General features: G+C 40.0%; 21 protein-coding genes and 2 long non-coding RNA genes across 33 annotated transcripts; 11 read left to right on the top strand and 12 right to left on the bottom strand.

Annotated features, from left to right (window-relative positions):
• Window positions 1–7,264: 7,264 nt before the first annotated feature.
• Window positions 7,265–10,620, bottom strand: LOC116801251. 2 transcript variants are annotated; one of them, XR_004361882.1, is made up of 3 exons: window positions 10,469–10,620; window positions 10,263–10,296; window positions 7,265–7,605 (listed from the first exon to the last, which is right to left on the bottom strand). It is a non-coding gene; the product is annotated as an uncharacterized LOC116801251 (long non-coding RNA). The 2 variants fall into 2 exon arrangements; XR_004361883.1 differs by lacking the exons at window positions 10,263–10,296; window positions 10,469–10,620 and adding an exon at window positions 9,936–10,121.
• A 50,235-nt stretch (window positions 10,621–60,855) lies between these two features.
• Window positions 60,856–63,127, top strand: LOC6605179 (ninjurin-2). Of its 2 annotated transcripts, none has more exons than XM_032719139.1 (4): window positions 60,856–61,158; window positions 61,853–61,928; window positions 62,148–62,524; window positions 62,762–63,127. In XM_032719139.1, exons 1-4 carry the CDS (start codon window positions 61,093–61,095, stop codon window positions 62,960–62,962), a joined length of 720 nt encoding a protein of 239 aa, XP_032575030.1. In that variant the 5' UTR covers window positions 60,856–61,092; the 3' UTR covers window positions 62,963–63,127. The 2 variants fall into 2 exon arrangements, with proteins under 2 accessions (XP_032575030.1, XP_032575029.1); XM_032719138.1 differs by having other exon boundaries at window positions 62,136–62,524.
• A 173-nt stretch (window positions 63,128–63,300) lies between these two features.
• LOC6605178 (NADH dehydrogenase [ubiquinone] 1 alpha subcomplex subunit 5) lies at window positions 63,301–64,282 on the top strand. Its single transcript, XM_002029981.2, has 3 exons — window positions 63,301–63,411; window positions 63,541–63,702; window positions 63,995–64,282. Exons 1-3 carry the CDS (start codon window positions 63,391–63,393, stop codon window positions 64,184–64,186), a joined length of 375 nt encoding a protein of 124 aa, XP_002030017.1. The 5' UTR covers window positions 63,301–63,390; the 3' UTR covers window positions 64,187–64,282.
• A 17-nt stretch (window positions 64,283–64,299) lies between these two features.
• On the top strand, window positions 64,300–68,157 carry LOC6605177. Of its 2 annotated transcripts, none has more exons than XM_032720180.1 (2): window positions 64,300–64,631; window positions 67,761–68,157. In XM_032720180.1, exons 1-2 carry the CDS (start codon window positions 64,397–64,399, stop codon window positions 67,808–67,810), a joined length of 285 nt encoding a protein of 94 aa, XP_032576071.1. In that variant the 5' UTR covers window positions 64,300–64,396; the 3' UTR covers window positions 67,811–68,157. The 2 variants fall into 2 exon arrangements, with proteins under 2 accessions (XP_032576071.1, XP_002030016.2); XM_002029980.2 differs by lacking the exon at window positions 67,761–68,157 and adding an exon at window positions 64,712–64,929.
• On the bottom strand, window positions 64,925–66,476 carry LOC6605176 (guanylate kinase). Its single transcript, XM_002029979.2, has one exon. The coding sequence runs from the start codon at window positions 66,355–66,357 to the stop codon at window positions 65,653–65,655; it is 705 nt and encodes a 234-aa protein (XP_002030015.1). The 5' UTR covers window positions 66,358–66,476; the 3' UTR covers window positions 64,925–65,652.
• LOC6605175 (dual specificity protein kinase splA) lies at window positions 66,908–92,886 on the bottom strand. Of its 4 annotated transcripts, XM_032720176.1 has the most exons (9): window positions 92,257–92,886; window positions 71,568–72,443; window positions 71,215–71,506; window positions 70,325–70,435; window positions 70,156–70,257; window positions 69,893–70,091; window positions 68,899–69,831; window positions 68,717–68,818; window positions 68,387–68,571 (listed from the first exon to the last, which is right to left on the bottom strand). In XM_032720176.1, exons 2-9 carry the CDS (start codon window positions 72,401–72,403, stop codon window positions 68,387–68,389), a joined length of 2,760 nt encoding a protein of 919 aa, XP_032576067.1. In that variant the 5' UTR covers window positions 72,404–72,443; window positions 92,257–92,886. The 4 variants fall into 4 exon arrangements, with proteins under 4 accessions (XP_032576070.1, XP_032576068.1, XP_032576067.1 ...); XM_032720179.1 differs by lacking the exon at window positions 70,325–70,435 and having other exon boundaries at window positions 66,908–68,571; XM_032720177.1 differs by lacking the exon at window positions 92,257–92,886 and having other exon boundaries at window positions 66,908–68,571; window positions 71,568–72,403.
• Window positions 92,887–93,185: 299 nt separating this feature from the next.
• Window positions 93,186–94,243, bottom strand: LOC6605174 (1,2-dihydroxy-3-keto-5-methylthiopentene dioxygenase). Its single transcript, XM_032719289.1, has 5 exons — window positions 94,057–94,243; window positions 93,899–93,976; window positions 93,709–93,836; window positions 93,461–93,554; window positions 93,186–93,401 (listed from the first exon to the last, which is right to left on the bottom strand). The coding sequence occupies exons 1-5, from the start codon at window positions 94,177–94,179 to the stop codon at window positions 93,264–93,266; spliced, it is 561 nt and encodes a 186-aa protein (XP_032575180.1). The 5' UTR covers window positions 94,180–94,243; the 3' UTR covers window positions 93,186–93,263.
• Window positions 94,244–94,639: 396 nt separating this feature from the next.
• On the bottom strand, window positions 94,640–96,146 carry LOC6605173 (ankyrin repeat and MYND domain-containing protein 2). Its single transcript, XM_002029976.2, has 3 exons — window positions 95,838–96,146; window positions 94,990–95,763; window positions 94,640–94,929 (listed from the first exon to the last, which is right to left on the bottom strand). Exons 1-3 carry the CDS (start codon window positions 96,042–96,044, stop codon window positions 94,687–94,689), a joined length of 1,224 nt encoding a protein of 407 aa, XP_002030012.1. The 5' UTR covers window positions 96,045–96,146; the 3' UTR covers window positions 94,640–94,686.
• A 523-nt stretch (window positions 96,147–96,669) lies between these two features.
• LOC6605170 (protein FAM49B) lies at window positions 96,670–117,227 on the top strand. Of its 3 annotated transcripts, none has more exons than XM_002029973.2 (5): window positions 96,670–96,885; window positions 97,974–98,275; window positions 110,489–110,752; window positions 115,745–116,007; window positions 116,068–117,227. In XM_002029973.2, the coding sequence occupies exons 2-5, from the start codon at window positions 98,093–98,095 to the stop codon at window positions 116,330–116,332; spliced, it is 975 nt and encodes a 324-aa protein (XP_002030009.1). In that variant the 5' UTR covers window positions 96,670–96,885; window positions 97,974–98,092; the 3' UTR covers window positions 116,333–117,227. The 3 variants fall into 3 exon arrangements, with proteins under 3 accessions (XP_002030009.1, XP_032573800.1, XP_032573799.1); XM_032717909.1 differs by having other exon boundaries at window positions 97,934–98,275; XM_032717908.1 differs by having other exon boundaries at window positions 97,729–98,275.
• Window positions 112,989–114,028, bottom strand: LOC6605172. Its single transcript, XM_002029975.2, has 2 exons — window positions 113,921–114,028; window positions 112,989–113,854 (listed from the first exon to the last, which is right to left on the bottom strand). The coding sequence occupies exons 1-2, from the start codon at window positions 113,966–113,968 to the stop codon at window positions 113,192–113,194; spliced, it is 711 nt and encodes a 236-aa protein (XP_002030011.1). The 5' UTR covers window positions 113,969–114,028; the 3' UTR covers window positions 112,989–113,191.
• Window positions 114,500–115,680, bottom strand: LOC6605171 (putative uncharacterized protein DDB_G0271982). Its single transcript, XM_002029974.2, has 3 exons — window positions 115,576–115,680; window positions 114,947–115,508; window positions 114,500–114,811 (listed from the first exon to the last, which is right to left on the bottom strand). Exons 1-3 carry the CDS (start codon window positions 115,641–115,643, stop codon window positions 114,638–114,640), a joined length of 804 nt encoding a protein of 267 aa, XP_002030010.2. The 5' UTR covers window positions 115,644–115,680; the 3' UTR covers window positions 114,500–114,637.
• A 106-nt stretch (window positions 117,228–117,333) lies between the features above and the next one.
• LOC6605169 lies at window positions 117,334–117,803 on the bottom strand. Its single transcript, XM_032717911.1, has 2 exons — window positions 117,620–117,803; window positions 117,334–117,556 (listed from the first exon to the last, which is right to left on the bottom strand). The coding sequence occupies exons 1-2, from the start codon at window positions 117,675–117,677 to the stop codon at window positions 117,423–117,425; spliced, it is 192 nt and encodes a 63-aa protein (XP_032573802.1). The 5' UTR covers window positions 117,678–117,803; the 3' UTR covers window positions 117,334–117,422.
• A 41-nt stretch (window positions 117,804–117,844) lies between these two features.
• LOC6605168 (nuclear envelope phosphatase-regulatory subunit 1 homolog) lies at window positions 117,845–119,297 on the bottom strand. Of its 2 annotated transcripts, none has more exons than XM_032717910.1 (4): window positions 119,125–119,297; window positions 118,956–119,027; window positions 118,750–118,896; window positions 117,845–118,266 (listed from the first exon to the last, which is right to left on the bottom strand). In XM_032717910.1, the coding sequence occupies exons 1-4, from the start codon at window positions 119,144–119,146 to the stop codon at window positions 118,112–118,114; spliced, it is 396 nt and encodes a 131-aa protein (XP_032573801.1). In that variant the 5' UTR covers window positions 119,147–119,297; the 3' UTR covers window positions 117,845–118,111. The 2 variants fall into 2 exon arrangements, with proteins under 2 accessions (XP_032573801.1, XP_002030007.1); XM_002029971.2 differs by having other exon boundaries at window positions 118,750–118,884; window positions 119,125–119,294.
• Window positions 118,513–119,403, top strand: LOC116800966. The gene is made up of 3 exons (XR_004361699.1): window positions 118,513–118,609; window positions 118,662–119,061; window positions 119,297–119,403. It is a non-coding gene; the product is annotated as an uncharacterized LOC116800966 (long non-coding RNA).
• A 164-nt stretch (window positions 119,404–119,567) lies between these two features.
• On the top strand, window positions 119,568–122,895 carry LOC6605167 (histone-lysine N-methyltransferase E(z)). Of its 2 annotated transcripts, XM_032717928.1 has the most exons (8): window positions 119,568–119,808; window positions 119,882–120,613; window positions 120,675–120,835; window positions 121,025–121,039; window positions 121,370–121,467; window positions 121,526–121,715; window positions 121,778–122,347; window positions 122,421–122,895. In XM_032717928.1, the coding sequence occupies exons 1-8, from the start codon at window positions 119,687–119,689 to the stop codon at window positions 122,828–122,830; spliced, it is 2,298 nt and encodes a 765-aa protein (XP_032573819.1). In that variant the 5' UTR covers window positions 119,568–119,686; the 3' UTR covers window positions 122,831–122,895. The 2 variants fall into 2 exon arrangements, with proteins under 2 accessions (XP_032573819.1, XP_032573820.1); XM_032717929.1 differs by lacking the exon at window positions 121,025–121,039.
• LOC6605166 (chromosome transmission fidelity protein 8 homolog) lies at window positions 122,854–126,391 on the bottom strand. Its single transcript, XM_002029969.2, has 3 exons — window positions 126,271–126,391; window positions 123,266–123,389; window positions 122,854–123,201 (listed from the first exon to the last, which is right to left on the bottom strand). The coding sequence occupies exons 1-3, from the start codon at window positions 126,288–126,290 to the stop codon at window positions 122,896–122,898; spliced, it is 450 nt and encodes a 149-aa protein (XP_002030005.2). The 5' UTR covers window positions 126,291–126,391; the 3' UTR covers window positions 122,854–122,895.
• LOC6605165 (general transcription and DNA repair factor IIH helicase subunit XPB) lies at window positions 123,481–126,127 on the bottom strand. Its single transcript, XM_002029968.2, has 3 exons — window positions 126,007–126,127; window positions 124,136–125,946; window positions 123,481–124,078 (listed from the first exon to the last, which is right to left on the bottom strand). The coding sequence occupies exons 1-3, from the start codon at window positions 126,056–126,058 to the stop codon at window positions 123,533–123,535; spliced, it is 2,409 nt and encodes an 802-aa protein (XP_002030004.1). The 5' UTR covers window positions 126,059–126,127; the 3' UTR covers window positions 123,481–123,532.
• Window positions 126,392–126,566: 175 nt separating the features above from the next.
• On the top strand, window positions 126,567–127,410 carry LOC116800970. The gene is made up of 5 exons (XM_032717930.1): window positions 126,567–126,787; window positions 126,842–126,925; window positions 126,982–127,129; window positions 127,187–127,267; window positions 127,321–127,410. Exons 1-5 carry the CDS (start codon window positions 126,596–126,598, stop codon window positions 127,380–127,382), a joined length of 567 nt encoding a protein of 188 aa, XP_032573821.1. The 5' UTR covers window positions 126,567–126,595; the 3' UTR covers window positions 127,383–127,410.
• Window positions 127,411–127,482: 72 nt separating this feature from the next.
• Window positions 127,483–128,384, top strand: LOC116800971. The gene is made up of 5 exons (XM_032717931.1): window positions 127,483–127,632; window positions 127,691–127,774; window positions 127,832–127,979; window positions 128,033–128,131; window positions 128,182–128,384. Exons 1-5 carry the CDS (start codon window positions 127,501–127,503, stop codon window positions 128,271–128,273), a joined length of 555 nt encoding a protein of 184 aa, XP_032573822.1. The 5' UTR covers window positions 127,483–127,500; the 3' UTR covers window positions 128,274–128,384.
• A 645-nt stretch (window positions 128,385–129,029) lies between these two features.
• On the top strand, window positions 129,030–129,806 carry LOC6605164. The gene is made up of 3 exons (XM_002029967.2): window positions 129,030–129,190; window positions 129,251–129,482; window positions 129,539–129,806. Exons 1-3 carry the CDS (start codon window positions 129,077–129,079, stop codon window positions 129,781–129,783), a joined length of 591 nt encoding a protein of 196 aa, XP_002030003.1. The 5' UTR covers window positions 129,030–129,076; the 3' UTR covers window positions 129,784–129,806.
• An 89-nt stretch (window positions 129,807–129,895) lies between these two features.
• LOC116801206 lies at window positions 129,896–131,138 on the bottom strand. The gene is made up of 4 exons (XM_032719334.1): window positions 130,802–131,138; window positions 130,653–130,736; window positions 130,440–130,587; window positions 129,896–130,384 (listed from the first exon to the last, which is right to left on the bottom strand). Exons 1-4 carry the CDS (start codon window positions 130,928–130,930, stop codon window positions 130,107–130,109), a joined length of 639 nt encoding a protein of 212 aa, XP_032575225.1. The 5' UTR covers window positions 130,931–131,138; the 3' UTR covers window positions 129,896–130,106.
• A 618-nt stretch (window positions 131,139–131,756) lies between these two features.
• On the top strand, window positions 131,757–132,678 carry LOC6605163. Its single transcript, XM_032719335.1, has 4 exons — window positions 131,757–132,074; window positions 132,134–132,252; window positions 132,318–132,468; window positions 132,530–132,678. Exons 1-4 carry the CDS (start codon window positions 131,906–131,908, stop codon window positions 132,661–132,663), a joined length of 573 nt encoding a protein of 190 aa, XP_032575226.1. The 5' UTR covers window positions 131,757–131,905; the 3' UTR covers window positions 132,664–132,678.
• Window positions 132,679–133,864: 1,186 nt separating this feature from the next.
• Window positions 133,865–134,383, top strand: LOC116801207 (translation initiation factor IF-2). The gene is made up of 2 exons (XM_032719336.1): window positions 133,865–133,952; window positions 134,007–134,383. Exons 1-2 carry the CDS (start codon window positions 133,898–133,900, stop codon window positions 134,321–134,323), a joined length of 372 nt encoding a protein of 123 aa, XP_032575227.1. The 5' UTR covers window positions 133,865–133,897; the 3' UTR covers window positions 134,324–134,383.
• The last annotated feature ends 2,388 nt before the right edge of the window (window positions 134,384–136,771 follow it).

Raw genomic sequence — 136,771 nt, 5'->3', positions numbered from 1 at the left:
ACAATCTTATTATTTCTAAACCTGTTGGTTGTATAACTAAACCGCTCAAACACTTGGAATTAACTTGTTCGAGAACAATCTTCGTTCATCCCTCGTCATACTTAAAATGCCATCGCAGTACGATCTTTTTGAACCTTAAGCCGCTCAAGTGGACAGAAAATTCTTGCTAATTCAGTGAAGATTCCCCTCCCCGGGATCCTTTTTCACCTGCCGGAGACGCGAAACAGATATTGACAACACCCTTCGTCAATAAACCATATCACACGATCATCACGACCATCATTATGACCATCCGCTGTTGGTGCTCGCCGATGACATGGATTTGACATTGGAATTCAATACGGGTCGAGGCATAACACCGATCCCCTCTTAAGGCTTCTCTCTGCGAAATGGCAGGATCATCGTGATCAATTTCGAGTCATAAATCGCAACACGAAGGCTTTTGTGTATGCATGGCAATATTTACAAATTATGTGCTGGCGATGGAATGTTCTGCGATAGAAGCGAGCGCCAATGTCAGGGTTATCCCATAGAAAGAGACGGGGCCAGGAAGACAAAGACGGCACGAGAGGTAGAGCCTTGGCAATGACAACGCACCCAACAACCGACAACAAGCGACAACAACGAGCAACAACAACCGGCAACAGACAAAACAACAACAATGACACTGCACTGGTTTACCTTCAGGACGGTCAGCAGTTGCCAAGTTGAAGCCCCAAAGTCCAAAGCCAGTACACCGGGTACACCGATGTCTGGGCACCCGACAACACGTTCCATGCGTCCATCCCACTCCACGCTGCTCAATTCCCGCCCGCTTTCATCCTTCGTTCCGGGGAGTTACAAGAACAGGGACCACACTATGTGGGTACACTCGGCGAAATGATGGTAGCGTATTCCATCATTTTCAATAAATAATAATAATATTAACTTCAATGGAAATTAAACTGGAAAGTCATCTTTAGTAAGAGTTCTCATCATTATATGCATTCCTTACATATATAATAATGATAATGATTTAATTATTTCTCATCGCAAAAAATATTAAGTGTAGCAGATATTATAACTAGACATTAAACATATTTTTCAGTGTATAATGCTGTGGTGCAAAGTCGGCCGATGGCGAGTGCATCGTAGCGCCCGAGTCAAAGCCAAAGCTAAAGCCATCCATCCATCCAGGACAGAGGCGGCCAGATTCAAGTGGAGTTGGCCAAGGGGAGGCAACTGTCTGTAAATTAACGCGGGCGTTAAAATTGCAATTTTTCACTTAATGCACACACTGAGACAACGACAACAAGAACAACCGACTGCAACTGCAACTGCAACTGCAGCTAAATCATGTGAGTGAAGCGACGCTCGAGTAGGATTGAGATCGAGATTGCTATGACATTCATACCTTTAACTCATTTACGCATAGCAAAGTCAATGGCAGCAGCGGCAGAAGCTGAGATATCAGAGGAGCACGTCCATTTAGAGATGGGTAAACCAATCATATAAGAAGGGATTAGGATATGTAAAGTTATAAAATGTTATAATAACAAACAACAATAACAAATTTAACGATAACAAGTTTAATCTAACCTGGAGTTCTTTATTTGGCGGAATGCTTTTTGGTAAGTTTAATTTTTAATTTAATAAATATATATATTTAATATTACCATTGAGTTCATATTTCCCCATTTCAACGGCTGATTTATTGCCCATCTCTAGGTAGAAAATCTGTGCCCGACTGAAACTCGTTCCTTATGTAAAGTGTCCTTGAAATAATTGTAAATTATGTCTGCATTTCTCGTTTTTCCTCTGTGCCAGCGAGATCTGGGATCTGGAATCTTGGCAAGAAGAAGTGGAGGAATCTTCATCCAGTTATCGGTGGACTACCCCGCACCATCCTTAAGAATGTGTGGGTGGTGGTGCTGTGCGCGGCTTCGAGCTATTAATAAATTTCAATAAAGTGCATTGGCGGCTGCCATGTGGCATGTGGCATATTTGTGGGGCATGTGTCACCCCTCCATGTGCATCTCCTCCTGCTCCTCCGCTTTTGAAGATCGCCACATCCCGAGTTGCCCCTGCAGTCGGTTTCTGCTTAATTGAAAATCGCAAAAGCACAAATTATGAGATCCCGTGCCGCTGCCGTCCGTCTGGCTGGCACTTTTCCCGCTATCTCCTGGTGCATCTTCTGCATTTGGCAATCGAACAAATAAACAGAGATATATAGTATGTGCATATGATACACCCCCACCACTGCCCCCGCCATCGGAATAAACCTGCTTACCAACTTGTGTTCAATCGCCGCATTCTATTCCCAACCTGTTCAATTTCATCGCTTTTGCTCATTTCAATAATTTATTTAGCCAACAAGCAGACGACAGCCGAGCAGAGTGAGAGAAATAGAAAATTAGCAAATGAGAGGGAGTGCAGAGAGAAAAATAATTGCTTTAAACATGTTAAATTCTAAGTTCAAAATATGAATTGTAGTAGAAATGCCAAAGTAACTTAGTAAATATTGTATGAAAAGTTTAGATTTTTTTTTAAGTTTTTGGCATCATTATTCTTTCACATAGCACCATATTTTTTCGTGCAGTGTAGGGAAATGCACCCTCTTCTCAGCCGCTGGTGTTGTTGCACTCGGCTAGCCAAATTATTTGGCGAATAATCTGCGGCTGCTTTCGCTCGACGGATTGCAATTAAAAACTTATTTTTAAGAAAAATATACACAACCCAGGGGTTTGGCTGCGGAGGGGGGCGTGTAAAATCAAGGGGCGGATCGGCGAGGGGGTGGCTGTAAATTAAATGCACATAAAACGAAGGCGGCCCACATGCTGATGGTTGGGGCAGACAGCCCAAGCACATGCAACTGTGGCAATAGCACCGCACACAATTGAGTCGCAAATTTATTTGGTCGAGACGCAATGTGATGAAGGGGTTTGCGTGAAGGGGGGAGTGGATCGAAAGGGGCGGGGCAGTGGACGGATCGTCGACGCTTGGAATATTTCAAATTTTTTATTTGTTAAAGGGGCAAGGGAAATAATGAACATTGAACAGGAAACGAAAGTAGAAATTAATTAATGTGGCTATAAATATGGATTTATTGGCAAATGGAGACAAATACAGAAATTTTAGAACAAATATATTAAGATTTTAAATATATATAAATATAAATAAATAAAATAAATTAAATATATATTATAAACATATTTTATTTAAATTTATTCTATGTGATAGCTTTTCAGCTGATCCTTATCCTGATTACCATAATCATCGTGTCAGTGCTGTTTTAGTGAATTCAATAAACAAATAACAATACAACATGACCCAACACACAAAACCTTGATTGACCCGATAATTTGATGTTATCAAACATTCTCCATTTAATTTTCCATAATATAGCTCATACGCCCTGGGTGCCAAATGCATTTCCTGGCCTTTCTCCTTTCCCTTTTTCAATTTGAACCATCGAATGGACTGGCATTTTCCTTCCCAATTTTCAATTGTTTGTTGGCCGTACCTGCTTTCGGTCAATTTTCAATTGCCTTCAATATTTGCCAAAAACAATCATTGGGAAAATCGAAAATATGAATATGAAAATTGTGAATCTATATGCGAACTTATACTATATATATGATCTAAATGTGTGTACAGACAGACTGGGTAATGTTAGCAAAATAGCTGTGCATAAAATTTAATACAAAAAGTGGGATTTTTTTTTTTTTTTGCTCTTTTTGCTGGCTGCTGCTTTTCAATAAAATATCAAAGCACACGGCGCAAAATAGCAACAACGATACACTCGAAATGCAATAATCATATTAAAAGCCACAGAGCCAGTACAGAACAACAACAACAACAGCAACAACCACGGGCAATCTCTAAAGGCAACAAAATAGTTCGTTTTTAAAGTTATTATTAGCCGCAAAATGTGGCCCGATACAAGAGTGCACAGATATGCCAGATATACGAGCATATAGATGTACATTGTACACGCAAAACATATATATATAAATACATATAAAAATAGTGTGACTAGTTTGGGCCATTGTGTGTATATGTGCAATCAATATATTGTACATCGGTTATATCTGTATCTTGCGCCAATTGAACGACCATCTATATGCACAAACCGAATCACACATATATATATATACATATACTCGTATTCCGCTGGTGTTTCGGTTCGGTTTCTGTGTTTGTGTATAAATCATTTAAGCGGCCACCAAATAAAAATCAAGTTGAAAACATTCAATGAACTACTTTTTCCCTCTGCCAGTGCTAAAGTGTTGCATGCAACGCACATATAAATATAAATAGTACATATGCCATATCCACATAAAATTCAATACACATCCAATGTACATATAGAATTCTATACAGTGTATTTTTTTCTGCCGACGATTGAAAAATCAACAAGAACAATGCAAATATGGAAACATAAACTATTTGCCAAATACGAAATGGGTGAGAGCGCTTTTCATTAGATTTTAAATGTTGTTTTTTTTCCCCCTTTTCCACCCCTTTCATAATTTGTTGAGGAAATTATAAATAATTCTAACGCAAAACGCATTTTATACGTGGGTAAACAAATAATGGAATTTCGAGTATAACGAGGGGATGTTGGTGGAACGAATTCTCGGAAGTGTTTAAAGTTGTTTGGACTATTTTAATTGAACATTCCGAAAGTAAATAGAGTGCCCAATGCACATGCCTAAAAGTATTTCAAAATATGTTAATTATTTGCGCTATCTTTTTATATAGAACACAACATTTAGAGCATAAATTAGTTTAAATTAAGAAGTATCATTTGCCATAAATAGTTAGTCATAAAACTATATATAGTTAAATTTATGCCTTAATGATGCAGTCATTATGGGTATCTTTATTTAGCAAACTTAAAGACCAACAAATGGTAAATAAATCAAGTCCTGACTGTCTTAGGGCTCAGCATAATAAATTGAAATTGTCTGGACATAATCGCATTTTTACTGCTTCCTAAGCTGGTCAGTTCAAAAATTTTAAGCAAAGCCCACATTTCATATCGATCAATCCTTCACGGCGATGAAATTTGGGTGTTCCCCACTGAGTCGCGATCTTAAAGACAAAGTATTTTGATGGCTTCTTCTGGTTAAGTGCGGCCAACTTGCCTTGGCTAATTTAAGCCATCAGATGGTGCAAATCGATTTGATGTGGCAGGCAAAAAGACGAAGGAGGACCTGTCAACGACTTGTTGCGATCACTATTTGGTCACGCCCCCTTCTCGGCAATTAAAAGCCACCTAAGCGCCAACACTTTTTATTCACTGTTTAATTAATATGCAGCAGCGGGTAGAAACAAAAAAAGAGGTGGGCAGCTGCTGCTATTCAAGGGGGGCGTGGCCGTGTGGCAAGTGTCGAAAATTTATGCGCCACATTAGTTATAGATCCATAGATACAGATAGTGTATCTCAAAACAACGACAACGCCACGGCAATTTAAATATTCAGAAAGGAGAAAAAAAAATTATTTATTAATTTGTTAATTCGTTGTTTGTCATTTTGCGGCTTAAACGTTTCGTTCTGCTACAGAACACATCAAATTTATGGGACCCCACATTATAGTGGGGGTCTGCGAAAAGAGACGGAGCGAGTCCGCCAGACAGAGAGGGCGATACGATCTTCGGATGACCACGCTTCGGATCAGTTCGGCTCGGTTCCACAGCGGCCTCGGCTCGTCGCTCGCAATTAACACGCCAAATTAGCGACGCAACGCCGATGCCATACACTGAACAAAATAGTGCGGTCTTTCATCGTAAATTATACTGAAAACTGTGCTGGTTTTGCAATACCACCGTTTAATTATACAGAATATTAAGCTTATTTGTAATGACCATCAATAAGATATTTGAATTTGTAATCATTTTGATTAAATTTTAAAATTTTTAACATTTTAAATATTATTTTCTGAAAATTTATTTTTACCATTTGATTACACAAGTTGTCACCATTTTGCCGAGTGTATGCAAATGTAAATTTGAATTTTCATGTAGCGACAGCAACGGCAGCAGCCAAAACTTGTTGAGCATTTTTATTGATACGTTTTGATATTTTCAAGAATTTATTTTATTTATTTACAGATTTATGAGATCGCCTCTCGACCGTCGCCGCCTCAGTCAAATATTTGTAGATTTTATTTATGGCCAAGAGCGGGCCAGCAACAATCAGCAGCATACACACAAAATTTATTAGCCAAGTTGAACGTTTTTCGGTTGAACACAACTCTCAGCGCCTCGTGCTGATCATTCTGGGGGGGGGGGGGGGCGTCGTTTCAGCCTTTTGGCCAAGGTGACTGATCATCTTGGTCTAATGTGTCAAGTGGTTGCCAGAGCTTTGAATAATAAATAATAGTTTATAATGTATCCGCTGCGCGCGATCTTTCTCGGCTCTTTGGGGCAACGGAATAAATTGGGTTAAAATCGAGTGGCGCGGGATGTGGAATGTTTGTTTAGGTATCTCATCAGGTGATCGATTGGAGCTAATGAGAGCTCGACGTGCACACAATATGCAGATTTTCGTTGAGTGATATAAGCCGATGATGTTTGGTTACCAAACAACAGATATTTCTGGCCAGCATTTCGAGTTGGTATAAGGTGATGGAGATTTGCGGATCAAACCTTACAGAGAACTAAAATTAAACTTAAAACTTTTAACTAGGTTTTGGGTACTTGCATCCCTACTCATTCCAATTTCAAGAAGTCTTTCTTGCATGCTCGCAAATGATTATTTCATTGCCGAACTCAAGCTATTAAATTCCGTCTACGGAATTCATTTAGTTTGAAATCCTTTACAAATTATTTTGCCTGCCTCAGGAGCTTTCATTTGGCCATTGGCAACTTTACCCGTCAATTTTGGGGTTGTCTCCGTGTTGAGCTGACATTTTCATTCGTTCGCCGTGCTAACATCCACTAGAACATATGTTCTTGGCTCGTGATGTCTGAGTCTAAGTATCTGTATCTGCGTGTGCAGATGTATCTGTCGCTCTGCGTGCCGCACTGTCTGCTCCCGCGGCGTATACGTAATGTGACAATTGCTCGCTTCGCTTCTGTCACACAACTGCAACTTTGTTTATCTGTCTATCTTCCCCCAACTCGATGCGCCCTTTTCACCGTCCCACTCACTCACTCCTGCCCGCCTCCCATCGGAACATCTTGTACAATTTTATTACGCTTTGCATTGCATTTTGTTGACAGTTTTGTCAACAAGCGTTGAAAATTGGCTAAATATAAATATATGTACCCATCCTCGTTTCGTTTGTCGCACTGTGTGCAGGAATATTTATTACAACGGCAACAACTCGTTCGCATCGCAATTTATTTATAAATGCGAATATAAATAGGTGCAAGATGCACTGATTTCATCTGTGCCCAAATGGCGGGGGGATGGCTATAGGGTAGGGATGGGGATGGGGCATCCTGGTGCACAGTCAAGCGAATTCGCAACAAGCATGACTTGTAAATAGCTGCGAGTTAAGTATCTGGCAAAGTGCAAAGTAGTTGCCAAGGCATCACCACCAGACTGCGCCAGCATCTTCCTCGCCATCATCCGCGTCCTCTGCACTTTTCGCGCTCATCTAAAGCATAAATGCACTGAAACAAATAATGTTTCAGATCGTAAAATAAAATTGTCGTAGTGGAAAGGGAACTTGGGTAAGCTTTTGTGCATATGCTATGCTAATTATATGCTAAATAATCAATGATCTATATAGTTTGTCTGTATAATTGTTCTCAGTGCAGCTGCATCATCATCGTAATGAACTGGGCACGCACTTGTCTCGCTCAGCCGTAGAATGATGAATGTGGCAAGCGGCGGCAGATGGGGCGATGTCTATATGGCTATAACCATAGCCCTACCTAAGTGTATGCCTTTGGCATAGAAAACTCTGAATTCAACCTATGCGAAAGCGAAGAAATGGCAACATTCTGCCGCTTTATCGCTTTTCCAGGAATCGGAAAATGCTTCCGCATCAATTGAAAGCGCAAGTGCGACTATTTTTGTAAAGAGCGTGCAGGTTTCCAGACAGAAAAGTCTGCCATTCTATGCTTGTAAGTTATATAAATCTAAATAAATTTATATTTTATATATGTATTTTTATAAGAGATTACTAACTAAGTGAATCTATTTGATACACACTCAAAGAACTTAATCCGCTTGGCAAATATTTTCCAATTAACATACTTATCTTGGCTTACTGTGACTTTCCACTTTGTGCCCATTCTACAGATACAAACTATGGTTTATCTTTCGCACTTCGCTGGGGCTTTAAACTAGAAGACCGCGACACTTCCTCCCGCCAAAAAAAAATGTGGTGGGAACTACCGCCCTATGGCGCTGTCAAAATCGGTTAAAAACACTGATTCGCTGTCTCATCGACGGATCAACGACCACAGCGACTTGTGTGTGGATTTCCATGTGTGCGGATATCTGTCGCTTTTTTTTTTTGCTGTACTTTCTGTCTTCTATGTGATGAGGTATGAGCGGCAAAAATAAAAAATAAAATGAAAACAGCAACGAGAACCACAACCTCAAAGACAACTTTCAGGTGAAACACAAACAACGTCAAGCCAAAAAAAAAAACGAAATTGTAAAAAATATTTAAATATTTTAAGAGCGATGACCCAGAAGCCGAAGCCCCACCAAAAACAGCAACAACAATCTCAAACACCTTCCAACGGGCAACGGCAGCAACAAAAAAAAACAAAAACGAGCTGGAAAAAAATTAAAATGAAGAATTTTTTTGGTTCAACAAGAAGAGTTTAATTTGTCAGAACAAAAAACTTGATAAAAATCTATACACACGCGAGGGAGAGAGACGAAGCACCAAGTAGGGCTAAAAAAAAAAAACTGAAACGAAGCAAAAAGTTTCCCAAAGGCTTGGACTTTGGGCCAACTTATTTTCTGCTGACATTAACGAAATCATTTTTCGTCACATTGTAGACTCTTGAAAAAAGGCAATCAAATAAAGGAACGCAAACTTCCTTTCAAAAGTAGTATCAAGATAATTTCAAATATAGTGAAAAACTTTAAAAGAATAATTAATAGATTATATAGAATTAATAATTGAATATTTAAAGCAATTTAAAGGCTTCCTAAATATTTTCCAAGCTAAAAGAATCTACAAGATATAAAATAATATTAAAATTCCTACTTATATCGATGACCCATGCTGCCAAAGTGAAGAACTAGTTGGACATATAAAAATATCTCTTTCGAGCTGTCAAACTCCCCCTATTCGTAGTTTCTCCTCCATATGTCTCGGTTTCTATTTTCTCATCCAAACTGTGAGATCATAAATCTTTGTTCGGCTGCCGCTGTTTTTTTTTTCAGCTTGGCTCGTAGCTCGTTGCTAGTTCCTTCTAACGTCAAACACTAATTGGTATTAGCAGTTGCTATCACACGCATCCCCTCGTCGGCCCCTCAATTATGCCTTTTCAAGATTAAAGAATCAACTGGTTCATTGGATCAAGCCAAAGTTGCCTTTGCCTTATACGGCCTCTGACTTTGAATTGTGCCGCTGAATTTTGTTTGCCGCAGCCGCTTTTGAGCAGGTGGGCGTGGTTTTTGGGGAGGTAGAACCTGTTGTTGCGGACTGTTGTTGGCTGGAGAAGTGGGTGGTCACTAAAAAGCTCAAATTAAATTAGTATCGGCTTTAACGGACATCGTAAAAATCTTTAAACGTGAGATTAAACCAATTATCTGCTTTTGTAAGCTGATGCCACGGATTTAAAAATTCAACAGGCCCAATATCTTTAAACAAGGCGTTTTGAATGATTTATACGACAGCAAAGTTAAATTTTAAAATTAATTTTTATATTTAAAGTAACATTGAAGCTGCAAGCGGATTGTAAAAGCATTGCCTTAGGAAATTGATTAAAATTTGCAATTAGATAAGCCAATAAAATTCAAAATTATCTCTTACTTAAATGCTTATACTTCGAAAGTTTTGAATGCTGTTTACTTTAAATGCAATTCACTACATTTCAAGGTTTTATCGCTACACAATTATTTATATTTTGGAGCCAATGTTCAGCCAACGAACCCCAAAAACAAAGCGACAGCGCGACGTGCAAAGTGCGAAAACGAACAACGGAAATATTGTAACTCAAACGGAGGTCGTCGATGGAGCAAAGGGGATGAAGGTGGAGCGGATGGTGTAGCTATGGGGAGGGGGGCTTAAAAGGGGGGTAGACAAATGCAAATACCCAGATACAGATACAAACGAGCACAGATACAATCAAATACATACGTCAATTGCTTCGCTGCTTCGGTCGTCGGTGTGGCTAAAAATGAAAAATTGCTTTTCAAAATTAAATCAACATTTAATTTTCTCGTAATTTGCTGCCAGCCTGCTCAGCCGCAAAAGGAAAAAGGGGGCGGTTGACGTTTGTACGTTTGTTGAAGGGGGGGATTGGCGGTTGGGAAAAGCCGAGTGGCGGCTGAGGAAAAACTCACGCATTTTTCTACAAATTAATTTTAGCACAGAGATTGCCAGATACAGAGAAATGTACCTCAGCTACCAGATACAAGACACCAGGGCACGGCTATAGATATAGATACAGATACGAGATACACAGATACAGATACAGAGACAGCTATAAGGCCTGCCTGTCCGTCTTCCGCAGATACATCGTATTGGTTAGCCATTAAATGACGCCAGCAACAACAAAACTACAAATCGTTTGGCAGCCAAGTGCCAAATAAAAACTTATTACTTATACGCCTCGTATGCCAGGCCAGAGCAAAGCAAAGCAAAAGCGCCCAGCACATGAATCTATTATGAATTAGACTTTGAATGCCAAAGCACACTCACACACATATAAACACAGAGAATGGGCATAAATAAATATTTTGTAGCTCGTTTAAATATTCACCCTGGAGGGCAATTTTTCGTAAAGATTTTTCGGTTCGATTCGAATTGTATTTGCAACAGATTTAGTTGAGTTCTCTCGCCGGGAGAATGAGGGGAAAATGTGTTTGGATGAGAGCAATAATGTGGAACAAGGTCCACAAATAAACAATTGAAGATTATTGAATACCAGTTGCGATTTGAGATGGGGCTTAGCTTATGGAAACTCGTGTAGCAATCAATGAATAAATAATCAAGGGTAGACAAACCGTTGGATTGCGAATTGAAATTAAATGGAGTAAACCTTTAACTCAGTTCGAAATTTAAGTAGATCACTTGTGTGACAAAAAGACAAAAAATATCCTTATTATATATTTTACATTTAATTATGTAAAAATAGAAAAATTAAAAAGAAAAATATACTAGTTAATATTATTCGCTTATTAAATCTTATTAATTATTTGCCATTTTACGATCATTCCTTTAATTTTCAGCTTCAGTAAGTCCATATTTTAGGCCATATTACGTCCATCAATCAGAGCCAAGTGCTGAGCCACCACAAATTCTATTTCTTGACCAAAATTATCCATCACATAAACGACTCTTCATTCATTTTATAAGTCAGCCCCCGCACGTGCATAGCAAATGATCCATGGCATAACTCTAAATAGAACGCATTTGTCACCGAAATCAAACAAAATTTGAAATATTTTTAGACCACTAGGATGGTGTTCCCCCCGCATTCTATCTATATCTCTTTGTCTATATGTTTATATGATTTGTTTAGGAACTGTGAAATTGTTAAACTGCCACTTTATTAATAATGCCTAGCACACACACATATGGGAAAATGGAAAAACCAAAAATCATTTTTAGTTCTTTATTGTCAAACAAACAAACAAACAAACGACAAGAAGTTCTCTTTTTGAATTCAAATATTTTGACGTGTTCCAAATAATTTTCACCGACTTGTTGTTGCCATTTATTATTAACTCGATTCTCTAACGGTGTGTTTGTGTGTGTTGACAAGATTGGAAAAAAATGTGTCAGGCCAACAACAGAAATTGTGTATTCGCCTCGAGGGCAAAGGAAAGTTTCCATCAGATGCAGAATAATCCGAATCCGCAGCTTCTTGTCTTGAATGGATGAGTTCTCGATGCTAATGAGCGCGTATCTGACAGATACAATTTATAAATTTGACAAGTGCAGAGGCACGAAAAAAGAATACCCAGAAAATCAGCGACCAGCCAAGTGGAAAAATAACAATAATGCAATCCAAAGGGAAGAGAACCAGAGGTACGAGCTCCAAACCAGAAAAAAATACATTTGAACAGCCCACAAACAAACAACAATACAAATCTCAAACAAAGCCAAATAATTTTGCATACACGAAATTGTTGACAAATTATGATTTAGTACTGACCGCATTAACATATATCCATGCCCAAATGCCTGGTACAGTATCTGAATATATGTGTATATATATATATTTATCTGGTCAGCCAGCAAGTTTGGAGCGCCGGCCATCTGTTCATAAATTTCACGCTGCTTAATTAAAATTTTGAATATTTTATGCAGTTGGGCATGGCAGTAGCCCAAGTAGCCGAAACTAATGCCCGATAAACTGTCTGACCTTTTGACCACAACTCATTTCCATGGAGTGGCATTTTCGGTTTGAGGGTGATACCTATTAAACAAACGGGGTAGATTGGGCTAGAGTGTTAAAATCAAATTAAATAACTAGAAATTCTTTTCAAGTTATTCGTTTATTTGCTTAACAGATTAATCTCATAAATGATTTTAGTATGAATACTAACTTACTCATTTATTGAGCGATTTAAGAGGTATCTTACAATTCGTTTTCCCAGCTATTTTAGCCACTTATTTCGAGGAAGCATATATTTAAAATGCATTTGGTATAAACAAACACATAAATCCGTATATTAGCCGGTAGATACGAGCAGTTGTATATATTACTCATGTGCATTTAAATGATATTTTGACGAATGTGTACATTTACACTTATGCAAATTCACTGACCGCGAGGTGTTTACATTTCACCAATCGACATCTTGACTCTATATTGTCGCCAGTTTTTCAACCCTTTTTTTCCCCCAAAAAATTTCCACATCCGCTTCTAATTTGCATTTCTTCACAAGCGGCGTTTGCTGATAATCACCAAATTTACGCTTAAGTTTTCATTAATTACTTTGTTGCGGTTTTTTTTTTTCACCTTGCGTGGGTTCTCATTTTGTGATAAATATTTGTTTTGGCTTCGGCCAGACGTGTGTCTTTAGTATACAAACGTTGTTTTTGTTAACATTTTCGTGTAATTGATTATTCTGCCAACTTTTCGCTATTGTTTGCCGCGCACATTTGTCGGAAATTTATTTCCATCGGTCGCTAAGTGAGTTTTTGTGGAGTGAAATATCAAAGGTAGGGGGTAAAGGATCAAGGCCCAAAGGGGAACTTTGAGCTCAATAATTTACTTTTTTTTTAGTTTGTAAAGCATTTGCATTAAGCCTTCAATAATAAATCGCATGAAAAGTAACGAACAGGTTGAAACTGAAATAATTATAAATATGAGTTTAAATACCATTAATGGTTTTAAATAAGGGTGGAAATTATATGTGCTTATCATGCTCATAATGTATTAAAAGTAATATACCTTTTTAAATTGTACTAATTATATAATATAGACATAATTATATAATATAGATAATATAGACAATTTCTAATGAATTATAGAGATTCGATTATAGCCTTATAATAGCAAGAACTGAACAAGGTTATCAGGTGTGTTAACGTTATATAAGTTTGCAATTATTGTTAAACCTGATAATGATGCCATTTTTGAAGACCTATTATTAGGTTAACGATACAATTCATAACAAAGAGCGATCTACAAGCAATCGCAGTTATCGGCCCGCCACTCTGATTGATCGATATGCCGAAGGTCTAGGCCAAAGAGCGCACTCCAGGATGATCAATCTTCAGAGCAGCTTTCATCAATCAGCGATAGCCATTGAAATCTGGATCGGAATCGGAATACAAAATGTCAGCACTCTGTCAACGGCTTGACAGCGGGAAATGAAGAAAGGGGAGGGGAGATATGAAAAAGAACAGACAGTGGGTCTTAATCCGTTTAATTTGCCGATGCAGTTGGCCAGATAAACGGCAGCTAAATGGGCAGAGAAATAATAAAAAATGAGCATAAAAACGCAGAGTGTCCCTGAAGTGAACGCGTCTCTTGTCTCGTTGAATATAATTTATGAGTCAATTTCAGACAATTATTGTTAAATATTATTAAGCATTCGCTGGGCAGTCAAAACACGCGCTGCCATCGTTTCGAATGATTTACAGGGAATTGAAGACAATTGTCACTCAGTCGCGAGTGATGACAAATTTTAAGTGGATAATCTTCCATACTTGTATTGAAACCGAGACTGCTCAGTCTGAGAGTCAAAAATCTGAAAATATATATATAAAAAAAGGGAACGTGCGCATTGCCAGCGCAAATTAATGTCAACACTGATTAAGGCTGGCAACTATGGCCCCTTTGAAAGAAACCTCCTCAGATTTCCCCCATCTTTGCGAAACCCCTCAAAGGCATTCCGCAAATTTACACGGCCAAGCGAAAATGCGAAGACGCGTGGCTGCCAATTATGGCAAGATGAGAGGAAACACAAGGCGGTTGAGGGGGAATCACGGGGGATTCCCGGGGGGAGTCCGAGGGGCAAGACAGCCAAAACCAGACGAAGACAGATCGCCAAGATCAGTGACAATTTGTCCACAAACCAGTCTTTAACGATCCAAGAGAAAGAAATCAAATTTTTACGAGCCAGCGTTTTGATGAGAATAAACTACGAAACGGATATCAAATCATTGAAACCAAAGAACGATACGAATAACAAGATTTATTTATTTAATAATATTTATAAATAAAAAAAGAGGAAATGTGATTGTACAATTAACATTGCCTTTGCATTTGTTATTTTAAGTATAAACATAATAAACAATAAACCAAAAATTGCTTATACCCTTTTGCAAATGTTTGTAACAGACCATTAATTTAAGCTGAGTACCTCTCATAACTGTTTGTTTATCAATATAACTTAAATAAATGGGTAATATTTGCCATATAAGATGGATAACGTGTCATCTGAATTTTATAATACTTAACCAAGCCCTATAAGACCCATAATCGTGGCTTATTCCATTCGGAAGCCAATCATTTAGCTCCAAATTCCCCTTGAGCTCCCGCCAATAAGCGCTGTTAAATAAAACAAACAAATTAAGACAATGCAACGCTCTGCGCTTCGCCAGTGATAAATATCAGAGTAAACACAAAGCCACAAAAAATCTGGCAGCACGGCTCCTCGGTTCGTTTAAAATCAGCTTACCTCGGATCTGCTCAAATGTGTGAACAATATCGGCGTGCGGATCTTGCCCAGCAACCAAAACAGAGAGGGCATTTGGGGGCTCCAGCGGGATGGAGCCAGTACGATGGACCTCAGAGACCTGTTTAAAAACCTGTTAATCAGCCAGAGAGAGCGAGTAAATCGGAGAGAGATATATAACTATATGGCGATGGAGAGCGAAGTGCAGCTGCGATTGCGGCGACTTTGGAGCAACTCAAGAGCTGTACTTTTGCATAGCCGTTCGAGCTATAACACCCCCCAAACCAAATTTGTACCGAATTTGTAACTCCAAAAGTGCTCCCCTTTGCAACCATGTTCGTTTACCTTTCCCCCAGCCTAAACAGACGCGGAAAAAACATTTTCGGGGAATGACAAAACAAAAACAGCAATCGAATTGATTCCATTTCATTCGGTTCGAGGTAAAATTTCAATTCATCCTTGTACAGCAGTCACTCCCCCTTTCCGCCACAAACCACCCAAAGCCACCCGAACCACCCACTCGAGGGGGAATCCAATCAGCCACGCGTTGGTGATAAAATGCGTTAACAATACGTGAAAAGCTCTTTCCTAACCGTATTCCCTTCGCCTTCCGCTTTCCGCTCTTCCACCATTTTCTCTTCCTTTTTTCGGTTGCTTTTGCGGTATCTGACAGATTTTTGTGGGTTAGCCTAATGGGGGAAAATCAGGCAGAAGGTTTTTGCTGCTGTGAAGCAGGCTACTAAAAATCGACAAAAGCCTATTCTAAGGGATTGAAATTTTGGGGTCAGGTTGCTCAAGGGGTTCGAAACGCAATGGAGTATCAGATTTTCGGGGTGTATTACATACCGCACCACACCTGATTTTTGTGGGTAAGAAAATAGCTTTTAGGCTGTTAAAGTGGATGAAGATGTCAGGAATATTTTATTTTCAATATGGAATTAGCATTTTCTGTGGTGTTGGGTTTTGAAAAGGAATTTTTAAGGGAAACCCAATTTATTGTGGCACTCATAATTGCAAACGCTATAGGAATATTAAACATTTTTTATACTCAAAAATATGAGTTTTTTTTTAAATTATGCAAATAAAATAAGCTTAAGCAGTACTTAAGTACTTAAGAACTTAAGCATTTTAATTTTCGATTTAATTTGAAGGATTGAAAAATAACACTTGGAATATTGTAGTATATTTCACATTTTTAATTAAGGTGGTTTTACTTATTTGCTTTGGTTATTGAAATAAATACCTATGCTAGACATAAAACATCTTTGGCTTAATTAAATCATGATTTAATTACGTACTAACTCCTTTAAATACTGAATAATACGTCACAAAGTGACGGCCGAACTCCTTCCACATATCCTGGAATTTTATGAGCCGTATCGGATAATCTTAATTTAAATTGCTTTCCATTTCCAATGCCCCGAACTTTTCGGGCGACCCGCTCTTTTGATTGCCACAGCCACAATTAAGCATTCAAAAAATGGTTGATCATGTTATTTAAGCCAAACACTTGTCACAATAAATCACATTTCAATCCAAATATTTGCGCAATTCCCCCAAGTCAAGGCCCCATTGAAAGTGCCCCCCTTTGCTGAACCCTCGCTGCGCATCGCTCATACGCCCTGTGTACAAAAGCCGAATTGTCCACAGGCCAACCACCGGCTTGCAACAACAATAAATACAATAAATGCGACGCAGAGCGAAGCGTAGCAAAGCAAAACCAAAAGCAAAGTGAAGCAAAGCTCAAAGCAAACAGGCCAAAGCAAAACAAACGCGGCAGCCACTGTCGAGCTGCCATTCGCCCATTTTAAACTCCATCCGAACTGCCCCATCTGGGTATCCATTGCGCCCAGCCCCCATCCATCAAGCAACCTTATCCCCCATATCTATCGTGTCGCCTTCGCCCCCACAACTTTACGGCGGGCAGAAAATAAAAAGGAAAACACTTTTAAGCTAAATCAAATTCACAAGCAGCAGGAAATCTGCAAGGATCAGGCCACCGAAGTTGTAAATACTCTTATAGTACTAAGACTTTCTGAATGAGAAGTGTGTGTTGTAATACTTAAACTATCTTTCAGCTTAATTTTTATTAAGAAAAATATTTATTCCTTTTAAAGATGATTTTTCTCTGATTTATAAAAAATATTATAATACATTTCAAATCTAAGTTATTTAAGCTTAGCTTTGCAGTCACAATATTCTTCCTTAAGTTCGTGATACCCTTCTTTTCGCCATAGGGTATTTGCGGAACGATAAAGCGCACACGCAGCGCAGTCGTCGGCGAGCATGACGAAAGTCCTTTCGCACATTACCACATTATTGTAGCTCTCGTCGTGGTGTTGTTGTTGTTTTTGTTTGTGTTTTTGCTGCCGTTGGGTCGCATATTTTTGTTGTAGCTGCCACCCAGTGAGGCAAGCAACAGCGATAACAACAACAAACACAACGGCAACACGAAAGACAAAAGCTAAAAGCGACAAATGAAATAATAAGAGAGCTTAAATAACTCCACACGAGAGCGTTCATACACACAAACGCACACGCGAAAGGGCGACTCCAACACACACACACACACAGCCATTCACACAAATGTAAAAGTTTGTTGTCGGAAAAAGGGGGGAGGGGTGGCGTGAGAAGAAGGGGCAGGTTGTGTTTGCATGTTTGTTGTTACATTGACTTCCGATGACGGGCTGAAGTCTTCCTCCCCTTCTCCCACACACTGTCCTTCACCAATTCTCCAACCATCTCTCTGTCTCTCCCTTTGCTTACCCCTCTCGCCGTCCACCACCCACTCGGCGGCAGCGCTGCTCGCTCAGAAGCTGCGAACTTGTTTGCTCAATATGTTTCACACACAAGCGCACGCACACTCACGCTCACACTCACTCTCGTGCGCTGACAAAAAGCGGAGACAACGAGCGACGATGGCCACACGAAGCTTTTACATTCCACCCCCTCCCCTTCGCCCTGAAACACATTCGATGCACTGCAATTATAAGTTGTTAAATTCACTTGTCAAATCCAAGTCTTACAATTGAAATCATTTTTACGGCAGTTTAGGCCTTCCATTTAAATGTACCAAATTTAGATCTTAAGAATAAATAAATCTATTAAATATATTCCGAATATTTGCCCATATTTGCTTTTACATATTACTATTGCCTACTTTCTGGCGACTCGCAACGTAATACGTGGCGTATTAGTATTTGGTGTGCAAGTATTTTCAAAAGACTCTACAATAATTGTTTTCAGTGGACTTTCCTGCCACATTGCACGCTAAATAATGACTGACAGTATGTTGGTCCTCTGTCCCGCTTCCCTTCCTCGCACTCTCTGTCTCTCTCTCCCTCTCTTTCTCTGACTCCCTCTCAGACCCCTAACCCCTGCTGACGCCCACCCACCCACAGTGTGACCCCCAATTGCTCTCGCTCCCACTAAACTGACAATCCAACAAACGCAAACAAACCGAAATCGACAAAGGGAAATAGAGAGAGAGCAACGCAAGCGAGAGAAAGAGACGGAGAAACACGAGTTGCCGGAGAGCAGGTTGCATCGAACTTGTTGCGTTGCGCCACCTTGCGCCCGACGCTCTCGTTTTGCTCTTTGTGCTCCCAATTACTTTTTGCATGCTACCTTGTGCCCCCACTTCACCCCACACAACAACAACAACAGCAACAGCAACTCTAGCGACAACAAATAAGTGCTCGCATTGCTTTTCGTTATTGCTTTTATTGTTTTTACTTGGCTTTTGGTCAGCGGCCGACTGCGACGTCGACGCCGGCGGAGGCAGCGCGATGTTGACGTATTTTTTTGCTGCTCTTGCCATTGTTGTTGTTGTTGTTACACATATCCGATGCGATGCTATATGCTATATATGCTTAATCCCTCGAAACTGACGAGCCGCAATCCACAATTCGAAATGTGTGAACCACTGTATGAGCGAGTATGTCGAGTTAGCTGCCAGCGTGCACTGAAAACAATTGGACAGTAATTAGAAGTACAAATTAAAAAATGCATGCGTTAGTCGAAACATTTTGAGAAATCAACTAATATTAGAAATTTATGGTTTTAAAATAACATTTGTCAGTATATTTTCCATTTGGTGGGTGTTTTTATATTTATGTAAATAATATTTTAAAATTATAGGAAAATTAGTCATATCATATATTTTACCAAATTATCAGTTATTTTTTAAACTTAACAATTTTTTATTTATAATTCATATTAAACCACATTTTATTAATTGAGTTATATTGTAGAAGTGAAAGCTACTCCTTTTTTTCTCAGTGTCCCGGTGAGGTTTGTGTTTCAGGCCCGATATGCTGACCCCCCCTCTCGAGAGCCACCCCTCCGCCCCTTCAATCGAGCACCGTTCGACCGCAAAGCGCTGGGGCCATGTTTTCACACAGAGCTTACACAGATAAACTCGAACTAGCGTGAATGGTTGGGGGGTGGGTGGGGGGTTGATGTGAAAGAGAGCTTCACACACATACAATTGCATAGGCATTAACATATCAAATCCAAAGGCGAAACATTCGCGGCGTTCTCATTTCCCAAATTGACTTTAATATTTGTGTTGTGTTTGTTTGCCTTTGCTTTTGTCTGTGCCTTTGTTTATTTCTTGCTTTTCTGCGTTTTAATTTCATACGATAATTGTTTGCCGCCAAAGAGAGTGTGAGCGAGAGGGAGATGGCGAGAGGGGGTGCAAATTAATTGATACGATATTATTATTTATTTAAATGCTAATGGGACATTTTAGTATTTTAACATACAATTCTTGCGCCAAATTGATGGGCCATAAAAGTTATACGTAATTCGATTTTTATGGTTGATTAATTGGCGATCATTTTTCAAGAATCGATATAAAAAGTCATTCACCGATTTGAAGATTATTAATAAACTTAACGGTATTAAAAATTACACTAAATGCTTGTTAATTTATGGGTTTGTTTTTGAGCGATTTTTTAAGTTTTAAGTGCTATTTATCAAAGTGTTTTTTTAGAAATCTAGATAAAAACTGGATTATAAACTGTCTTTTGGAAATAGTTATAATATAGAAAATTCTAATTTATTTCAGTTTTAAAATTATAATTATAGATCCACAAATATAAGATTTTCCCAATTATCCACTCACATATTAGTATAAGTACGTGCAACATTTCTGGCTGCACTGCCACAACAACAATCTGTGGGAGCTGTAAAAACTATTTAATCTAAATAACAAAAAACAGCAGATTGGCCAGCAGCAGCAACAACAACAATGACGACAACATTGCCCCAAAGGGGCCAATACAACAACAACTACACAAGCAACACAAAAGCGCACACCAACGCGCACAAAGCAACAACAACAAGAGCGCGAGCAGAACAAAAAAAAGAGAACAGCAAACAATAACACCAACAACAACAAGAGCGCAAACACCGCAAAATAATAAACCAGCTCGACAAGTCTAAATCACACTCATTAGCAAAAGCCCACCGAAAAAAACAACAACAACTACAGCAACAAGAATATCGCACTGACCCCAACATCACGCTCTCTCGCTCCCACACTCTCCGTCTCGCTCTCTCTTTCAGTTGGCCGCGCTCCCCACACAAATCAAAGTACACACAAACACACACACCAACACGCTGCCACACCATCATATCTCAAATTGTTAAACGATGAGAACGAGATGAGAACCTAATAAGAAACCGAATACAAAAGATAAACACAAGCGTAAACATTTAAGTAACAAAATTGGCTTTTTGTAATGCTGAGCGAGCGAGCGAGAAAGCGCAACTCTCTCTTTCTCTCGTGAGAGAGCGGGAGAGATTGCTGCACGGCAACACCAATACACTTGCGACTGCAGCACGGCCATACTGTTTTTGAGAGAGCTTGAGAGAGCGAAGTAACGGCCCGTTTTATCCAAGTGTTTGTGTGTGTGTGTGTGCGATGTCAGTGCAATTGTTTTTTCAGTGGACAGATTGCCAATTGATTGTTGTTGTTGCTGCTGGCGCTCGCAGTCGCTGCCTCTGCCGGCTTCGTCGCTCTACGCTTTTTGTGCTTTTCGTTTCTTTTTGCCCTCCCCCACCTCATTTTTTGCTTTTGTTGCCGACAGCGCTGCCTTTGGGGGCATAAATGCTCGCTGCCTGCCCCACAAGTGCAAACACACACACAGTCACACACATGCCGGAACACACATCGATTTACAGTGGAACCTTCGTAATATCAATTTTACCAATTTTTATAACACTTTCTTACTGTGTTGCTTTTGAAATATTCATAAGCTTCTGGTATTAACCTGCTTATTATTTAGCAAACTTCGGGAATTTTCATTAGCAAATAAAAATACTTTACTTTATTATTTCTTAATTAATACAGTTTTATTTGCTTTAATTGAAAGCAAAATACTTATAAATCGATTGGATAATTGACGTTATTAAAATTAGACTTTTACAGCCTTTACCGTATACCCTTCATACATGTGCCATGTTTTCCCGCCTCCTGTTGTATTTCCCATTTTCCATTTCCATATGCTGTTGTTGTTATTGTTGCTGTGCTTCCTTGCTTTTTCTTATGCTATTTTTCTTTTTCTGTGTTTTTGTTTCGTTGTTGTGCAAAAGTTGTTAATATATTTGTAAAATGAAATTCATTTCGGAATTGCTGTTTGTTTTTCAGACTCGAGTGGGCTTTTGTGTGTGTGTGTGTGTGTGTGTGGTAGTGGGTGGCACCAGGATATTGGTGACAGGGGGCGTTGGGTGTTAAGCTTGTTCCGCATAAGTGGGCGGAAAAGGGGCTTCAATGGACTTTAGTGGGCAACCAATTTACACCGAATGACAATTTTGATTTATCATTTTTGATAAACATGCCATAAACACAAAGAGGTCAGCAAATGAAGTTTATAGGTTCATAAAGGTTAGAAAAAATATGTTATCTATAAAAACAACAATTCTGCTAATTGAGTTAGGAAGCTGTGCCAATAAAATTTTCAATATTTCCTTTAATTACAAACTGACCAAAGAAACATTTCTTATATTTATTCAAGATTTTATTTAATAATATTTCACAAAACCAAGATTTTCCATTTAAAGGCAAAACTATTATTAGTTATAACGATTTGGTAAGCTATATAGCCTAACTGCTTGCATAATCTGCAATGGATATCATAAGTAACGATAACATTAGCCCAAATAGACCCATTTCCCAGACACAAACTCGTATAAAACAAGCGAGGAAGTAGAAAGAGAGCGAACCACTTGTGTGTGTGTGCTCGACTTTTCAAAGCACAAAACCGCGCCAGGCTCCATTAAACACCCAAAGAGTGGGTGAGAAAATGTGGATGGTGTGGGAAAAGTGTGGAAAATGGGTTATGTGGGTGCGATGGGTTGATGTTGGGCGAGTTTCGGGTCGCTCGCTTGCCAAGAGCCAAGTATAAAAGTGTCAAAACTTTCTGTCGCATTTTTGTTCTTGTTGTATCCTTTTGTTATTTGTACACACACATTTGCATATTCCAAAGTGCACTGAGAAAAAAGTGTATTGATCAAATGAGAGTTCTAAATTAATTGATTTACAAAGTGAACTATTTAACAAGAAGAGTTATCTCAGAATGCCATATTTATTTTATGCTTGCTCTCATTAAAATGCATACATTTTCTTCAGTGCATAGAACAAAAACATAGTTATAAGTAGGAGGTGAAACACCGCCCAAAGGAACAACTAAGGCAAAAAGCAAAGCTTTTTCATTTCTGTTCGAGTTAGAAAAGCTGGATAGAAACAGAACAGGTGTGAAAGAGAGGCCACGCTCTTCGTGCGAAAGAGAACGAGAGTTAGGAATGAAAGAGCGCGCAATAATGGTGGGTGGGGGAAGGGGAAAGTCAAACAAGTGTCGCCCCACTTTCCCATCCCTCATTATATGGCACACATTTTTATTTATAGCGCTGCTTCTTTTTTTCGCCGTATATGTAGGATACACATACATAAAGGATATACACGGGAAATGCCTTAACACAATTACAATAACTTTGACACGAAAAGTGGAACAATAAACCAAACCGAACTCGACTCAACTCGCTGGAATGGAATTGAATTGAATTGAATCGAAAGCGGGAGTTGACACCGCGTGAGGCAATGGCGGTTAGTCCCCTTCCTTTGCTCTTCCTCTTGCCACTTTGCACGCGCTGCTCACTTCCGCTTCCGCTCATGCCCGCTCATGTGTGTGTGTATGGGTGTGTGTTGGTTTGAAATGAAGCGACAGCCGGCGGCAAATGTTTCCATAAACAACAAGAATAAACGCCACAACAACTACAATGAGGGCGCAACATTTATTAAATGGAAAAAGTAAACAGTACACGGATAAGTAGCGAAAACCACGAAGGCTGCCAATGCGCTTCGATTGCCTATATAAAAAGTTAAAACTATGCAAATAATTAACATATAATTTTTGAATACATATAAATATGGGTCATCTAAAAATCTACATTATAATAAACTTAATTAAACGCATAAAACTAAAAAATTACTATATAATTACTATAAAATTATTAAAGGTAAAATAATTGTTTTGAAGGTTTTTGTACTTTTCAGATGATGATTATCTGTGAAATACATTTCTTTTTCTTAAAAATAAGGTGAAATAATCAAATTTTATATTCCTTATTTTAATATATATTTATAATATATTTTTTAGAAATCAAACAACTCTCAGACCAAAAAGTTAGAGCATTAGCAGTTGGAACAACTTATGGTTATGCCTCCAGCTGAGTTCTAAGCACGCAACAGGAGCCGCTCCTCATCGGTTCACCCCTTGCCACCACCCACCACTTTTATTAATTTAGGTTAGTGACTTAAGTTTAGCATTTGCCGCAATTAACTTAATTAGAAATACATTTTGTGGTTGGGCCAAAGGAGCAGCCAAAGACAACGCGTAGATCAATGAGTGTGTGTGCGATTAAGTGTGAATATGACGGTGAGTGAGTGTTTGAGTGTACTATTCGTGGGTGGGAGGATGAAGGGGCTTAGTATGCCCATAAAACATTTTCTGCTGTGTGTGTCATTTGCTCAATTCATTGAGTTACACAAAAAGAAACGAAGACTATTTCAAGAAACCGCTGCAAATATTTGTGAAATTGATGTCAAACAAATTAATGCATTTAAACATCATAACTGGATGGTTTAAATTGCTTGTAAATTAATTTGTAAGCACTTTACCCCCATCAAATTTTATGTTAGTTTTTAAGGTCATAATATTTTGTGCCAAACTAGTAATAATTTTTTCCGTGCAGACAAATAATGAACGAACGAGAGTGAATACAAATGTGACTGCTGCGATGGCCGAATGAGTATGCTTTATTGCCCATTATGGCAATAGCCAATATATATACACACACGTGCTGGTGAAAAGGCCTCGGCTTCGATTCGATTAACTAAATGCGTAATTTTGCTCCATTTTCTGCGGCAACATGGCGTATATGTCATGCTGGAAGGCAAACTTGGGCGGAAGTGAACAAAAAAATTGATGTTGGGGGCTGGGGGCTGGGCGCACTGAGTGACACATGGCCCTGTGGCGGGTGTAAATGCGTTGAGCATCCAAGCGAAAACTAATCCAAATCAAGCGAAACAAAACCCCCAAAAAATAGCAAACAAAAAAAAATTACACAATATAAAGTTTCAATCCGGTTTCCATGGCAAGCTTTTATATTCGCTGGACTTTTTTTTTCGAGCAGAAATAACTGAATTTTTTCGGTGTTATCCCACGCATGCTCCAATCCATCATGGGCAACACGTTTCGCTTCAACTTGTCAAAGACTTTTCGATTTTTTCCTCTATATATGTATATATTTCTAATTTTTTTCAAATTTTTTGCCTGCCTGTCTTTTTTATAATCATTTATTTTTATTTGATTTTATTTCTTCCTCCGCATATTTTTGCGGTCGCTCGCTTTGTGGTATTGCCAAAAACCAAATAAAGCAGCGATAAAAAATTAGCGGTATCTGTATAAATCTTTTTAAACCACATATTGCCGAGAGATTCGAGTGCGAGCAACAATCGTTGTGCAATCGGAATTTTGCCTTTGATCGCAATGTGTCAGAAATGGGCCAAAGATTATGGCAAGAAAAATGACAGAGTTATGGAAGTTTGAAGGATTTGTTTACAATAAAGATTTGGAAATTTGTAAGATTTAAATAAGGTAAAGAAAATGTTGTAAAGTAATATACTTTTAAACGTAATGTAACCACATTGTAAAATTTTTATTAAAATTCAACTTATTCCTTTGTAAACATGAGTTCATCTACATATGTTAAAACATTAATGGTTGTATCACTCAAACAGCCTGATTTGATCCCATTTACAGCTTTCACTTAAGGTATTCATTACCATACCGCGCGCATTACCAAATATCCCATAATTCGGCCACGGATTCCGACACGCCGCCTTCGAGTTTCGAGCATGTCTGATACTCGAGTTTTGGCCCCTCTGGCTTCTTCATCATCCGTTAATTGTATCTATATCTCCGAAAAGTGAAGACTGGGTCACACACACGGCGGCCAACTGAACTGACTTGAATAGAAGTCAAGTGGAGCCGAACAATGGCGAAGATGAAATTGAAGACTCCCCCGCAGAGAAGCAGCCGAAGGTCGTGGAGCAGCGGGGCGAGGGGGTGGTCGTAGGTGGCTCAACAAATTAGCATAACTTGTCATAAGTTGAAAAATCTCATTAGGCAAAAGATTTGCCTATTCTTTTGTTATTGCTTATGCACAGCGAAAGAAATCTTACAAGATTTTTAAATTAAATTAACAATTTACGCTCTATTATTTAATTTAACGATTTGATACACATGTTTTTATATTTAGCTAATAGCACATTTTCTAATATTTACCTAAAATATACGTGCTCAGTAAAATTAAAATCCTGTAAAAAAGCCAATTAAATTCCCATTAGTTAATTGGATTTTAGGGTATATTAGGAATAATTTTCTGTGTAAATACTCTTCAAATTCTATTGTTTTGGCAGCGTTGAAGGCTGATCAGGGCATTCGATCATTAAGAAATAAACATTTAACATTTATGGGGGGTGAGGAATGGCGAAGTTGGGGGTTCCGCTCATTCGATTCCCTTCACTTCTCGAATGCCAATCGAGGCAATTAATTTGCATAACTTAACAATCCGATGATCTATTTCTGTCTCCAACAAATGTAATGTTTCATTTCCATCTCTGCATTTTCTTTGGTTTGAGAAAAGGCGGGGGCGTGGTTTCATAAACCCTAATGATATCGATTAATTTGCATTTCCCTTCGCAGCTTCCGAGGCAGCGTAACTTTTCCGTTGTAATTAAAACGCCAAAAGGTGCCACACCCAAGTTTTTCCCCCCAGTTTCGATATTTTCTATACTTGAGCAGGACTCGGATGTTTTAATGTCTGGAAAAAGTTGGCGCAACAGCAAAAAAAACAAAAACACAAAAAAAAGAGGAGGTGGGAAAATAAAGAGAGCAGAAAAGTAGAAGAAAGGAAAGTCAATGGCTGAAGAGGAGGACAAACTTTTATGGAGCCCAAAAGTAATAGGCAAAGACGTTGGTGGAGTCTGGGTCTTTGGGAGGATGAGAATTTTCCTGTGCCAGTCGTAAGTAGCATTTAACAGCCAACTTATGGCCGAGGAAAAGCGTAAAGAGGCTGAACGCAAGTCAGCCATGAAACCCCATGAAAAGTTATACACGAAAACACTGCCAAACATTTTCATCCCATCGAAACGAGTGGAAAATATCATTTCGGGTAAATCAAAGCCGATTTGCAGTTGATCGGTGAGAGCGGGGCAATTGCATGCCACAAATGAACATGGGCATTATATCTTCAGCAGATCCTTTTTTTCCGGCACTGAAAATTTCATTTAGTTTCTTTTTTTAGTTGGAGAAGGAAGAGAGGTTTTCGAAAACTTTTTTGCAGCCCTTAAATTTGTCTGGCTTTTCTTTCTTCCCCCACCTTTTCCACTTTCCGTATTGCAATCTCGCTTTGGGTGGAAAAACTTTGTCTGCATTTTTGGCTCCTTCTTGCAAAAACGAAAAACTTTTGCCTTTGCTTTTTGTCATATTAACAGCAGAAAATCCTAGGAAGCGGTGGGGGTGGTGGGGCAGAGGGGCTAGAGAGATGGTTATCAGACACAGAATGGCGACTGCTAAAAATAATTTCTTGCTACGAGTTTTCTGAAGTTTTCCACCCAACAGTTTCCCTGACCACTGACCTGACTTCATCATCATCATCGTCGTCATCATTGGCAACGCAATCTTTGGTCACTTTAACTTTCTATAGACATATATAATATGTTAAAATCTGTGTACATATAGCTTTGTATGCAGGGAAGCCACAACCACAGGAATCGGAAAGAAATCGCTCAGCAATCAAAAGGGGATGAAAGAATGAAACATTCCCAGCGATTCAAAATGCCGAGCGGTTGACCTCTGCTCTAAAAGATACACTTTCTCAAATGGCGTGCAATGCAGCCAGCTGGAAAACTTATTTAGCATAAATTAAATCAATTTCTTAATAAAATAATGCTGACGGACCTTATTTTAGCTTTTAAATTCAAAATAATTGAAGTGTTTTGCAGACCACATTGAATAAATATTCCAAATGGAAAGCAACTTTTAGAGAAGAATCACTGTATCACACAGTTAAGGTGAATTTACCATATTTGCAAATCATTTAAGCTAACAAAGTTCAGTAGAAAATACTTTTACCTAAATAATAATTCTAAAAAAAAGAAATTTAAATTTATTTAATAGTCTACATACCAACTTACACTCTTTTTCGCCTTAAAATATTAAACATTTTTCCAATAAGCATTTATTTACACAAGGATATAGATTAAACTTATCATTTCCTTATCATTTTGATTACAAAGAGCATCGATATTGTTTTCTTAAGTTGCTTTCACCCAAATTTAAGAAGAGTATTTCCCAGTCAGTGTCTTAGTTTCCTTGTCACTTCTTCAGTCCGTCTTGCTACATCCTTGCCTGAGTGCATTGGCGTCTGTTGTCCTTGCCAGCGCACACACACTCACACATATACAAACTGACACGCACAGTGAAAGAAGATTTTCGCACACATACGCATATCCAGTTTTTGTAGGGAGTGCATTGGCAGCTTCCTTTTGGCTTCCTTCACCCATTTTCTTGCACCCCGAAGATTTCTCCGCCATATATACGTTTTTTTTCCTCATTTTTTCCTTCTTGTTACCGCTTTCTGGCATGTGAATGTACTTGAAGCATTTCCGGTGCACATTACAGAAAAGAACAGCTCGAACGACGACGACAACATCGCCCATTGTTGGCACATACCACCCACTCCCACCACCCACTCACCGTACCCACTACCCCTCCTGTTCTATTTCTCCATCCTAGAAGAGTCAACTTTTTCTGCGCTTTCCTCGCTTTATTTCATAGTGTACTGAAAGAAATTGTACTATAAATCTAGTAAAGGCAAATGCTAAGCAACAATATCATTATAGTTGTATGTATAATCTGGTATATACATATATTTCACAGATCATGGCTATATATAAACAAGATAATTTACAAAATAAATTTTAATAATCTTCGCACGAGAATAAAAATGTATTTAGATTGTTATATCTAGGCTTAATCATTAGGCTATACCATAAATCTATAACAGTATATTAAAAAAATTGATTTATTAATATATAAATGAAATAATAAAATCAATATTAGTATCTAACAATTATTAATTATTCCTAGGTAACATGCACATTAACTCTGATTTTTATGTTATGTTAACAATATACACTGATTTATGTAAATATAAAATATTTAACGAAAAAAAGGTGAATTGCCAATGGGCAAATAATTTTATTGCTTTTTCCCGCGCTGCAGTAGAAGCAGTTGAGGGAACAAATACGGGAAAAAATTATCAATTTAATTTTGTAACTCAACTTCCTTGCGCTGGCTTGGCTTGATACCCCCACCGCCCCCTGCCACGCACCTGCTCACCCCAATCAGCAAAAAAACCCCACCTCCCCCACTGGTCTGCTCACTTAGTTGAACTGTTTTCCTTTCTTTACTCTCCTCACACACACACACTCATTTTTTATACAACTCGTTTTTTTCTGCTCGCTTTTTCCGCCTTGCACACTGTTGACACTGCCTTAACCCCCGGCCACCCACACGCCCAGCCACGCCACGCCCCCTTTTGCACACTTGTGGGTTACATAAGCCAGGAGTGTTTGCCTGCTGCATTTCTTGCTGCGCTGCCAACTTGCCGGCTAAATAGCGAAATGCAGCGAATACGCAATATGCGCAAATTACGTATACGTCGTGTGGGCAAATATGTGTTTTCTTCCCATCACACACATGCACAAGAGCATATATACTTAGTTATGCTATGGCTATATAATGTACGACTTAAAAATTCATGGAAGCGCAGGGGAATATGGCGAAGTGCATACTATTCTGAAAAACCTGGTGTTAGTTCACTGTCTACATATTTTTCCTAGAATTTGATTGCAAAAATTCTGACTTGTTAAGAATTTTCTGGGAAGCGAGTGAACATTTAATGACTTACTCTAAATATAACTATCTTTGAGTGCTGGGTTTGTTCTAATAATAACTAAGAAGTTAAGTTCGAGAAATTTAGCAATAATTAAAGCACAGTTATGAATTGATTGCTAACATATCATTAAATGTACTAAAAACCAATTTAAATGCTCAAATATTACTATAAAAACTGTATTAAAACCAAAAAGTTTGGTAACGCCGAAATATTAAATTAATGCCAAGATTAGAGTTCATGATTATAACTTTTTATGAGTCTTAACCATCCAAGCTTTCGTGAAGTACTAAATAAAGGTTATAAAAATATTCAACGTTTATCTAGAGCTTTCTTTCGTGTGATAAACTCCACTTTATGCAGCCATCAAGTGAATAGCTCCCTTATTTGAAGTAACTGAATCTATTCACTTGAATTTCACCAGATTTCATGAGCTATTGGGCTGGGTTTTTCCGAGATTTCGTTCACCAGAGACAAATTTCATTTCTCATTTATGGCGTTTCTTTCTTTTTTTTTTTTTTGGGTGAGGTTCTCTGAGGAGGGGGCTGAAAAATTTAACTGCTGGCAATTTTCGAACATTTCGCCATTTTCTAGTTTGCTTTTACCAATTTTCCTTTATTTTGCACGCTGCCGTTGTTGTTTTTGCTGTTGTTCCTGCTGCCTTTTGGCTTGGTTTCATGCGTTTGCCAGGTGAGCAGGGCGGAGAAAAGCGGAGCAAGTGGGTGGGAGTGGGCGGTGAAACCACAATAGCAACAACACGCAACGCAGGATTTTCGAAAACCCACAGCATAAAACATCAGTTACCTCCCCCATCGCCGCACCGCTCCCCTCCTTTCACCCACTCACTTGGGGATTGCCTGAACAAACCCGGGACGGTGCTCCTGTTCCTCCTCCGCCCGCCGCTCCTTCCGCTCCTCGCTCTCTACTTTACGAGCTCTGAATACAAAATGGGTTTTCTGTGGCTCTCCTACATTTCACCGCCCCTCCTCAGTTCCGCTTTTCATCCCGTTTAGAGTGTGGAAGCTTGCCGCGTGAAATTGCCACTTGCTGCACACGCTTCTCGCCTGTTCAACTTGGCCTCCGCCACGGCATCGATGTCGACGATTGCCCGTCCCTACCGTAGGAGCTCTCCAAACAACCCCACGTACTGTCCACTGATCAACAAATTATTTTCTAGCTTAAAATTATATTCTTATAAGGTATAACTTTTACTTAAGTAACAAGACTTTGTATCATAATCATTTCCAATTTTGTTTCATATATCAATAAATAATAAAATGTCATACACAAATATTTTAAATAGCTTAAATTTTTAGTTTACCTACATTTTAAATATTCAGGTTGAAAAACTTGCTTAGAGAGAATATAAAGTTTAAATATAGTTCTTGTTCTTATTAATTTTTTTCGGTGCATTTCGCATCCTCATCTACCCATAAAGTTTATTTCATTTTCGCGCACATTGCGTTCCCGTTGTCACAGCCACTCTCTTCCCCACACCCTCTACACCAACTCTTCTGCCCTGCCTCTTTTCTTCCCCCCCAAATTCCCCAACCTCCCCACCGCCTGTGGAAAACAAAAGTGAGCGAAATGGCAGCGTCATCGTCATCGAAGTAGAAGAGTGGAGAATGCGGTGGGACGGGGGAATAGGGTATAAATGGGGTGGGGGGAAAACAGTAGAATAAAGAGAGAAAACCCGAAAATCATTTTCACCAGCAAAACTGCAGCCCCCTATTGTGTGCAACTGTATGTGTGTGGTTGTGTGTGTGTGCGTGTGCACCAAAACGCCTCCCAAAAGAGGAGAACTCGTTCTTGTAGCATACTTTTATGGGCAAGCAGCAAGAAAAAAAACAAACAAGAGAATTTCACTTTATCTTCGCCAGATCAGGCTGCTTCCCTCCAGCTCTCCGCAATATTTAACCCACACAGAATGAAGCAACAAAATTAAAGCAAAAAAAAAATATTAAATCCAAGTAGAACATACGCAAATAAAAAACAAGGCAAAAAATAAAAGCAGCACACAATCAGCGGGTGTAAGGAACAACGCAAACAAAGAGTGGAAAACCAAAGCAAAAATGCTGTAACAAACACACCCACTCACAAGCAGGCGGACAGAGGCTATAGATAGCAAGAAAAAAGGAGAAAAAGTGGGAAAGGGAGAAGGGGAGAAGGGGAGGAGAGGCAGGCCAAAGACAGCGACAGAAAACGCAATCAACGCAGCTATAAGCAAAAGAAAGCAAGTAAAAAACACAAACAGAGTATGCAAAAGATGTCGAGAAAAGTCATTTAATAAGTTAGCTGAAAGACTCTTTTGATCGGCCATAAGAATGCTCTTTTAGAAAATGTAATTTATAAATTAAATTTTAACTATTTATACATAAGTATTAAGATTATTAAATGAATATAACTATCAACTTTATATACAAAAAATATATATGGATCTTGAGAAGATTACATGTCATTCGAGTGAATAAATAAATATCTGTTTCCATTTCATACTTTCCATCATTTTCTTTTACATCAGCTCCTTTCCAATGCTCTAGTAAAAGTCATTTCTCATTTTGCCTTCTATTTTCAAAAAATAGTTTACATACCTACAATGCCACCTTCAACTATCCCCTCTCCATCCTTTAACCATTGGCAGCCTTTCAAAACGAAAGGCGAAAGAAGCTGAAGGAATAAAGGATCTCGTTTGCTAAAAAGAAAAAAAAGAGAAGCAACAGCAGCAAAAGTTGCAAAAAATAAAAGGAGCAAGGAAAAGCGGAGAAGCCAAAGCCAAGAGCAGAGCGAAGGGGCGATAAAGTGGGTGGGCGAGGAAAACTGGCAAGAAATGTTGATTTTCTTTTTTTGTTGTATTCATTTTTGTATATATTGTGCCACACTGGGGCATTATAACGTTATCCTTCTGGTTATGTTTCCGCTTGCCAGTCAAGCCCAAGCGATGACACGAACCAAGGGAAATGCGGGGGGTGGGAAAATGTGGGTGGCGAAATTGTGGCGCCGAGAGGGCAGTGGGGCTGGCGCTGGCGAAGAAGGCAGCAGCAACAATGGCTGACTGACTGACTGCCAAGAGACACCCACACACACATACATATACAGTTGGAAAACCCAAACGCACACAAGCAAAGCGAGAAAAGTTCTCTTATTTTTATAGCAAAAACGGGCGGTAAAAGTGGGTGGTGGTGAGAATCGTGGCACGAGTGCAACTTATTTTTATGAGCCACACACACATATACACGCACACATACAGTAACACAGACACAGCATCGCTGCCAGTGGCAAGCTCATAAAATTTATAACACAACGTCCTTGCCGCCTCCTGACTCCTTGTGGCTTTAGCTACCACAGCAACAGCACCCAACCACCCACAATCACACCACCTCCCCTCAACCACCCGGCCGCCCACAGAATGTTTGCCTCCTATCTCTTGTTGGCCTGTGAGTGTGTGTGTGTGTGCTTGTGCGACTTATGTTTGAGTTTCACTATGTGTGCGTGCGTTTGTCGGCGGCTTCGTTTGCTTTTTCATAGCATTTTATGCTTTTTGTGTTGTCGGTGGCACTTGTTAAAGAAGATTTGCCCAAAATGTCAGAGGGGGTGGCGCCACGAGATGAGAATGCCCCCCACTTAAACGCTAAGTGGTGCAACTTTTCCACGAGAACGGAAATGGCATTGGGATGAGTTGGGTTTGAGTTTTCAGGTGGTTAGCGCGAGGGGAAAGTGGGAAAATGGCAGGTTCTAAAAGTCCCTGTGGCATCTGTCATGTATGCAAAAGAAAGTGGGTGTGGGTGGGCAATACTTAATAATGCAGATACACACACACATACGCTAAGATATCTATGTATTGCCACGTGGCATAAAGCTAATGTTTCAGAAGTTAAGAGAGTTTGAACATAACTATAGAGCCTCAAGCGAAGGTCTTAGGATTCTTAGAAAATCACTTATTCAATTAAAGTAGCATAGATGGCTATAGATTTCTAATTAAATATGTATATTAAAAAACACTTTTGAGCTATAAAAATACGTATTCTAATCTACATAATAATAATAATAATTCTAAATTAATTTGTTCCTTATACAAAACGGAATTAAGTTGGCTTTTCCAAAATATCTGTAATAAAACACAGCTGAAACTCATTCACCTAATCATTTCATCATGGATATGCCCAAGCAATAGCTTAACACATGAATCCAACCATTTACCAGATCCTTGCCCACATTATACCATTTTATAATCACCAACAAAACGTAAACATCTCATTGCGAGTTGGCCCCAGAGAATGAAATAATATCCTTGTTGGGCCCCCATATTCCCCAGCCATTCGACATGACAACACAAACAAATGTGCCACACACACTAGCAGCCGCACACACACACACACATAGAAGAACAATTTTTTCCGAGAAAAGAAAAAGTTAAAAATTTTTGCTTACAAACTGCCAGGCGAACAGCAAACGAGGCAAGCAAACTCAAAACTGGGGACAAGAGAAGTGAGGACACGTGCAGGACTATGAAACAGGTCAGACTGATGTACATATGTATCATCCACGAGCCAACACTCGATTGCGATGCCCCCCATTTTGCCCACACTCCCCACTTTCATTCACTTTAACCCCAGAGAATTTTGTGTGCTAGCGTTTCATTCGATGAGAAGTGAAAGATGAAAAATACGAAATGGAATTCTCTTGGAGGAACTGGCAAATGAAGTTGTATACGAATCTCTGTCAAAGGTCAACCAGGATTGGATGGGTGAAAATAGTTTACATTTCATAACATACAACAAATAAATAATAAATAAGTTTTCGTTAATTTCTGATTTAAAGAAAGATTATATAAGTTTTTTTCCAATTGAAAATTCGATTGAAATTAATAAAGACAACAGCAATTGGTAACAAGGCAAACATTAAACAGCAAACCTTCTCTCGATTGTCTGCATTTGCATGGCAAATGTTTACAGGGGCTTTCAAGGGGGAAGGGGGACTTTCAGCAAATGCATTGTCAATGTCTGTTTTACATAGTATGTGCATAAAATGGGGGAAAAAAGGGGGGCTTCTGAGATCAACATTTATTTAGACAACACTAGACACTTGCCCGAAAAAGGGAGCAAAGGATATTGCGAAAGCGACTATGCGCACACATGGATACGAGCAAATTGTAACTGTTCTGTCCGTCGCATATGTGTGGGTGTATGTGTGTGTGCGTGTGTGGGTAATACTGTCCCTATCTGCTCTTGGTATCCCTATCTACTCGTCCCCATTCTCTCTTTATTTTCTGGGAAAAGCCATCAACCTGCAAAAAAGTTTTGAGCCAGACCATGTGTGCTGCCTTACGTGCCCATATCTCTCCTAGCTCCCCTCCTTTTCTCTTTCTCCATATTTTCCCCACGTCACTCTTTCTCCATCTCCCTCTCACTCTCTCTCTTCGTATCCCTTGCTCCCCACTTGCAGCTGTATGGGTTTGCATAAATAGACAATGAGCAAACAGCTTGCGCACTGAATGATAACGCTGGAGCAACTGAAACGGAGACCCAGCCACAGTCAAACCAGCAAAAGCCAGCTACAGAGCTCCTTCGGCTTCTGCTTCTTCTTCTCTGCATTGTGCCATGTGGCAGGCAAAATGACAGCAACAACAACAATACAGTCACACTCTCACACACACAAGGATGTCCCCAAAAAGTTGCCCGGCCTCGCAAACACACACACGCACACGCTTGCATAATATTCGCATCCAATTCAGAGTCCTTCTCCTTCAGTCGAGCCACTAAAACTTTTGCAGCCTTCAACGATGACATATAAAACTATCACAAAGAAGATAGGATGTCCTCAATACTAAAGAAATCGAAAGGAATATATATGGAAAAAATCTTTAAACAATTCCCAGCTTTTTTTAATTGCAAAAGTAATCAAGTCCAGCTGAGTTGTCTTAATTTAGTGAAGATATTTTGAATATTATATATAATGTGGTATATCTCTCATTCAAAACCAAAAATATGCTTGAATATATTTTATACTTATATATATATTAATATTAATAAATAAATATAAAATATTCTTGAATATATTTTCTACTTATATATATTAATATTATTATACATTTATCATGGAAATTCTTTGAAGACAGCCCCATTTTTAATACAGAAAAGAGTTATAATAAATATAGACTTAAGAAACTTTATATTCCATTGTTCTACGCCAAATATAACTTTATTTACCATACCCTAACTCAGAGCAACATCTGCATCACAGCCCAAATGCAGTCCAAGACCCCAATTCTCCACCCCCCCAAAAAAAAACGATTTTGCTTTAATTTTCATTTTCATAGATTTTTCTTGTTTTCTTGTTGCTCGTCTTTTTCCCTCTTTGTCTTCGTTTTTGGCTGTGCGAAACTTTTTGCCATTTTTGCCGCTCTGCTTAAACTTTTATGCGCTCCGCTCGTATGTGTGTGTGTGTGCATATGTATATGTTTGCGTGGCTGAGTGAGTGTGTATTTCCGTGCGAAATTTTGTATAAATGTTTTTTGGCAGCCTCTCTAAACGGCAGCGCAGGAAGCATCACCAGCAGCAGCACCACCAACACCATTTACCACCTAAAAAAAAGGGCAACAAAGGAAATAAAAACAAACACAGAAAAAGAGAAGCAAGGGAACTCCAAAAAAGCCTGGCACAATTTGCGCCTTTCCAAGTATGTGTTTGTGTATATGTGTGTGTGTGTGTAGCTGTGGGTAGTGGTGAGGGACGAGGGGTTTGGGAAATGGGGCGTTGAGCTGCCTGTGTGCGCATCGGCCTTCGTACAATGTGGCGTATGCGTAATAATTAATACGCTTGAATTCATTAGTTGAGCAGATTTTGCATGCCACAACAAAAACGATGAGTACATATGTACTTGTATGGGTGAAAGGTGGTTGATGTGCGTGTGTGTGTGTGTTTGACTGAACGGCGGATAAGAATAAATTACTGTGCAATTATTAAAGGGAATTGAAAGTTGTCTGAAATTAAATAAAAATTTATTTATTGGGTTAATATTAAGTTTAATTTAATATGTAATGTGTTTGTTAAAGTTAATTGTTTTTATCGATAATAGTTGCAAGTTTATTTATATTGACTGAACATATATAAACAAGTTATTAATCAAAATTAATTTCTACTAGCATTCTTTTTTAAAACCAAAATACAAATCTTGCATACGAATTAATATTATTACATTTGTATTTTGTGTTTCATATTTAACTAAATGTTAAGTTTTTATGTAAGTAATTCGCAACACCAAAACCTTTCTAATTAATAAATTGATTTGACTTCTGGCACAACTCCTCGCTTCCTAAAATTATTACGTATACGCATATAAAGACAAATTTAAATACATTTTGCCATTGCTCAAAGAGCAAACAACATTTCACTCATTAGCCCTTTTTCTGCTCTTTTGTGTTGCCACACCCAACGCACACCGCCCACCGCCCACCGCCCACCTTCCACTGGCACTACATTAACCCCTTGACGGGCCCCACGGCCATCAGCAAAGGCGTTTTGCAATGAAATTATTATTTAAATGAAAACAGCAATGGAAAAGTGAGGCGTTGGCAAAAGGACGATGACAACAATTGCAATAACAACTAAGTGGAGGGTACGACTGGATTGCCAGAGGTGGGCGGCGGTGGGATGTGGGGGCGTGGCAAGGACGATAATGTCGACGGAGTGACAATGCCAACAGCGAACATAACAGCGAAAATGTTAATAATTACATAAATAACAACAACGGCGGCAGGAGCGAAACAAAGATGGCAAATGGAGAAGGTTTTCAAGGGGTTGGGGTTCATTTCCAGAGAAAATGGGTACTCCCGTTTGAATATATATATATGTGTTGGAATATATTTATTTGTTTGTATGGTATATGCAGAGCTATAAATGAAACCGGGGCAGAAGAGGTGGAGAATTGTGTCCTGGGTTTTTTGTCATTGTTCGAGGCAGCGGGAGCGCCAAAAGTGACAGCGCACAATATGTAATTATGTTCCCGACACAAACGCACACACACACACACAGCCACTCGAGTACATATATACAAACACACTCACACAGAGAAAGTGTGCGGCAGGATGGTGGGGTGCACACAAGAAATATGGAAAAAGGATGCAAAAACGTTGGCAATTTGTGTCGCGCTAAGAAGAAAAAGCAGCAAGTGCGACTGGAGTGGAGGTAGCTGATGCTAATACACTGAAAAAATGGATACTAAGATTTTAATCAAGAAGGTCAAAGCTTGTAAATATTTGCTTGAAGCTTAAATGTCTAAAAAAAAAAAAGAAATTTAAGATTTACACCAAGATGGAGTAATTTTAATACAAGCCAAGGGTGTTTAAACTGTTCAATATTTTTCCCTCGTGTGCGTGAATCAGAACGGGTGTGTAGGGATCCTTTAAAGGGGTGTCCTTGTGCATTGTGAACTGCTGGCATTGGTGGGGCCGTCCTTTAATGTAAAAGGCAATAGAGCCCCGAAGGCTAACAAAGGTGAACTGCGTGCGACTTTTATTGCTCGGCAAAGAAGGGTCCTGAAGGGTTGCAGATTTTCCAGGTGGAGAAAGGGACAGGGTAGGGGAATGGACTGGCATTCGATGGTTTTGGGGTAGCGCAAAATTGGCGACAGGTGCTGCATGTGTTGACATCGCCGGCAGGCGTAAAAATTCCATATATGCGGGGGTTGATCTCCGATACCCCAGAAAGTATGCTATAAAAAGCTAACTTCGTTAAATGGCACCACCCACCCACCAACCCTTGATAAACAATACGGCTCAAGCTCGTCTCGCTTTGCCGGTTTGCTAATTAGCAAACGCAGAACGATAGAAATTTTAATTTAAAAGCCGCCACCTGCTGCCTCTGCCCACGGAAAATGCGAAAATGTGAATTGAGCAATATGGTATTCAACATTCCCAACGGGGTGTGCAACTCACACCCATTTTCGAATGCAAATCTTTTGAACTTTTTAATGGAGCACAGTTTTAGATAATATATTTTGTGCAAAAATAAATCTATAAGAAGATAATTTTCCTAGGAGATACAAATACTTGAAGATACTGTTATACAAAACAGCTAAGCATTAGATTAATAAATAAAACACGTTTTCAAAATAAATAATTAAAATTAATAATTAATTAAAATATCAGGTATTTTCATTAAAATTCTGTTATGTTTCTCCTTACAATAAAAAATTACAGCATGTATTAAAGATGCTTTTCTTTATTTTCTGCGAATTAACTTATACTAAAGTCATCTCCATTCCCTTTTAAACGTTCAAAGACGTGTAAAAATGTTTAAGATTTATAAATATCTTTAAATGCTTTCATTTTCAGGCAACCGTGGTTAAATTCAAAGACAATTTGTGTGGGTGAGTGAGAAATGCCATTGGCAACCAATTTCAGCGTTATGAAAAAGAAGTAGGTAGTCGTTACGTCATTGTACCCAAAACGGTGACGTCATTAGGGATAGCATTTTTTAATATATAAATAGAAGCTTAGATGTACCAAAAGCAAGTGGAAAGAAAATGGAAAACAAATTTTGCCTTTGCTGTGTGTGTTTGTTTTTGTCAGGTATATTTATTAACCTTCAACTGCCGCAAGGATGGCGCGACAGCTTATTGTTAACCTTCGTCAGTTCGCCACCCCCTTTGGAGGCGCCTCACAAGCCCGCGACCTGCGACCTACAATCCAGCGCCCTCCCCCCTTTCACCATCCCTCCCCTTTCCGCGGATCCTTTTCTCTGGCTGTGTTAGAAGCGGTGGATTCATAAGGAAAATATGTGTGTGCGCGGGCTGAAACAGAGGACAGATATACATAGTACACCCAACATGGGGCAATAACAAGCCACCCCAGACGACGAGAACCGTTAAAGTGAAACGACCTCGCCCACCTAGCCGGGCCAACCATTAATCGCCTCCGCCCGCCGGTGGCAACCTTCGCTCTCTTTTAACGGTCTCCGAGTAGCCTCGACCCATAAATACGATAAACTTGCAACCGTCTGTGTGCCTGCCGCCGTGAATGTGTGCGGATTTACTATTCATATACAGAAGTCCATTTGCCAGGGAGCTACGAAATAACATTTTATTGGGCTGTCCATATTAAAGAAGGGGCAGCAAAGTTACCATCCTAATTCTTGGAAAACTTTTCCGACAGCCAAGTTAGGATTGGGTAAAATATATAAAGAATGTCTAGTGATTTTATTGCAACAAACAAATAATTAATTACCCCCTACAAATACGTGTTGAAATGCATAAGTTAGAACTTAGTTTCAGGTTTTAAAGAGCATTAAAAGATCAGTTAATTTAATGATTTACATGGAGTTCACATGGTATATCTACATTAATAGGGTTAAAGTTAAGTATGTTAATTTCCTAGTTCCATTTTGTTTTCCTTTCCCAGCTCACAGTCCCATCATAATTTATAAATCTAGAAAACTAATGAGTACTATAAAAATACCCAACGACAACGGTGCATATCTAAATGTTCATTATTAAAACTCGCGCAGTTCGCTTATCGAATCAGAAGCGCACCAAATCCAATATAGCAGCAAATAGCAGCGATGGATGTATCTCTACACCTGGCCGCTACATATAACAAATGCTAAGCAATATTAAAACCAGTCCGATAACTGTTCATAGCCGATTAACCAAAGCGGCACGCAACACGCCGACCGAACCTGAACGCCATGAGATTTTCTCGTCGAGAACTGTGAGATCTTTGAGAAACGCAGAGAACTGAGAGACAAGTATGGGAATCAAGAATTTGTGCTGACAGGTGATGGGCAGTATCGAGATATGTCGCAGTGTTTACTTTCGATTGGTTAAGTACCATCACATCAGCTTTTACTTGAGATAAGCCAATGTTCAAATAGGATTTTCTAAAAATTATCTCAAAGCCGTATTTTATGACATTATATAGTAAAGGGAACTTAACAAGAATAATAAAAGCGTATTAATTTGATTTATTTTTAAATTTATTTATATATAAAATGGAATGCCAATTAAGGTTTCTTCAAAAAATAACAGTTCTAAATTGAATAAAAGAGTAACTTATAACAAGTCCATAAAACCGGAATATTATTTACATTAACACAAGAATCTAAATAATTATTTGAAAATTAATAATAATAATATACTATTTTTAAACTTATATAAAAAAATTATGGGAATCTCCTAAGGTATTAATTATTTTAAATATTTTATGGCTAGCATTCGTACTTGCCATCTCTAGACAGATTCAACAGTTGTCGCTGCTCAGAATGCCCAATGTTTTTGATGGGCGTGAAACACAACAAAGTCAAGAGCAGCAACAAGTGGTAAAGAGGGCGTGGCACGGGGCGTCAAGGGGCGGAACGGGCGGCGACAGTTGGTCCGAAGGTGACCAAAAGCCACCAAGCCACGAACATCGAACACCGGGACACATGGACACCGGTCAGTGGTCAGTGGTTCGCTCTGCGGTCCGAGCTCTGTGAGTTCTGGCGTCCAGTTCTTGGCCGCTGACAAAACGATCGTAAATAATTTTTATTTCAACTTCAAGATACCAAACTAGTCTGACCGGGCAGCGCTGCCGGCGTCGACAGCGAACAGCAGAAGCCGCTGCAAAAATGAATTTTTTAAGAAAGTTTTGCACAAACAAAAGGCGATGATGCATAAGGAAATAAGCGACTAGAACGATTTTGGGGAAAAGTCAAGTGCCGACTAAGAAATACGCTGTAAATTAATAAATTTTAGAAAATAGTATATATATATTATAAATATATATATATTATTATATATATACTATTTATACAAACTGTTTGTGATTTAACATTAAAAAAAAGCTGCCTTAAATAAAATCGAAGAAGTATCAAGAGGAAATTATTCTAAATATGTTGATAAACAGCAAGTACCTCATACTTTTACTTTTATAAAAGAAATGCGAAATATCATTGAGTATGGCTTCTCATGTTATCCTTTGCAGGGTATTTGGTTTCCTTATGACCAGCAGACGAAATAAAAAGCCGAAACAGTTTTGGCCCGAGGCTTATGGACTAATGATAGCCTTGATGGGGTTTCTCAGGGGTCTCGATCCGCAGATCTTATTTTGAAAGGCCCCGAACCGGAGGACAACCAACCAAAGGGGATCAGAAATGTGTGTGTGTGTGGAGAGAGTACAGGTGACTGTTGGCCGAAAACTCTTTGCATACATAGATCATCCCGCCAAGTGACGTTTTGTGTACCTGCCTGCCTGCATGGGGATCAGATCAGAGATCCGTATACCTTCCAACCCTCCCCCTGCTATTGACGGGTTGGCCTTGCCCGGAACGTGTGACCCGAGAGGAACCCGAGCGCTCAGAGCTGTCTTCTGTGTTCTGGTTCTGGCCCTGTGTCTGGGTCTTCGGGATCCCAGTCTTCTCAGTGTGTGTGTGTGTGTGTGTTTGTTGTGTGTCAATGGCCGCAGAAGACTGGCCATCAGAAATGGACATGGAGCCATGGACGAAAGGGGCATTGGAGTGGAATGGCGAGGAGGCTCAATCCTGGGAGCCGTCGCGCAATTGAAATGAAAATATTCGCAAATTGGCTGCGCCCCCTCCTCTGATGAGGCACACTCCCCCCTCCCCGCAAGCACCAGCCCCCTACAGCCCTTCATTGCCACAAATCCGTTCTCTTCATTCTGCCTTCCTTTGGGATCTCTCTTTTTAGCCTTTCAGTGTGTGTTTGAGCCACGCAAATCGTCAGGCAGCAGGCAAAATTTTCATGGATCGTTGGCTATAACAGAGGGTAGCATAAGGTATATAAGTTGGGTATTCAAGAAGAATAATTCGAATTTAAATAAAAGGCTTAAACAAAACTTAAGCGTAATAAAAGGTGTTTGTTTACATGGACAACATTAAAAAAATATTTATTATTTTATATGGTTTAAACTTTATAAAAATAATAATAAAATAATAATAATAATAATAATAATAATAAAAATGCTTTATAATGCATAGCATGCAATATTAATATTGTTGAAATGTCATATAGAGTATTCTTAGTTTTGGAATGCTTTGATTTTAACAACCGGATAAATTTTAAGCTCACCGTTTTGCCTTTGTCCAGGGTATTCCTCTAGTCGATTCTGTTAAATTCACGTCCCTCTAAACTGATCGTTCCTGCTTATCGTTGTTGTGACTCTGCTATGGCCCCACCTCCTGCTCCCCTATTCGATCCATGCCCCAACCTCTGTAGTTGCTGTTGTTATTGTCTCGTGTGTTCTGTGAATGTTTTCATTTCCAGGCGACCATGTCGATTTATTTGAATTTAATCTCTGCCTTTAACATGTTTCGGGACTCCAACTGGAGCTGAAACTGTGGCTGGACATGGACATGGAGTTGGGAGCCGCAAAACTGGGAGTCTTCATTCGCCGTCTTGGTAGCCGTTTGCATTTGGTTTCGACTCGGCGCTCGTTCTGCTGCCGATCTTCATGCGGCATTCCTCAAGTTTATTATATGGCCTAGGACATCGACATCCACCACATTCACATCCACATCGACCGACACTTGGTGCCATTGGCCAGTAGGTGGGATCTTGGGAGGCGAAACAGGAGGGTCCAAGGAGGTGGTTCTGCTGAGTGGGGTCAAGCTGAAAAGCCAAGGGGCTTTTTTTTAGAGCCATCTAGTCAGGATCCCCGTTTTAAGAGCACTGTGATGAGCCAGTGGGAATTTGGTTTTATTCCTCTCTCTCACATTTATATAGTAGTAAGCCCAAAAATGATGTTTTAATTCACAATGGAGATTGACTTTATAAACTTGAAAATTAATATTTAATATTAATTGAATCTCAAACGCATGCATTACAGAGCATTAGTTAAGAATATTAATATAAATTAATTTAATCTTTATGTATAAATACTAAACAATAATTGCAGTTTAGCTTTGTGGCAGCACTCTATTCATCCTTGGGCGAAAAAAGCTCATACGTCTAGTCGACGACCGCTCAGGAATTTGATCTATTTTATTTGGCGTTAAAACAGCAAAGCTGAACAACAATCATGTTTGGTGATCATCGTCGGGCGATAGAACTGCAACTGGGTAGTATGGGTACTAGTACGGCTATGTTGTATGTATGTATGTATCTGGAGTTGGAGTTGCAGTTTGCAGTTGGCAATTGGACACGGATAGCTCAATAGCCGTTGCTGCAGCCGCAGATTCAGCAGAAGCTCGCCTTGGTCTTTGGAGTTGGCTTATTAGATGAAGGCATATAATAAAAGTGTTGCGGCTGCTGTGTCAGCCTTCGATGGTTGCCTGCTGCGGGGGGAGGTGGGGGGTAGGTGGTGGTGGGTGAGCCTGGCTTAGGAGAGTGGCCTGAAACCAGTTGGTAAAAGTTGAAAAAGCAAAAGAAGCTAGGCAGCAGGAAAAAAAATAATAAAAAAAAAAACAAGGAAAGAAAAGCAAAAAAAAGCGGCTTAGATGCATTTTTACAGTCAACTCTCAGTCGCTGCATCTTACTCCTTCTTCGGCGGGCAGGTTTGACTGCCATCTCTTTCCCGCTTCTGGCCCTTGCTTCCTCGTTCGTTGGCTTTAATTTTTCCATTTGTTTTGGCATTTAAAAATGCGCTTCCTTGTGAGAGGTGCACTAAGAAAAAAAAGGATTTCATTAGTCAAAGTAAAGCCTAAAAAAGCTGTATAAAGAAAGAGGTCGATTAATGATATCAGTAAGCTTTTAAGACAGTCATCTAACCAGTTCGAAAGTATAAAATTATACTAACATTTCCCGATTTTAAAAATTCAAATATTAAAACAAATAAAGTAAATCAACTTAAACATTTATAGCTATAAATGTTTGTAAATGTTAATTTCATTTTACAAAAAATAACTTTTATTTCAAATATGTAACGCACTTATTTTCTTGCGGTGTATCGATGGGAGGCTTTGTAAGAGGGGTGGTACGTTCTTTCAGCTTCTGCTTTGGACCAACTTGCCTTGGCCTTAGCTCTTTTGGGCCTGAGCCACAACAAATGCAAAGAACCCATTGAATTCCTTGGGATACTATTGACCCCAAAGTCGTACGATTTTCTCCTCTCTAATAATGAAGTTGTTTTTGCGCCGCTCTTATCTCGCTGTCTCATTTCGAATTTATTAAATTATATGCAAGTCGAGTTCGAGACAGTGAATGAAAGCTACATGTGCACATGTATTTCATTTTTAAGGCAGCAATGTGATATTTCCAAGAATTTTTTAGCAGCTGCTTCCTGTTGTTTCTTGTCTCCTTTTGTGTTGTTGGCACTTTTTGGCCACTCGACACACGCACATTCCTCTTCCTCATCCTCACTTCCATTTCTGCAGCATGTAAAGCTTGCCACAAAAGATTCAAAAGGCCACTCAAGAGATACAAAACAAAAGCAAAGATATGAAATGCAATGTGTCCCAACAAAAAAAAAAAGCAAAAAAATTAACATGACGCAGCGATAAAGATGATAAAGCCAAAAATTAATAATGAGTTTGTGAATGAAAGGAATTCGTATGATAATTTTTTGACACTGACGATTGTGTATTTAATTGAGTGATGATCTGAATGATTTAATCAAATTCAATTATAATCCATTAAGCAGATATGAATATTATGCAGGGTAATCTAAAGGAAAATATGTATGTGAATGTAACTAGATACAAATTTGTATCAGATAAATAAATAACATTACATTGCAGATAAATGTCGCCTAATGAAGTGAGATAGTTAAATTCAGTTTACATGTTATTAATTGTTTGTAATTTGTAAAAAGTGTATAATTGTATGCTATTTAAATACCTTAATTGCATTTCATGTTTTCTTGAACAATTTTTAGTTAAAAAGCTTCTTTTTTTATAATCCCTTATCTTAAATTCCAAGTCATTCATCTGATTATAACCCCGCGTTGATCAGCTGCCCATTGCACCTGAACAATTTGTTTTGTACATAAACAATATTAAATGAATAAAAATATGCATGAGACCCTGGCATTGTGCCTGTTGTTATACCCTTTTTAACTTGTTGAGCTCTTTTGTTGGATGCATTTTGAGGGCATTTAATGACCGATGCCAGGTGAAATACACCAACAGTTGCCAATTCAAAACCGAAACCGAAACGGAGTCAAAGTCGAAGTTCCAGACGGACGACAACGACGACAGGTCAGTCCAAAAAAAAACAAAAAAAAATTAAAAATAAAAAACAGAACCCAAGGAAAATATTAACCATGTGCAGAGTGTGTTTGGGTCTTGACCACGGCTTCGAGGATGCGGTCAGAAAAAAGGAAAAGATGGAGGAGTCGCAAGTGGAGGTGGGGGCGAGCGATCGGCAGGAATGTTGCAGATGCAGGAGCGCAACGGGTGGATGGAAGGAGACTTTGTTTTAAATATTTAAACTTGCAGCAGGATCTGCTGCTGAAATGGTGGGGAACGGCCAGAGGATATGGTCGCTTCTGGCAGACGGATCTTTGATGTTTTTCTGTGTGCAGCAGCGCAGCCGATTAAAAAAATTTATAATGAGCGACCACGACGACGGCGACGACTGGCAATGGATCGAAGATGAGAAGATCGAGGGACTTATGGGATCTCCAACAAGTGGTAGAGGGAGGACAGACGTTGAAGGCGGCACTCGTATCTTATATATATATATATATGCGTATACATATGCCCTACCTTTTGATATCTCGTTTCGATTTCGCATTTAGTCCCAAAAGTCCCTTTATACTGCACAGCAAAATAAATAATAATTTGCACAGATAACAAAAAATTAAACGTTGAAAAGATAAATACTACATATGTGAGCAAATTAAATTAGATTTTAATGCGATGGCCAAATAAGTTAGTAAGACCATTTAACCAATTGCTGAGTTGCTAGCATCTTCGTATCTTTGCATTTTAGGTGTGCCAAAGATTTTCTTCCAGTGTATTCCTCTTATCCCTCTCTTCACCATTTTGGCACTTAGTCAGTCATTTAGTCATTGGCCCGTCGTCATCATCGTCTCGGTCTCCTTTTGAATTGCGTCTGTTATTAAATTATTTTATGTGCTTTTCCTTTGTCTTCTGCACCAATTTCTGCAAAAATTTACTTACACGCATACGACAGAAGAGAAAAGAGGAGCATCTTGCCAGTTGCATTCCCATACATATATGTATATAAACCTATATATATATGTATTTATATATAAGATATATCCTCCGCTTGTCTGCTCCTCTCATAATCCCCTTTAATTTGTCTTTTTGCTGCCTTTGGCCGCTTTTTCCATTTTTTTTTTGTTGGTTTCTCCTCGGTCGGTCGCTTGGTTTGTTTGTTTGCTGCCAACTTCTGTTGTTGTCGCTTCTTGGCCAAGAATTTTAATTGAAACGAGTTTGAGCAGCGGCTCCGCAGCCACGGCCAAACATCCAACCCAGAGCACTGCAATCCGCTTCACTCCACTCCACTTCACTCCAGTCGCCTCTATTTCAATGCAGTTCGGTTTGTCTAGACCTGGGTCAAGTTTTTTTTGGCCAATAGAAAAGAATCTCCAATAGCCCCGAAATGCAAACATCGCAAAATTGGGAGGAAGTTCCAAAACACCTTTAAAAATTACAGATATTACAACTAATTGATCTCTTTATTTTTTAAGTATCTTAATATCGATAGCTCCTACAATTTTAAAGAGTTAGTCAAATTTTTTTCTTTTTGGCATTAGGAATTTACTTTTTAAGCTAAATATTTTTTAAAAATATTTGGCATAGCTCAATAGAATTTGTTCTACATTATAATATATATCAAAACCTATTTTACATATTTTACCATACATTTATTCACGTGTAAGTTCCTAGCCAACAACCTTAGCTTGCATTATAGATAATGGACCATCTTTGTTCACAGGAAATCAAAGCAAAAACCCCTGATACTGGCCAGATATGGGATCCTCCCCCTAACAGCTCATGGTCGTAGAAACAAATCCCAGCATTCTCTGCCAGCCGATCACGACATGGCCGGTCGAACAACTTCTGTCTGCAGTGAGGCGGAAAAATCGAAACGCAAATATATCTGACAAAATACACGACACCTGATGGCATCCACACACAGGCACACACACACATGCCCAAGTGGTGCACATGTGGAGAGCAAACAGGAACAGGTAAGAGGAGTTGGCCACTGGTAAGCCGCAACCGAATCCGAAGCCTGGTCAATTTGTCTAGAGGGCAGCCCACAGAAAACTGGTCGAGTGCACGTGCTTGGGATCGAACCTGATGTTGGTCTTCGCGTTGGCCCTCAGCTGCAGACACCGAGATTCTCGACAATTGACCTCAAACTGGGTGAGAAGCGGGCTGTTGGTGGTGGACGACATCATCTACCTTCCAGCTTCCTTTCACATACCCACCTTTTTGCTGCTGCATTTTGACTAATTGAATTCCAATGCCAACAATATTTTGGCTTATTATGTTATTACCAGAAAGACTGCCCTTCACTTCGCCTGCCACTGCCACTTAGACACGGAAATTGGGGCGAACTTTCTTTCGGCATCTGTCTGATCCTCTCGCCCAGACCTTTTTTCTCGTATCATTAAATTCACACCCAAGGGAGCCGGAGAGGGTGGGCGGGGCAATTGGAAATTATGTTGTAATGCGTTGTGGTAATTACAATTTGCGGCCAGGTTAATGCGCATGTGCAACAAACACGTCAACAGCGCCGCTCACGCATAACCCGAAACAGGAGCAAGGAAACGATCAAGAAACAGTTGCTAAACGAGAAGCGACGACGAGGGAGCCGTGGTGCCAAACAGGACTGAAATTTGAAACTGGCCAAGCCATGTAAAGCGGCCCAAACATGCGCCACACTGGCCACCAAAAAGCGACAGTCGGTCGAGGCGATCGGGCGACAGTTTTGTAAAGAAATTTTTCGGTTTTGGTAAGCAGGTGCGGAATTGAGGTTCATAATTGGCGCCCAACGTTTTGTTTTTTAATTTTATAAATTTACTAAGGCAGAAGATAATTAAATGGCGCCCAACGTGGGGTCTATTTTACTCTTATCACAATTAACAATTCATGTTAATAATCTTGACCAAAATTATTAACAGAACATATCTAAAACATGGAAAATATGAAAGTTTTAATAAAATAATTAAAATTTTTGGAGCCCTTTCACTCACAGCGCCCAACTCTGGTAAATCTTTGGAGCCGCTCATTGGCATCGGGCTGGTTGTCTGGACAAGCTTAAGAGCTGCAAACGAGCAGCTGCAGCGGTAGAGGCTCCAACTTGGAGTCACGCAGGTGCTGAAAACTTAATTATTGTATAACACACAACGACGCGCCACCGCCGCAGCCATCGAACCAATCCTGGCCCACCTGCTGCAGTGCCAACGGAAGCAAGTTACTCAAAGCGGTTCGAGTTAATTAATATTTCTCGCTGGCTCCAGATACTCGCACAAATGTTTTATTAATTCTGTTAATTAATATTACCAATGAGCTGGGCTTAAATGTCAGCGATAGTTACAACGCTGTCCTGCTCTCTTCGAACATATATTACTATCTCTTTTCTTTTCCTCATTTCTCCGACAAGATAGAAAGAGAGAGAAGGCGATTGGAAAACCAGTTTTTTAGTAGCAGGCGCCAAAGTGCATGTAAAACTAATTGAAGTAACTGGGAGAACAGGTGGAGAAAAAGAGAAGACACTGTGACAATTAGCACGGGCGCCTAATTAACTTCTCTTCACCGCTCAATAGTCTTTTTTTCCTGTAGCTTTCGAATGATATCTCTCTTTTTCGCGATCTATTGAATGGCTATCGATAACTCTCGATCATATTTTCACATAACTGTCGACGACTGTAACTATTTACGACTCTAAATTGTCTCCGCTGGCGTTGAAGAATGCGGTTAAGAAACTTGTTTTTTGTCCGCTGTGCTCACCATTGAATGATTGGTTGCTGGACTGATTGATGATTGAAGGTCGCGGAGTCTCTTAAGTGACTCGCTGACAAGTGCGATGGGAGTTTCCTTTGTGGTGTTAATTACACGTCCACGCCCTCCGCCTCCAGCATTGACATTTATTATGCACAAAACGCAACATCAGAAATTACAAAATACAAATGCAAATCGATGTTTTAGCTCTTTGCCGAAATGCAATTAATTTGTAACGGCAACAATACTGTGTCTCTTTCACATCCATTCCCGCCTGTGTGCGGTTGAACTCCCTCTCTATCTCGTCTACCGCCCACATAAAAACGAAGGCAATAAACTGCAAATTTCATGGCTGTAAAATGCTATCTCAATGTTTGCAGAGGGTGGTCTTCTGGGTATATCAGTGAAGACATTCAATTGAAATCAAAAGTAATGTGATATGTTATACAACTAATGAGTTTAGTGCCGCCCAACGTGGGACTGTGTAACCCCATTTTTGTATTTATTGTATTTTAAGACGTGTATGATTTTAAAAAGCATTATTTTTCTGTGTTATATATTATACTTAATATGATTAAGATGAATTATTTATTTAAATATTAAACAGGATATTGCAAAAGTACTACCAGTGTTAATACTAAAGTATTTCTCACTTGTTTTACGTCTGCCACTGATAAAAGCATTTCCACATATCAGGCCACACACACCACGAGTGATGTACTCTCATTCCACTATAAATATACTCAGGCACACACAAACCGAAAAACACATACATATTTGAGCTCGCATATCCAAACACACCCACACAAGGACACGGACACGTAGTTATCCTGACACCGACACGCAGTCAAATGTAAAATGCAAACAGAAATTTCATGATTCTCCTCAGCTGCTGTTGCAACCTGCCGCCCCCTGCGCCCGCCCCTGTGCCACGCCTCCATTTCCACAACGCCCCCTTATGTGCCAACTCTACTGTTTACTTGCATGCTGTGTATAAATACGAATTTTATGTTATTTACACAAACGTTGCATCCTCACCTGCCGCATATATCTTTCGCATCCACTCTCCGCTCCCCCGCTCCTCATTCCCTCTCGCTCTTAATGCACGAGTGTGTGTGTGCATCCTGCAAACTTTGTCATTTGCATAACCTTTTTTTGGAAACGAGGGTGGAACGGGCGTTAAGCTTTTCTCTTTATTTTAAAGCAATTTAAAATATTTAGTTACAATTACATGTCAACAAATATACTGCACAGAGGCAGCAGGGACGGCAAAGGACACGCACGTACGGACAGGACACACTTATTTGTTTGCTCCGCAAGGTGGTACTGCAAGGATAACTGAAGTTTGGGGCAGCCATTGAAATGGCTCAATTCGAACACTTGCTGCCCTTTGAACATCGTTGCCGAACGAAAGGCACAAAAGTTTTCCCAATTTTTATGCTGCACAACGATGCGTATGATTAATTTAAGTTTACAGCAGACAAATATTAAGTATGCGACATGGAGGGTCTGGCTTAAATTTTCAGTATGGGTGTAGCCAGGCTATCAACCCATAGACAGAAGTCTAGACAATGACAATGGCGGCGAGTAGAAAAGGACCGCTTAAACAAAATTAAAAACAGTGGGCGGGCATACATTTAGATTTGCTTTAGAGATGTGATCGTGAGAATATAGATTGCACTCTGTGGAGAGTACAGAATGTAAATTTGAGGTTTTCAACAGGTTTGAAATTTAATTTCTATTATGAAAGGACCTTCTAATTAACCAGTGAATTATTCAAAGTGGAACAAAAATATATATTTAAATTTTTAATATGAATTTTTATATTTTATACCAAGTAAATTGGTTTTTTATTTAAATTAATACGTTTACAAAGAAAAGCAAATTAAAAGCTAGTGACAAAATGGACACCAATCAGATTTTCTTTCGCGTTATGCTTCTGGATATATGCACTTTAACCGTTTTTACCTGATGATCACGGCTCATCTCTAAGCCGCAAGGAGTGGCAAGGAAGATTTAATGGAAAAGTTGCAGCTCCGGCTGTTGTACTCTGTGGGCCAGAATGCTGGCTGACTGGCGTGGCAAGCAACAAACAACCAAACCGAACCAAAAACCGAAGCACAAAGGGGGGCAACAAATAAACGCCAAGCGAGCATCGTTGAGCACCTTTAGCAGCCATCGCAACAACCTACCAATCCTGCCATCCTTTCACCGGTGTCCTGTCTGTTGTCTGCCACATAGAACAAAAACGCAATAACGAAAGGGACTGTAAGGAAATCGAGGAGGAGTAGCAGAGTAGCACGAGTCCTTCATGTTGCATATGCATGCTGTAGACAACTCCTTTGTATATAGTACCCCCCCTCCCCCCTCTTCCTCACCCCCAACATGCGCAAAAATACCTACATATAGGACCCAGGTCCTAGGCCCCAACATTTACTTAATACTCGACTGGCGGAGACGAGAGGAGTGGAGGCCGATGGTGGTGCAGAATCCCGGGTTAAAAGGGATCCTGGACCCTGCGTGTTTGTGTGCCCTGCCAAATGGCAGGTAACATTCAACGCAATTTCGCTGCCAACACAAGAAGCTGGCTGAAAGAAAGTGGAAAGCGGCAGCAACAGCCGTAGAATGGGATAGATCCGTCTGCAGCAGCAAGTAAAAAGTCCTGCGGAGTTTGTGATGTAGTTTATTGCAGTTTGCTTTCGCTGCTCTTGTAATTGTTATTGCGATACTATTGTCTACAATAAGTTTATATACAAACAGGTGTCTGGAAATTTGGTAAGTTACTGTTTCTACATAAAGAATCATTTTTAAAAGTTTTATGAATAGTACTGCCTTTGTAATTTCAAAAGAAATCAAAAACATTTGTTAAAACACAAATAGGATACACATTATCTTTGGTCATATCGCAACTGTCAGATATTTTGGCTAACCAACTGTGATTACACATCTAAACAGTATGTTATTTTAATTTATAGCCGAGTAATTTACAATAAACCAATAAACAATAAGCAGCAGCGACACAAAAATGGCTAGAAGGATCAACAAAAACAGCCGCCAGATGGCGTACGGCCATAATAATGCATATGATGATAATATGGCAAGCGAAGAGCCAAAATCCAGAAATAATTCACAATTATTTGCCATATTTGAAACCGCAGTCAAAACAGGAGTTGCGGAGCAGAGGAGGAGCAGGGATAATGACCCACCAAATTGTATATCCCTGGATGATATCCCTGTCATACGCTTTTCCTGTTGCCGTTTTTGCTTTTGATTGTTGTTGTTTTTGTCGCGAATCAACGTTAACAACAGCAACCTGAACAGCAACAACAGTAACAACAACAACAACTGTCGAAAGAGCAGCAACAACACAAGCATCCGCAAACCACAGGAAACCCGACACGGGCGCCAGGACAAAATACTTATTATGTGAATTTATATGCCCGAGAAAACCTATATGTAAGCACAGTCGTGCTTAAAATAATATGTGTCGGTAATTAATTATTATACATGATACATTTTAAAAATATACAAAATAATAAATAAGACAGAAACTAATCAGTAGGTAATATTTAATGGTCTTTTAAAATATACATTAAAGAGCCTGAATACAAAAGAACAACAACCTTTTAGGGTTTTCCATAATCAAGCTGCTATTTTTCTGCGCACAATTGTTTGTGTGTGTGAAATGCGGTGGCGTGGTCGTTGCCCCCGCCCTGTGGTCCCTGGCAAAAATGTTATGCAAATTTGCATCATCCGCACACACGTGTGTAAATTGTTGTATGCATTGTTACCTTATAAAAACAGCGTAATTTTTTAAATGGGTTTTATTTACACTCGAACCCACACCAAAAATGTTCGCTGCTTTTATACGAGGCCAGCTCGCTGGCAAAAAGTGATTTTCCATACAAATTAACAAATAAAAGCACACGCAAAAAAGGAGCAAAGAGCACAGAAACATTCGCAGGACACTCCACTTACTTATACAGAGACAAACACATGACACACATGACTGACAAATATATATTCATATACACATACATACATACATATATGTACTTCTTTTGTATATATGGTGTATGGCATTTTATTTATGCGATGCCTGTGCAAAAGATTCAGGAAAAATGTTGAATTTTTAATGCAAATATAAAGCAGAAAATTGTGTTTCTCTTACCCGACGATCTATGCGAGAGATTTATTCGGGTGGAACGCATTTGTATCTTAGATACGTTTGTATCTCGAGATAACAACTTAAAAATTTTTAAAGGATTTTATGCTGAATAATTATTAGATAGAAGGCAGTTTAATGAAATTGTCTTCAATAGATTTCAAGATGTTTAAAGAAGAAATACTATTATAAAAAATTAAATAAGAAAAGCTTTTGTTTTTCTTTCCTAGAAGGACTAGATTTGAAAATGGTTTCTAAATAAGAAAATATAAACAATCGAAGAGTACACATACCCTGTTACATAAAAGGGCATACAATTTATTTAAATTCTGCACTTTTTTTTTGCTTTTTGGCATAAAGTTGTGCAGCAGATTGCCAATTGGCCAGTGACACACTACACACACAATAACACATTGTAAACACAGATACTCACACGCACAGGCATTTACCGGTATCATTTTTATTTGTTGGTCCTTCACGGCGAGTCCATTCCATGGTCGAGAAACGTTTATTTAAACAAGTGAAATGTAATTATTTTGGAATTTATTATTAAATTAATTTTAATTGTAATAATGTGCATGTTAAAATGGCTCCCTGCCACACAGACAAGCGTACATGTGTGTGCTTTTGTGGTTTTTATTGATTTTAATTTATTTATTTAACCATTTTTTTTTTTTGGTGTTTTATTCATTTTGGTTTCAGTCGTTTGGCCCTTTTTTGTGCGGCCACTGTCTGCCGGGTTATTATGAAAATGTACAAGAGTTTTACAGCGTTAATCAATTTCATTTTCACTCTGGCGAGCAGAAAGCGAAGCAAATTAAATGAAATTAAAAATGCATTTTCGTACCTTGCCACACCGCTTACCGTTAGGCCCCGTGTAAGCCAACAAGTAAACAAAAACCCGACCACAATTTACGCCACATCTAATTGGGAAAGGAATGGAATGGCAAGGGGCAATGGCGAGGGGTTGGCATTGCAACAATTTCATTTTATTTGCTTGCATATTTTAATTAACCCAAAAAGCCACACAAAACTCTCAACAATTTTCCGAGCATCGGCAGGGCGAAAGGGACGTGCTAAATCCTTGCTCAATTGTTATTAGGTGTGATTTGTAAACATAATACATACAGCACACAATACAACTTCAATGTGCACGCGTGTGTGTGCGTGTTTGTGTGTGTTTGGGGGCAGTACTTAATGCATATGTCCTTTCAAAGGGTTTCATAAGCCTTTTGAAGTGCTTCATACGCTTTCAGAGCTTATAAAATTTGTTAATGAAAATATATAAGCTTGTTGGCACTTTAATTACCTTGAGTTATGTTAATTGGATGTTTTATTTAAAAGGAAAATAAATTCACTAATACATACATTATTGTTAAAAGCTATTCTTGCTGTGTAAGCTCCTAAAACTAAATTCCACTGTAATGTTAATTGAACTTAATGAAAGTCTGATTGTTAGAGTATTCTGAATCATTGAAGAATCATTACCGATTTGCTTTTGGCCAAGATATTGCACTGTACGCACAAGAAGCTACAATTTGTTGCCTTCTTTCGGGCGCTCCATATCCTTGCAACTTGCTCTCTCACTCACTCTTCGCCTGTCCCACTTGCCATCTCGCTCGGGGCCTGGAAATGGGGCTCGTTAGGCATGAAACGGACGTGCTTAAAATTTCATAGACGCACACACACACGCACACACTGCCACACACGACTGCATATCAAATGAACATGTGTGCGTATCCTTTATGGATTTAATCCGCATGCCTGCGGTCGGCCACAAGATCAACTGTTGGCAGAAGTGTGTCAACAAGATGGCTCGGCCTCCATGTCCGTTTTTGGGGGCGTGGAACTGGGCTTGCAAGTGGGCGTGACAGTGGGCAGGTGGGCATGTGGATGTGGATGTGAATGTGTTGCCTCACAAGTGGGCATAATGGCCCACCCGTCCACCTCTCATTCCACTTGCTCATCCCCTCTGTTGTGCTAATAATGACGCTTTAAGTGCGTGTGTGTGTGAGTGAACTTGTTTTAGGTTGCTTGTGTCTTCACTGCAACAAATTATTACCATTCAATAAATAATAATTATGTATAACTACTATATTTCATATAGTTTACCATATTTTTTTAAATATTTATGAACCTCGAATCACAAGCATTTATTTCCATAAAAATGACAGAAGATTAATCATTTTAAATAAATCACTTTTATAATTGACCATATACTACATTTAAATACATATAAAAAGCAAGTATCCTTTTAAATTAAAATCAAAGCTGTGATAATTAAAATGAAAAAAATGCAGAAGTGTGCATAATCTTTTTTTCTATAGCTTATACAATTTGTTAAAATATTATTCCAAATATAGCATGAGTTTATCTAAAGTTCATTAATTATTTTTTTGAATTTGTACAAAATATTTTCAAGTGTTGTGCTTCAAATGTTTCTACAGCAAGGATGCTAGCCGCAATCGAAGTGTTTCGTTGATGGAGTGAATGATGGAGTTGAGGCCAAGTATCAGTCAGTTGCACTCGTCGATACTTTAAGCCTTGTGAATGTGGAAAAGCAACTCCTTTTGCCCGCCGATTGCAACAAATCGGCGGGAAAAGGGAAAATCGAATAACAAAGGCAAAGGATAAGTTTATAATTCAATTCAGATACTGTTTGAAGGCTTACTCGCAAGCATTATGCAATTGAATTTGTTTTTTATTTATATTTCTTGCAATTCGAGCTTAAATGTTGAGTGCTGACTAAAATTCGATTAATAATCCTTTGCACATTAAGTTCAATTGATAATAGAAATTGTGACAATCCATTTTAAGCAGACAATATCGGCTGACTATTGTAGAAACACAAATTATTTAAAGCTTATAGTGCGGCTAACTAAAATTCGATGAGTAAAGCTGAAGGCAATATCTACATTTAGTTATGCAACAAACGGCATTGAAAATGTATGAATCACTGACATAAAATTTAGTTGGTATCTGCCATCTAATTCAACAATCAACAAAGCAACGGGATACCCACAAATACCAAGTCTTCCGCCCACCCACACACACATGAATAGATAAATTCTGGGATTCCCCCTGCCATCGCAGGCAAATACATTTTGTATACAGAGCCATTGGGGCGTGCTACTGTGTGTGTGCGAGTGTGGCTGAGTGTGTGTAACGGCAATCATTATTGAGGCAATGATGTGCATTTCATGAATTATACACGGCAAGATGATGCGTTGCGATGTCGAACATCTGCGTCTGTGTGTGGGTGTGTGTGTGTGTGCGTTTGTGAGTATGTCCATTCCCTGCTCAAGGACTCGTCCTGTGCTATCCTGAACCACCTACTCCTGTTCCAACAATCCCTATCCGGGCATGGTTGGTTGGGCAATGCGCCGAGGTAAGTAATAAACTTATTGGCTCCATGCCTGTCCATTGATTGTCCGTTTGTAATACACAATATGCGAGGATGAGCCACATGGGGCGGCAAATATCAGGGATGGCCCAGCGTATATGGCTACTCATTTACGGAATAATCTAGTTAAAGTGCTTCCAGTTCGACTTATTGCATTGCATTACATTATTAGGAAATATATTCTAAGCTAGCGAAAATTAGTTGCTAATCTTTTTAATCTGTTTCCTCGGTAAAAATAATTTCTTTGTTGAATTAAACAACTATATTTTTGGCTTAGTTCTAAAACGTTTAAAGAATATTTAAATAGGGAACTTATATTATATTTATATCCTCAAAAATTACAAACACATATATTAAGGTGAACAAATTAATTTAGGGTTTTCAAAGTTTTAGCAGTGTTTTTCAATAGATTGCAAAATAACCAACAGAATTTACGTTTCTATTGATTCAAACATTTAGTTTTATTGTTTTTGTATTCCTTAGATTTCATACAGCGTTCTACTTTTTGCTCAAGCCATCTTGCTTGAAATAAGCCCATTATACCGAAACCTAACTTACCATTTCCATTAAAACTTTGCTGAATTTGGCCATCTCTAGCAGTCGGATTGGCGTAAGGGAATTACGGGAAGTGGGAGGCATACGAGCCATTCTGAGCCGCCCACTCAAATGTGGCCATATCATGACGAGCTGGCAGTGCCAGCGGACGTTTCATCGTTAAATGTGGAACTGTTAAACAGATAATGACCAACCACACCACACCGGTGGACGGCCCACAAAGGCCAGCACCACCCATTCGGAACCCCATCCAACTCAGACCCAATCCCATGCCCAATCCCAACCCAGTGAACTGACCGACCGCAGAACAGCAAGGACTTTCGAGGGGCAGTGCTCAGTGAGTGGCTGTGTGGCATGTGGACGTGAGCTGACCAGGAGGTCTTTGTTATGTTCCCCGGCTTTCATAACTGTATCAATAGCGTTGACGATGACGATGATGCTCCAGCTCCTGCTCCTGCTCCATCTCCAGCTGCTCCAGCTGCTGCTCTTCCTGCCAACGACGATAAACCAATGATGGTGATGATGATGATGATGCTGGTGCTGGTGTTGTTATTATTCACCATTTGTTGTTGTCCTGCGGAAACCAGACAACTGTCGTGCTGAAATTCTGATGCATTGAAATATAATTATTGGGAAATGTGCGATTGTCGTTGGATTTCCGTTTACGTGCTCGCCATTTCGGTTTGGGGCTGTCCGATTATGCATGCATACGGATGCTGGAGTATGGGAACAAGTGTAGGACATGATTGTTTGTCCTTGTAGATACGAGCACAGCAGGGTCCGCAATAATGGGTTGTGGAATATTGGGATTCCGATCAATGCAAGTAAAAGGGTACTAGTAACAATAATTGGGAATTTCTGCTCTCAGCCAAAACTTTATTAAAGAATTATAAACTTCTCTAGCACGACGTTATATAGACTCATTAATATCATAGTGAATACAAGTAAGCCATCTTAATTCCCAAATATACATAGTTTTCTTATACATATGGTACATATTTGATGGCAAAAATGCAGCCTTCGCTGTTTCCCTTACATATTTGTATCGATTTGGGCCAAAGGACTTGATGCACACCCACCTGACATTACGCTTATCACACACACACACACACCCCGCCAACCCACAATCATAATTTATGCAAGCCCAATGACATAACAGTTGCCGGATTATAGCCATGCATTCTGCACTTGTACGCTGATGTATAGTTTCGAATTTCCGTATGCACGTTCAATTACCATATTAACCGAAACGACTAATTAACTAAAGTTGTGTATGACTGGAAAGCCTGAATTGAAGCCTTAAATAAAGACAATGAATGTCTTTGAAAGGAGATTTTAAGACAGAAAATGTTAATTTGTGGTGCGGATTACGTTTTCATTTATAAGCCGCATTTCACTTCACTTTTTACATTGTTTGTTTGAACTTATTGATTTCACCACTTAACTTTCGCGGGAAAATCAATTGGTGTTCAACAATGTATTTGATGGTTTGAGTCTGCGATAAAAGTCACCACCAACTTTGAACTGCGCATAAATCGTTAAAAAATCGTTTAGAACTTTTTTTAATAGAATGGTTTCATTTAACAAATATATATTTGGGAAAAATAAATAAATAACTAATTTGCATGTTGATTAAATATATGTATGTGTTGTATTCAAAAATGTAACTCAACATGCCTGAAAAGGACGCAAATTTGAGAGACAGTGCTGTAGCAGACTTTACAGCACTGTCTCTCAAATCAAATCAACAAGCCCGCCATAATTTAAAATCATTCTACAAAATAAAAGTGAATTTGCTTTTCTATTCACTTCTTTGTTTGATGTTTGATGTTACTATTAATTACTTGGGAAACACATTGTTTATTGCATTCATAACTCAGTTTATTTAGTTTTTAATACATTGATCATTTTAGGTGATTTAAATTGTTTGTACTACAATTTAAGTGAAAAATACAATAATATAATAAATAATCTTTACTTATTATTGACATCAAAATTCTAGCAAGACACCCAAAACGCATGTCCATTTAAACAAAGTCAAAAATCCCATTTGCCAAAAATAAATACAAGAAATATTTAGTGCCATTTGGTGGTGTTGGTCCCAACAGATTCCCATAGGGAATTCCATACAGATGCTCAGAGTAAAAACTCTTGAAATGTATGTAAATAAGTATATGTATATGGTAGCATCTCTCCTCAACCGGTTTTCTTATTCTCAATTTTTTTATGCTCGATAAGACCAAAAGAACTTTATTGCGATTGTTCTTCAGTTGTGAAAGTCCTCATTGAATTGCCTTCTCTCACTTGATGACTAATTTTAATCGAGGGAAACGTAAATATTCCCCGTGACATTTTCCGGCTAGCTCATTTGGGCATTTTCCAAGAAATCGCGTTTTTTCAAAACGGTAGCATAAAAAGAGCAGTCCATCTAGTCTATGTATAAACTATACTATAAACATATATTTGTGCTCTGGGTTATCGCGCTGAGTGCAGTGACGTATAAGCATTAATTGTGAGCCGAACTTAGCGTGCTAGACTGCGGAAATAATTCACTAGCAGAAAGAGAGGGACATATAACATTAGACAGAGAGAAAGCTGAAGGGGAAAAAGAGATGGAGAAGCTTAAGCTTCAAACACCTTGTTCATACAGTTAAAAAAATAAGGAGATTAAGGCAAATATTTCCTTAATTTGTAGTAGTATTTTTATTATTTTTTTATTTATTTATTTATTTTTTTATCCCAATTTATGTTTAATTTTTTTTAATTTTAATATGATTAAAATTTAAATAAATATTAATCAAATATTTATATCAATTGTAGCATATTTGTATACAATATTTTACCTTTTACAAAAATACTAATATATAAACTTTTAAATAATAAAATTTTATTTAATTTAAAGACTCTTTCTGTGTGTATATATATTAAACTCCCATTGTCTTCAGAAAATCCTCATATTACATCAACAAAAAACTTTTTGTAACACTGTAGAATGAGAACGTGAAATCCCCAATGGCTGATTGTTTGGGGAAACAACAAACAAGTGCCAAACAAGTGGAGCCAAGAGAATATTCGTCATATCAATGGTTTCTCTGGTCAGTTGTCCGAGAAATAGCGTGCTGAGCGGTCGCAAATCGCGCACGAGTATTAAACACAAGCCGAAAAAATAATAATAAATAAGCAACAGAGTGATTTGCACGAGAAGATCTAGATAAAGAGATACTACATAAGAACAAACAAAGAAATTCTTAAAGCATCTTGGCATTGAATTCCTCATTTGTAATTGCCCAAAGACATATTAATTGCAATTAATTAATTAATTAAGCGTAAAATGAGTAACTTAGAGCATATTACGCTGGAAATAGATAAAGTGCCACTGGGAGATGATAAAACTTTGGTGAGAAATACAGTGAGCTAAAGCTTCATTATCATTAAAAAACCCGTCACTTAGTTGTAAAAATAAATTCATAGTACTGAATTTTTTAAGGGATACGATTTTAAAATTCATATTAAATTGCTGAACTATGAGTATTTTGACTTGCTTAAAATTACTAAGTTTTTAAACAAACAATCATAGCTGGAGTAGCTTAATGTTTGCTGTCTAATTTTTTAGTTAAAGAAAGGAGAAATCTCACAAATCCCTCGTTTTGCTGCAGGGGAAATCTATTTTTGTGACTCATAGCTACCAGCATACTTAAAAAAATCTTTTTCGATTGCTATATGTTCTTTCAATTAGAGCATGATCATAGAAAGTAGCTCATTTACTTAATATAACTACATTCTTATTGCATAAAATACTATTTTATTTATGAAAAATACATGTTTGTAGCAATTTTCAAAGCATTTCTGTCCCTGAAGCTTATCGTTTTTTGTGTTCAAACTTACTGAACAGTTCTAAAACATATTGCAGCTGCATAATCCTACAGATAAATACTACTTAGCATATAATTGCATTAATCAAAATTTGCAAGTTTATCAACGCTGGCGTACAGAAGCTGTGCTGTTTGGCAAAATAAATTTGCATTTTAAAACAATGGACTTGCAGGCAAAGTTGTTTATATTCCGGAAACGATTTTATTGAAATTTTACAGGAAAATAACAGCAAACACAGCTATGGCGGTGCAATCGACGGACGGACACGTAATGCTCTTCCAGTGCCCAGAGCAGGTTCGTATGCCAACTTACTCGTTTATCTCCGAAAACAAAAAGTTCGATCCTTTTTCTGTGCTTGTCTATATGTTAATTGTGCTTGTGACTAATGCTGCATAAAACCCCGCTCTTTAAACAATTTGCGTAAACCACAATTATGGTGTAAGTAGCTTAAGCAGGTGGTGATCAATTTCAAGTGACTTCAATAATTCGCTTCATTTGTAGTTCCCGAAACAGATGATGATGACAACGACGATCGTCCCTTTGTTAAAGATGGCAGTGACAATCCCGGCGTGGATGACGGTCTTTTTTCAACTGGTGGAGGCCACGGAGGCAACGGTAATGTGAATGTAAACGTTCCCAACGGAGGAAGACGACCCAGTTTCTCCTTTCCGGGATACAATGGACCCGGTTTCGTGACGATCAACGGCGTGGAGACACCCATACCCGATGTGAATGCTTATCAGCACAAGAAGACCCTGGCTCAGGGAATGATGGACCTGGCACTCCTCTCCGCGAATGCAAATCAGTTGCGTTATGTGCTGGAGACGAGCTCCCAACATCCATACTTCTATCCCAGTCTGCTGTTCATCTCACTCAGCATTATATTCCAGGTAAATTCAGATATTTGTATTAATTCTATAATTCTTTGTATTAAAACTATCCGAATTTTACTATAGAATTTTATAAAGATGATATGAATATTCATTAAAAACAAATATATACAAAGGTATCAAAGTTTTAGACCATTTAGTATTAAAACAAAGTAGTTTATTATAGCCAGATTTCACTGTTTTGGTCAATACCCATATTTTTGATGACACACACTCATAATTTCTTTTCCATTTCAGATTGCTGTGGGCGTGGGTCTGATATTGAATGGCAGGTATAATATCAAAAACGGGCACGATATCTGCCGAGCGAACAGGATCAACAATTATACAGTGATCGGCATTTTTATAGTCACGGTGGTGAATGTTCTGATAACCGCCTTTACAGTGGATAGAGACGACATAGCTACTGCGGCCGCTTTACGCGCCAATACCACATAGTTTAACTTCTATTTTAAGTAGACTTTATTATTATGAACACACAGACGCATCTTTAGATAATACTCACATTGTTCAGTCCTTGTTAAAGTTCACTCATTTTTCTAAACCCAACAATGAAATGTAATAAATAAAATCCCACGAGCATTTCTCGCCTTATTGAAATTACTTAAATGCTGTTTTTCTTACTATTGGGTGTTTTAATTAATTCTTATTGGTTATTGTTCGTTATTAATATTAAATCCTTTCAACTCAAATGCAATTTGAATAATTTTTTGCCGCCTAACTATCGTTTAGCTAGAATAGTTTACGATGTAGCATTTGACAACACTGTGTTATAGCTTCGACACTTCACAGCACTAGGCAACAGCTGTTAAAAAATAAAGTCGTGCGGAAAATTAAGCATTTTCGGCTAAAAGTCTATTGCAAACATGGCCAAGATCATTAAGGCAGTAAGTGCGAGGAACTCAAGTGAAGCATTTGTTTGGGAATCTACAAAAGTTAAATGACCGACTAATCCCCGCTTGAGTTTCGCTTCGTTTCTCCAATTGTTATTGTTATGTCATCGCTTCCTTCTGCAGTCCACAGGTTTGACCGGACTCGCCGTGTCCACCAATCCCCACCACACGCTTTGTGCCCTCTATGGCAAGATCCTGCGAGCGGTGTCCAAGATGCCACAGGATGCCAGCTACCGCAAGTACACGGAGCAACTGGTGAAGCAGCGCGCCGATTCCGTGGCCCAAGTAAGATTATTCGGAAACATTGCTAGTTTTGGTTGCCCTAGTGGATGGTACCTTCATTAAACCATATGTACCACCTATATAAACCGTGCAACCAAAATAGAGATCCCTACACTTATTATTTGGTTTAAAGCTTGTTATTTTCTGTTTCATCCTCCCATTTCCTTTTGTATCTTATTATTTTTTACACCAAAAAACAATTGTTAAAATAGTGCAGAAAGAAACCAATTATTATAGAATAGTACATCTTAAAGTATCTAAATCTCAATACAATCTCGACCATTATTACCCGCAGCACAAGGACATCACTGCCCTGGAAAAGGCCGTCGGTTGCGGTCAAGTGGAGGAGCTGATTGTCCAGGCCGAGAACGAGCTGATCCTGGCGCGCAAAATGCTCGGCTGGAAGCCCTGGGAGAAGTTGGTCCAAGCCGCGCCTGCCAAGCAGTGGGACTGGCCACCAGCCCAGATCATGGAGCCCAAGGTTTAGATTCACACTTAGTACTAATTAATCTACAGCAAATCGAAATGAGAAGAGAGCAATAAATCCGTTGATAAACCAGTCGCTTTATCAGCTAAAAAATAATTGAGCTTTAAAAATTTAGCGATTTTAATCGAATGAATAAACCTGGAACAGCACCACACAAGATCAGCCATATTCAAACAATCGATCCCACGACGATCTCAGTTCGTTTTCAACATGCGTGCGCTTCAGTACCTTCTGCTACTGCTCGTCATCTCCGTCGGCTTGGCGGCATCGGTGCCTCGCCAGCGTCGTCAGATCGATCTCACGGTTTCGGCGGAGCACGACGACAACGATGAGGAGACGGAACTGGCTCTGGAGGCCATCGCCGGGCTGTGGAGCAGTGCGGACAGTCGGACGAAGATCGATGGCTCTGCCAGCCTGGTGCATCGCACACATGGAACACAATCGGGTACGGGCAGCACCAGATACCAGGCCAAACTGCATCTGCACCATGACTATAAGACCAATGCGTATCCCTCGTAATCCAAGGTTCGGAGCAGGACTTTCGCGTGGGCTTGCGTATTACATTCGACAAATAGAGCCGGGCATTCATTCCAGACATCAGTAGGAGGGCGGCCGAGGACAAAATCGAGCGATTGCGTGTGGAGACGGTCACTGTATAAACAATCCCACAGACGATAGATAACATTTTGACCTTCTCGGGCTTGGCTTTGTTGGAAATATATAGAAACTTTATGAAAATACAATATACCCGCATACTGCTCGCTTTATTGATTCCATTTTAATCGCCCTCTCCGGTTTTCTCGACCGTGAAGCGGCGCAACAAATTTCAGCTTAAAATTACAACTAGAACAACGAATTTGCACAACATTGATGAGGTGGACAGGAGGAGAGTATAATAAATACAAGCCATTTCTTAAGTATAAATGCCATTAGTCAACGTGGTTTGCAGGGTGGGCGCTCCAGGAATCGGGGTCACGAAAAGTAATCTACGGTCCACTTTCATTGGAAACATTGGGTCAAGTTCGCTGGTTGACGTTTGGCGGTATTTCCAGCAATTGTTTACTAACAATATTCTGCTGCTGACAAAGTATTTTTCACAATACAAGCAAAGTTTGTCCTAGAATTCAAAAATAGTCTGCTTCTATGTAAAACTAAAATTTTGATATTGCTCTTATATATGCGATTATTAAGTGGAGAGTATTATTTCTATTTTATTTAAGAAGACTATTAGTTAAAACGTGAAATTTGGTATTCTGTATCTTCGGAAAGTTTTTAAGTTTCCCTTATATACTAAAATCTTTACAATATATATAAAGAGTACCTGGTTTTCCTATAGTTTCCTGCGGTTTCCAATGATAAGTTTTCTATAATTTACTTTCCCTGTCGCCGATCAGTTCACAAAAAATCCCTACCCCCACCCCATTGAGGTTAATATCATTCCACATTCGCCCGCAAAATGCTTCGCCTTACTTCAAGTTAACTGATACTCCCTGCTTCTGCTGCTCCTCGAGTTCCTGGACGACAAAGTTGCGGAACTCCTCGTAGGCCACATCGATGTCCACGTTGTTGATGATCTTGTGGAAGTTGCCGGGCGTCAAACCATAATCGATCTCCACCTGGGCGGCATTGAGGCGCTTGCTCAGCGACTCCTCCGTTTCGGAGCCACGTTTGCGAAGTCGTCGCTCCAGCTCCTTGATGCTCGGTGGATTGTTGAAGATCAGTATGGGATTGAGATCCGTACGACGGATCTGCTCCACTCCCTTCTGTTCGATGTCCAGTATGCAGACCCGTCCCTGTGCCTGGATCTCCCTAACCGCCGCCTTGCTCGTTCCATACAGATTGCCCGTAAACTCGGCCGTCTCGATGAACTCGTCGCCGGCGATGGCTGCCTCCATTTCCGGGCGTTCCACAAAGTAGTAGTGCACCCCATGATCCTCGCCCTCACGCGGCTTCCGCGTGGTGTGCGATATGCTGAAGCCAAAGGTGCTGGGGAATTCGGCGAACAGCCTCTTGAGCAGCGTACTCTTTCCGGATCCCGAGGGTCCGCACAGGACAAGGGGTCGTGGGCCGGGGGCGGTCATCTTCTTGTTCGTTAAGGATGCCGCTGCACTGCTGATGCTGCTGCTGCTGCTGCTGAGCGCCCGATTTACAATGAACAGAAAGCTTATCATCGCGTGGCCTTTTATTCGCACAGAACAGTACCAACAACACAAATGGGGGCCAAAAAAGCTGGTTTAGTTCTTTTTTCTATTTGGCTTTGGCTAAATTAAGAGAAGTGGGCGTGTGTGTGTGCCCCAGCGGTGGGCGAAAGTCGATACATATCGATAGGCCAAGCAGTGCGATAAGTCTTGTGGTCACCCCTATATTTAAAATTTGTATTGAAATCATGCTTCCTTTAAAATCAATTTAAATATATGATAATAATGAATAAGTAAGTTGAATATCTAATTTAACATTTAAAATTAAGTTACGTTAAAGCTGAATAATCTAAAAAGAATTTTAGAAAAAGCTGGAACAGACTTATTAATTTATTTAAAGCCCAGTTATTAGCGATTCGAGCCTCCCAAATAAACAATCAATTTAAACATCAGTCGATTTTGGTTTAAAAACTGTTATATTCTTATACTGTTTTACATTTAGCATAGAATTTCAAACACACATACACACTGAAACTGATGCCGACTGAATTACAATGCATTTGTAGTTATTTTTTTATTTTTATTTGTATTTAGCTTACAATAATTGTGAATTTCTCATCTGCTTGTTTCCGTTTAATTGTTTTCTCGTTATTCTCGTTTTCTTACGTTTTTGTAATTTCATATTTTTTGATCACATTTTGATTTCGCATGCCCAAAGTGAATTTGGTTTGTGTTCCGAATGATTCGCCTGAATGTAAACCTACTTTACTGCCGTCCGATAAATCGAAAATATATATATATATATATATTATTTTACCTCGTATGTTTAGTGATTTATGCAAGCCTCTGCTTCTGCTAGATTCCTACTAATCTGTGTATATGCTAATATTCAGTCAATATTATATTCATATCTTCAATGGAGGATCGAAAACCTGAAGTTCTGCTCTGCTCTGTTCTGTTCTGTTCTAATGGGAAGAGTATATAGATTTCGGTTTACCGAAGATGAATACCTCATCTGTCAAATATATGTACAAATTATCATACGGTTTTAGCTTTAGTTTTCGATGTTTCTCTGTTACTTTGCATTTGAAGTGGAACAAAATCAAACAGTCCTAGGCGACGATCGTGGTATCATATGGTATAATGATATATGGTATATGGTATAAGGTTGCTGGATTCCTCGCGGTCTCAACTAAATAACAGTACTAACTTCGTATCGGAGCTGTAACATGGATAAGGCATGTGGAGGATTTGATATCGGAAATGAGTGATGAAACGTGAATTGAATTATGTGTTAAGTTTGTGGCTGGCTCTCTGGCAATTCAAGAATTGGTTTAATTGTTTTATGTAATTTATTGTACCCTAAAAATTTGTTTACAACTAATACTATGCATATGCTTAAAATTGATTAAAAAATATAATATTTATATTTATAGATTTATTCACGATGCTAAGAACTAAACGAATTGTACGACAAAATTGTTGAATAAGACCAAAAAAAGGGAGCCATGCAGTTCAGCAATCCCAATCGGGACTCCCAAAAAAGGTTAACAATTAGTTAAAAAAGGTTTTTAGGGCGGGTAGGGGGTGGTGATTGAATGGTTTGTGTGTGTGTGTGTGCCCCTAGAAAAACGGGGCAATCTTCTTACTGGCTAGGATTCAATATTATTCATATTTAATATTCAATTACTAGGAGCTTAAAAGTTTGCATTCATTTATCGGCTGCTATATTCTGGCTGGCAAATTAATTAAAATATGTAATGCAGTGGGTAACAAAAAGGGAAACTACTAACAATTATGTTTAGATCGGCTCTGTTTTGCTTTCATCCGTTTTGTATAATTATGTATAATTATTGTTTACAAGTAGCATAATTAATAGTTACGTGTATATTTGATGTTGGTTTCTTATAAATTGTTTGCTTTTTTTATGTTGCTTCCGTTTTGTTAAAATTATAAAATTACCTAATCAAGAAAACCATCATGATAATAGTTGTTACTGCTGCTGTTCTGTTTGTTTTACGTTTCTGTCTGTCAATTGTTATCTACGTTAGGTGGATGCCTTTTAGGCCTTCCAGTTGTTCTGCCGACTGCCGCTGGCCCCACTTTGCTGCTGGGGCGGTATCATCTCCAGTAGATACTGGCGCTGCAGCTCCGCCGCCCGCTGAACTTCCGCCATGCTGTTCGAGCTGCTCGAATTCTTCGCCGATCCGGAGGATGAGCTGCTCTTCTTGTTGTTATTGTTGAAGGCTAGCGGAAAAAGAATGGAAAGAGCAATACATTAGTATGGAATCCGCTATCATTATTTGAAAATGATTGGAGATCCACCGACTGACTGATCCGCATTCCTGGTAGCCAGTTATGAATTTCCCAGTTAAGGCCATTGACATCTCACCTGCCACTTGTGCCGCCTGCGCCATGGCCATTTGGTAAGAGTACAAAAGCGGTGCGAACTGCATCATATGCTGCGGATTGCCACCAAGTCCTTGTCCCAGAGCTGAAATTAAGTTTATACAGATATGTTGAATGTTGCCCAAAGCTGGTAACTAAAAGAAAAAGTAATGGAACATAACCCACCTCTAAAGAGCTGCTGCTGGAACGCCTGCATGGCTGCCGCCGTGGCAGCTGGCGAGGAACCGCTCAGTCCTGCCGCCGGATTAGCCGAACCCGTCGATGCTCCGCCGAAGTTACCCAATCCTCCCAGCGCAGCCAGATTGCCCAGCTGGCTGAGGTTGCCCAGATTGCCAAGGTTGCCTAGACTGGCCAAGCTATTGATATTCAATCCGCCCATGCCGCCAAGGGCACTTAGATGAGCAGCCGCCGCCAGCGTGGCCGCCGAGTATTTGTCGTAGTTTTGGGCCTGCTGTTGCGACTGCTGATCCCGCTGCTGCTGATCTCTTTCCCGCTGATCGCGCTGCTGTTGCTGCTGCGACTGGTGGTGATGATCGAGTCGATCGTTGCGGGAGGATCTCGAGGATGTAGTCGGCTCATGGTGGTGCGCTGGCGACGGCCCAGGACTAAGGATACCCGCCTGCTGAGCGGCAATAGCTGCTGCAGCGGCGGTGGCTGCCGCTCGCGAGGATCGCGATCCCCCAGATGACGGCGGTGGTGTGGCTTGACTTTGTGGTGGCGGTGGCGTTGGACGCGGTGTCGCTGGTGTCGGCGTCTGGCATTTGGTGGGTATCACCGTCACCGACGGCGGCAGATTGACCAGTGCAGCAGCCGCCGATGCATGCGACGCCTGCAGCTGTTCCCGTTCCCGCTGCATATGCGACGACGAGGAATTGCTAGACACCGCGGAGACGGACAGCGAATTGCCGCCACCACTCGATCCATGGTTGTCCACCGGCGAGGGACTGCTCTGGCTGGCCAAACGCTGTTCGATCTCCTGCTCCTGCTGCAGCGCCTTAACGAAGGCCTGTTTCAGTCGGTTGGTGTGCTCCGCCTTAAGAGCCTTCTTCACATTCGAGGTGACGCACTGCTCGCAAATCACCTTGGGATCTTTGTTGGCTGGAAGTAAATGGGTTCGTTAGATTGTTTATCACAATTATTAAAATATGTGCACACTTACTCTGCTTCTCCCACTTCCACACGGGTGTAAAATCAATCTTGCACTGGGCACAACGGAATGGTGCTGCCACAGCATTGGCCTTCTTGTTGACGGTCAGATAATCCACAACGGTTTCCAAACCAAGAAGATACACAAAGTCCGTGTTGCTGGGATTGGGAATAAAGTGCATCTCTGGCGGTGGTGGCTTTGGCGGCGGAATCTGCAACAGATACTCCAGTATAAAACCAAAACATCTCAATTTTCGTAAGCCCTTTTCCACTCACCTGAAGCAGCGTCTTTTCCAACTGCTTGCGTAGCGCCATTTTAGCCGCCGCCTGTCTTTGAGCTGGTGTCTGGGCATCTTCTCTTGGCGTGGAGCGATCATTCTGCCAAGAAAAAAGTTTATTAATCTTTCCATGAATGCATTTTCTTGTTGTTGTCAGAAGGACTAACCTTCTGATCGTTGTGCTGATTCTGATGCGATTGGGACAGTGGTAGCGCCGGCGTGATGGAAACAGAATTGCTTATGGTCCCAGGTACCTTCGAATTATCCGAAATATTAGGCTGCATGTTTCAACGATTTGGTTGGGTTTGGTTTTTATTTTTTAACAGGATAGCAAATACGAATACAGAGCAAAGTTGAGTTTTTAGTAGTCGGGTGATTAGTTTGACGCGAGAAATGAAAGAATATTTAGTGCCACTTGCACGAAGTCACCTCGGTTTTTGATAAATCCTCATACAGAGGCCGACTTCGGTTTATTTTGACAGCAATGTTGGGTAGCAATGTTTGAAGTGTTGTTAAGTTGTTTGTGCTAGGCAGCTGGTTTTATCGAATACTTTTTCCAATTAGAAGTTAAATTTTGGTATACAAAAAGCTTTTGAGATATTAAAGTAAGTCTTTTAAATGTTTTATCAAATTTCTGACGCTATGAAATGATTAGCTATAATTTTATTGCGTTCTGCAATGTATATTAAATAAATAATAGATTTTTACTTAGTAATTTTTCTGTACGTAATTTGTACGTAATTATACGTAATCGAATGTCACAACAATGCATTAATCGAATATGAATTTGACTTTTTTAATTAAACTATATTTTAAAATACAAACATTTAGTGCTGCTTCAATGTGTTGAGTATTGTTAGTATGTTAGTTTTAAATGTGTATTGTATTGGTAAGCGTGAGTTTTTGTGTTCTTCAAGTGTTTGGAATACATGTTTGGTTGTGTAAAATGTTTGTTTGATTTGGTGGATAGTGAGTTTGCAGTGTCTTTGGTGCTTTTGGGCAAAAGGTGAGAGAAAAACTCGGCGCTTACGGCAACGATTACATTACAATAACTCACATTGCGTGGTTTCAGACTGGAGGGCGGCGCCGATGTGGGCGTGATGGTCACCGATGGCGTGATGGTGAGATTCGGCAGGTTGGTGCGCGGCGGCAAATTGCTCGAGCGGTGCGATGAGGAGGTGGCGGGCGTGATGGTGGTGCCGGCGGCCAAGGTGGCACCAGCGGGCAGCGATGATCGTGGCGGCGGCAGTATGGAGTTGCTGCCGCTGCGATGTTGGCCGCTCAAGGCGGCCGCTGCAATTGCCGAAGCAGCCGCTGAGCTCGAGCTGCCCGTTCGACTGTTGGTGGCGCTGCAGATTGGATATCATGTTATTAGTAAGATGAAGAACTTGCTCCAAAGTATATACGCACCTTATGCTCACTGCCGGTCCGCCGCTACCGCTCAAGCTGCTCCTGCTGCCCTTGCTGTGGGCGGGCAGGGGTACCGCCGACGTGGGCGTCACACTCAGCGATCCCTTCGAGGTGAGGGCGGCGGGTATCGCCGACAGCGGATTGTTGGGCGATACGCTGGTCGGCGTCACCACCAGATTCTCCTTCATCACCTGCTGCGATTGCTTGAGTTTTTTGAGCAGCATCAGTTTGGTCTCCTCATTGCGCAGATCCTGCCGCAGCTTCCTCAGACTCTTCTCGCGCTCCTTGAGCTCCGCATGGCTCAGCTCCTTGATGGGCACATACGGGGGCATCTCCTCGTCATCCGTCTCCGAATCGATGTTCCCGTTCTGCTGACGGCCATTGGTGCGAGCGGGTAGTAACACAATGTCCGGTGCCTCGGCATAGGATTTGGGTTCGGTTCGTGGTCGCAGTACTCTCCGCTGAACCTTGTTCTCATCCTGACCGCCGCCTATGGATCCACCTGTCGCACCTGTGACACCTTCACTGGCGTTAATGCTGTTGTTGTTGTTATTGTTGTTTGTGCTGGAGCTATTGGTGTTACTGCTACTGTTGTTGTTGGTGGTGGTGGTGCTGCTGCTGTTGGAGTTGGTGTTACTGCTATTGGAGGTGGTGCCATTATTGGTCGCCGGCGATGCTGACGGAGTGATGGTCAGACCAGCATTGTTGGCCGTCAGCGCACGCAGATCCCGATTACTGAGCGCCGCCGGAGGCGTAGCCGGCGTTATGGTCAACGCCGGGTCACGACCGGACCCCAAACTCAAGTCGACCACATCGTCGACCTCCATTTTGGCCATTTTCGCTCGTCGCGTCGTCGTGATTCTGTATGTTGATCAACTGCAAGGAGCCAGGAAATAAAAACTTATTAGTTAGGTTCAGATGTGTAAACATTCGTTCTTGAAAAAATTAATTTAGTTTTGTGTGTTCAAAAATAAAAAAAAAAATGCAAAAAAATGTTTTCCCCTTTCTAGTAACAAGCAGAAGAAGGAGCTGTGTTTAAATAGGGGTTAGGGGGGCGTGGCCGGAAAAGGGAATTTTGTGGCCGGCCTTCGTGTCTTGCCAAGGGTTGAATTCGGGTTTCCTTTTCAGTGTTTTTATTCCCGTTTTGTTTTCCTTTCACCATAACGACACTTTGAAAGCGGAAGTACGAATGTCTAACCCCTAAATGTGTATCTGTATCACCTTTTCTCCCTTCATAAGGCCAATCTGGACGTATGGCATTCAACTGTGGGGCACTGCATCGAAAAGTAACATCAACATTATCCAGACATTCGAAAACAAAACGCTCCGCACAGTCACAAACGCTCACCCTTTCCACGATAATGCCACTATACACGAGGTCCTCAGCTTCCCCTGGGTGAAGGATGAGATTAAGAAAAGCAGCAGGCAGTACATGCAGAGGCTTCAAGACCACCCAAACAACCTGGCACAAGACCTGCTGGACACCAGTCAACGCACCAGGAGGCTGCACCGATCACACCCTTTGGACCTCTCTGGGATTAGACACGCAAATTAAATTAAATTATATACATACATTATTATATACATCATACATACAATATCGACAGTTATTGTATAGTTTCGCAACAATTTATGTAATCAATTAATTCTCTACCGTTAAGTTTAGTAATCAAATTTAATGATTGTCCGCGAAGGACAGTTTTAAATTAATATATCCAAAAAAAAAAAAAAAAAAAAAAAAAAAAACCTTTTCTCCCTTTTCCGTGCTGGTAAATAATAAAGATATCCTGATTTCAATTTATTAAGGCGACGACCTTGTTGGGGAAACTGATACAACCATCCATTCTCGAGCCAAAGATAATGATAAATGGAAAGAGGGGAGAAAGCTGCACTAAATCACAAATCAAATCGGATTTGATCGCAGATATCCCAAGTGTAAGTGGATTTGGGGCGCTTGTGTGAGTGTGAGAGCAGTAAAGCGAAAAATTTCTTTCGATTCGGACATTTTATCTTCCACAAACAAGTCACGTTTTCGATTTAACAAATTTTCGCATACAAAGCCGCTGGTTTTGCGGCTACAAGAAAATTTACATGAAAACTGAGCTAGTCGGTCGGTGGGCGGAGAAACGTGTGGCAGTCGCCGATCGCTAAGAGGAACCTGCACTATCGGTAATGCACTACAGCTAACTAGCTTAATTCCAAAGATACTTCAGTTTTCAAAGATATTTTTATTGTTTTTTTTTTTTAATTCGTGAAATCTTTGAATTTCAAAAACGACAAAACCGGGAAATCAATTTTTAACTCCTATACAAGTTCACACACTTGAGTGTTCACTCTTTTAAGTGTTAATGGTGACAAAGTTTGCATAAAAGGCGGTTCGAAAGACAACACACATTCAAGGCCATTCGGTGGTTAACGGGTTTTTGCAACAAATTCGCTTTTCCGAACACGCTACCGTGTTTTAGTGAGGCTCCACTGTATATAGTAGCAGAATAACTAGCTGAGATCCAAACCAGCAAAAACAGGCACACACAATCGCAGCCGAAGCACAACAAAAACAACAACAGCTAACCGACACGTGAGAGCGAGAGGTGAATAAACCTTTCAAGCAACTTGAGCTGCACCAAAGCACAAACAACAAAGCCCAGCAAATACGACAAACATTCACCTGCTGCCGCTGCTGATTTCGTAAAGCGCACACAAACAATATCAAAATGTCAATAAAATCATTTTAACAAGACTCCATCAGCGATAAAGAAGCAATAAGCGTCACAATTAAAATGAAATACGTAGCATCGTAAAATAAATACATAATTCATTCGAGCAGGTGGCAACCCTGGCAAAGCTGAGCTTGAAGATGAGGATCTACACTTTTGCAGATTTCAGCCGAAGAAGAGCGAATCAAATGGCATACATAATTACACCGCGCTGGGGCAAAGAAAAAAGTGAAAAACAAAATATTAAACAACTTGGCATTGTTGTCTCCAATGTGCTATAAATTAACTCGCTTTGAAAGCTAGCACACAAACAAACACGCACGCTTACTCGTTCGTTTTTCATTACTTTTTTCTTCCCTCCGCTCTTTCTCTCGCCCCCTCATCCACAACCCATCAACGTGGAAACGGCGGCTGTCGGCAGAGTCTCGTTACTTTCGACACTTGTGTCGTCATCAGATTGCGCTGCCCGCTATCAGTGCACAGTGGGTCGCATTCGCGGGGTGTACCAGAGATAATAGGTGGCAAAGCGTGCTGTGCGATAGTGGGCGACGATAACGCCGAGCGGAGGGGCTACAGTAGTCAACAGGTACAGCGACCTGAACAGTTTTATTTTTTTATTGGGATTTATCAGATATTCCATTATTAACTGGCAATTTTAAGTGCCTAATTTATGCATATATTTTCTTTGTGCGAATTTGTTATAATCCTAAAAATTATATTTAATAATATATATTTAATAATATCGCTGAAAATCTATATCTAACAACTATTCTTAAAAGCCTTTTAAAATATTCATTCAAAACAAATATATTATTTATTTAACTGCAATTGCTGTTAGCCAAGTTCCACTGTGCCTCGAATTTGTTGGCCTGTGTGTGCGAGTTAATTCCACAGCGCGAGATTGTGTATGTTTGCTTGTCACAATGTGTGAGCTTGTGTGCTTTGATGATTGTCAGCTATTCCTTATTAAATTAATGCAAACATTTTTAAATTTTTATAGATGCTTTTCAATGCTGGCGACCATTATGCGTGATGAGTGCCACTCCACCCCCCTTGGACATTGATATGCGTACCGCACTCCTTACCCTTTAACCCCTGGCCGACTGCTAGGGCGAAAAAAGCGACTTTATCGATTTGTTGCGACGTTTGGCATTTGTGTGACTATTATTGTGCTTAATAGCGCGCTAAATGTGCTTAATTAGCGTTTGTGAGTTGCTCTGTTTGGGTTCACAATGAGTTGTGGGATATGCGAGTATTGGATGATCTTGGGCGGTCTGTTGGGAACAGGTGTACCCAATGCTCAAGTTCAAGTTTAAGTGTCGTTGGCAGCACAGAAGTGGCAATATACCGATTTTCCAATGCAAATTCGATGGGATTTTACGGGGATTACACCCAAGATGTCCATATCAAAGTGGTCAAAAGCGATATTGGGGTTATATCAAAGTGACCAAAAGGAGATAAAAAGCGGATGGGGGAAACGAACTTAGAGGCGAATGACAAGCGACGACGACGCAAACAAGCAAAAGAAATAAGGTTAAATCAAAAGTACAGTTGTGTACATAGCGCGGCCAGCAGCAGCACCAACAAAAGCAACAACAACAACGGCAACAGCAACAGCAACAACAACACAAACAAAAGCGAAGAGCAACAGCAAAGCAAGCGAAATGTGTTTGAGTGTGGCTGCGGTGAGAGCGACAGAGAGAGCGCTAGCGGCGAGAGCGAGAGGAGGAAGCGGGAGAGAGCGAGAGTAAGATGGAAGAAGAGAGCGCACGTCGCACACACGAGAAATGAGAGTAAGAGGAGAGCGGGCGGCGGATTTTGGGGTCTGGCCACCCAAAAGCACCAACACCCCCCCTATCCATACCACCCACAATCACCACGGTTACAGCCACCCAATCTCCAACCCATCGATTTGCATATTAGTTTGTTATCAGCCTTGCAGATAAAGACTTAACTTAAATACTTTCTTTATATTGTAGAATTATGTATGTTCATTACGAACCAGTCATACTTTGATCACATTAAAGAACCATAAATATCTTTAATCTATTACCCTATTAGAATTATAACTTACAAGATTCCTAGCGCACAACGTTTGCCGATTTCATACTTACATACATATGTACATACTTACACATATCTAAACTCATATAAAAAGAAAAGATTTATAAGCACTTTAAAACCTTAATCTACCCACCCATTCTCCTGGCAGCCCACATAGATTTGTATATTTATTTTCATGCACTCATAGAATAGTAAAAAGTTGCTGTTCTGCAATATTATCAATAGAGCCCAAGGTCTTTGTCAATAACTCTTGCACAATCTAAATAAAAGCCCAAGAAAGTCTGCCTGAATGTTTATTAAAAACCGCCTATAGGCTTTAATACACCTAAAAGTCATTTGGTGGGACAGAATAAAAACGTTTTAAATTATCAAAAGGCAAGACGCAGCTTAGTAAACAAACATTTATATCGCCACGTTTCGGTTCGACATTATAAGAAATGCGCATATCTTATATCTTATGCCATTGTACATAGGCAGCGCGTCGGGGGAGGGGAGGTTGCGGGGGGTTGGAGTGCACGGGTGTACGAGGTTTAGTTGAGTGGATCGCCAGGGGTAGGGAGGAGGAGGGGGGTAGGTCTCTGCATGGCTGCTGAGAGAAAAAGCGAGAGAGCAGGCGAAAGAGCACGACTTGTTGTACATGGTTTGGGGTGGAGTGGGGTGGTGTGGAGTGGGATGGGGTGAAGTGAAGTGGGCGGGGGGCGGCGGCAGTGGCGACCGACCTTCGTACATATTTACTCATCCATGCTGGGATTTGGAATCGGAATTGGGAGGGTGGTGCATCGGGTGCTCAAAACACAATCCCAAACCCAAAACCATACGTAGGCCATTCGACAACTGCAGTCAAGTGATGTCATCGAAAACTATAGAGAACTATCGAATCGCATTTAAAGAGTTCCATGCACTTGGTGTTGCACCATAATGCGAAATATGCACTGGTACATAAAAACCAATCCTTAATTAACAACCTCAAGTCGAAAGTTACAAATCAAGTTACTTAAAGTTAGTTAAAGTCAAGTTAGTTAATAATAACCCAAAAAGAATTATACCATACTCTGGCATGCAAATGGGTCAACAATATCAAGAAAAATGAATCAGAGTTTCACATACTAACTATAATAGACATATAATGCTAGCTATAGGAACTGTAATCTAGAATATTCCAAGACAACTAAAGAACTGAACTGTCTATTTCCCATTGCTCCGAAATCATATTGCTTATCTCTCACAAAATAATGCCTAAAAATCTATACAACCAAAGTAGTTTGGAAAATGTGCCATACTAAACTTATCTAATCGAAATATCTGCCTTATATTCATTCAATGCAGCTCTTAAAAAGGGCTTTGCTAGCTAAATATTTCCCATTTGATGCAATTAACTGAAGTGCTCTATGATAGCTCCCTAAAAAAAAGCACACTGTACCTCGTCGCTTTTCTCGTTGCGTTTATTTATAACAACCGATAAGCAGAATTGAGCAATTCGCTAGCACTGAAAACAGCGAAACAAACGACTATGTACACAAAAACCAAAAGTTCTAAATGGGTTAACTGAACATTGGGCACAAATTAATTGCCTGCACTGTATGACAAACTAGACAGAACAAAATAAACTGAAACAGATTCTTTACATTCTGATTTGGTTTTATTTTCCTAGCTTATCAGTTAAGTATACATAACATAATTGGCAAGTTAAAAAAAAACTTTTGTGGGGGGTGTTTAACAGCTGTTTAGTTTCGTGCTCTTGACCAGTGTTGCCAACTAAATAAACAGTAAATACAATACATAAGGAGCAATAGCAACAATGCAAAGACAAGCTAAAAATTAATGACTTTCAAACAGGTTTTGTTTACTGTTGCTGTTGTTGTTGTGAAATGAGAAGAAAAAATTGAGCGGCGAAGAAGAAGCAAGGTAAGTCGATGCCAAAGCATCATTTAATGCTTTGTTCGCCTCTGTCGTCTGTAAGAAAAGCTGTTTCTACTTTATTTATAATTCAACATATTTTGTTGTTCTCCAGAGATAAGCTTTGCACGCGGGAAACAGATGGAGAAAGTGTATCAAAACTACAATGACAATTGTCAATCTGAGCAGCAGCTGTTTAACTAACTTTATATAGGGTAACCCTATATAAAGTTAAAACCTAATATTTACCTACCTAAATCTTTTTTTTTTCAAAAATGGTAACCCTTTAACTTGATAACCATTTTAAATAAGAGCAGACTAAACCTTAATCAATTTACAAATAAATATGGTTACCACATTCAATATTTCAGTTTTATAAACTAACCAAACTTTAACAATTTACATATCATGTCAATTTGCAATTTTGCCCAATTGCGCAGGTAGGGGTCATTCATACATTCATGTATACGATGTTATATATAAATATTTGATTGCATATATATGGCGAAATATGCAATTGCCCATCTCTCCACTCTTCTTCTTGTTCACGCTGCGTCTTTGCTGTGTTTACTGTTGTTGTTACTTTTGTTGTACATAAGCAGTCCGATCCATGAATGTGTATGTTGTTTTCCACTCACACTCCCGAATTTCACATAGGCAATGGGTTCAACTTGTATATGAAACCAAACGACCGACCGACTCTGCCGACGTCGCTGCCAACGTCACCGTCTCTGCTTTTGTCTATCCAACCATGCGCCCCTCCACCCCTCTGCCGATCTTTGTGTACGTGTGTGTGTGAGTGAGTGCTAGTACACCTGGGGTCAATAAATTGGGAATAAGCAATCGACTTCAATTAAATTTGTTCATAAAGTCGGGTATTCATTTTTCTTGAAGTTAATCTTCTATTCCTAATTCTAAATTCATCTTACATTTTAATTTGTCAAAGTATTATCAATTAGTTCCAACAAAATAATTAAATATTTAAATAAATAAATAATTTAAGCTATTAAGTATATATATTTACTTTAAACACTTAAAACTTTTAATCATTTTTTCGTGCTCTTTAAATTGAAATAGACTATCCTAATTGCTTGCCCACGAGTGTGCAGCATGTATTTTATGGCATTCGGTGGCCGTTGACTGTTTGGCTGAGAAACGGCAAGGCAAAAAGGCAACCGATCTATTTATTACAATTCAGAATTCACAATTCACCCTGTGCAGCGTGTACATCATTACGCATTTGCATTTGGCACATTTAAAATTTCAGCGTGCTTAATTCTTGCTGGTTTCCTGGTTTTATTTTGCTGGCGCTTTTTTTTTTTACTTTTTGTTATTTTGCTCGCCAAGCAATTGACGCCTGCACTTCGAATGCTTTGGAAAAATTCCACTTAATCAAGCAAATTACCAACGCGTTGCTATGCTTTTCTCATGTTTTTTGTTTTTGGCTATTTTTAGGCTTTGTGCTTTACCTTTTTTCGGTTTTTGGTTATTTGGTTTTTCGGGTTGGCAAAACAAAGATGGCATGCTGCACGATGGGAATGAAAATTGAAATGAGAGAGAAACGTTAAGAAGCGTTAAGAATAACCCCGAAAAGTAACGCGTAAAAGCAGCGCCCAAAAAGAAATAACAAAAACCAGTTAGCCGATACTTTTCTCTCGCGCGGACAGACACACACACACATGCATACACGTGCGCAAAGTTAACCTTTTTTTTATGACACGATGATAAGTGCGAAAAAAAGTGGAAAATATTCGTGAATTTCATTCAATTTTGCGGAGAGATTTCAGTTTCGTTTGCCATTAGTAAATTAAGTGAATATATCAGTCTATAAATAAGCTTATCAAAGTCATGGCATTGCAATAATACTAAACTTTAGCCTTGAACTAACCACCACAAATGAAAACATACCAATATACGAGTATATATAAAGGGGGACCTATATAAATATGCAAATGTTGTTTTTTTTTATTTTATTCGCCTATGTACACAGACGTATTAGCTTGTAATTGTATCTTAGCACGCGTTTTTCGCCTGCAAGCTGCATGCTCGGTGGGACAGGTCCCAAAGTCTTTAATTGTGTAGTCGAGGGGTACATACTATAGTACATATACATATAGGTATATATACAAGCCGCCTATTAATCCGCATAAGGTGTGTATAGTATAGAGTACGTTCTCATAAAGGTATGTACATATGCGGAAACAGTGGGGCGAGCAACCTTCGAGATACAAAATTTTAGGAATTTATGAGATACTTTTTACCTGCTCACTTAAAGTATCGTAACTTAATATCATACGAATAAAACTGTAATATATCTTTAGTATATTCTAAGATATCTAAGTATCTACTTCATTTCCCACGAAGTTGGTATAGTGGAAAGGCACTAAGAACATGTGATGAAGAAGGTTTAGTAACACAAAAAATCCCATTTTAATAAAGAATGTTCATTTTTAAACAAAACATTCCATGCCTGTTTTAAGATTATACGTATGATTCAATATTGCAAACACCCATCAAAGCAACCAACCCCTTTTCCACTTATCGACCGACCACTGTTGAGATTATTTACTCAAGCCAAACGGCATACATAATTACATCTGAGCCACGTCACTTCCTGCAAAGAGTCGCAGCAATACCGATAAGTAGTATCCCCACCAATCTCAAGATTGGGTATTGGGCAAATCGAACCCTTTGGATCTGCTAGGTTCGCTTGGCCATGTGCGATTATATATATTGTATATGCAGTGTAGTCCAAGTACTTGTACATTGTCTGTGCATATGCATGGCGTATAAAAATAAATGTCAGCGAAAAAAAAAAATGGAAAAAGAGAAAACATTTTTTCTAGCTCTCTAGCTGATAAGCAGGGCGACACTTACAAATTTGTATGTACAACACATATACATGCACACAAACGGACCAAGTACATAAGTGTGCGTGTGCTTAGGGTCTGAAGAGTACGTAATACTTTCAATTTGACTGTTGTTAGGAGGGCTGATTCACAGTTTTCATCTTAATCTGGACAGATTCGTTTGCCTAGCTACTACTAAACTGAAACTAAACATAAGGTTTATGACAGATTTGAGGTATTTCTTAGAAACAATACAAATATGTGCTTATATAAGTTGGATTATATACATGCACATGTTCATTCAAATTTATTTAGGGACTTGTTATCAGTACATAAAAACAACCTACATATAAATATGTATACGAAATGTTTGGCATTCTATAACAAAACTCTTGATCATCCAACTTAATCAGTATTTAATTCAAGTTGAAAGTATCTATAAAGTATCTATAGCACCATCTTGTGGTATCGCGTGTATCTTTATCTGATCTTGGCGAATAAAATAGTATTCAAGGTCGGTGAACTCCGCATGAAAAGAGAAATCGCTGGATGCAGCCAAATAACGGTAACGAGCTAAGTGATGCTGCAACTACAGCCACTAGTCCAAGCACTAGTGGCTGCCACTAAAACTAGTATTAGTTGGGTTGCCTTCTATGTGCGGCACAATTCCTTTTTTTTATGCGCTTGTTCTTATTTTTGCACTTAATGACGTGTAACGAGCTCGCGCGCGTGTTTTGCGCTCTCTCTCGCTCTCTTTATATATATGTATATACATATGTACACCATATAAATGGCCAGCATACACACAAACATATGTACTAGTGGCTGGGTTGTGCGTGCGAGGGAGATGGCGCTCTTTGAAAATAAACAGGTAAAAAAAGGTAAGCCAAAAGAAATAACAACAAAAAGTAGCTTTGCCACTTTTTTTTAGCCGTCTGCCTTTTGTTTTTTCTCGTTTTTTTGTTTTATAATTTTATTCTTGAGTGAAATGATCGTCAGCAAACAACAAAATTGGCCTGGCGGTTTTTCTTCTTCTTGTTTGTGTTGGCCAACAATAATTATCGCCGATACCTTTTAAATAATTAGTCAGCAAGAGCTGACCATGAAAAATCAGCACAAAGTGAGGAAATCAACGTAGGCTTTTGCAAACTGTTTACAGCAGCGCTTTATCTTTCGTAAGGTAAACAATACATAATGTACAACGCAAGTACGTGCATTGAAATTAATCACTAACAATTTTCATTACTATTAGAACTGTGCTGCTAATTGATAATTACTACCATGTTTCATTACCATTGTATTTGCTTAACAGGTTACAGCGGTTATTATAGCAGTGCATAAATCGTTAGTAATCAAATATGGTAAATAATAATATAACTTCGGAAGTTTCGCAACTGTACTTCATTTCCATACCGCTGCAACTTTACGACCATGACAATCGTAAATAAGGCCATAAATAATAAATTATTCATAATCAAAGATGGAAACTCTGTTTTAGTTTTCAAAGATAAATAAGAAGCATTTTCAAAAAACAATCGACAGAAAAGTCATTTAAACGGTCAATTGCCTCAAGCGGCCAAAAGCAAATGTCCGAACGAGAGGGCGATAGCAGAAAAACACAAAAACCAAACACAAAACTAAATGAAACTGAGAGGCAATGCATAATGTGCGAGAAAGAGAGGGCGAGCACTGTGCGAGAGAGAGCGAGAGAGGGGGGCAGAGCAGCTGACAGCTGCCCATTTAAATAGCAGCGAAAAAACTGCAGGTCGACAATGAAAATGTATTTTACGGCCAACAGGATGTATTTAATAACAGATATCCTAACATCTTCTAAGCATAAAAAAACAATTATTTTTATATCTAAGTAATAGACTTTAATCTTGAAAGTTTATATGTTACTATGCAATTGATTTCATTATGAATGAAGAATATTTTTTGAATGGTAACGCACAAGAAATTCTTTGTAATTGGAGTATCTGGTATATTTCCCAACAAAGATGTATGGTTTTAAAAAAACCATAAAAATATTAAATATAAAAGAAACAACAAATGCGGGGAATATAGGCCATTTAAGCACGTAATCCAGAGACAAGTGAATAGATACTTTCCCATAAGATATGAGATATATTCGGGATAAGTATCTATCTAAGCTACACCAAAGCAACAGCAACAATCACAACATGTGAATATTTAGCAGCTGAGTGTTGATGCCTTTCAAAACTCTTCAAATGTGCTTCAAAATCGGCCATTAAAAAATGTTAACCACGTCGGGATGTGCATAAATTATAATTTACCGAAGCGCAGCAGCCCCAAGATGTCGAATCGGTGAAAGAAGAAGAGCGGGCGGGAGGTTGACGTGTAGGTGGAATCGGGGAGAGAAGGCGACAGACCGATACAAAAAGCGAGAGAGAGTGAGTGAGAGAGGAAGCGAGGGAGAGAGCGAGCAGCCTTATATACACGGGCATGGAATGTTTGCCTGTGTGCACACGCAACGCACACACACATAGATTCCGCCGTTTGGGTTCTACTTTCGTGTATATATATATATAGCATATACCATGTACAGTGGGCACCACTATGTACAGCTGTGTGTGCAAGCATCGGGACAGCTAATCAGGCAATTAAAGAGCCACCAAATAGCCCAAGCAACAACAAATGGTTTCAAACAAAAAACCAATAGAAAGAGAAACAATTTGAAAACTGAGGTGGAATCGACAATCAAATGTGCCACCAGCAGCACCGGAAAAAACTTTAGCATCAACTAGTTATAATGCTGTTTGTCATGTTGCAAGAACCGTCGATGGAAAGCAACTGCTTTGTTGTTTACATAATGGTTGCAAAATTAAGAAAATCGCAACGATTCTCAGAAACAAGCTGGGTTGTCACACGCAGACAGTGGGTGGTATTTTCTGCTGCCCCGCCCCCTTTTTCGGGTTCAAACTCCCACCCGTTTCCTTAACCTGCAAATGCCACGCACTTTCCACGTATTTCAACCACCGAAAACAGCGCAAAAAGCAGGCAAGAATAACACGTATTTGTTAGTTAAGCTGCACGACTAAATGATACCGGTTATTCGTTGTTTGTTCTTCAACCCTTATACATATTCAAATATTAAAAAGTACAAACAGCAAGTGATTATAATAACTAATCCTTGTGGGAAATCCACCAAACCAATTCTTACAGCACCAAATTAATTTTATTAATGCATTTCCATTAAAGCTAAGAACCAATTTAAATCATCTATTATAGCCTATTAGTACAAATATTTAATTCCTTTGCAGGGATGAACTGATTTTAAATACATAAACCCATATGATATGTTTTAATTAGAGTTCATGAATTACGAAATAAAAAGGAAAAATTGTATTAAAAGCATGGAATATTATAGATCTTAGACAAACTTACACATATTTTAATATTACTACGAACAATTAGTTTTCTAAAATGGGTATGACTAGTTTCAACTCTTCTCAAAAAAACGTTGGAAAAGGCTTCCCAAGTTGTTCTTAAGTTTTCATGATAATAATGCAACCCTCGAGTAAAAAAGAGCCATTAGGAAACAAGAAGCAAAACAGATTCGACAAGTTACTTCACTTAATGCGGTTCCCCCGCCAAGGGGGATGCGAAAATCCGACGCAAAAGGGGGTTGGGAAAAACCCAAAGTGGGCGGCTGCTGTTCTAGAAACTTTTCGCAAACCTTTAAAATGGGCTTTAAAAAACGAGAAAGGAAGGAAGGCAGGAAGGAAAAGAGCGTGGAAAGCCTTTACGTCTGGGCTCCCTTATTCGCCACCCCTCCCCCTGAGGTTATGCCCACATAGCAACACAGCCCGATGGCGCCACCCACGCGCCACCCCCTAAAAAACCCTCCATCCCCTCCTCCCCTTTTGACCTGTCTGTATGTTGGGTAACTTTTTTTTTTTATTTTGCCTGCTTCTTCTTTTGCCTTTTGCCCTAACACAAAAATGTGTATCTAGAAATATTTTATGCAGGCAACTCTTCAGCGAGGGGGGTGGGTTTGTGGGGTTTGTGGGGCATTTGGAGGGGGTGGCAGAGAGGCGACGTGGGTGGGGTTGCTGATGGTTCAACCCCCGCACCCCCGGCACCCAACAATGGTCGCTGCTCTGGTTTCAGTTGTTGGTGTTATTGCCTTTGGTTTTGGGCGTGTTTCTGGTGGCACAAAACTATGACCGAAAATCGGGGTGGGGAGTTCGGTGGGGCGGGAATGTCGCTACCTCAGCACACATATAAATCTTTTCACGAGACATACAGTCGAACTCCCATAACTGCGACGTGTCTATTCAACTTTTGCAGCAAAATTCAATCAAATCTGTCATCATAACTTAAAAACTTTTGTAATTGAAAACTTCGAAAAAAACACACATCTCAATAAAGTAAATATGCACGTTCTACAGAATGTAAATACCTTGTAAATATAGTATTACATAATAGTTTAAGCAACATGCTGAAAGTATTTGCAATTAAAGTATAACCTTTTGACCAACTGAACTATGCCAAAACTACTTCAAATTTAAAGAAAAATTCCCACATGTATGTAATCCCTGAATCGCCCTGAAATGAAAGTGCAGATGCTAGTGGTTGGAGCTATAGAAGTGGAGCTGCATATATATAAATATATATATTGATATACATAGACGGCACATCAAGACACATGTCCACATAATTGCCAAACGCGCAAAATCGAAGTGGCGACCGGCCCACTCCACCCTAAAATTCACCACCCCCAACCGCCCAAGCGAAGCAAACCAAGCCACCCAAACCATCCAGCGCCCAACCCCTCGGCTTAGGATTACTCACCAGTCTGCATTTGCAGGTGGGTGGTACAGTTGCGCTTTCAATTTATAGTTGGATTTTCGGTGGCCTGGGTAGACTACTAAGCCAGTTTCATAAATAATTGCAGAATATTGAATTTTGAGGTGCCCAAAGCCCAGGACAAAACAATTTCCCCAACTGCCAGTGATATTTGCGCTAATTGCCATTGCCGTCGTCGTTGGTATTTTCATTAAAATTGCGTAATATTAATGGTCGCTCGTATGCAGCGAGTAGTTTGGGCCCGGGTCACTCGCTCTACTCTATGTGGCTAAAACTAATTTCCCGTCCAAGGATTCATGTTCACACACAAACCAAACGAGCAGAGCAGCATCAACAAATTCGGATTTTCGGCATTACAATTTGTGGAAATTTGCATATTTGGGGGGTGGTGCTGTGACCCCGAATCACCCGAATCAACGAGAACGAATAAACCATATTCGCTTCGACCTGCAGCAGCAGGCAAGTTCACCGATATACAATGGTGTAGGCATATCATCGCATAGATTACGCAACTATTCCCAGGATATCGCCAGGAGCTGCAGAGGGAGAGGGGAGGGGTTTTGCGATGAGGGGAGGGGAATGGAGATGGTGGCTTCACACATTCGCGGCGACACATTTGTGTCACTCGACTCCACAAGGTACCACCGGCGTAAGCCACCCACACACGCTGGCCACCCGAAAACGGTAGGAAATCCACTCAAGCATAGCGAACATTGGACCACCATTCACCACCACATATAGCCATCCGACCACCACCCCCTCCCTTATTTTTGTGCACCAACCAACTACGCCACTGTACAGCTGGTATCAAAATAATAATACGGAATACCCGGCCCATAAATTAGGAAAGCCAGGTTATCTTCCATTTAAATCGGTAGAGTTAGCTTGCGCTTCATTTACTATTTTCCATATATGTACATATATTAGCTCTTATCAGCAAGCTTCCGAGATAGAGTTCACTTTAAGTATATGTAGCTTCTTAGCAATCAAGCAGATTTCAAAGAAATTTAATAGAATTCTTTTAAGAAACGCGACTTTGGCAAAGGAAATTCATATGAATTGTGCATATTATAAATAAAATACGAACAAGATACAATATTATGTAAGTACACAACTGAGTACCGATAAATTGAATACGAATTTGTTTCTTACTCACATAAAATGACCAAAAGTTTATAATTTTCAAGTCATTTTCCAATCTTTAAAGATTTCTCTCATTTGAGCGATGACATTTGCTATAATCTCGACCTCAGCTGTGCGTAGGCCTTCGTTGGATGGCAATTCAGGGGGTGGTGGTTCATCGGATGATGCTGCTGGCTCCTGCTTCCGCTGTTGTTGTTCTTGTTGTTGCCTTCGTTTTCGGGTAGCGACGAGCCCGGATATTATATGCATACTTGAACTATGCGAGGAAGGAAGCCAGGCGACCAGACCAGCATCGCCAGCAGCAGGAGCAGGAGCAGGAGGACCCCTTCTGTCGTGCCATTCCCAATGGCCCCCTAGACCAGCCCCACCACGCCCCCCTTATCCTGTTTTGTATATGTATCTGTTTTTGCATGCTCCTCTCTCTCTTGCTCGCTCTCTGCCTTATGTGCGTGTGTGTGTGTGTTTATATACATGTGCATGCACAGCTGTACCGTTTCGGGGCATTTTACAGCCACAGAGCCGCCGCCACAGACCACCCGGCCACCACCCAAGCACCACCCAAGCACCACCCACAGTCAACCCCGCACAGGACCACCCACAACAACAATGCAAAACGTCTGCATTTCAACTAACGCCACCCGATACACAAACAAACGTCGAGGGGAAAGGGCTCCGCACAGCCCCTCCCTATTGAGCCACCCCCTCGAAAAAACCAACAATCCAACCCACCCACTCAACACCCCCACCCATCCACTGCAGCAGCAGCCATCTCATATTGCCATAGTTGTTGTATTCTTCTTCTTATCATTATTATTGTTGTTGTTGTTCTTGTTGTTGTTACTGCTGGGGCTGCCGAAAAAGTTTTATACATAAGCGGAAGCTTACGAAAATCCCCCACCCAGCGAGGGGAAAAAAAGGGAAACCCCCTCGAAATGCCAGAAAAACAGAACTCATTACAAAATCAATAAGTAAATTTTACTTTTTTTCTCTCTTTTACTTTAGCGTGCACTATTTACGTGACATTTTTATGACAAACTTCCTGCATATTAAATCAATAATACTTTAGTGAACAAAGTTGGGGCAGCGTTTTCAATAACTTTTCGGTTTTCCACCAATTAGATCTTAAATAAAGTAGTTAAAAAAAAAAGCACTCTAGTTAATACCACAGCGTGCTTTAAATTTAAGTTGCTCGGCCTTCTTGGTCGCGAATAATCGATTTTTTCAGCACCAGCAGCGCCAAAGTTAAAACCACCCACTCAGCCCCAACACGAAAGCAGAAAGGGGATACCATAAAGAATATATGTATAAGTGAAGTAAAAAAAAAACAACCGAAGAGACAGGAAAACAACTCCCCGAAAATAAGGGGGAGGTGTGGAAAATTTGGTTTGGATAAAGGTTGGGCTAAGGTGGAAAGTATGGAAAATCCAAATAAACAAATTCCTTTGGCTCGCCCGCCATCTGACCTTTTCACTCCGCTGGGGGATTTTTATTAAAATTCCTAGACTTATTGCTAAATTATTTACAAGAATGCCATTTATGTTCTTGGAAAAGGCATAAATTCTTCGTACGAATGCATAGCACATTTGTACATTTTAGTAACAATATCTTTGAGTTTACTTAGAAAGACAGACATGGAGTATGGTGTTCTTTGCATCGATAGGTGACCGAATCTTCCCTGGCTTTTGCTGTTATCGTAATCGCCATCACAATCGCTCTTGAATCGCTTGCGAACTTTGATTCATTGTTCTCGCTGTTTGTTGTTGCTGTTGCTGTTGCAGCTGGGCTTTTGTGTTACTTGTCAACAGAGAGTTTAGTTTGGTGCATCGGCATGGGCTTAGGTACTGCAGAAACCCCAACCCCTTCGCCACCTCTGCAGCAATCACCCTCGAGCCCTCGCCCTCCGCCCTCCCTCTGCCCATCCAAACAAAAACAACAATGCTGCGGACGCTGCATGCAACTATTGAGGCATGAACATACAATTTATGTACCTCCGTATGTGCATATGTACGTATATACCTACGAACTATGAAATACAACAACAGCAGCAATAAGCGACTGTACTTTTGATATAAAATCCACTACACTCCACACTCGCCATACATGGGAAAACCAAACCAAACCAAACACACACACACTCACACATTTCCGATGTGTACGTATGTATGTATATAGCACCGAAAATACCCAACATCGCCCACCACCCACCGCCCACTTTTAGAGACACCCACTTGGAGTGGAAAGCTCTGTTTAGTTTTAGTTGCGCTTTAAACTGCATTTCGGCTTGCGATGCCTTGTTGTTGCAAGCTGTACATAGAGCATTGCATGAGTGGCGACAGGGGGGAGTGGCGGTGGGCTGTGTTACTTGTGCAGCAAACGAAATAGAAAACAACTGCAATATGTTTGCTTCCCCGGAATGCAGAATGGAATAGCCAGAAAACACAGCTCCACTTGCATTGCATTCGGCAGATTGAGCTCAAAAAACAGACACTACACCCGAAACATGCCCAATTGCCAGTTGTCATCTAAAAATTGCAACTTTTACAGAAGCCTATCTATATACATTGGGTGGTAACAACTTTGAAATGGACTGGCTTGTATCAAAAGTTTCCATGAGCATGGGAAAAGCAGAAGAAATCGATTAGAAAACGGGCAGTTCTTAAAGTTATGTGACCAATTAAACAAATAGTGAACTTAATGCTATTTTAGCTTTTGCCGAAAACTAACCTATCCTAACTATCATAACATTACATTGATGTACATTGAGAAGAAACCATATTAAAGTTAAAACATTTTGATATGTGTGCTTCTAAGCATAAGTAGTACTTTCTGAACTTTTGACCCCTTTAAGCGAAATTAGATGAAAATTTCAGATATCGATATCAAGTGCCAGGGGGAGGGGGGAGGAAAATGAAGTGAAAAGGGGTAGGAGAAAAAAGGAAGAGGAAGAGCGCAGCGGTACTGCAAAGCCGTCGACTTTTGTTGCTCCACTTGCACAAACAAAAACGCACGAAAAGACGAAAAGAGAATTTCGGCTATCGAGCAAGCTCCCCCAAACTCACAATCACACACACTGGCAAACTCACCTGCAAACTCAGGTAAATCGACGCGCGCGTGTGTGTGTGTGTGCGGGTGAGTGGTGCCTGTGTGGATCTGACACGGCAACAAACAAAGGTAACGCTAAAGCCAAATCTACAGCGATAAATCTAGAAACCGGGCATTCTAGTTCCCAACCTCCCAGATATATTTTACCTCTTTCGATTCAGCACTTTTTTCATGGCTAATTGGTTGGGGCTACTAATTATCAATTAATTACATTACCATTTTATAGATACTTATTATTTGCATTCTATTTGATTTTGCGTCATTGAAATTCATAGAAATTCAAAATTCTTATCAATCATTGATTTTACGATAATACTCGCCAAAGATAAGCATTTCCATAACTACAAACTCATTTTCTTGAATTGAATTGAATTAAAAATTGAACTATCGATGGTTTAATAGTTTGTGAAATATGTTCAGCGAACTTTTAACTCCTCTTAACTTTCGGATTTCACCTGATCCGCTGTGAACTAGTTCACATTCTAGCCACCCCTCCCCCACCCACAGAGCAACCAAAGCAACAACAATTGCAATTACAGCAACACCAACTAAACTATTGCAACAAGAACACCAACAACTACTAGAAATGCGGGTCTGGGTCGTAAAATCGAGACCAAAAGCAGAGAGCAAAGGAGCGGAGAGAGGAAGAAAGGCGAAGAGAAGTGCAAAGCGGTGGCAGAGGAGGATGTGGAGACTCGACGAGACGTCGAGAATGCAGTGCACATAAAGAATGCCAAAATAAGTTTAAAACTAACGACGAACCGGGTTTTAGTGCGTGCGTCTGTATGCGTGTGTGTGCGTGTGTTTGTGTGTGTGAGCGAGACAGCCAGCAAGGTGGTTTTTTGTATGGCTGTGTATTTGTATTTTGGAGCATGCAACATTGCCGAAAAATGCGTGCGCTGCGGGATGGGAGAGAAAGAGAGAGAGGGGGGGACCTCCAAAAATGAGAGAACCGAATGGGAAAGAGAGTAGGCGAAACAAGTGCATTTCTGCATGAGTGTGTGTATGCGGGGGGTAATTTTCGAGAACTTAACAAGTGTTGCAAAGCTCCAAAAGTGCGTGCGGGTAATTAGCAAGTATAAATATGTAAAACAGAAATCAAATACAAAACGAATGGGGAAAAGTTCATTAACACAGTTAACATAAAAGACCGCCAACAAATCTCATTCATAAGCGAGAAATGTGTGTATAGATAACGGGAACGGAAAGAAAAAAACGAACAGCGGCGTCAACCCCTTCCGATTATAAAAAGGAAAAACCGCGGCAACTCAGTCGAGCGACACAGGGAAAAAAGTAGCAGCTGAAACAAGCTCCTAAGCATGGCGTCCCAACAACAACAGATAAAAGCTGTAAAAATTGTCAATATAGAAGAAAGAAAGGCAGGCAGGCAGCAGTAACAACAACAATAACAGGGGGGCGCAGAAGAAGAAGAAGCAGGCTTTGGAGCTTTGCAAATAATGCGCGAGAGTTAAAGAAGAAGCCGCAAACGCCAACTGCGACGTCGGCAGAGCATTTTTAACGAGCCGAATGACAAGCGCACACAAACAGAAACACCAACACACACAACGGCACTTATGCAGATCATACAGTCGAGGGCGGAACCGTAGCAGTAAGATCAGATCATGATAAAATTAATATATTAAAATTAGAAATGTGTGTTCAATATTGCCATCAAAAACTATTGAAGTGTTTGAAAAAGGAATAATTAATATTACTTTGATTGTAATAAATATGTATTGAATAAAATACATATAGATATTTAATTCTAGCGACAATCATTAAGCTATCTTAAATTTTATATGACTTTTCTTAATTGCCACTATTGCATTGACCTCGATTGTCCAAACACACACACACACGCACGCAAGGAGGCGCACAGATGGGCGACATGCATACGAGACGCCGCAGCAGCAGACCGGTTGAGGTTAAATTGGATAGTGGCAGTGAGAGAGAGAGAGCGGGGCAAACGAAAGAGAGCGATTGGAGATGGAGCATACATATACATATTGAATTTTTCTTTTTTGGCGTAATGAAAATTTTAGCACTGTTTTGGGGCAAGAAAACGGGGGAAAAAAATAGAAAACTTACCCGCGTGTGAAAATCCGTTAGTCGGTGGCGCCTCTGCCGCTGCGCTGCTGCTGCGGAACTCCTCTCGATTTTTCCAATTTCGCATGCACAAAACTATATGGATTTCACTTAATTAAATACACTGCTTATGTACCACCTTATATATGCACTTATGCGTTGGTATGTATGTATATACGCCTCACCAACACACTTGCAGCACACGCTCTGCTGACGTCGACGCCGCTGCCTTTTTGCGGCTACTTTTCTTTTACTTTTTTCGAAATATTTTACACGCACTGCAGAATATACTTTGTTTTATATAAATATTTTTGTTTGTCTTATACTTTGTTGTAAACTTTATACGCAATTTGTTTACTATTTCAAAGAGAGAGTGACACATACAAAGACACAGACACACACAGATAGGCCGCTTTATGCACTCGTGTGCGGCATTTTAATAATCCACGTCGATTTGTTTGTAAATAGATAACGATACGATATTAAATTGTATCCGCCGAATCCACAGATAACGACTCGATTTACTTTGAATTGTGCTTTTTCGCCGCTCCGCTCACGCACACTACCTCACACACACAGACGAGACCGCGTAGCACGTCCGAACGATCCGAGAGATGAAAAAGTAAAAAAGTGTTTGTTTTGTTTTCCTCCCTAGCGATGGCACGCGCATCGATGTTGGCTTGATACTTTTGCTGGCGCTTGGGATTTTATACTTGCGCTGTTTTTTCTCTTCGGCGCTGGCACGGTCATACCGCGAATTGTACTCTCTGAGATTCGAGTTCGAAAGTACGTTTAGTATGTGCAGCAACCAATTAAGAGATAACATTCGAAATCAAGTTTTTGGCGGGGTTTATTGATAAAGAAATAAGACTTTGAATTCTACATTAAAACTACGTTAATCAACGAAAACTGAGGGTTAAACAAAGAAAACATTGAAACTATTGATTACGCTTAGCGATTTTTTATTTCAAAATATCAAACTTGATGGTAAAAGATAAGATTTAGGGTTTTTAAACCTTATTGAATTGCACAAAGTTTTCCGACTGATGCTTGATGTACGATTTGCGACAGTCCATATCATCAGCAGGACGATTGTGCGGAGCCCAGACAGGCTCGCCCACAAAATAGCGACGAGTCCTGATAAAGTTCTAAGGAAAAACAATACATATAGTTTAAGTTTGTATATAAGATTGTCAAAATAACTTACATTGGTATCCAAAGTAAAGCGGTGATAGATGCCAGCGGGTATAATGATCAGATCTCCCTTCACAACCTTAATGCGCAACCAGTTGTCCTCATTGCTATAAATAATAAATAGTTTTCCGTTTCCAAAACGATTTCAAAAATGTTATGCCATTATAATGTTATAAACATTAGTTATGATCAGTAAGAATGTGAATGCCTGAAAATGTGGCTGGAATCCTATAAAATGCGGTGTAGATAAACAAAACTTACTCGCGAACATCAAAGTAACCAGATCCATCCAATATCAGGCGAATTTCCTCATCCGTGTGCAGGTGTTCGGTAAAAAAGGCTTTCAACTTGTTGGCGTAGTCTGGAAGGCACTTCTCCGAGCAGGTGATCTGTAATAAATCGAAGTTTACTTAGGTTCGTTAGATGTTTTTTGAGGAAACATCGATCTTGCCTCATCATCGTAGGTGTAGCCACGTTTTGCCCTCAGTTCCGTGAGGGTATTATCGCTCTGGTACTCGTCCGCGTTGATCTGCAAATGTGAATGATCAAGATAAGCTCGCCCCAAGGTCACTTGAGGTTTATAAAGTCGCAGTTTCGCTCTTCACTTGCCTTAAAGTATTCCACGCCGGTCTTCTGGTACAGATCCTCCAGTTCCAAGTAGGCAGGCGGATTGCGGTGGTGCTCCAGACGCTGATCGGTTTCCTCCGTATCCATATACCAAACCTGCACCATTTTGGACTGTTTTAAACGGGTTTTCACGAGCAACTAGCAACAAATAGATTAAACAAGAAAAATTCAACTGCCATCAGCTGTTCGTTTTCGAATTTTCGAACTAGATAACAGACGCTCAGTCGAATGCCGCTAGTGCTGTTAACTTAACATTCGAAAATGAATGCTGTAATCTTAGTATTCGAAATTGTGCTATTTTAAAAACTACCTTTTTGAAATATTCGATTTGAAAACACAAAATAATCATATTTTTAATAGCCTTCAAAATTTTGGTTTTGATTCAATATTACTCTTTATTATTTTACGATATATATAAGATTTTTGGGCAGTTTAGTTTATGTGTTTTGAATTTAATTGAATCTGTGGCCTGTAATTTTTCCTCTCGGTACTATTATCTAGTTTAATTTGTGTAGTCAGCTGACAGTTTGGTACTAACAATCATTTAGTACGCGAAAATGCTAGGTTTCTGGTTTTATGTTACATTTATTGACGTTACAAAGAAGCACCGGATTACGCAGTCAGTTTGGACAGTTCCTCGCGCAGCTCGGCAGTGTCAATGGCTCCCTTCGCTTGCGATTGCGGCTGGGCTTGGGCCTGGGCCTGGGATTGGGCCAGGAGGCGGGCACAGCTCTTCTTGTGCATGAACCAATGCAGCCGCTGGCACTCGCGATCGCAATACTGCACCGCCTTGCACTTGGAGCACTTCTTGTCCGGCTTCTCGGCGCCGCAGGTGCTGCAGTAGTTGCCCTCGTCCTGAAAATTAGATTTCCAGATTAGAAAAGAATCATTCGATTTTGAGATCATGAGACCCACCGTAATCCACCTCATCCCATTGATGGCATTTCGCAGGACAGTCAGTGCTGGTGGTGCATCTTTGGCGCCAAATTGCGTGGCGATTTGCCGGAAGATGGTGCACTCTCTCACTGGAAACTCCCTGGCGCACTCGCGCAACGTGTATTCCACATAGTCCAGCTGGCCCAGCTTGTTCTCCTTGAGCACCCGCTTCACAAACAACTCGATGAAATCGTTCTTGTTCGCATCGCCCGCCTCCTCGCCACCTTTCTCCTTGTGCTGCGCCTTGAACTGCTCCTCGCAGCGTATTAGTTCGGCCAAAATCCAGCCCTGATAATGGAACTTGAAGGCCAGCAGCTCGTTGAGGTCATGCGACTTCTGCATCTCCTTTTCGCACATCAAAGCCAGCGTCTTGCGCAGACTGGACAGGATCCTAAGTAGTCCCAAGGACTGCACATTCAGGGCAATCCTCACGGGATGCAGGTTGATTTCGGTGACAAAGGCGTGGAACGATTTGAGTAAGCTGGGTGGTATATGCGGCTCCGTCTGCTGGCCATGCAATTGGGTGTAGTACTCCAAGCTCGACTGGGTCACATAGTTGTTGATGGTCTCCACACATTCGTGGTTGCCCACAAAGGCGGCCATTTGGGCGGCGGTCCTGTTGACACTATTCAAGCTGCCCGGTTTGATGCCCGCATCCAAAAGCAGCCGGCACACATGTGTATTGCCCGATAGAGCAGCGAAATGCAGTGGCGTATAATCAGCTCCATGCTGATTGAGATTTACGTCGGCACCCTGTGGAAAAAGAGGCGGTTAGTACTATTCAATGTTTGGAGCCCAAGCGGTGGTTGGCTGGCAGATGTACCCACCATGTCCAGGAGCAGCTGCACCGCCTCGCGGTTTCCTTTGTAGCTGGCGTAGGCCAAACACGACATCCCGGTGTGGTCCACGAAGTTAACATTCCTCACTCCGCCCAGCAGCTGCTTGAATCCACTGGTGTCATTCTTGGCCAGGTAATCCAGCAACTGGCGCTGCACGTCGTCCAGCTGATCGATCTTCTTGCTCTCCTCGGTCATTGTGGTTCGATTGTTTGTGTTTGTTGGGTTTTTTCAAGTGCTCTTCGGAAAATGGAAATCAAGAAAACTCCACTGTTTTCAGCGTGCTTACAGCGATAGTGGCAGCGTTTCGCAACACCGTCCGCCGGTTGGCGTGCGATGTATCGTTACAATATGGTACAATAAGAAACTAATAGAAATAGAATACGTACCTTGAGTTTTACAAAATCAGAAAACATGGAAATTGGCATGCATATATGGAAAAATTATAGGAGACAAGTTAGAAGGAATATAAGTATTATATTCTTATATTTTTTGTATTGTTATATTATAATATCTAATACAAGTTTTTTAAGAAATTTTAGTAAGTTTCAGTTAAATGGTATACTAATTTTATACTTTGCTGTCTCCTTGCCACATTTGTTTCTTTATGAAGCATACATTTAGTATACATAAATATATATAAATTGAAACACACACTAATTTATTCATACCTTATTGAATAATTTTTTATTATACATGAAATTGCGTGTTTCTCAATTCCCATCACTAAGTTGTTATTTTAGTATTTAGTACTTGCAAGTCTGTTTTGGTATATTTTCGAGTGCGTTTTATTCGACTAACCCAGCCACGGTCAGTCTGCTGTTTTGTTGTTGTGTTTTTTGTCGGCGGCGTGTGTATCGCATTCGCATCGCATCGAATTGAATTTGATTGGATTGAACTGAAATCGTGTGTTTTGTGTTTTTGAAAAAAACTGATACAAGCATTTGCACCCCGCGAGCTGCCCATAATGTTGAAGGCGCCCTTGCGCTACTAGGCAATTAATTAAAAATATAACAAAGTACCGCAGTGTGGAAAAAAGGTGATAAGCGTGGTGAAGAAAAATGAAGAAAGGATGAAATTCCAATGCAGACGAAACCCTTTTGCATGGGGAAATGTATAAATAATATAAAAGTGAAGATAAGCGCGCAAAATAGCGAAGCAAGCGAAAAAGGGACGGCGAGAGAGCGAGATAAGGAAAAGCCAGATAAACAAAAGCCGTACACACACACGCACATATGGCCACAATTCTTTAACAAAAACAAGCCCGTTTTTGTTGCTCCTCTTTTTTTTCGCAATATGTGTTTACATGTGCTGCTGCTCCGAGCAGGAAAATGGCCTTTTCCCACTTAGCGCGATGTGTGAAAATTGGCCTTGCCGATTTTCCTTCTCCTTTTTTGTTTACCGATTTCGATCTGTTTCGATTTCGCAGAATTTCCTGCGAAACGCACATTGCCAAGAAAAGAGATAGAGAGAGAGAGAGCGAATGGCTTTTTCATCATCCTCTTTCCCTCGCTCTCCTCTTCACCCCCCGCAGTGCAATTTGTGAGGTCGAAAAAATACAGTAAACATTGGTTAGAGATGAAACAAAGCGGAAAATCGGCGACATTCCTTTGATTTCAATATATAAAAAAGTTTTTCAAGGGAAAAACAAATTTTTATGATTTCTTAAAAGTAATTTTTGAGTATATTAAAGTTATATTTAAATCAAATGAAATTATCAGCAAAATATTTTTCTTGAAAAATTAATTTTAATTAAAACTTAGATGAAGATATATTATGTATTTTCATTTGTAAAAAATGAAAACCATTGTTAGTTCAAAGTCAACATTCAAGAACTTCCTTGAACCCCAACCATCTGTGTTATTTTTTCCTATCTTCGAAGGGTGCTGAAAACAGAAAACGGAGTGTTTTGTTGTCACCGCTTTTCCCACCCTGGAAACTGCCCTTTTCCATTGTCCTCCGAAAGATGAAACAAGTTCCTGAATTGAATGCAGCTTCCCCCACCGTCAACTATCCCTAGCAACTTTTGCAGCTGCCTTTTGGGAAACCACCAGCCCATTTATTAAACCCTTTATTCGTGACAACAGGTGCAACAGCTTTATTCTTTGTGTTCCCACTCCCTTTCAGTGCTCCAAATAAATAAAACAACAAAAACCCCAAAAGTGCTAATTAATAACGCAAAAAAATAGAAGCAAAACCAATACTACGAAATCCACAACACTACAAGTATTAATTAATCAAAGAAAATGGGAAAGCTGCTGAGCCTGCTGTCACGCGACGACTCCAATTGTTGCGCCGCCAAATCCTACGATGTCTTCCTGGATTTCGAGAACGCCGCGCCCACGGAAACGGAGCGGGCGGTCTACGACGAGGTGGAGCGGGTACTCCGAGAATCGGAGGTGGTGCTCGACGAGATACAGATCTATCGGGTGAGTCTCAACTGGCCATATGCGTCATTGGCCACGGGCTAAACCGCAACCCCTGCCAACCGGTTATTGGGCATTTGTCCGATGATTCCTATAGTTCAAGTCACTAAATTGTGATCAAAGCGTTTTTTTTTAAAGAATTATCAGTACCTTATATACAACATTAATGTAAAAATTACTTTTAAAAGTGTTATAAGCATTATAATATTTTAAATTATATATTTTCATTATTTTCTGAGATTAAGCTAAAGTATCTTTTGAATGGCTTATTATTATAGTAAGGAGCTAGTTTAAAAACTATTTTAAGTAGTTTGATTATGCCTGTGCTTCCCCGAAAAAGGGAGCTAACTGTAAAAGACTGATAATTTCAACAACTTGCTAAAAATAACAACAATCGCCGGGAAATTGAAATCAACAAATAAGAGCAGCCATAAACGAGCAACAAATTGAGTATTTAACCTTTGGCAGGGTGAGAAAAGAGACGCACTGAGCAGAGCGCTATCTTTTGCTCTCTTTAAATACTGTTACTCTACTATTACTTTAATAATAAACAAATGATTGTCATTATGTACATACATGCTATTTTGGCCATATAACCCATAATTTTATGGCCGCATTAAAATTAGCAAGTCAAGGCTATAAGCGTAAATATTTTGTTAACTATAGATCACCAGGCTTTAGGCGTATATACTTAGAATCCATTTATTAAATAAATATTAGTTCACAAACAGCAATAAAAGCAATCCCTCAGAGTAGTAGATTTAAGTAGTTCTCTCTGCAACTGATTAGATAAACTGGCCCGAGAAGAAGAGCATTTTCCGATGGATGCAATGTGGCGCCTCCAATGTGGCATGCCCCCCACCACCATGGATCTCTTTGATGGCCTGACTCACGCACGTGCCCACATGATCCGATCCGGTGAGCGGACTTCTTTCATTATCGTCGCTCCACTGACGTCATTAACCAACTTTTGCCGCCGCTCTTCGCTCTCCCATGATTCTCCTTCTCCGTCTCGCTGCGGGAAGAATTAGTCACCCCGTTCTTCGTTACTCACACAGAAAAAAAATGTCTATGATGGGGTTTGTAACTACTCTTTTATCAAAAATAGCTTTTTAAAAACTGATTAGCATCGTTTTTTTTTCTGTCAAAATAGCTGACTTCCTAATGCTGTCATTAAATAGTTTGGACATCTTTGATTTGATATTGATAAGAAATGATAAACGTATGCGTACCTGATAAAGATATTGTAAAGCAAAAAATCCAAAACTAAAAACCGTAAAAAAAAACTGCCATAAAATATGCAATTTATAAAGATTTAAATCGATTACAAAATACAATTTAACATATATATTTTTTTCTGTGTGCATTTGACCTTTTGGCGACGAATTCTAACTCACATTGGTGTGTGCAAATTATTAATTGGGTTTCAGACGCAAAAAAAAGAAGACAGTAAAATTGGGAAAAAGGGGTTGTTGGGGGGCGGGGCGGTGGTATTTGGAAATGAGGGGCGGCAGACAAACAAATGTCAGGCCGAAAAGCTTTAATCAACGCAAATGAACTGGAAAATGTATACCAATGAGCTCATTTCCTTTGTGTTGACCCACTTAAATGGGACCGAAAGCAACAAAGACGACCTCGTGGGGCATTTAACCCTTTGGTGCAGCGATTCCCGTTCGCATTTATATCTTTTTTCAAGTCCCAACCAGAGGTATTTAAAATGCGCTTAATTTGCGGGCTGCATTTTATTTTCATTGCAATTTTTATTGGACTGCTCTGTGCGCGTTCATTTTGTTAGCCCCAAAAAAAATGAGTGGGTGGCTTTTGGGTTGGCACAACTGGTTGTCAAGGCAAACAAACTGGTTGTGGAGTAGGTGAATCTCCCCTCACCCCCTCCCTTTTCCAGCCAAACAAAAATAGTTGGCCAGGCGCCAAAAGCTGGCAAAATGGCAAAAACTTCATGTTCTGTTTGGTTGTTTTTGTTGCACTTATTCCTGCAAGTCGGTTGCTATAAATAGAAAGAAAAGTCCAAAGAGGAAAAATCAAAGCTTTTCTTTTCTTTTCTTTTTGCCCCCCGGCATTTCTTGTTTCTTTAAGTTGAGTTGGTAATTGACATGGCTTTAAAAGAAATCGTTTATTGCGATTTCTGCTTATAAATTTTCATTCGTTTTTAACATTTCACGCATTAATAAATATATTAGTGATTTGTTAGGATTAGTGTACAAAAATTAGCTCAATCCAAAAAATCATCTACAATGGCATTCTTTTCATTCGGCGCAATCATTGTGCGACTTTTTCCCAGCGGTAATAGGCTTTTCTATCTGATTTATCAGCACTTGTTAGTGACGCTTTTGTTAAATATTGGCCTAGACTAGATATGGCATACAAGGCGCCCATTGTGTGTGCTTAATAAACAGGCGACAACAGGGTCAACAAAGGGTCGCAAATAATAATAAGAGTAACAGAAAAAGTCCCATTTCGGTGCAGCAGATGATAATCATGATGATAATGCTTACGCACTCACCTGCCGGAGAATGGGAAAAACAACAATAAATGTGAAATTACTATACTATATTAACAAGCAACAACGTGTGGGTGCTGCACACGTAGTAAAAGTTTATCGGGTTTGTTGGCCAAAGTCATTGAAATCCGATGAATTGCTTTGAAATATATGTACATATACATATATACTATGTGAATTAAGCCATTAGTTTTGTGGTTTTCCATACCGCTGACAGTCTGGGCTAGATAACGATTACATATGGCCCGGCAAACATATGTCGAACACATGGAGTAATCCAATACACAACCTTGGATGCCCAAACCCCCATGAAAAACAAGTGCAAAGTGCTCCATATCAGCTAGGTTTATTGTGGTTTGTATGTATGTATGTACTTGCTCTTAGTCGAAATGAGTTTGTACGTAATTGAGTCATTATGCGAATGTTTTTTAAAAATTTAAAGAATATTTATCCAACCGTTTTTGAGTCACTAAAATGTTATCCGCCCTTTTTGCGTTACACAAACTTAGGATTACAAATTTATCAATTTAAAAAAATAAATATATATTTTATGCTGTAAATTCTGTACTAAAAAACTATAACAAAACATAACTCATATAGCTCATTTCACTTTCTAGCCCAAAGCAACTGAAACTTTACCATCGAATAACATAATGATTTGTCATATATTTTCCCATTTCCCCACAAACTCAAAACTCAGTCACAGCTGCTTTCACTCAAAAGGGGAGAAGCCCCACTTCAAATTGGCGACCCATTTCAAAAGATTGCTCCACATACAAATAAAAAGAATGAACGATTTGGCATCGCATGAATAAAAATATATGCACATTTAAGTATTTAATGAGAGTTATACACTCGAGGGCGAAAGGCAGACAGACAGACAGCCAGCGGCAATCAAAATAATCACAGAATCGGAATGAGCAGTCATTAGATAGGCCCCCATACCCCCCTACCATATAGAATACCTCTCATCTCGGCACTCCCACCTCTTCCAGTTTTCAGTTTCCATTCCACGAATAACTTGAATGATGTGCGCGAATGCAAAAGCACAAGCGGGAAATAAAAGCCAACTTCCGGTTGGTCATTCAGTTGGTCAGTCGATATAATCGCTATAATGTGCGTGCCAGAGATCGGCATTTGAATATTATAAAATTATGAAATCTGTTCTGTTCAAAGGGATAGTTATCAAAACTGCTCTTTATAAGTATGTATTTATTTATTAACTCAGACCATATGGAGATATTTTTTGTCACCTATAATATATTATTGATTATCACTTCAGTGCTGAATAAATTCACAAAAAAGTTGTAATAGTCACTTACCCAAAACTGAATATCCATTGATATTCAAAATTGCATTTAGCTTCACTAAACCATTTTTAATGAAGTTATTTATAAAAGTTGCTTAGCTTTTTACTGTATAAATGTTTTCTCTTTTATTCCACGTCATAAACCACAAATCAATTTCAACAAAAATAGAAAAAACCGCCGACATAAACAAATCGAAGTGCAAACAAACACGTAAACTGCCTTTTTAAGGTCAGCAGTTTAATCAATCTATTAGTTTCAACAAATTTCCTTACAAATCAACTTCCGCATTTGAAGCATTTACAGCACTTCCCCAAAAAAAAAGTGGGCCAATCCGCAAATGGAAATCCCCGCGAGGTTTAATTTTTACAATCAACATCATAAATGCTTTTCAAAGCAGTTGAATTTGATTTTGTAATGCCTAACCTTTATTGTCCAAATTAGCCGCAATTTAAATTGAAATTCATCGTTCATTGCATTTCACTTTTTCAAATCTGTTTTTGATGGTTAGCCACTCGCAAAATGTTTATAGCCCACGTTAACATATTTATTTTCGAATTTCCGACGTCATCAGCCGCAAATCAATTTGCGCCAAAAATAGAGAAGTTTAAAAACGTAAACAAATGGAAGTAAATTAAAGTGTACACATTTAAAGTGTAAAGCTCAACGAGGAATTTGTTTCAACAGCTACGCATCAAGTATCATTTTCTCGAGTTTTCAAGTGCACTTAAAATAATTTCGTGTAGCCGGGAAATTAGGTCACAAATGTGGCATTTCAGTGCCGCCCACACACTAGAAGTGCGTTAAAAATTATAGGCTAATTAAATAAATATTGCATGCATGATGAAAAATAAATGAAATTGCAAGGTGCACGTGTGAAATTAAATAAATTTATTTTGCTTTTTCATAAGTCCATTTTACAGCACTGAAACGCACTGTGCGTTTGTGTGACACATTTTTGTGATTTATTAAAATGGCACTGAGCTGAGATTTCATTTAACCGAATTTAATTTAATTGAATAACGCCCCGACAATCGTTGTTTATTGTATTTTACTTGATTTGATGGCTTTGACCAAGGGTTATGCTATACTAGCTTAAACGGCAGACTAAAATATGGCCTCGAAATTGAGTTTCTACGGCCGTCTGTATAAGGATTGCTAATTATTTTAGATACGCCCCTCGTTGAAATGGCCTTAAAGTTGCCAAGTGAGCCATTTACGACTTCTAGGCAGGATCGTGCGTCCAGGTCTGGGTGCATCCCTCTAAGCAGCTTAGAAGCCCAGTGCATTGTCATCCACAAAGTGCACTTGCGAACGACAGCGAAAAGTTTTCAGCAGCTTTTTTACTGCACGGCGTCTGTGCTGCAGAAATGTATTTACATTATTTTATATCTTTTTTACGAGCAACTGTTTGGCATCTCCGTTTATGCGTGTAATTTGCACAAAATAAATACGCCTTTCGGTCCGCAGAAATGTGCTGTTTTTTCAGGAATTTCTTTGATTTTTTTACGCCGCTGGTAACCCAATTTTTAACAGCTGTTTATGAATTTTCAGTTGTGAGGGTAGTTGTGAATCGATAAAAAATAAACCTCGTGGAAGAGAAATGTGATTTACTCGAGTTAATTGAGAACGAGGCAGTGACACATGTTGTATGGGAATGTGACAGCTATTTTCCCTCACTCCTACTGCCAATTTCCACATGGTTTTTACCCACTGCTTCGCCCCATTTCCACACACCATTTTTCCCTGGGGACAATGACATTTGTTTGGCTGCCCGGATGAAGTGCGTCAAACTCGGGTTACCGATAAGCGAACTTTTGTCGATAATTAAATGCTATTATTTTGCACATCGTTGCGTTTGTTTTACGTACTCAACACTAAAGATTAATTAATGTCAACTTTATTGAAGGATAACAATCGAAGGTATTGTTAAATGTACCGTATAATACAATATATAATATTTTGCATAAAAATCCTCTTAAGGCTTAAGATCGTTGAAGTTTTTCTTTTAAATATATTGAAAGCAATAAAGGTAATCCCTTGAATTGGTATTTCATATGCCCATGCATTTTCCATGTTTTCCAGCGAAAACCGCACATTATCCCCTCGCGTTCTCACCTGACATTGATATTGCCAGGTTTATCTTATCTTTATTGCAATCGCAACGGACTGTTGTAATTGCTGCTGTTTTTCGAGTCTTTTTTCTGTTTTCGCTTCGATTATCTTGATAAATTATGTCCGTGCTCGTGACAAGTAATATCGCATTGGCCGTCGAGGAAATAAAGCTATTATGGTTTATTCAAATGTAAATGGTAATTGAATTTACGACTCACGCACCAGAAGAATTCGAATGTCTTCAGTTTTATTGTTTTCGGTTTATTATATGGTTCTCAAAGCTCCTAATGATTCACACCGAGCTGAGTTCCTCCCGTTTCTGTGTAATGTCCAAATATGTCGAGAAGATTGCTTTCACGGGAAATCATAATCATTTGGGATTTACTCAATATTGGTTAGACTAGCAAATCTCTATTTATAAAGCGATGCATCAACTGAAAGTGATCGTTTTAATTGTCAAATGCTATTGTTTTGCAAATGACTTTTAATGATGCACAGCATCGTCGCATTCTTGTGAAAATAAAAAGTTAAACTTGCACCTCTGGTTTTCTATCTCTATAGTGCCCTCTCCCTCGCACTTCTCCGTCTCGCTTCCGCAACAAAAGCGGCAGTCAACGATCGCTCAGATTCAAAAAATGACTCACAAAAGCCATAGTTGCGAGTTCTTGTCCGAGACAGCAGTTTTGCAAGTGTAACGCAACATCAACAATAACAAAGAATTTTGCAAGGCCTACACAGGGAAAAAATGTGTGCAATAATCCTGATCATTTATCCTTAAATTAAGCAAATATTTGCTTAATATATCTGATTGTAGAATGAACGAAAAGGAATGTTTAAAAACATTTTTAAAAATACATCGATCTAAAATCATTCATGTACATTTTGTTATTTCATAATTAGATTAAGTGCTTGTTTATTCACAAATAAATATGTATAAAAATGGATATGACCTAATTTTTAATAACTTAATGACTTAATAATATTATAAAAAAATGACTGAAGACAGCTCATATCAAAATAATTTGTTGTGCATTAAAAATTTAAAATTAATCTCTTTGATAGCATGAACTATAAACAGAGACAAATGTATTCAACATGTTTTTTAATGTTTTTGAATAAATATGTTGAAAGTGAAATCAGCATCAAGTAACTTATTCATAGTTTTAAACTACATCAGTGTTTCAGGAATTTGAAATGTTATTTTCATGGAAAGTGGCTTTAGGGCAATTAATACATATTTTAACTTATTTATAAGTTCTCTGAGATTCCAGTTTAAAACTAGAACAAAACATAGAAGAACTTTTATTTTTCATGCTCAACATTGAATTATGGAAAGATTTTCGTCACCGGAAAATTCAAGCAGCAGAATTTGTTGAAAGTTATGAAACATTTACGATTAGGTTAGTCATCTGAGTGGCTCTATAAGAAAATTGTATACTCAACATGTCATCGTTGTCGCCATAATCTTCATCGTCATCATTGCACTTGCACTTGTTTATTTATTTTTTATTTTATTGTGTATTTTATTTATACCCTTTCGTAATTCATGGTTGTCATGAACGGCGACCGAATGTCTGTGGAATCAGCTTCCTTTGTTCTGCTTTTTTCTACTTTTCATTTGAGTTTTTCTTATTAAAAAAAAATTATGAGAAATTATCGGTCATCAAAGAGATTTGGTTTTTGTTTTTTGAAATTCACGGAATTAATTTGCATTGATTTGTGGCTCGACAATTTTATCACAAGCAAGAGTGAATATTTTGTCATTTTTGTTTGTCTGCGGTTCATTCATCGATTCATTCACTTCAACGTGATGGGAATTCGAATGCGGTGTTGTGATGATGCAAGCAAAGCATGGGGAAATTAGAAAAGCGCAGTCATATGCATTTTTTTTTTTATGAAAATGAAAATGTCAGCAAAAGCCAGCAAAAAATGTGCGGCATGTTTGGCATGTCTGTCTGTTCATCCCAAGAGCACTGTATTTTGTTGTTAAACACACTGCAAAAGGGGTGTAAACAACTTCTGTGGCATCCACGAAAGCATACCCAATTCGCCTGCTGTTGCAACACCACCCACACTTTTCCGGCGATCCCCCCTTCCCCCCTCCGCGACACAAACGCATGACATCAACTATTTTATAGCGTCACGCGTTTCCATTGTGGGCGAAAGTCCAATGGCAAGTCGGAGTTGCACTTTAGCGCCACTTGGGATAAACACTTGCACAGTGCGAAATTTCCGATGCAAAAAATAACATTTATACTAAAATAAACATCTACTTATAACAAGAATTTGCTTTAAGCCTTTAATTGTTTAACTAAAGCAGAGTGTTTAACCAAAAGCTTATAACAGAAATAAACAAGATTGTGAAAAACATAAGGAATTGGATAAGTGGATATTGAATAATTTATTTACTTAATACATTATAGTATTAAATATCCTATAGTTTGTTAAATACAAATTATTAACATTATTGTATTGATTAAATTTAAAATTGGGTGTACTATTTGTAAGTTAACATCCATGCTGATTCTGATATAATAATATCTTTTGAAAATTACACCTTCTCTAAAAATAAGTCATACCTTACTCAGAATTGTAGCTCTGCAAGATCTCATCTTTTTTTCTCTCAGTGCTGTAGCTGCAAGATAAAGCTGGGGCTGTGAAGCAGGTTCGAAGTTTAGTTAGTTAGTGAGTGGAGGGGGGGCTGCGATTAAAACACGATCATGTTCGCTAATGCTAAACAACACTTGCCAAGTGTCAATGGCAATTATCTGGGGCACAACGACCACTCCCTGCACAATTCACAATTTCTGCATTTCCGCATTGCTGCCTCCAATTTCGATTTCAATTAAAAACACTGCCACATTCTGCGGCAGATGCAACACTCGCCTAAAGTTAATTAGCTATTCATCTAAGTGTGGTGTAGTAGTATGCTTTATGTGGTGGTTATGTGTGGTTGGCATTGTGAGTGCTTGGGGTTTGGTTATTCTTCTTTCATCCGTTTGCTGCATGATGGAGCACAAATTAAACGCTGACTGATTGCGCTGCTATGCTGCTCGCTGCTGATGAGCAGACGGGCGCAAGTGTTTTAATTAAACCCCAAACTAGAAACAGAAACAGTTACGAAACGAGGCAAACGGTTCTTGGCTTATTATGACTACTTTTCAAGCGAGCAAGCGCTCGCTATAAAAGTCTTACAAGTTCAAGTTTGTTGTGGTCTTGTGGGTGATTTCCCTACGATTTCCCCCCATTTTCTTGGCAGACAGCACGTGCTTATCCAAATGGAGCGCATCGGCGTTTTGCTGTGAACTCAGGATGATGGGTTGCCGTGAACACAATTGCTCACTGGACAGAAGATGCAATGCGGCATCTCGATCCCGTTTCCTGTGACTTGGCTTCCAGCTTAAGTTGCAATTCTCCACCCACAACAAACACCTACGCCTTTTGTTTTGACTCTGACATGCACATGACGCAAGATAAAATGCAGGCGACATACCAAAAGTAGAAGTAGAAGTAGAAAATACACTTGCACAATGAATGGAAAATTATTCATATTATTACAAGAATTTTAAAAGATTTTTTGTGGAATGGCTAATTTATTCAATCATCTACCATATTTGTATGCTTTTTCTAAGTAAGAGAGTTAGTTGAGTCCGCCAGATTTGAGTTACAATTTTTCCCCACCAGTGCTGAATATTTTTACATACACCATCAATTATTATTCCCCCAAGAAACGGATGAACTTGCTACCCCTAATCATAATGCCCCCCGCAAGGGTAATAAACAAAAGTGAGCTGCCTAGCGACACTTGGCCACATGTGTGTAGGAAACCCCAAGAAGTCCTCCTCTGCTCCGACAATCTCAGCCAGCAATTTCTGGAATGGAATGCCAGCCGAGAACAGTCCGCCCACACGGGCCACGTTTATTTCAAAACCAGACACAATTTTTCCACCAACTCAAAGGAGATGTGAGCGGAACAGACCTGGCCAGAACCAGACCAGGCCAGAACCAGAACCAAAGCCATTTCCGTTGCATGACCGTGCGCTTGGTTGGTGGCTTCAAGAGTCCTTAGAGAGTCGCTGGCGTAAACGAGACAATGCCGGTGAATAAAGTGGGATGAACACTGGGAGAAATAAGGAAGACAGGGGTCCTTTGAACTTACCCAAAACAGTGTTAGTCTTGCAATAATATAATATATCAAGAATTATTGGAAGATAGTTCCATATTCTAAGAGGACTTTAGACAGTCATACATTACACATTAAATATAATTCTTAACTAAAGGACTCCAAAAAAAGTGTTATTTCCTATTCCTAGCTGTGTATAATGGTCCATTGAGTCCAAGTCAACGACAGGAGTTTTCATTCTTCTAACTTGTATATATATCTATCTTTTTTTTAACTCCCCCGCACATTTTGTTTACTTGTTTGCGCGCGTTAAACATTCTGGGCCGCTTGAAGAGCAGCGGCCAAGGACGTGGGATCTTGACTTACAGACAGGTGTAAATTATTTAGAGTGAAAAGAAATGCCAGCACACAGAGCCCGAGATGAAAAAAACAAGAGGCCAAACATCACAGATGTTGTGTGTTTTTGCTCGGCGAGGAGCTGCAGACAGTTGCATTCGTATTATTATGATTATGCCAAAGAAGTCGGTGTAGAATGCACGGCAGCTATATTACACCTAAAGAAAAATATATGTCTTGAACTATAATATATTTTATAAAATACAGAAGAGTATATATCTTTTAATTTTCTTAGCTAAGTGGTCCAATTACTGCACTGCTGCAGTTGTGGCAACCCTAATCTTTCAGTGCAGCGTTGCATTTTGCCATCCACTCAGACTGTTTGTTGATATGCGCAGCGATTTAATTATAAACACACAACACGTGCTAGTCCATTACAGTACAAAGAGGTGTACAAACCAAAAATAACACGCGTTTGCTTCCTTATAGAGTTACCCACACTCCGACATCCATGAGCTTGAACTTTGCAGGCCACTGAGTCGTGTGTAATTCGCATGTTCGAATCGAATCGAAGGCGGGGTTTTGGCTATATTTAATTCTACATAATGTATGCCATAATATGCTATAATCGCTTAGACACGCGAGCCCATCAGATGGGGGTTTTGATATATAATTATCTATTTATGTGCGTTGTTTGACCAAAAGAAACTGAATCGAAGGCCCATAATTAAGTTAACTAACTTTGTTTAGGAGCACCTTATACATTATAAGTAGCAATATTTTGTATAGTGGTAGAAACACTTCCAACAGCATATATTTCTGTTTAAATTAAATTTATTAATCCCACTGGGCAGGCAATTCTTGAAAAATCATTTACTCAACGGAAATATGACTTTTCAAACTGTTTCATGGAATTTAACAAATTTTAAAAGCGCAAAAAGTATATCAGACTAATAATCATGAAAATCTACAAATAAGAGAGTCGAGAAAACGGTTGCACTCATTATTTTCATGCCATAAATTATATCTTTAACATTAATTTCGCTGACAATTTAGTTTAGGCCGTCTGAAAAATAAATATTTACAGTATTATTAGCCACTTAAAATGCATTTGAAAAAATGCCAAAAGACCTCAATTGAAATAATCAACGCCATTTGCTGATTGCGCGACTGCGAAGTGAACTCTTCACAATATGCAATGTCCGTTCGTTAGCTCCAGTTTAGTTTTCCGCTGCCGTGTGGGTTTTCATTCCACTGTTTTTATGTTATTTCATTATTTTTTGTAGATCATAAAGCATCGATAAAAATCGCTGCGCCAGTCAATGGACGCGGCTTGCCACATCGTTATTGTTGCATGTGCCGCTGAAATAAAGACGCCGAGTTTTCCTCGATGAAAATTCGCCGGCCGCAATGGCTTGGCACGCAGTTCGCTGATTGTTATAAAACAAATGCATGAAATTTGGTCAGCAGGCGTAGTTTTTCTCCAGGGTACCGTAAAAACTAATACCCCTAAAAGTGTGCACTGTGAGATAAAAGTAATGGGTATTTTAGATTAGTATGTAATACCTAAGATCTAGTTTATCTTTCAGAGGTTAAACTTTAAACAAGTTTAGGAAACTAGTATATAATTATATATAGGAAACTATAGTATCCAAGTCCAAGACACAATTAAATTTTTTTTTAATTGCAAAAGTTGAGAGTCGAGTGTAGAAATATTCTAAGTCTAATGTTTGCATGCCAAGCTCGCATTTAATCCTTCTTAGAGTCTAATGTATTGACTTACGCTTTTCCGCCTTCGTTCCTGGGAATCTTTACAGGGTGCCGGCAAGGAAATCCGAGAAGCCATCGCCGATCCCTCGCCGGAGGTGACCGCCAAGGCCTGGGCGGCGGTTCTGCCGCTGGTGAACAAACTGAAGCGCTGCTACGAGCACTCCATGGAGCTGGACAAGATTGTGCCCAAGCTGCTGGGCCAGCTGGTGGGCGGCAAACTGAATCCGACACAGCATCTGGAGACGCAGCAGGCGCTGGTCAAGCAGCTGGCCGAGATCTTGGAGTTCGTGCTGAAGTTCGATGAGTACAAGGTGAGTGAGTTGCGTTTAGCTTGAGTTTGGTTGCTTTGACAGCTGGGTGTTACAAGCTTCGTAGTCCATATTTGGATGTGCGACGCCCACCTCGTTAACCCATTAATGGCTGGAGGTGGGAAAGCCAGGCACTGGCAGCATGACATTGCTTGTGTTTGACAGGGCAACATTAGTGTGAAATGGTGGGTTATTAAATTAATAAAACATAAATGTGATTGAGGGATCTCTTAAGTTACAAGTAAACATTTTGCAGTGAAACAAAAACGTTTTCAAATACATTTGGAATGAATGGTACTTAAATTTTAAATAACAAAGCACTAAAAATGGCATAAAAAGTTAAATGGATTTTTAAATAAATCTTAATAAATCCAAACAAGAGATTAGTAATCTCTGCAAACAAACTGTTAATTCCTGTAACTTTGCAGATGCCACAAACACCAAAGAGATGCCAGTGTAGACAACGTCTTATGAAGGCTTAATTTAATTTAATCTCCGTCTGTTTGCAAAAATGTTAGTGGGTTAAATTCAGTCTTCTTCACTGCCAGTTTGTCTGTTTGTTTACCTTATGTGGGCGCTGTCGACAGCCGAGCCAAAGCAAAGCAATATCTAAAAGCCGAGTCAAATAAAGCCAAACCAAGTCCCACTGCCAACTCATTGTGCGCGTGGTTGCATTTTTAATTGACTGACTTTTTTTGCCCACCGACTACTGCCTGTTTGCTTGTCTGACTGACTGACTGACTGGCTGGATGGCCAAGACGAGCGCGTGCTGCGGCCCATTGATGAAAAATCTTTCGGGCCATCCGTGCACATTCGTTGGGGCCACAGTGGAGCATCGCTGGCACTTACGCACACGCAAGCCAAATGGCCCACGACAAACGACCGATGGCCGGATGAAGTTGTAAAGCGTATTATGTCGGCTCCGGTGGCCTGACAGTGCTGGTCATCAAAGTATATAATATCTCAGGTATTATACAAATTATAAAAGACGGAAAATTAATTTGAGAAATATTTACAAGGTTACAATTCAAAAGTAAACAAGAGGTAATTTTTTGGGGCTAACAAATGTTTATTTACTGTGTGATTAAAAGCTATACATAGTTTTAATTATAAATTGACGTTGAGCTTTCCTGTTTGTTCAGTATTTTTTTTAACTTTTAGTTTTATTATTTTAAATTACCTTTTCCGTTTTTGTTTGATTATAAATTACACATTGCAATTAACGCACAATAAACACTTTAAAAAAAGACCAACAAAATCGATATGTTTTTTAATGAAATTCAAACACATAATTATGTTGGTTAACCTGAAGTGTTTGACCATAACAAAGGCCTGAAATATGCAAACACAAACGTATCCGCACTGGGTTAAAACATTACCCATGAGCCACGCCAGTTTCTGTGGCAGTTGGTTATGTCGGTTGGATGGTCCGGAGTCAAATAAAATCGATTTGTTTAATGGCAAATCCCTGTGAATGGCGCATTTCCCATGGCTCGCTTCCGTTTGGCGAAACTTTCATCAAATCGATTGGGGAAAGGGGGGATCTAGGACAATCGGGTAAATGGGTGGAGGTAGGGATGGCGAAGTCATCACCATCATCGGCTTCTAGTCTCTGATGTCTAGTGTGTCTGCAACTTTGTGCTCCCGACGATAATGGTAATGATAATGGCGATGATGATGATGTTAAACGCTGCAAACTGCACGTTCATTGTGCGCTCAAAGTGTCAGCCGCCTGGCGCTCACTGATTTTCCCATGTAAAAAGTTGCATATATACACCGATATATGTATGTACGTACATACTATATAGCCCAAACGTGCTTCCCAACTAACTGCCACTTCCGTTCCTCGATGAAGAGCATTGTTTCTGCGCCTTTGTTGCCACCAGTTTCCAGTGCGCCCCAAAGTATGCTGCACAATTTATTGACTTTGCTTGTAACTGGCTTCGTTTTAATGTCGAGTTTATTGCGAAAAATCTTTGGGCATCGGGAAGGCACTTACACACATAGTGCTTGTATAGAGTACAATAAACTTAGCTTTATTGCTCCTCTATGTAAGTTAACCACTGATATTTAAAGTTCATGTCAAAGAAAACCAAGAACATGCTTCAAAAATGCGTATTTCTCTTTTAGAACAGTTAAAAAATAATCTACATTTTTTAAAAATAACTTTTATTGTTTTGAATCTCTTAGGGAACTAACTAAGCATAGTTATGTTACATACAATTATTTTTTTCTTGCCTTTTGAAGGGATAAACCAATATTTACTGTTTTGGAATGTTGACTCTACAGCAGCTGCATCTGTATCTTTATCGGATGCAATTGATCTGTTCCGAGTGCAGACAAAATTGTTTTCTTGGCACGCTTTCAACGAAAAGCCTAATGGCTCTTGAGGGGATTTATTCAATTTGTTTTTTTGCGCAGAGGGAAATGCTGAGTATTCCCCTACTTCTCAACGAAATCCTCGTTGGTGTTGTAAACTGGCTGCAGGCGTCTTGGATATTTACGCAAATATTCGGCAAAATGTTGGGCATATTTGGCCTGGTAATCACGACGCCTCCAGGGCTGAGCGGGTTCATAGAAATTCTCGTTATTATTGTACGTATTTAGATAGTTAGTTGTGGCCAGTGAGCGACCGCCGCCAATTTGGACGACTTGCTCCTCCTCGCGACGCGAATCGCTGGTCTCCAGCTCCGGATTCCTTTGTGGATATGGCTGAAGTTGAGCTGGAATAGATTGGGGATAGTGCAGCGGTGTTGATGGAGTAGTCTCCTGTTGTTGATAGTAAAAGTAGCCCGGCACATTGTTGTAGTTGTGATTGGGAGCACGTGTTGGCTCTTCCCTTCTCCAATTTGGATATGGTTGTCTAAACGAAGGTTCCGCGCCATAATAACCATTACTTTTTGGATACTGCTGCTGTTCCTGGGCACTGTACATATTATCATTCACTATGATCGGCGGACCCGTCCATATCGATTGCACATCTGGATTGGCGTAGTTGGGTTGGGCGTAGTTGGATGTGGTAATTGCATAAGCACTGCCATAAGGTGATGCATACTGAGCTCTCCCGCAAACTGCATCGATCATCAGCGGCATAAGTGCACATAGCTTCGAATAATCATTAATAGATTAATCATCTCGGGTGTCCGAATGGAAATCTAGTGAAACACTCACCCAGCTCGGCGAACTGCTCTTCACGATCCGTCCTGTTTGCGGCTTCATTTCTGACTGTTCAGAACGATTTATGCTAATAACGTATTTATATGAGGTTTCACAACAGTCTCTCTGGAAAGCAATACTATATACATAGTATAGTATTGTATAGTAGTGCATGATGTTCGTTTGCAGTGCCTCTGTCAAGGTGATTGGATGAGCAAACCCCACTTTACCTGACTCAAAAATTTAGCGGGCGGCATTTCTGTAAAGTTTGTATTTTTTCTCACGCACGTTTTTTTGCAGCCCTGACAGCTTAAGTGCGGCATCGTTGATTTGGGCCTGGCCCAAAGTGGAAAACCGTTTGGAAGCATTGGCAAGACGGCGTCAGGCAGGCAAATTGCGGTGTCACGTACCGCGTAATTACTAATTAGATTTTCAAGTCAAACTTAATTAGAGGTTAACAAGAGCGAGTGTTGAAAGCAACCGATAGTTGCACACCTTATGATCTTGTGGGTAAAACTGATTGCTATAAGAAAAACTTACAAGTCCTTTTCCCTATATGTGTATCTTACCTAAAAATATGGCAGAACTTTAAAATAAGAAACAATTCGAGCTAGCTTTATTTACTAAAGTAAAGGTTATCAACATTTTCCTACTAACATTTTGTATAAAAAGTACAAATTGAAGATTTACGTTTGGAATTTAGCTGGCTTTCCTTTAAAATCCAATTCACTTTTATAAATTTGGTTGCATGTAATAGATAAAGAATGCCCCATCACGTGGCACGGGAAGCTGGCTTAGGAACTCGCCACCATCGTATGAATCGCTAAACAATTGGGTTAGATTGGCTTTGGGTTCCATCTGCTTGGAACTGGGCATTCCATGGCACGTACTCTCGCGCGTTAAGATCTAGAAAATAGAATAAAAAATAAATAGATTTCGGTGAAAAGGAATAATAGCAAGTAAATTGTCTATATCAATGGAGGCTTTAAAATTGTCTATATATGACTATAGCTTCTGAAGAACGACTCGCTTTAAACTCACCATCGTCTCCCTTATGGTTGTCAAATTTTGTGGTGGCGGAGGATGATTGAATGGCTCCTTATTGAATACGTTATCGCCGCAGCACTTGAGCAGGTGGGATGTTATTATGTTCCTTGATCTGGCCTCGTCTGCATTGTGTGGTGGCTGGCGCAGCTTGTCCATCCACATGGTGGCCATCGTTTTGGAGCGAAAGTCCAGCTGGCAAATGTTTTGTTCCAACTTTTGAATGTCCCGCTCGAATTCCTCGTCGAATTTGGTGATTTCTTTATTTACCCTTCTGGAGGAGGTGGATGGATCCTGCTTTAGATGTTCCCGCTGCAATTCCTTTTCACGCTGACGTTCCTTCTCCAGTTCCTTGCGCCACTCCTGCTGATGCTGCTTTTCCTGCTTCTTCTCCCGTTCTTTTTCCCGCGCGAGTTCCTTTCGCCGCTCCAGTTCCCGCTTGCTCTCCATTTCCTTCTCCTTCCTGCGCTCCTTGCGATCCTCCTTGCGCTCAGGACTCGGATTCATTTCGGGCTTCTGCGATTCGGAATCCTCCATGACGTAGGTCTTCTGCCTGTTTCTGCGAGCGGTGCGAATCAACATCCCAAATGTGGTTTAGAAAACTAACTAAATAATTTTCAATTTACCCTTTCATGTCGCGTTTGTAAATATTTTTGAATATGTTCCTAAATCCCGTAGTGTTTCGCTTGCTCATTTTGACGGATGTTTCGAACTGATGCCAGATAATATTTCATTCCTAGAATGATGTTCAAAGTGATAAACTTTTTAATTGTATTGTATATTTCTATTTTCCAGATGAAAACCCCCGCCATACAGAATGATTTTAGCTACTACAGACGCATCGTCAGCCGACAGCGTATGGATTCCACGGAGAACATGCTGGTCAGCTCGGAACTGGCCAACCGGATGTCCCTGTTCTACGCCCACGCCACGCCCATGCTCAAGGTGCTGAGCGAGGCGACCTCAAAGTTTGTCAATGACAATGCCGATGATGTCCAGAACACGACGGAAACGCTGGGCACCATGGCCAAGGTGTGCCTGAGGATGCTGGAAAATCCGTGAGTTTAAATGAAACACTCCTAGTGATAATATTCTAATCGATGGACAATTGCTTTCAGAAAACTCCTGCAACAGATCGAGCGTGAGGATACGAAAATGCTGGTGCTGCGCGTGATGGTCGGCCTGGTGATCCTCTACGACCATGTGCATCCGGAGGGAGCCTTCGTGCGTGGCGCCCATGTGGACGTGAAGGGGTGCGTCCGACTGCTGCAGGCGCAACCGGCCATCAAGGCGGAGCCGCTGCTGAATGCCCTGCGATACACGACGAAGCACTTGAATGGGGAGAACACGCCGAAGAATATACAGCGTTTGTTGGCCGCATAATATTGGAGGGGATCGGTGGGCGCGGGCGGAGTGGGTGGAGAGTTCATTAACGTTAATTTCTATGTGTATGCGTATCGATTTAAATGGTTTTACTTTATTTATGTAATTAGTAGGCTTCTGTATTATTTGTAAAAATTGTGAGCGAGTGTTGTGCTAGCAGGAGGCAGCCTCTAGTTTTATTTTTACCCTGTGTGCATTTCCAGCATTTGTTTCGTACTGTTTTAGACTCCAGCCTCCACGTAACGTAGCGAAGAAGTCGGACAAAAAGTGGGACGCATATATCAGCAGCAACAATATTTAGTTGATAATCTAGCCCTAATTTTAAGTAATGCAAGGAACCCAATTAACCTAAAAACAAATTAGCGCAAAGTTTAAACTGATGTTTTGGGTAGAAGTGTATGAGATAAATCCTAAATTCCACTAATGCAGAGATTATAAATATAAAAAAAAAACACTTTTAAATCAAATCTAGAGTATTTTTTTGTACATGACAATGTGTTTAGAACGTGGTGTAAAGATCTAATGAATGCATAAACTAATTGATTACTATAACAAACGAATTGTACGACCTAAAATGCCTACACACAACTGAACCACAAGCTAAAAAGCGGATGCATTTATATATTTTCAAGCCGTCAACTTTGATAAACGTATTTAAACAAATCTACAACAGAATAAACTTCAGCTGCGCAATAATAATAATTTTTAAGATTTACAAATAGAAATGGCAAAACTTAACGCATACAATTTGTACCAAAAAAAAATGAAAGAACAATGAAAATTCACACAAACTAATTAAAGATTTATATATGCGGTAAGAGCAAGAAGAAAGTGAAAAAAAAACTATAGAGAATGCTGAATCAAAATAAATATCACGCAAAATCAACCACATGAATGTTTGTTTTATATTGCAAGTTTGTAAATCCTGTATCATTCTAAAATTGTAAAATAGATTTGAACTCGTTTAAAACCGAACATTTTGGAAAATCAAAACATTTATATTCATTGTTCAATATTGCTCTTTATTAAAAGTTAAAGGCGGTTAAAGATCGATGAAGTTGCCGTCACGCCTTGCTCCAAATGGAGATGTCTAGCCGCAGCAGGCAACGTCATCGTGCTTGTGCGGAGCCTGCACGTCCTCGGCAAAGTGAACGCTGCGGACCACCTGGTGGTGGTGGTGGTCATCGCCAACCATTGGGGCCTCGTTGTTGAGTTGGGGGAGGGCTAGAATGTATGGGAAGCAGTTAAGTAGAGCTGATGCCGAGCGTTACCCATTGCAATCCTTGCCAGAGGCCATGAAGAAGGCGAGGCCCAGGATGAGAGTGCACACGAGTAGGAACTTCATGGTAAAGCTGGCTTGTTGTACAGATGGCTTGATTGCTTCTGATGCCTTGGAACCGCTCAGACTCCCTATTTATACAGAAAGCGGCTTGATAAAAAACCGCTCCGAATATACAAAAACACTTGTCGTTGCACAATCTGCGAGCAACTCGTTAGTTATAGATGAATTGATATTGAAATGTCGCTTGGTGTATTTGGCAGCGATGGGTAACGCCGTTAACGAAACACATAAAGCTTAACAATTGATTTCTTCTCTTTTTGTTTTTTGTACAATGGAGCTTCTATAATTAAACAAAATTGTGGGGGAGAAATAAGAGCTACTTTAAAAATACGCTTACAAAGCGAGGGTGTCCGAATCAACATGCAGGCAAAAAGAAAAGGGTAAGGGTAGGGGAACTAGCAATTAACTAAATAAACGTCCTGGAAACTGGCCGGTGCTCATGTACTGTTGTTGTTACTCTGCCGCGGCTTGAGTATCAGCTTCCCCGTGTCGTCACAGCTCATATTGAAGTCTCCCAGTACCATTCGAGTTCTCGATGTAATGATTTGCGGAGCTATGACTAGTTTCTGTATGCCCAGGATGAACAGGACGACTGCGGAGAGAATGTAAAAGGTAATCAGTAAGTCAGTTTGAAAACAAAAAAGATTAGATTAAGTTTAATGGAAGTTTTTGCCAGCTGAATATTCTTAATCAGTTGTACTATCAATATTGCGGCGATATGATAGAATACCAGCTTAATAAAGGTATTAGACCAAATCGAATTTGATAAAGCGAAGAGCTATGACAAAGGCAATTTTTCTAAAATTTGGAGAACGTACGTACATATGTAGTGTGCCATGTCTTAACTAACATCTTTTGATTCAGTTGTTTTTCTTTTAACCGAATATCTGAGAATACATAGTATGCTCTATGATATGATTATATGGATTTAAATGGTATGGTATATTTATGGTACGGTTATGGTATTAAAATTTTTCCCCATACTAGGTAGAATATCCAAGGTTCAATGACCGCCGCCTTGACTACAAAAAGTGACCTATGTACGGAGTACAGTAGTGGCTACGCCGATTCTTACCCAATGTCAGGGTGGCGACTGTGAAGACGGGATGGATCCAGAGGGACTCCGTTAGCGGTACGACGGTGGTGCGCGGATCGCGTAGCCAGTACCAGGCGCTGATGGCGGTGCACATGGACATGGCGGAGAGGACAACTGCAAGAAGCTCTATGGTTATTACGGGCTGTACTGCTCGCTGGTGTTCTCATTACACGGATGCAACTTACTGCGCCAGCGGAACGTCGAGGGACGGTACGATGAAACCACTTCGGTGAGGCGCCGCTCGAAGGCCTTGAGATCTGCAGAGGAGCGAGGAAAAGAAACCCAGTTATGGTTGGTAAACATAGTCAGTGGCTTGTGCGCTTTCCGGCTCTCTTTTGCCGGCGAGTTACATACCTTCGCAGGCTGACGGTTCCATAGCAGCTATTTCCTCAAAGCTCGTGGCCGTCTTAATGCGATTAAATTTGTCCAGTTTAAATATTATTGTATTTATTATTATTATTTGATGAGGTTCTCATAGCTTTCCTTTCCTCTTTTTATGTTTTTGATGACATTCTACGTTTGACAGCACTGATAACGGGCTACGTTACTCAACACTAAGAAGCAGGGTCGTAACAAAGGGGGAAGGGGGGTAAAAGCCATTTGTTTATTTCCTCCTCTCAGTATAAAATGGTTGTATAGCTAATTTATAGTAAGTATTGTATTTATATATGGTATGTATTTTAAAACAAAAATTTTATAGTTTTTATTATAATATAAATATAATTAATGATATATCGTAAAAATTGAAGTCCCCACAAAATTTTTTTCTGCATACACACATGTGTTATAGTAGTTCTTCCTACAGTACAACGGTCACACTGCGGCAGCTGTTGCAAAAAAAAGGCGGAAAATAATTGTAGCAAAAGCAGTGTTTTTATACGTAAAAACAACAAATATAAAGTCCCTCGAAGGCATTATGAATAGCACTAAGGTGCCACCCGAGTGGAAGAGGCGTGTCAAGTCGGAGTACATCAAAATCAGGCAGCAGAAGCGCTACAAACGTGCCGACGAGATCAAGGAGGCGTGGATAAGGAACTGGTAAGCGCGGGAAGGAGATGGTGGATGTCTGGGAATCGGAAACAACTAAAATATATGTACACATATCCTCCAGGGACGAGCACAACCACAATGTACAGGATCTGTACTGCGAGTCGAAGGTTTGGCAGGCTAAACCCTACGACCCGCCGCATGTGGACTGCGTGAAGCGGGCGGAGGTGACTAGCTACAATGGCATTCCCAGCGGTCCCCAAAAGGTACCTATCTGCGTGATCAACGCGGTCACTCCCATACCCACCATGTATACGTGGGCACCAACACAGCAGAACTTCATGGTGGAAGATGAGACGGTGCTGCACAATATACCCTATATGGGCGACGAGGTCCTCGATAAGGATGGCAAGTTCATAGAGGAACTGATCAAAAACTACGATGGCAAGGTCCACGGCGACAAGGATCCCTCGTTCATGGACGATGCCATCTTCGTAGAACTGGTGCACGCCCTAATGCGCTCCTATAGCAAGGAACTGGAGGAAGCCGCTCCGGGTACATCGACTGGCATTAAAACAGAGACGTTGGCAAAATCAAAACATGGCGAAGATGATGCAGAAGTGGATGTAGACGTAGACGGTGTATCTCCCATAAAGCTTGAGAAAACCGACAGCAAAGTGGATCTGACTGTGGTTGAGAAGAAGGAAAATGATGAACCGGAGGAGACTGAAGATGCGGATATTAAGCCCGCTGTGGAAGAAGTCGAGGACAAGCTGCCCTTCCCTGCCCCCATTATTTTTCAGGCCATCAGCGCCAACTTTCCAGACAAGGGCACTGCTCAAGAGCTCAAAGAAAAGTATGTAATTTGAAAACCAGGGTAGTAAATATCCCTACTTACGGCTTATTCTCTTTGCCAGGTACATTGAGCTCACGGAGCACCAGGATCCGGAGCGTCCACAGGAGTGCACACCCAACATAGACGGCATCAAGGCCGAAAGCGTTTCACGGGAAAGGACCATGCACTCCTTTCACACGCTCTTCTGTCGGCGTTGCTTCAAATACGACTGCTTCCTGCACCGTAAGTTAAACGATGGGAACTGCTGCCAGCTGGGTTACCTAATGACTTTACGTTTTGTTTTTGCTTTTCTTTTCTTGTTTGGAAACAATATTATCTTGCCAAAAAACACAAATCTGTACCATTTCTTAAACCCCCCCAAAAAAAAAAAACGAAATTCCAAAATGTTGTATTGAATTAATTGCAATTTAGGTCACCATGTGCAGGGTGAGTCGTTGTTGTAGTTGTTGTTTCGATAACCACACGCACACACTCTCATGCCGTTTGCCCGTCAACGCCTCCGCATCCTCATCTCGCTGTCTATGAATATAATTTTAATAATCCCCCATATCAGTGGATAATTGGCTATGTTTGTCATGTGTCTAAATTGACCCCTCGGTGTTTCTCACCTCATTTCGTGTGGCTTTGGCTTGACCATTTCTCTCTATCTCTTCAAATGTAACCGATTACCCTCATGCTAATCCAACAGCGTTTCATAGACATCAAGTGATTTTCGCCCGATTGAGTTATTCTAATCCCGCTGCTCTCTGTTCACAGGCTTGCAAGGACATGCGGGTCCCAATCTGCAGAAGCGTCGCTATCCGGAACTGAAGACCTTCGCCGAACCTTGCAGCAACTCCTGCTACATGTTGATCGTAAGTTGGATGCACCTTGTAGATTTGAATGGTTTAGTAATTCTGCGATATGATGCAGGATGGCATGAAGGAAAAGCTGGCGGCCGATAGCAAGACACCTCCCATTGATTCCTGCAATGAGGCCAGCTCCGAGGACAGCAATGACAGCAACAGTCAGTTCAGCAACAAGGACTTTAACCATGAGAATAGCAAGGATAATGGCCTGACTGTAAATAGCGCCGCTGTGGCTGAGATCAACTCCATTATGGGTCAGTTTTAAGTTAGCAGAATGGTTGGAGCATGTGTTAAATATTTTACTTTTTCTCTCCAGCTGGCATGATGAACATCACCAGTACGCAGTGCGTCTGGACTGGCGCTGACCAAGCTCTTTATCGGGTCTTGCATAAAGTGTATTTAAAGAACTACTGCGCGATTGCACACAACATGCTCACAAAGACCTGCCGTCAGGTGTACGAGTTTGCCCAGAAGGAGGACGCTGAGTTTAGTTTCGAGGACTTGCGACAGGACTTCACACCGCCGCGCAAGAAGAAGAAGAAGCAACGTCTGTGGTCGCTGCACTGCCGTAAGATTCAGCTGAAGAAGGACTCATCCTCGAATCACGTGTACAACTACACGCCCTGCGACCATCCCGGACATCCCTGCGACATGAACTGCTCCTGCATTCAAACGCAAAACTTCTGCGAGAAGTTCTGCAACTGCAGCAGCGATTGCCAGAATCGTTTCCCAGGCTGTCGCTGCAAGGCTCAGTGCAATACGAAGCAGTGTCCTTGCTATCTGGCGGTTCGCGAGTGCGATCCCGATCTCTGCCAGGCCTGCGGAGCGGATCAGTTTAAGCTGACCAAGATCACGTGCAAGAACGTGTGCGTGCAGCGGGGACTGCGTAAGAAACTTTCTATTCTATCTTTCCTATTCCATATTGGTCTTCAATCAACTAATTAAATCTTCAATTGCAGACAAACACCTGCTCATGGCCCCCTCTGACATCGCCGGATGGGGCATCTTTCTTAAGGAAGGTGCACAAAAGAATGAGTTCATATCGGAATATTGTGGCGAGATCATATCCCAAGATGAAGCCGATCGCCGTGGCAAGGTCTACGACAAGTACATGTGCTCGTTCCTTTTCAATCTGAACAACGATTTTGTTGTGGATGCCACTCGGAAGGGCAACAAGATTCGGTTTGCCAATCATTCCATTAATCCCAATTGCTATGCCAAGGTTATGATGGTCACCGGCGATCATCGCATCGGCATCTTTGCCAAGCGGGCCATTCAGCCCGGCGAGGAGCTCTTCTTTGACTACAGATATGGACCCACGGAACAGCTGAAGTTCGTGGGCATAGAGCGTGAAATGGAAATTGTTTGATAACGAGTAAACTTATGAAAATCTTATCATAAAAATTGAATAAAACTATATTTTCGAAAACACAACTAAACGGATTTAGCTACATTGGCTATAATTGGTTTGGGTCGCGATTTGAAGATCAATTTTTTGGTGCAAACGGCGCGCACAGTGTACTCCGTTCTCTGGCGACTCTTGTGCTCCTGTGCAATCGTATGATCCAGCACTGTGCGCTCTGCTCCAGTGGTGGCGTTCAGCATACTGACATCCTGCGAGGCCATGCTCGTTTCCAGGAGTCGTTCTCCCTCATTGGTCTTGGACTTTTCAAGCACCGCAAACGGTTTATCCAACTTTTGTTCTCGTCCCTGAAGAATGTGATGGCCAATGATGAGAATCTTGGGATATGAAATCAGATTATTTAAGGACTGGTTAAATTATAACTTTATAATTACAACTTACAGGTTGGCCATATTTATTGTAGTAGAGGTCGCCAATAAACTGGTCGTGCATATCCTGGTTGCTACGTACCTCCAAGTCGCCTTGCAGCTCTATAATGGCCCAATCGCCTTTGCCAGCGTTTTGTCTAGAATAAAAAAATGGATTTGTGTTACTGAAGTGTTAAAGGGGTACATAAATGAATATTGTAAGCCCATTTTCCACGGAAAGTTTCTAAAATTTGTTCAGAATTTTATTCATGCTTCACAGTTGTTTGTGATATTCTTAGGTCTATCCCCTGAATTTCTTGAAGAGCGGATGCACGCTGCCAACGTTCTTTTTACGATGTTCGTAGTAGATGGCATCATCTCCGCCAGACATGGAGCTCAGTCCGCCGACTCGTCTCACGGTGCCGCCCGAGCCACTGGGACGGTAGCCCGGCTCGCCCGGCAGCTTCTCATCCTCGCAGTCCAAATCGGAAGCGGACAGGACCAACTGCAGCAGTTGTCCCTGCTCCTCCTGTGTGCCGTACATCAAATCCGAGTCCGTGTCCATGCCCTTGAGATGCGTGATAACCTTGTAGCTGTAGCCCTGGTTGACCAAGAACCGCTGTCGCTTGCGGGAGTAGCTCATCTCCATGGTATCCTGCGAGACGAGTGTATAGAAGAAGGCATTGTACTCCTCGGCAATTGCTCCCTTTTTGGCACGCAGAATACGACCCAGACGCTGGGCCTCCTGACGACGAGAGCCGCCATGCGAAGAGATCTGGATAAGCACATTGGCCTCGGGCAAATCAAAGCTGGTGTCTGCCACTTTGGACACGAAGATTGTATTAACCTGAAATAGGTCTTGTTAAATAAATGTTCCTAAATATGTTTATTAGTTGGCACTCACCTTGGAGTTAAACTTAAAGTTCTGGAGGATCTGGATACGTTCGTTCTGCGAGGTGGGACCATAGATGAAAGGCTTGTTCATCTTGATTGCATAGTGTTTCAATGCAAACACATTATCCGAGAAGACAATCGTTTTGTCGCCTCGTTGCTCGTGATATTTAATAAGAAACTGGCAGCTGCGGAACTTGGAGGGATTCATCACATAGAGCAACATCTTCTTGGAGGTTTTGGTGGTTAGGTACTCGCGATAGAACTCCGGTGACATGGGACACCACACCTCGGCGCACTGCACGCGTGCAATATAACCCTTCTTTTGCAGCTCCAACCAGTTGGCCTCGTACAGTTTGGGTCCAATGAGAAAGTTGAGATCGGCAATCTTGTCATCTTCACGCAGCAGTGTGGCCGTCAATCCCAGCTTGCAATGAGATTGAACGATGGTCAGCACGCGACGGAACATTTTGGCTGGAATGGTGTGCACCTCGTCCAGCACCATGATGCCCCATTCCTGCTCCTGCAGCCAACGCATGGTCTGCTCTGCTTCCCATGACCTCTTCTGAGTGTGCGTTATCATGGAGTATGTGGTCACTAGAATCCCACAACCCATGGGTTTGTCTTTTGCTTCCGAGGTGAATCTACAAATCATGCTGTCGTCAGCTGTGGACCACATCTTAAACTGCTGCTTCCACTGCTCCACAGAAACACCGCTGTTGCATAGAACTAGGGCCCTTTTTCGCACGGTGCAGCATGCTGTGACACCCACTAGGGATTTTCCTGCACCGCAAGGAAGCACAATAACACCAGAACGGGCTCTTCCATTGCCGAACATCTTGCGCAGACTCTTCTCCTGATATGGACGCAGAACGGCAGCGGGTTTGAGGTCAATATTAATGTCTGGATTGTTGGTATCGTTGCGGAAATCGTATTCCGCCAATAGAGGATGCTCTATCTCGATGCATCGCTTCTGAATCACTTCGATCTTCTCCTGGGCCACCTCAAACGACACGGTCTTCAGATTGGCCTCATCCTCGTCCTCCTCCTCCTTGTCGATCTTCTCGTAGAAGTCTGTGATATCTTCTGGCACTGCCGTTGTTCCATCAGCGGCTACAACAGCTCCTGCGGCTGCTGCAGGATCTGCTGTCGGCTTGTCCGTGGCTCCCGCTGGCAGTTTGGTCCCGAATTGAGTAATGGCCTTGCTGTCCAGAGTTCCCTGAATGAAATCCTCTCCCTCGCTGCGTATGAGGCGGCATTTCTGGATCACTGGATCCTTAAGTAACTTTTGCAGCACCTCGGGATGTGGTGACTCGATAAAGTACTTGTTGTGCTTCAAGACCAGCTTGACCTTGCCATAGGATAGGGTGCAGAGTCGTATAAACTCCAGTATGCCTTCGGGAATGCTGGTCTTGCTCAACCTCTTCAGGTATTCCACAATGTCATGGGTTTGCAGTCCCACCGAAACGGCGGCATATAAACTGTAGGCGGTGAGTTTGTACTCGTGAATGTGTTCGGGTCGGCAGACGGGCTCCGAAATGGCGATAAGAAAGTCGTGGGCATGCTTATAGACGGGCGAGAATGATTCCAGGAAGACGTGACCATTTGGCGCAACCCAAAGTGGTCGATTTCCGTGATCCGGACGCAGTTGCATCTGCGACCGATAATCCTTGGCCCCGTACTCATCCGTATTGATTTGCTCGTCATTGGTCTCCGCATTCTTGGACGCTGCACCTGGAATTCCATCCGATTCCGTGGCATCCAAGCTATCATTGTCGTCCACCAGTTGGGTGAAAGCCTCATCCTCGGCACGCCGCTTTTTGCCTGGGAATAGTTCTCAAATTACACCGAAGTTCATTGGTTTTCCATGTGCCCCACACTCACCGAACTTGTCCCCACCGCTGCGATCCTTTCTCGACTTCTTCGGCGGTCCCATTTAAATAAAACACGAGCAACAATTTCACAACAAATCCGCGAGGTCAAGAAATTAAACAAAGATATCGATGGAATTCGATAAATTTCTGTAAGCTAAAGCAATAAAGCACGTATGGCAACGTCGGCAGTTGAGTGCCTCGTAGAATACTCTTTGTTTTCACATGTTTTTATCCTATTTAAATAGTTACTTTCGCTGCATTTCAAGCTACTTACGTTTTTACTACAATGGGCATCCTGTTTTTCTATTTTGATATGCAAATAGTTGGTAAATCACGTATAAACACAGACGAGCGCCGAAAGCCGCTTTCGTCTCTTTTGCAACACTGACTTATCGGTGGCCGATAACTATGAAGTACCACCTTGCCACCTTGCGTACCGTCAGCTGTGAACGGTTTTAGAGCCACTGGATATTCAAACTGAAATTCAAATAACAAAACTGGAAAAAAAAAGTGTTATTAGCCACTGATTTATCTTTGCAATCCCACTTGCCTTGATCTAATGATCATTGGATGTAAGAAATTAACATTGTGCCTACACAATGGGCGCCGAAAAGAAAAAACACCCGCCGAAAAAGAAGTCGGAGAAGGAGAAAAAAAAGAGCGGTAATAGCAAATCGAAGAACAATTCTTTGAATTCCAATCTGCCGAAGATATGTTTCGGCATAGCAATTTCCGATCTGCTGCATGCGTTATATTTTACAGTTCAAACAATGATTCTTCTGGTTAAACAGGTAGGTATTGTTTAAAAAACAAAATTCTAAATAATTATATTAAACCAATAATAGTTCAGCGTGTTTGCTATGATGGCGCTGTTGGGTGTCATTTTCTGGGTTATAATGGTCATCCTGTTGATGGTTGGCCTTTACAAGGTGAGCTTGAATTCATTTATTTAGTGGTATTAATATTAAAACTATAAACACATTAGCGCAAGCCAGTTTTCGTTAGGTATTGGCTTATATTTTCCTTAGTCGGCTTTATCACCGATATTCTGTTTCTACTCTGGGGCATTGCGACCTCAATAACTGTGGACTGGGGCCGTCTTGAAGAGTTTTCAATAATCTTCCTTGGAATATGTAAGTAAAATTTAAATTTCAAACCAAATACATTTCTAATGTTGAGTATAATTTTAGTTGTTGAAAGCACCTGCATCTATTTCATACATCGGTACTATCAGATTATGGATGAAACGAAAAAGAAAAGAACCCTTTGTTGTAAGATACCTTTAATCTAATATTACATATTACTTCTAATCGATTTTATATAGGTGGCGGTAAAAATGAAAAGAAAAAGTCTAAAAGTCCAAAAAAGAAAAAAGGCAAAAAATAAGATCATATGCTGTATCTTGAAACTTTAGTTGGCTTTGTATTTCCGTCCTAAATAAAATATATATATTTATTAGATTGTTTCAAAAAGTTGTGTATCGAATAAATTTATATCTTGCAAAATGTCTATTGAGTCGGGAGAGGTTCAGTTGCCTAAGGATAATCTCCTGAGGACATGCTTTGTTGTTGGTGCTTTTGAACTGGTGCGTTCATTGTATTTTTCATTTAGTTCAGTTTCACTCATGGTTTTGCACGTAAGTATTTAAAAAGAACGTTCTTTAATATTTTTAGTCATTTATTGTTTTGCTTTAGACGAATTGGTATACCATAATGGCCTTTTTAAGTACAATAGCTTGGATTGTAACAGTCGGTGTACTGTTTGTTGCTTTATTGACAGTAAGAATTTAAAAAATCTACGAAATATTTACATATTTAAATTTTTGTATTAATTAGGGTCGACCAACTTTGCTCATATTTTGGTTACTGTTTACTGCCTTTGCAACTGCTACGGATATTATTTATCTAATATGGAATGTTACTTCATCTCCTATTTTCGACGCAGAACATTTCAAGCGCTGGACCATTTCATATTTGGGAATCTGTATGTTTTTATTTTAATACTATTCTTAGGCATTGAATTATAAATCTTTGCAGTTTACGAGGTCACTTGCTTATACTTGGTATTCAGATACTTCAAGAGATTATATTCCTACGTCCTTTTGGAGGGTGATAATTATGATACGACTACTAAAGGTGAATAGATAAAGCTCAGATTTATAACATATACTAAATATAAATTTCAGTTAGAAGCACAGAAGATTATATAGATGATGAAACTCAAGCCCAATCTCCAAGCTCAAAATACAGGACTTCTGGAAAGTCTTCTAAAGGATAAAAAGCCAGTTTGAACAAAAACAACACGCTTGATAATAATAATCATTTATGTTCGTTTCATTACGTTCAATGTCCACACGCAGCGAAGAATCCCTTTGGATTTACTAAAATAAATTAAAAATGTGTTTTTCATGTGTTATTTGGATTTCTATTTACCGGAAATCAATTCCCGACCCCCCATAAGCAATGATAATAATTGACTTATACAGTTTTCCATCTATTTTCCGATGCCTGGGAGGACGATAGGTGGTCACGTTGCCATCGAGGGACCAGGAAAAAGGACAATTCAATCTCCAGGACCTGCTGACAAAACAAATGCCATGAATGAAGAGCGAACTTTGCCAGCAAAAAGCAGTTCACATTGGTTTAGATTGATTTGTTAAGCCACTTGGCATCTGTTTTAAGAGCCTAGTATTTGAATGAAGAGTTTATATATACTTTGTGAATGTAAATGTATGTAATTTAGATGTATTAAATGAAACGGAAATTACAAAAAAAGACAAAATGGAAATAAATTTGTTGAATTCGCAGGAACATTGAACGTAACTGTGTTAGTTTATGTAAATATATACATCGAACATTTCTATAGTATATTTAACTTTTGGCCATCTTATTTCCCACATTCCTATGCTTTAATACCACTGTGCTGTGTCCATGAATGTTGGCAATCAAACGGCTTTGATTAACAGGCCGCCAAGACCCGAGTAACCCCCTTCCCCAATCGCCAAGTACGTGCTTATCATCATTATAGCTTTGATTTAGTAGACAACATTGCCAGTGATGTGATGAATCTTAGCCTGGGCGATGGGGTCAAATTCTGATGGATATTTAGTGCCCTGTGCCTATTGCATCGCCTTGCTGGACTTCATATCCGCCCTGCTATTCGCAATTATCTCAGGAGTGGTATTTGCCAGGCATGTAAGACAATTAGCCCACAGTCCTTTCAGGGAAATTGCGGTTCAATTTTGGTATTTGCAGGGTCACTGGACCGCCTTGGTTGCCCTGATCTTCACCATTTTCTGGATGGTTATAATCATAGTTCTAATGGCGGGTATCTATAGACGAAAACTGGGACTGGTTCGATTCTGGTTGGTGTTCACTTGCTTGGGAATACTCCTAGATGGATTTATACTGCTCTACGGCCTGACCTTGGCCATATCTGTGAACTGGGAAGGTGTCAAAATAACAGTGCTGCCCTTCGTGGGACTGGGTTGGTCTAAATATTAACTAATTTAATTTACTGAATATAATTGAAATTCATTTTAGCCGTGGAAATGACTTTTGTCTATATCATTTACCTACTTTATCTGGATATGATTGATTACACTGCACAAGAATCGCCTCGTGAAGAGAAGTATAGAGAAAGGAGTGGCTGTGATGTGAAATACGCTGAGGAAGAGGAAAAGCCCCTGGATCGCAAGGATCTAAAACGGATGGAAAAACAAGCCAAGGAGCGTATGAAAAAAGATAAAGCCGTTCTCAAAAAACTTCAGAAACAAATGCGAAAGTAAAGTATTTATTTATATATTTTTAAAATAAACATGAAATTGATTAGAGTTTTTTCCTTTTGCCTGCGACAAGCTCTTTAACTTTTATCAAACGCAGGATGCGGACCACTCACACCTACACAAGCCACACACACACACTAGAACGCCAATGTTAAACACAAAATCCTTTTAAAATAATTTGCTCAGCAGTGAGTAAAGAAGAAATCAAGAAGTATTCATGCGAATTCGAAGAGTTTCGTGCCCTGTAGCTAAATAATATATTTTTATTATTTTTACAAACGTGTATTTTAATATTTTAGCTATAAAATAAAAAATAGGCCTTCATTTTACGTTGCCGAGCTGCTGTATGAAGGTCTGAAAAGACCCATCTTCATTGGTTGTGTTGGAGCGTTTGGAACTATTTTTCCCCTGCGCTTTTGGTTTTCAATAGGTCTTTTGGTTTCGCCCAAGTTATAATGATGCTTTTGGTGACTGTGTTCTCCTTCCAATTCCATACAAGCCTGCTGTTGTGCTATTCTTGAGGCTATAGCTTTATGACAGGCTTGGCAAAAGGCCAAAGTCACGTAGAACCGCTGAACGATGTACAGAAAAATGCACTCCACAACTGATAGAAAAATATATAGTTAATTTTATGGTGATTTTTCTAATATTGCACTCACTCAATCCCACCATGAGTAAAAGTCCATTTTTGATCAGACCCATTTGGAAGGTGCTCTCGTTGAAAACGGCATACAGCACCAGGCACATCTCGACCATGATTCCCACGCAGGAGAAGATAATCCAGGCACGAACACATCTGGGATGGCGCTGTAATTAAGCGGAGGATACTATCACACTGCCAACGTGAACCACCTTTTCAAATACGAATATACCCCATGAATGCCAACCAGCAGCATCACAATCATTGTTATCCAGAAAAGGCCAAAAACAGCGGCAAAAATCGTCAGCCAACTCAGCTGGAAAAGATTGAAGATTTCTAAAGATTTTCTCTTGTATATAAGGATTCAAAGGTTAGCCTTACGTGATCGCATATTGTCTTCAAACTGACCATGGAAAAAAGTAATGCGCTGATCAGATCAAAGCATCCTATAGCATATGCCCATATCAACAGCGATTTCTTGCTGGAGATCATATCGAAAAAATGAAACATTATTTGTGGCAGTTGAAGTTAGGAACATATGATCAGTTCAATAAGTGTATAAATAATGAATGTAGAAATAGATAATACAAGTAATTCCTTCTTTAAAGTTGCTAGTACATTTATGATTATTTTATTTTTAAATGTATAGATAGAGCATATTTAATAATTACGTAAAATCTTTCCACATATTTAGGGTACATTTCAATATATTGTTTAAGCTCAGCTTATTAAATTACTTCGTTGTTCGATCACACTCCACACACGGTATCAAAGCGGAAACGGAAATGACAGCCAAGTCTCGCTGCTATGGTTGTCGCATCTATTTATGCAGGGAAAAAATGAGACATACCACCGTATAGTGTACGTAAGTACATAAGCATATACCCATGCATATAATGCCACTCTGATGAAATACGTGCGGCGACGGCTCTTACACACACTCTTACCCTGTGTGTGAGTGAGTGTGTGTGTGGTAGTGAGAACGAGGGGAATCCCCGTTGACAAATATAATTTACTTTTTCGCGCTCATTTGCAACTCCGGCGAAAAAGTGGGAGCACATTTTGATCCCCGGGGTGCGACAAAGCCTTTTTAAACATCTCACTTCCAGTTCAAGTTTTTCCAACAGAAGCAACAGGAAACTTGAGAAGAGATGGAACCGTAATGGTGGTTCAATTTCTTTAAAATAAATTATGGCACTTTAACACATGTATTTCTCAAACTTAAGCTTGAAAATATTTAAAAAAGTTGTTTAAATAAATGAAATCTATCAAATCTAAGATTTTTATTTGTATTTTTTTTTAACTCCAGCTTCGAATTTTTCATTTTAAGCATCTGTGTGCAGATAGCAAACAGTTTATTGAGCAATCTTATTTCAGACTTTATTTATTTTTCGGTACACTGCTAAATTTGTCATATAAAATGTTTTTAAAAACCCTTAAGTATCAACTAAAACCATAGTGATTGGGCAAGAAAAGCTGAACGTGATGAATGCTTTGAATGCATTCGGAATGGCCATCGGATGGATGGACATTTTGGGAGTTCTGTTCTTCGAAATGGTAATGTTCTATATGATGCGACGTCGTCGATTGGCACAAAAATCAGAAGTCGCATCGATTGAAGCGCAAGAGAAGTGCCATAGAGATTTATTTCCCAGTAAGTGCACTCAATGAATGTACTCAAATGCAGTGTTCTAACCAATTTATGCCCTCGAGATCTCTTGAGCAGGAAAAAGCTGAGTGAAAGCGAAAACATTTGGATATTCTGGGGCTACCTGTTGATGCTGAATGTCTGGATTGGGGTCACACTGCTCATGATAGCTGGCATCTCATTGGTGGGTCAAAAGTATCCCGTGGAGTCCCATCAACTCCGTTCCATTTATTCTCTTTTTATTTTCAGCAAAAACCGGAGCTTATGACATTATGGTTGATATGGTGCTCCTGTGGTTTGGTCTTCGATGTCTTCCTCATTTTGTGGTGGTTCTACGAACTTTTTGTGGGCGACGCTATTGAGGCACTGACCAACATTTTGATCTCCCTGCTGACCATGGGTACGTTTTCTGCCTTAAATTGGTTACTAACTTTATTGTCTTTGTGGCTTTAATATGGTAGCAATTGAATTTGGCTTCATCTATGTTATCTACACCATCTTCTCGAACTTGTCCAATGCCACGAAAAATGAAGAGACCAATGTGGCAGAAAACTCTATATATCCTTTTATGATGATTTCAGATCAGAAGAGATAAATTCAAATATGTTTGTGTTATATTAATAAATTTAATTTTTAAGTTTCAAAAATATTGCGGCTAAATTAAGAATTAAATGTATAAATATCTTTATATTGACATGATTTAATTACAACATTATCATTATGAAGCGGTTTGCCCGGGTCATAGGTCATCGTTCATACGGCGCCAGACAGAAAACCATATTTTGTATCTGTTGTGCCCACTCTTGTTTCTCGTTTTCCTGTACTTCATCTGCTTCTTTCGAGGGCTTTTGTAGTTTTTAATGGTCTGCAGCACGGAAATTGATTCATTTCCGTTTTATGCTCTGCGCTTCCGGTCTTGTCTGTTCTCGTTCCTCCTCCACCGCTTTAAGTTTCCCAGATCTCAGCTGCCCGTACTAAAATCAAATTCAAGCTGTATTAGTCCTAATTCGGCATCTAATTCCATTTGTCCCGGCTTTGGAACAAAGTGCGTGTATTGTCAACTTGTCACTTGCAACGCGATGCCAAAGTGAAAAGCAAAATATTTCTTCTTTATTAAACATTGCTGGAAGTCCGTTTATTTTTCACTTTTTTTATTTTTTATATACGTATATTTCTTATTTTTTTGCGGGTTTCTTTGGTCCCCAAGCGCTCACAGTGGTCGTCCTCGAAGGAGCGACTGGCTGCTCAAATTTATTGTTTGCAAATTGAAATTCTTGTCGACACGCACGAGCAAATCCATTGGGAATGCACAGCATAGCGCAGAATTTCAGCATCTCAGCTCTGCTCAGCTCGTCAGCGTCATAGTCATAGTCAGAAATTTCGAATTGGGGCGGCTGAATGGTGGGGGCGTGGCACTGGGACGGGATTTGATGGCTTTTGTGCTCGGGCAGCAGCTCATCATGGCTCTTTAGTATTTATTAAGACTGCGATGTGCCATGAAACATATTTCGATAAAACAAACAAATATTTTAGAGCAGCGTTGACAAACGGAGAATGGGTCTTGGGTGCAGAATAGCTGGATGGAAAAATCGAACAAAAAATCCAGTTATTTTCCACAGCATGGAGTGCTCTTCCAATCAGTCAATCATTTACTTATGGAAAGTCCAATATAAATATAAATAAATAGGTGTTGGCTTAAACAGAAGTGAGTAGTTCTCCCCTCTTTCGAGGTGAGTTTTCCTCTCCATTGTGAACAGAGAGTGACTAAAGTTTCCCGAGTGCTATATATAAAACATTTTTCTGGCTAAGTGGATCAGTCAACTTGAAAAATGCGAACGGTGCCCATCTTGTTGCTAATTTGCTGCCTAGGCTGGTTACACGAAGGTATCTTATAAAAATAACTTTCTAAGAAGATTACGTGAATAATATTCTTCGCAGGCCAAGCTGACGACAGGAAGATTGGCGCTGTGGGTCCGCCTATGAAACAGCGGAGTTTCCGCCATGTAAGCTCCTTTGCTAATCCAGGGCAGCCGGGTAGACCTGGCAGCGGAAGACCAGGACGACCTGGTCAGGGAATGCCTGGCCGACCTGGGCGTCCAGGAGGATCTGGTGGAGCTGGAGGAGCAGGAGGAAGTGGAGCTGATGGAGGAGCAAGTGGGGCTGGCGGTCGAGCAGTCAGAGGGGGATACTGGAGGAAAGGTATTTCATTGGGTCAAAGGCGACCAGAGCCAAGGTCAAAATATTATTTGTATTGAGTCAAATTTTAAAGTGTATAGAAACTCTTGCTTAAAACTGTATATAATTTTATAAATAAATTAAAAAATATTTAAAGATTAAAAAATATATTTTAAAACTAATTAAATTAAATACAACTATTTTTTAAACGAATAAAATGGTTACAAGTAATTTTATTTTTTGCTCAAGTAAAGAAGTACCACAACTAGAAACCCATTTTAAAGTAATGTTTAATGATGCGATTAGCAAATGAGAAAATTTATTACACAAAATATTTAAAAACTAATTATTTTAACAAATTGGCTTTGTTTTTGCCCTTCACAAAACATTTGTTTTTTGAGATTTAATTTACCTTGTACACACCGTTAATGCAAAAACATTCTGTGATTACTCGCTAGCCATAAATATTTCTTCTTTATTGGGAGTTTCTCCCTACTAATTAGTTTTCTTTGGTAGAATGCCTTGGCCACATTCCACCTGACATACAAAGCAGTGAGCAATTTTAATTAAATTATAAAAGAATTCCCATGCCCAGCCGCTTGACTCACCTGCCGGCATAATCAATTCCTGTGCTCAACTATCCAGTATTCAATACATTTCATTTACAGGACGCCGAGTGATGAAAAAACCCATCATAATGGAAAAGTCTACGCAGGAAATTGATTGATTTCCGCTACGTACAGGCAAGGAAAAGCGGAAAAAATATTACCCATTGTAGTGTAGTTCATAGGGAAAAGGGCGGGATTATACTTTAGCAGAGGGGAAAGGTGGGCAATTAGTTGGCTGAGGGGGCGGCAAAGGTGCCACTGTATCACCAACACACTCCACCGAATATTTTCCCACACCCAACACCAACACTAAACGCACATGTGTGTTACCCGCTGTTTGTGTAGGTGTGTGAGGGTCCTGCAGGACTTTGAACACAAGTCCTTGTGGTGGCAAACATAAACATGGTCGAAGCATATACACGAGTACCAAAACGCGATGCACACATATCCTGTCTGGGCGATATGCTTTCGGGGGGTTCGGTGAATTTTGGCACAATTCTAGGGGTCTTTGTGTGCATATCCTTCGTCCTGCCAAAGCATGTGTGTGTTTGTGCAAGTTAAAAGCTAAAGCTATCCTTGTTACATGCTCAATTAAACTGGAATGACGCCGCTGGAAGCTTAAGTCACGGTTCATATAGTTTTGCATTTCGACTACCGCTTGAAGCTCCAAAAAAGGGATTTCTATTCATTTGAGTTTCAAAGAAACAGGAAACTAAAAATATTTTAGTAATAAACAAAATAATAGGGTTACAAAATATTTATACAATTTAAAGCTGTTACACTATCTTTCGTTTGTCCCAAATTCTAAACTGTTTAAATTAATAATTACAATCCAAGCTTTTATACACTTTGTATAAATAATAAGCAACTTTTCATATTTTCGAGACTCTGTTACCTTAAATTAAATAGCGACTTCTATTTATATTTTTATAGCCTTGTCACCTGTGCCAGGACTCATTGTATTCATGCAAATGGAACTCAAAAGTATCTTGCAAAGGAGTCAATTTGTTCAGCGAACCCCTTGCTGCGGTGCATGTTTATTAAACCATTTAAAAAGGAGCACTGCTGCACTTAAGCGTGCATGAGGAGTACACTGAGCGAAGCGGGTATGCTGAAGGCCACAATGTTGCACTTTGTGTCGCATCGCCTTGAGCAAATTATCGAGCACGCGAAATTGCTTTAGGCGAAGGCGGTGAGCACAAAAGAGGCTGCCAATTAGCGCCGGGCTGGGATCCACCATAATGCGCTTAGTCATCGAGGGTCCTTTGTGGGTGGACGGCTGTGCAAGGCGACAGGACACGTGCCACACTCACACGTAGATTCAGTCAGCTGCCGCTGAGGCCGATGAAGTCCCGGCTTGCAACATTGTTTTTCGGGCCCATATAGTGGAAAAGTTGAGCCCGAAACAGGACATGACACACTCACTCACACGCGGGCGGGCACACTTGGAATTGCAAATCAGTCGACTAATGTGTACATAATCAGTCATGTCCCAACATGTGAATTCCATTAGTGATACACGGCCATGCAAACAAACAAGCATTAATCAGGGCAGGATTGCGGGGGCGGCGGTGCGAAGGAGCGATGTCCTGATGCCTGGAGGGACTGGGTCCTGGATCCCAGCCAGATTCCCATCTACGGCATGGTCTTCGCCTGCCAGTCAGAGTCAGCAAATTCCAGTCCACTCGCTGTCTATTACAGCTGGCATCCCATCCATACATATGCCATATTCCACGCTTGTGTTATTTATGCTTATTGTCTCGGGTCACCAGGGCGGATGAAAAAATATTGTTTCCCACTCGACTTACAAATTACGGCGGCAACTGAAGCAGGAGCTACAGCCACAGCCGCAGCCCACCTTGATTTATCCTCACATTTCAATGCAGCCACTGAGCAAAAAGAAATTAAATAAATTTAATG

Source organism: Drosophila sechellia, chromosome 3L (genome assembly GCF_004382195.2).
Source record: "Drosophila sechellia strain sech25 chromosome 3L, ASM438219v1, whole genome shotgun sequence".
Lineage (NCBI taxonomy): Eukaryota > Metazoa > Arthropoda > Insecta > Diptera > Drosophilidae > Drosophila > Drosophila sechellia.
Note: the sequence above shows the minus strand (reverse complement) of the source record. Positions and strands in the feature narration are given on the sequence as shown.

Coding starts and splice junctions, on each gene's coding strand:
- LOC6605179 (XM_032719138.1), top strand. CDS start 61,093: ATGAGTAACTTAGAGCATATTACGCTGGAAATAGATAAAGTGCCACTG. Junction 61,159..61,852: donor TGGGAGATGATAAAACTTTG/GTGAGAAATACA, acceptor GAAATTTTACAG/GAAAATAACAGCAAACACAG. Junction 62,525..62,761: donor CACTCAGCATTATATTCCAG/GTAAATTCAGAT, acceptor TTTCCATTTCAG/ATTGCTGTGGGCGTGGGTCT.
- LOC6605178 (XM_002029981.2), top strand. CDS start 63,391: ATGGCCAAGATCATTAAGGCA. Junction 63,412..63,540: donor TGGCCAAGATCATTAAGGCA/GTAAGTGCGAGG, acceptor TTCCTTCTGCAG/TCCACAGGTTTGACCGGACT. Junction 63,703..63,994: donor GCGCCGATTCCGTGGCCCAA/GTAAGATTATTC, acceptor TATTACCCGCAG/CACAAGGACATCACTGCCCT.
- LOC6605177 (XM_032720180.1), top strand. CDS start 64,397: ATGCGTGCGCTTCAGTACCTTCTGCTACTGCTCGTCATCTCCGTCGGC. Junction 64,632..67,760: donor CACACATGGAACACAATCGG/GTACGGGCAGCA, acceptor TTATATTTATAG/ATTTATTCACGATGCTAAGA.
- LOC6605176 (XM_002029979.2), bottom strand. CDS start 66,357: ATGATAAGCTTTCTGTTCATTGTAAATCGGGCGCTCAGCAGCAGCAGC.
- LOC6605175 (XM_032720176.1), bottom strand. CDS start 72,403: ATGGCCAAAATGGAGGTCGACGATGTGGTCGACTTGAGTTTGGGGTCC. Junction 70,436..71,214: donor CCAGTCTGAAACCACGCAAT/GTGAGTTATTGT, acceptor TGAAACATGCAG/CCTAATATTTCGGATAATTC. Junction 70,258..70,324: donor ATCAGCACAACGATCAGAAG/GTTAGTCCTTCT, acceptor TTTTCTTGGCAG/AATGATCGCTCCACGCCAAG.
- LOC6605174 (XM_032719289.1), bottom strand. CDS start 94,179: ATGGTGCAGGTTTGGTATATGGATACGGAGGAAACCGATCAGCGTCTG. Junction 93,977..94,056: donor CCGGCGTGGAATACTTTAAG/GCAAGTGAAGAG, acceptor TCACATTTGCAG/ATCAACGCGGACGAGTACCA. Junction 93,555..93,708: donor GGTTACTTTGATGTTCGCGA/GTAAGTTTTGTT, acceptor TATTATTTATAG/CAATGAGGACAACTGGTTGC.
- LOC6605173 (XM_002029976.2), bottom strand. CDS start 96,044: ATGACCGAGGAGAGCAAGAAGATCGATCAGCTGGACGACGTGCAGCGC. Junction 95,764..95,837: donor TGCAGCTGCTCCTGGACATG/GTGGGTACATCT, acceptor CTTTTTCCACAG/GGTGCCGACGTAAATCTCAA. Junction 94,930..94,989: donor ATGGGATGAGGTGGATTACG/GTGGGTCTCATG, acceptor TCTAATTTTCAG/GACGAGGGCAACTACTGCAG.
- LOC6605170 (XM_002029973.2), top strand. CDS start 98,093: ATGGGAAAGCTGCTGAGCCTGCTGTCACGCGACGACTCCAATTGTTGC. Junction 98,276..110,488: donor ACGAGATACAGATCTATCGG/GTGAGTCTCAAC, acceptor GAATCTTTACAG/GGTGCCGGCAAGGAAATCCG. Junction 110,753..115,744: donor TGAAGTTCGATGAGTACAAG/GTGAGTGAGTTG, acceptor TCTATTTTCCAG/ATGAAAACCCCCGCCATACA.
- LOC6605172 (XM_002029975.2), bottom strand. CDS start 113,968: ATGAAGCCGCAAACAGGACGGATCGTGAAGAGCAGTTCGCCGAGCTGG. Junction 113,855..113,920: donor AGAGCAGTTCGCCGAGCTGG/GTGAGTGTTTCA, acceptor GATTATTCGAAG/CTATGTGCACTTATGCCGCT.
- LOC6605171 (XM_002029974.2), bottom strand. CDS start 115,643: ATGAGCAAGCGAAACACTACGGGATTTAGGAACATATTCAAAAATATT. Junction 115,509..115,575: donor TACAAACGCGACATGAAAGG/GTAAATTGAAAA, acceptor CACCGCTCGCAG/AAACAGGCAGAAGACCTACG. Junction 114,812..114,946: donor CAACCATAAGGGAGACGATG/GTGAGTTTAAAG, acceptor TCTATTTTCTAG/ATCTTAACGCGCGAGAGTAC.
- LOC6605169 (XM_032717911.1), bottom strand. CDS start 117,677: ATGAAGTTCCTACTCGTGTGCACTCTCATCCTGGGCCTCGCCTTCTTC. Junction 117,557..117,619: donor CGCCTTCTTCATGGCCTCTG/GCAAGGATTGCA, acceptor CATACATTCTAG/CCCTCCCCCAACTCAACAAC.
- LOC6605168 (XM_032717910.1), bottom strand. CDS start 119,146: ATGGAACCGTCAGCCTGCGAAG. Junction 118,897..118,955: donor CTCGACGTTCCGCTGGCGCA/GTAAGTTGCATC, acceptor TAATAACCATAG/AGCTTCTTGCAGTTGTCCTC. Junction 118,267..118,749: donor AGTCGCCACCCTGACATTGG/GTAAGAATCGGC, acceptor TTCTCTCCGCAG/TCGTCCTGTTCATCCTGGGC.
- LOC6605167 (XM_032717928.1), top strand. CDS start 119,687: ATGAATAGCACTAAGGTGCCACCCGAGTGGAAGAGGCGTGTCAAGTCG. Junction 120,614..120,674: donor GCTCAAGAGCTCAAAGAAAA/GTATGTAATTTG, acceptor TCTCTTTGCCAG/GTACATTGAGCTCACGGAGC. Junction 121,716..121,777: donor TGAGATCAACTCCATTATGG/GTCAGTTTTAAG, acceptor TTTTCTCTCCAG/CTGGCATGATGAACATCACC.
- LOC6605165 (XM_002029968.2), bottom strand. CDS start 126,058: ATGGGACCGCCGAAGAAGTCGAGAAAGGATCGCAGCGGTGGGGACAAG. Junction 125,947..126,006: donor CAGCGGTGGGGACAAGTTCG/GTGAGTGTGGGG, acceptor AACTATTCCCAG/GCAAAAAGCGGCGTGCCGAG. Junction 124,079..124,135: donor ACTTTAAGTTTAACTCCAAG/GTGAGTGCCAAC, acceptor GACCTATTTCAG/GTTAATACAATCTTCGTGTC.
- LOC6605166 (XM_002029969.2), bottom strand. CDS start 126,290: ATGCCCATTGTAGTAAAAAC. Junction 123,390..126,270: donor ATGCCCATTGTAGTAAAAAC/GTAAGTAGCTTG, acceptor TTTTTATTCTAG/ACAAAACGCTGGCAAAGGCG. Junction 123,202..123,265: donor ACAATAAATATGGCCAACCT/GTAAGTTGTAAT, acceptor TCATATCCCAAG/ATTCTCATCATTGGCCATCA.
- LOC116800970 (XM_032717930.1), top strand. CDS start 126,596: ATGGGCGCCGAAAAGAAAAAACACCCGCCGAAAAAGAAGTCGGAGAAG. Junction 126,926..126,981: donor TGATGGTTGGCCTTTACAAG/GTGAGCTTGAAT, acceptor TAAACACATTAG/CGCAAGCCAGTTTTCGTTAG. Junction 127,130..127,186: donor AATAATCTTCCTTGGAATAT/GTAAGTAAAATT, acceptor GTATAATTTTAG/TTGTTGAAAGCACCTGCATC.
- LOC116800971 (XM_032717931.1), top strand. CDS start 127,501: ATGTCTATTGAGTCGGGAGAGGTTCAGTTGCCTAAGGATAATCTCCTG. Junction 127,633..127,690: donor TTTCACTCATGGTTTTGCAC/GTAAGTATTTAA, acceptor GTTTTGCTTTAG/ACGAATTGGTATACCATAAT. Junction 127,980..128,032: donor CATTTCATATTTGGGAATCT/GTATGTTTTTAT, acceptor AAATCTTTGCAG/TTTACGAGGTCACTTGCTTA.
- LOC6605164 (XM_002029967.2), top strand. CDS start 129,077: ATGGGGTCAAATTCTGATGGATATTTAGTGCCCTGTGCCTATTGCATC. Junction 129,191..129,250: donor GAGTGGTATTTGCCAGGCAT/GTAAGACAATTA, acceptor TGGTATTTGCAG/GGTCACTGGACCGCCTTGGT. Junction 129,483..129,538: donor GCTGCCCTTCGTGGGACTGG/GTTGGTCTAAAT, acceptor AATTCATTTTAG/CCGTGGAAATGACTTTTGTC.
- LOC116801206 (XM_032719334.1), bottom strand. CDS start 130,930: ATGTTTCATTTTTTCGATATGATCTCCAGCAAGAAATCGCTGTTGATA. Junction 130,588..130,652: donor TGCTGGTTGGCATTCATGGG/GTATATTCGTAT, acceptor GCTTAATTACAG/CGCCATCCCAGATGTGTTCG. Junction 130,385..130,439: donor TTTACTCATGGTGGGATTGA/GTGAGTGCAATA, acceptor TTTTTCTATCAG/TTGTGGAGTGCATTTTTCTG.
- LOC6605163 (XM_032719335.1), top strand. CDS start 131,906: ATGAATGCTTTGAATGCATTCGGAATGGCCATCGGATGGATGGACATT. Junction 132,075..132,133: donor CCATAGAGATTTATTTCCCA/GTAAGTGCACTC, acceptor TATGCCCTCGAG/ATCTCTTGAGCAGGAAAAAG. Junction 132,469..132,529: donor GATCTCCCTGCTGACCATGG/GTACGTTTTCTG, acceptor TTAATATGGTAG/CAATTGAATTTGGCTTCATC.
- LOC116801207 (XM_032719336.1), top strand. CDS start 133,898: ATGCGAACGGTGCCCATCTTGTTGCTAATTTGCTGCCTAGGCTGGTTA. Junction 133,953..134,006: donor CCTAGGCTGGTTACACGAAG/GTATCTTATAAA, acceptor TATTCTTCGCAG/GCCAAGCTGACGACAGGAAG.